The sequence below is a fragment of the Bos grunniens genome, chromosome 23 (genome assembly GCF_055505025.1).
Source record: "Bos grunniens cultivar Pamir isolate PY7600 chromosome 23, Bosgru_T2T1.0, whole genome shotgun sequence".
Classification (NCBI taxonomy): Eukaryota; Metazoa; Chordata; class Mammalia; order Artiodactyla; family Bovidae; genus Bos; species Bos grunniens.
In genome coordinates, this window is record NC_141187.1 from 21,334,843 (window position 1) to 21,479,021 (window position 144,179).

General features: G+C 43.2%; 1 protein-coding gene and 1 pseudogene across 17 annotated transcripts; both read right to left on the reverse strand.

The window, feature by feature from the left end:
• Nucleotides 1–4,519: 4,519 nt before the first annotated feature.
• On the reverse strand, nt 4,520–117,310 carry ADGRF5 (adhesion G protein-coupled receptor F5). 17 transcript variants are annotated; one of them, XM_086372013.1, is made up of 23 exons: nt 79,635–79,891; nt 62,140–62,265; nt 54,504–54,558; nt 44,149–44,319; nt 41,708–41,884; nt 41,469–41,575; nt 38,836–38,894; nt 37,446–37,591; nt 34,249–34,470; nt 33,060–33,263; nt 27,013–27,183; nt 25,766–25,885; nt 25,405–25,614; nt 21,702–21,914; nt 18,874–19,026; nt 16,745–16,953; nt 15,729–15,908; nt 11,165–12,550; nt 9,721–9,762; nt 8,785–8,844; nt 7,865–7,949; nt 6,385–6,451; nt 4,520–5,774 (listed from the first exon to the last, which is right to left on the reverse strand). In XM_086372013.1, exons 2-22 carry the CDS (start codon nt 62,239–62,241, stop codon nt 6,387–6,389), a joined length of 4,137 nt encoding a protein of 1,378 aa, XP_086228139.1. In that variant the 5' UTR covers nt 62,242–62,265; nt 79,635–79,891; the 3' UTR covers nt 4,520–5,774; nt 6,385–6,386. The 17 variants fall into 17 exon arrangements, with proteins under 17 accessions (XP_086228139.1, XP_086228140.1, XP_086228138.1 ...); XM_086372014.1 differs by having other exon boundaries at nt 6,385–6,448; nt 41,469–41,578; XM_086372012.1 differs by having other exon boundaries at nt 41,469–41,578.
• On the reverse strand, nt 68,626–68,798 carry LOC147346909 (U2 spliceosomal RNA; annotated as a pseudogene).
• Nucleotides 117,311–144,179: the final 26,869 nt, after the last annotated feature.

Here is a 144,179-nt window from a genome sequence, read left to right on the forward strand (position 1 = left end):
CCTGGTGGGCTGCGGTCTATGGAGCTGCAAAGAGTCAGACACGACTAAGCAACTATCAGATAGACAGACAGACAGACAGACAGACAGACACACACACACACACACACACACACACACGAGTCTCTTGAGGTATGAAAGCGTTTGCAGTTCCAAATATGACCTGCAGGTGGCAGTACTTCACTGGTGGTGGGGAGTTGAAGGCGACGTGCCCAGCATTGCAGACGCATTTTGGTTTGGTTTTTAAGGAGTGAGAGGTCAGATGAACAAAAGCTTAGAGGACAGGCCAGCACCTGTGTGTTCAGATCTCTGCCCTGTTGGCCTAAACGTCAGTGGTATACTAGCTCCTGGGCTCACTCTACCTGCCACACCAGACACACAGTGTGGGGAAGGTTGTCGGCTGCAGAGCTGTGAGCCTCTTTTCATCTGGACAAATTAGGCTTTCCCACATGACACCCTTTCCCTGAATTGTCCACACACCTGGAAGCCATGCCTTTGGGAAAGGTGACTTTGGTTGTATTTGCGTATTCAGCAGACAGAATAGGATGGACATATTTGCAGCACGCAAGCCGTATTACTGATACTATCCAGAGAGACCCTTCTCAGAGTGATTACTCCTAAAGATAAAGGAGAGTTTGCAGGTCACCATGTCTACCCCTCAGACCTCATACAGATTCTACAGAGCAGTGTGGGGTCCTTAACTTCTTTTTAAAAAATAATCTGAAGATAAAACTTGTATCATCTTCTCCCCTGGACTGTGAGCAGGACCTGTGTCTCTGATGAGATATCACTCCCATGAGTAGATTACATTACAGGGAAAAGATGAAGGGATCTTGCCAGTGTAATTAAGGTCCCTAATCATCTGGCTTTGAGTTCATCTCAAGGGAGAATATCCCAGGTGGGCCTGACCGAATCAGGTGAGTCCTTTAGAAGTGTGTCTGGAGATCAGAGACTGAAGAAGTACCAGAGATTCAAAGTGGCCACAGAAGCTCTTCTGTTGACTTTGAAGAAGCCAACTGCCCTGCTGGGAGAAGACCATAGGGTAGGGGATGGTAAGACACCTCCAGGAACTAAGATGACCTCAGTCCTGTAACTAAAGAGTAGAAATCTGCCAAGCAACTGCTGAGCTTGGAGGAGGACCCTAGCTTTCAGATGAGACTGCAGCCCTAGCTGACAGCTTGAGTTCAGCCTGGTAAAACTTTGAGCCGAAGGTGGCGTTAACCATGCCCAGCAACTGTGTGATAACTACCGGATATGGTTTTCAACCTCTAACTTTGTGGTAATATGTCACACAGCCATATAAGACTAATATGGGAAATACAGGACCTGTTGCAGAAATATCTATTGCTAACAGAAGCCACAGGGCTCTGTTTTCAGCTGTCCATGAAAATGCCAACCAAGCCACATCCAAATGTCAGAACAGACTTTTTTTTTTTTGATTCCCCGACAGTCAGGTACTGAAGACTTTACCTCCAGGTCTCCTGTTTAAAGCCTCTTAAGTTTTTGGGCTCTATATGCTGAGTGGGAATGTGAATTGTGTGAGGAAAGATGTTAGCCCTCAGCTTGTGAGCTTCAGACACCCCCACCCACGTCCCCACCCCTGGAGAAGAGAAGTGACCATTTGCTGGAGAAGGAGTTAAATTCTGGTGGACGTGGAGAAGTCTGAAACAGCGGCAGTAGCCTATTGCAAAAGTGGAGACAATTTATATTAAAAAAAAGCTTCACACCATCTTTTTAGATATTTTATTATTTTAATCAGGGGAAAGACATAGAACTGTATGTTATTGTTGAGTCGCTAAGTCATGTCCGACTCTGTGATCCCATGGACTGCGGAATGCCAGGCTTCCCTGTCCTTCACTATCTCCCAGAGTTTGCTCAGATTCATGTCCACTTAGTTGAGAACCCCATGGACAGAGCTGTATGCTGGAATGCTATTATTAAGACATGATTGAAAATCCCAAGTCATAACTTTAGAAACCTATAGCATCTCACTTCAAAGCTGCTGCTACTGCTGCTGCTAAGCCTCTTCAGTCATGTCCGACTCTGTGCGACCCCATAGATGGCAGCCCACCAGGCTCCCCCATCCCTGGGATTCTCCAGGCAAGAACACTGGAGTGGGTTGCCATTTCCTTCTCCAATGCATGAAAGTGAAAAGTGAAAGTGAAGTCGCTCAGTCATGTCCGACACTTCGTGACACCATGGACTGCAGCCTACAAGACCCTTCAGTCCATGGGATTTTCCAGGCGAGAGTACTGGAGTGGGGTGCCATTGCCTTCTCCGTACTTCAAAGCTAATAGCCCTGAAATGATGAGACACTCTTTTCATGGGTGTTCAAAAAACACAAAGCCCCTCCTTTATTTTGGACACTTGGGGAATCAGACTTCTGCTGGCCCGCGTCACTGACTTTCTCTAGGGGATGTAGAGCCCCATTTGACAGCACCTTCTCCTGCCACAAATAATACGTGTTCTTCCTACAGGCCACTTCTATGACCTCACTTGTTTCCTTTGTCTTCTAAAATGGTTGTGACTTGTGACTCAGAATAATGTCTTCTGCCACCTCTGTGCTTGCTGGTTGCTATAATCTTTCTCATCCCCACAAAACTTTATTTTTTAGTCTTTCAACCTCTGTGAAGTTCCCTACACGAACCACAAAGGGCTATGTCTTCCCACGGTGTTTCTTAATTTCTGGCCTTAGCAACTAGATCCTGAAATCCCCACGGACTTGTATTTACCTCTTTCTCCAAGTAAACAGCATGACTCGGACGGGAGGGTGGCAGATGCATGACTCATCCAGGAGAGGATGCGTTGCACTGGGCTCAGAATGTTATTCTGGGCTGAGACGACCTCTGTAGTTTGTATCCACTGCTCAGTGGTGGATGCTCTGACCTCATACCCTCTGAAGCATCAGTACAGACTCCATTGCAAGAAACTGACTTACCAGAAGGTCCCTTAATGCAAGAAGGTTTTGCCTGGTGGAACCGGCTTTATACACTGAGAGATTTCAGGGACGTGGGAAAGTAGTGGGCACTTTCCAGGTGAGGTAGGTGCCACATCTCACTTTGTGCCAACACCAGCATTCCCGTTCTTCCTTCCCTCGGAAATCTGCTGCCCAGAGCCCTGAAATCATTGTTGATTGAAAACCAGTGACCCCAGGGCCAAGCATGGCTCCTGTTGTAATTAACAGATTCATAGATCACTCTTTTTTACAATGTTGAATTCTGTTGCTTATTCAGGGTATTCTTGGCAAAGAGCAATGACTGAACTATGCCTCTTGGAGTTGAGCAGAAAACCAGCATGTACTGTACTTCTCCAATGTTTTGTTTGTACAGCTTTTCCGGAATGTGGATCCAGTACTCTGACTTGAAAGGAGGGAAGTACAGGCACACCTCGAGCGTGTGTGTGTGTGTGCACTGGAGGTGAGGGAACGTGCCTCCATTAATGAATGTTGGCAAAGAACCAGATCCCCATCCTGGGGAGCCCCACTGGAGGTTCCTGTCATTATAGAGGTCCCCTTCACAAAATTCAGGACAACAATTCCCAGAGGATCCCTGGGAAGGTCAGTGGAAGGTCAGCGTTTCTTATAGTTCTGTGATTTCGAACAGGAGAACCACAGCCTTCTGAATGCAATGCTTTCCCTGGCTGATCACATCAATACTGCCTAACCCTGTCTCAGTTTTCATGGATAGAACTCCAGAAACCAAATCAGTAAAGCCATTCTTTTCCTGATGTCTAAATCGAATTCAGTTGATCATCCAGCCTAACCTCTGGCTCTGTCTTCTCAGTACCAACTTCTGCCCAAAGTTGATCATCCCCTGGAGAATTTTGAGCTTTATAATCATTTCCTTCAGGGATTTTAAATAATGAACTCTTCAGTTGGGATAATGATGTGACAATTTGCTGGCAAATGTGGGCATAGATATATATGTCACTTGTGAGTGTGTAGGAAACGGGAAAAAAAAGAGTTCATTTCCTTGAAACGTGACTGGGATTTCTGTCTGTCCGATCTCTCCCTTCTCATAAAGAAAAGAGAGATAGAGGTAGAATTTAATTAAAAATAAAAGGAAGTGATTTTAAACAGTAAAACTATTAAAAGAAAACTCTTTCAAACCTCAGCGAATAAATGGTAATTGAGTCTCAGCCTCTTTGGTCCTTTCTTCCTGATGGTTGGACCTGTTAGAGCCATCCTTATGAAGACCACACTGCCCATATTTTCAGAGAAGTCCCACATTTTTTATTTCATTATGGCCCCAGGGTCAGACTGTGATTTGGAATATTTGGTTGCTGTAGCTACAGCACATGGTAAACTTTGCTATGGATGTGATTTTAATAAATATTTATATTATATTTTTATGAAATGCACACACACACACACAGGTGAAACACACACAGCCACATAGTTCACAAACAATCTGCACCATCTGTTCATCAAGGTAAAGTGTCATTAGGAGCACAGACTAGCCAGCTGGAGAGCTTTTTCCAGAAGATTTCTAAGTAGTTAGAATAAATACCAATTAGACAGTAGAAAACTCTGAATGTATATTGGTCTGGGAACTTAGGAACTGGAAGAATTAACACAGAGAGACCTATACAGCACATCCAGGGCCTCTCAATCCATAGTAACTACAAAAATAATAATATACAACACTGTAAGATCATTCAAATCTTTTCTAGCATGCACAGAAAAGTACCTGGTTAAAGCTGTTAAATATAATTCATGACAGTTGGGAGGGTCTGTTTTCAGTGCAATATATCACATTTGGAAATGAATGGATAGACAAATATATATATTTTTGCTTATAAAAAGTGGAACAAACCAAAACCCAAGGCTGTTCTACTAAACTACTAATATTAAAAATGTAATCAGCAGGTGGTCAGCTGGGATCTAATCATCTAATCACACTTCCTCTGTCCATTCATTCCTCTTAGCTCCAACCTTAACACACAGTAACACGTATGTATGTGTTTAGCATCAGGAGAGTCATGTCTTCTGTGAAATTCTTGTAAATATCATCATTCACTTAAAAGCATCTTGATGATATAATTTCCTCCCTATTTTTTCATTGCCTTTTTTTTTTTTTCCTTTTTTGATCTCTGTTAGCTAAGAAAACACCAGGAAAATATTGAACTTTCTCCATGGCTAATTTTCAGTTTTCATTTTGGAGTCATTTTTCAGTGTTGCAGTAAAAGTATTGGGTCATTAACATAGAAATCTTAACATGTCGTCCTTCTGTTATTCTCTATATTTTTTCCTTGTAGTTTCCTCCATCCCTCTCTTCTTTCTTTCTTCCTCTCGTCCATCCTTCCTTCCTAGAATTCACTGAAGAGTTTCCTAAGTCCTGGCCTTTTACTTATTATTTTAATCAAAGCTTATCTTTGGGCCCAGGGTGTGAAAAGGAAAAATGTCCCTGAAATTCTATTTTACAATATAGACAGAGAAGTTGGCTTGAGTTTCAATTAAATACTATACACATTTGGTATCACACAAGAGACAGGGGTGGGGCAGCAACAGAAATGCAACAATTTCCTTTGGTCTGTCTTTACAAAAGAAAGCCTCTTCCCTCATAAAAAAAAGTCTCTTCAGCATCTGCTCCCAGAGGCCTGCGGAAAAAACATGTTACCCACGGCTTGGAAAGGATCTCTTTTGCAGAGCACATCCACTGTTTCCCAAGAGGTCCCATGGGCTGGATTTTCCTGTCCTTAGTTGAGCAATGAATAAGCACTGGATGTGTTTTCCAGGGATGAACTGGTTGTTTCCGGGGTGGAAACATTGTATGTTCCTGAAAAACACAACAGCAGCTCAGCTGAAGGTCACCGCTTCATGATCACTGGGGTGTGAATCTCTGCTGCTCGCCCAGGGGGCGCTCTACTCCAGGAGCCAGCTAAGCCATGCCTGGAAATGAACCCATGCCTGCCCTCCTCCCCAGACCCAGAAGTCCTGGAGAACAAACCAAGCTGTTCTCAAGCATGCGTGGCAGCCGATAAGACAAGCACTAACTACTTCACATCACACCAGCAGCCAGATTTCTACAGAGGACAGGGAGATCTTGACACGGGCAGCCCTCTGCATGCTGCCTCATGCAACAGCCTAGGGGACATCCATATGGAGGAACATCCCTGGTCCCCTTGGGTTGGTGTGACTTGGGGAAGCTCTCAGGAGGGGTCTGAGCCGGGGAAAGGGAGGAAAGTAAAAAAAGAGGAAATTGCAGGGGAAGAAGAGGCAGGACCAGGAAAGCAGCAGGAGTCAGGGGATAACAACAGGGGTAGCAGGGAGAACGGCCCGGGAGCAACGGCACAGACTGCTGCCAGCGTGGGGCGGGGGGAGGACAGAGCAGGCGAACAGTAGGGGCTGTGTGTTGGGCAGGGGAAGTGACACAGTGCCCACCCTACCATCAGATGGGCAGACTGCCACGGCTAACAGGGTTTCCATCATTGCCTGGGGGAGCCCTTGGGGCTGCTGACAACATAAACCAAAGTTATAGTGATTATGGAGCCCTCGAATAGGCCACCTTGGATCAGCATGAATGACCCTGAAAGGCTGAGTGGCAGCGGCCGGGAGACTCGGGCCCTAGGACCTCGGGATCTGGGCCCCAGCTCTTGATCTGACTGGTTCAGAAACAGGGAACACACTTCACTGGCCTTACATAATGTGTAACTCAGATTCTGTGGAATCATTTCATAGAGTTTTCACTGTTCTCGCTTTAATGCAAGTGCTAAACACCATCCGGGGCTTCCCAGGTGGCACTAATGACAAAGACCTGCCTGCCAATGCAGGAGACATAAGAGATACTGGTTTGATCCCTGGATCAGGAAGATCCCCTGCGGGAGGAAATGGCAACCCACTCCGGTATTCTTGCCTGGAGAATCCCATGGACAGAGGAGCCTGGTGAGCTACAGTCCATGCAGTCCCAAAGAGTTGGACACAGTGAAGCGACTTAGCACCACAAACACCATCCAGGGACAATGCCCGCCGAGGGGAAATGTTCTAACATATCCTGGATCTCGGATGATTTCACAACAGATCCAACAAAAAGTGAAGGTCCTCCAGTTTCATGAGTAAAACACCAAGCTGAAGCCCCAAATGCCAAGTTCTCCTGAGCTTTAATAAGTAATAGGCATTCCCCAAATTCATTCTTATCCAGAGAGCCATAGTCTGGAAGGCTTTCAACACATTTCATACATTTCTTCGTTTGTGAGATCTGTTCAGTTTGGAGGAGCTGGAAGGAATTCTAGTGCCTGTTTTCCCTGGCAGGAGGTGAGGAGTTGGGGTGACATGGGACAGGAGTTTCAGCTTGCCAGAACAGCTGAGGCCCACTGCCCAAAGTCATTCACATCCTTCATCTTATGTCTAAAGGGAGAAAATGTTCATTGCACATATCCCTAATAGAATAGCTAACTCGGGTGACCCCTCATATGTATGCAAGGATTTAAAAATGCCCATGTGTAAAACAAGAACACTCCAAAAAAAGAAGAAAAAAAAAAAAAGAAATGAAACTCACAGCGTGGGATGCTATGGTAGGATCCTCTAATTATTTTCTTCACTGTACCAGAACCCAGAACTATGACCTACCTACTCTTATATAACATGAATAGAACTTTGTGTTTGATTAGGATAGCAATTAACATACAGTTCCCATTTTTATGGTGGATATGGTTTTGATGTAGAGTTCTCTGCAGGCTGAAGGCAGTTGCCCTCTGTACCAACCTCCTGGTAGTTTGGGAAAATATAAGCAGTATTTAACCTCTGCCCCAAATAAAGCCACTGTGGGTCAATGTTATGAAGTAGACAGTTAGACACTAGGGGTGAGATTTCCCCCCGGGGCAAATATGTTTAGGTCAACCCAGGAAACATCTAGAGGACGCTACGTACCTGTTTTACCAAACAAATTGTTAAATCTTCTTGATATTGGAGAACTCATTGAAAATACAGGTGTAGATGAACCTATGGACGTTGACTAGAGAAGAAAAAAAAGAATTACAAAGTAAACATGTTAGTCCAAGGTCCTGTGTGAATCTGTAAGATGATTTGTTTGCTGCCCTCTCGTGGTCACTGCCTGCATTTTCATCTCACCTAAGGAGAGGGCCTGGATGAACCTGAATTTCTATTTCAGACAAATTAAGCGGGAAAGCCTACTGGTGACCATTAAGAATCTGCCTGCAATGCAGGAGGCTGGCTTCAATCCCTGGATCAGAAAGATCCCCTGGAGAAAGGAATGGCAACCTCCTCCAGTGTTCTTGCCTGGAGAATTCCATGGACAGAGGGGCCTGGTGGGCTTAAAGTTCTTGGGTGCCAAAGAGCTGGACACGACTGAGTGAATACCACTTTCAGTTTAAGCAGGAAAGCCACCTTTTGAAACACCGGAGTCTCGTCATAGGTATTAGGCAATTGACTTCCAAATACGTATTTTACTGTTTGATAAGGTTTATTATCTTCTGACATGTGAAAACAAATAGTTATTTTCCAAGAAGAACTACACAAAATTCATCATTATTCTTCAAATTGTGTTCTCAAGGCTCATAAATGGCCTTGAGTTTCCCCAGAAGATTGCTTCTCATGGAAATTTGGTCTTAACTTCCAGTTGATACTATCCGAGCTATTGGCCCCTATAACCCCTATTTTAAGATGTGGGGACAGCATCTAAATGCTAGTTCATTGCCATGGTTTTTTATTAAAAGGCAGAATCAGGTACAAAGCAAACACAGTGGAATAATCTGTAATTATTACACTACACTACAATTGGTAGTGGAGAGAGAGGGGTTTTTCAGAGTCTCTACAAAGAAACTATTTACCTTTGAGTGCTGTGAAGACCATTTTGACCGTGAATACTTATTCAGCAAGGCTTCCTGCACCTGCAGAGTTTAAGAGAAGCCACTGTCAAATGCTGAGAAGGGTTTGGAGAGAAAGGAAGCCTTCTATACTGTTGGTGGGAATGTAAATTGGTAACAGCCACTGTGGGGACCAGTGTGGAGGTCCCTTAAAAAACTAAGAACAGAGCTACCATATGACCCTGCAATCCCCCTCCTGGGCATATACCCAGAGAGCAGTACCGTCCAAAAGGATACATGCACACCAGTGTTCACTGTAGCACTGTTTACAATAGCCAAGACATGGAAGCAATCTAAATGTCCATCGATAGAGGAATGGATAAAGAAGATGTGGCACATATATACAGTGGAATATTACTCAGCCATTAAAGATAATGAAATAATGCCATTTGAAGTAACGTGAATGGACCTAGAGATGGTCATACTGAGCGAAGTAAGTCAGAGAAGGAGAAGTACTGTGTGGCATCTCTCATATGTGGAATCTAAAAAGAAATGATCAAATGAACTTATTCACAAAACAGAAACAGACTCACAGATTTAAAGAAAGAACTTACGGTTGTCAGGAGGGGAGAGTGGGGGGAAGGGATAGTTAGGAAGTTTGGGATCAACATGTATACACTGCTGTGTTTAAAATGAATAACCGACAGGGTCCTACTCTATAGCACAGGGAACTCTGCTCAATGTTATGTAGCAGCCTGGATGGGAGGGGAGTTTGGGGGAGAATGGATACATGCACATGTAGGGCTGAGTCCCTTCACTGTTCACCTGAAACTATCACAACATTGTTAATCAGCTCTATTCCGATATAAAATGAAAAGGTTAAAAAAAAGAGGCCATTGTCAACCTAACATGTCATGGTTCGTTAGACTTTTCTAGGAGGATGACTGTTATGGTTCTTACCTTCTGATCCCAGAGGCATCCAAAGAGTAAAATGAATAATCCCTGAAAAAAATTAGAAAGAAGTGCATTTTAATCATATTATTTACTAATCATATTCTTGTCTAGCAAAATAGGAAATATTGTTCACATAGCATAGGATTTGTAAGCTACTTCTTTCTACAGCTGCATTTATGGTCAAGTAGATGACAATGATGTAGCAGGTTCACACCAAGGGACCTTCAATGTTATAATGTTATAAGGATATTTTCAATTTCCCTATTTCCACCCAATTATAAGCTGGAGGTCCTGCTGGTTATGTTATTAAACATGCCTCTTATGTCTACAGTAGCCCTCATAGTTGTAATGGGAACATAGGGCATGAGGTAGAATAATCAGTACCTCCTAGTCAAGTCATCATTAGACGTGAGCCTTAGAGTTTGGAGTAGCAGGATTTGCGTGGTCTTGGCATGAGCATCTAGGGTGATGTCTCAGCATGACCTCCAGATGCCCTGCCTACTCACCAGCACATGGGAGCCTAGGGTTACCATTCATCTATTGGTCAAATCACAATCAAGCATCCCCTCCTTGTGCTCCAAAGGCTTGTTAAAGCCCTCCCAACAATGTGACTTGTATTATAATTAGTTTTGCACTGCTGGAGAGCAAAGGGAATGTCTTTTACATTTTCATATAATGAAAGTGAAGTTGCTCAGTCGTGTCCAACTCTTTGCAACCCCATGAACTGTAGCCTGCCAGGCTCCTCTGCCCATGGGATTGTCCTGGCAAGAATACTGGAGTGGGTTGCCATTTCCTTCTTCAGGGGATCTTCCTGACCCAGGGATCAAACCCAGGTCTGCTGCAATGCAGGCAGACTTACCATCTAAGCTACCAAGGAAGCCCATTCATATAATGAATGGAGCAGAATTCTTTCAGCCTTCAGCAAATGTTACCTGAGAACCTACTATGTGGTATCAAGCATTTACTTCATTTGTCGAGGTTACCCAACTTCTAGCCTGTTCCAAGGTCTTTGCTGGAACTAGGGAGGTACTGATAAGTAAGAGAGGTGCTTCCACCTCACCAAGGCAGAGTGCATTTAATGCTTGTGGAAATTAACTGGAAAGGCTGTTTGGTTTAATGGTGGTATTTGCGTTTAGGATATAATAGATGGCATCAAGATAACATTGGATAAATAGCAGAATCCAGTGTAGGGGAGGGACTTTCCTCCCATGTACATCATCAAGGCACTTAGCAGGAGGCACATATGCAACTAGACTATAATGCAGGTGATAAGAGGTGTGAGGTTCCATGGGAGCAGAGGAACGTGCCTTTTCTCTTGCACTGAGTTCTTGCCATTACTGTTCTTTAGGGCCAGGGCTGCCTCTGAACTCAAACCCTTCCTCATTCCTCCCCTTGTTTGTGTTTCTACCATTGCAGATCCTGGCTGAGAGCGCTGCCCTGCAGAGCATACCTGGAAGGCATTGAGGAGGGTGAACACAATGTGGAACACAGCGTTGCTCCCCTGGAACACGGTGGCCAGCCCGAAACCCCAGGTGAGCCCCAAGAGCGGCGTGAGGACCCCAATGCTCTTGGCGACCTGGAACAGGCTGCTCTTCTCCTGCTTGCTCGGCTTGTCCCCGACGGAAGGCCTCAGGATCTTGGTGATGACCACGACCGTGATGGTCATGTTTACCACCACGATGATCAGGGCCGGGATGACGAAGGCCAGCAGAGCTTTGGTGTCCTCCCAGTTGAGCCAGCAGGCGTTCTTCCTCATGTAGACCTCCCGGGGCTGGGTGGCCCCCACTGTGATGATGGAGATGACCAGAGGGCAGCCGTACCCCAGAGAAAAGGCGATCGTCTTCTGAATGGACTTGCTCGTGTCGTGTAGAATGAAAACCAGGCGGTAGAAGAGCATGAGCCCCAGGGTCAGCATCCAGAAGAAGACACTGAGGTAGAAGAAGTGGACGAAGAAGGTGGCGGCCACACAGGCCGTCTCGTTGAGCGGGAAGCGATGGTCGTGGATGGCGGCGGCCACGATGAACCAGACGTCGGCCACCAGCAGGGAAGCAGTGATGTTGACGATGCAGATGTGGCGCATGGAGGAGGTCCGGTTCTTGGTCACCGATTTCCATACCACGGCCTCCACGACGAGGCAGGCTGCTAAGCTCAAGATGGAAAAGCATAGCCCAATGTAGGAAATGATATCCAGCAGGATTTTCAGGAGAGAATCGGGGTCTGGGGAGTCGGGGGACATGAGGATGGAGAAGGAGGTGAGGTGTTCACAGCTGCAGGACACGCTGTCCTCAGTGACCTCTTTCACATAGCACCCACTGCTGTCCCACCCCCCGGTGTGGTTGGCGAGGTTGAAGTTCCAGAAGACACACTGCGGTATCCCGCCCAAAGGGTGGTTGTTTTTGAAAGTCATCAGAATCCTGAATGGTGTGGTTATGCTGCGGCTGACGGTGGTGGTCATCACCAAGCTGTTGGCAAAGTTCTGTCCCGGAACATCCCTGTCGAGGATGGTTTTGAGAGTTGGGAAAGCCACAGTGACAACAAATGAATCTGGCTGCAGGTGTTCCAGCTGGCATCCATTGATGGTCACGTTGCCCCAGAGGTCAGAGTCCAAGAAAATAAAACTCTGCCTGTACGATTGGGGGTGGCCAGGTTTTATGACCATGCTCTTCATCTGCACGTTAGGTTGGGAGATGGTGCTGTCTTCTGCTCGTAAAACTCGGGAAAATCTTTCCACTGAATCCAATAGCTGTGAGCTATAATTGGTTTTTTGCTGCTGTGACATCTTCCAGGTATTCAAGGCAGACTTGCCAAGGATGATATTGACCGTGGAGAGGACGTGCTGTAATTGACAAGGCATGGGATCAAACCAACTGAATGTTTTCAATCATAAAAGAGAGAGAGAAAAAAAAAAAAAAGAACATCTCCTTGGAAACTGGTTAAGTGGGTACATGCAAGCATGCATGCTCATTTGCTAAGTCATGTCAGACTCTTTTGCAACCCCATGGACTGCAGGCCACCAGGCTCCTCTGTCCATGGGATTTCCCAGACAAGAGAACTGGAGTGGATTGCCATTTCCTCCTCCAGAGGATCTCTCTGACCTAGGAATGGAAACCGAGTCTCCAGTGTCTCCTGCACTGGCAGGTGGATTCTTTACCACTGAGCCACCTTGGAAGCTCTAAGTGGGTACAGGGAAAAAGAAAAGAGAAGGGGGAAGTGCAGCATCACAGGCTGAGGGGACAATGATCCACCTTCTTATGGGAAAAATTAGCAGAGGATGGGCCCCCCAACTTCAAGACTTTGTGAAATGTTTAGCAATCGTGATGGTGAGAACCACCCTTAAAACTCACTAAAGTCGACTCAGTAGGCTGGCAGAGATGTTTATTAATTGCTTTATGTTTTATTTTATTTTAAATCTCAAGCCAGTAAAGGCTTTTGGGATGGGTGGTATTTCACCAGAAAGGGTGAGGGAGTCTTGGAAGACCCTCTCAAATGCTGAGCATCAAATAAGACACGTGAGTGTTGTTAAAGGCACCTTTCTTTTTTGCTCGACATTTTGATTCTCTCTCCCATACACTGGGAATTGTCATTTGTGGCTTATCTCCATGGAGAGAAGTGGCTTCTCTCTGCCCTTCTTCGTGTGGTTCTCTTCTCTGAAATGATGAGCCCTGGAGTTAGTTGAACAGTGGCCCCAAAATGACTTGTCTTAATTCCCAAACTCTGTGAATGTGACCTGATTTGGAGAAAGGGTCTTGGTAGATGTTATTAAGGATCTTGAGAGAAAAATCACCCTGGATTACTTGGGTAGGCCCTAAATCCAGTGACAAGTATCCTTAAAAGAGACAGAAGAGGAGGAGCTAAATGGAGAAAATGAGTCATGTGAGGACAAAGTCGGAGGTTGGAATGAGGCAGCCACAAGTCAAAGAATGCCTGGAGCTACTAGAAGCTGGGAAGTGAACGTGATAGTCATTCAGACTTGCCTGACTCTGTACAGCCCCACGGACTGTCGCCTGCCCGCTCCTCTGTCCATGGGATTCTCCAGACAAGAATACTGCAGTGGGTAGTGATTCCCTTCTCCAGGGATCTTCCTGACCCAGGGATTGCACCTGGGTCTCCTGCATTGGCAGGCTGATTTTTTTTACCATCTGAGCCACCAGGAAAGCTCACTAGAAGCTAGAAGAGGGGATCAAAGATTCTTCCCTAGAGCCTTCAGAGGAAACATGGTCCCCAGACACCTTGATTTCAGGCTTCTAGCCTCAAGGAGCGTGAGAGAGGACATTTCTGTCATTGTAAGCCACCCAGTTTACAGCGGTTTGTTAGAACAGCCCTTGCAGATCTGTATAAGCTCCTTGGACTCTTGTAACCCAGGCTGCTTGCCGGTTGCCTCTGGTTGGGTTTGTCCAGTGAGAAACATCAGCAGGAGGTGGGATGATGAGAGAAGAAAGAAGCTGAGATCTGTTTTTCCTGCATCCTCATTTCTTCTGTCAGCATATCTTTGGTATAGTTATGTCCTTCCAATACTACAGCTCCTGCTCAGTGATCCCTCCTCCAAAGTTATGGGTGCACTATTTCCCTGCTTTCCCTGTTAATCCTCAAGGTAGTAAAGGTTTCTAAATGTTTCTGGTCTCTGGTTGCCTCACACTTTTTAAAAAATTCCTAGTTTTACCTCTGTAAGTATCCCTTCGCTAAAGTATCTTCATTTGAACTCTGGTGGGTGAATTCTTTACTCTTAGAACACTGATTACTGGAAAAAAAAAAAAAAAGGAACCTTCTTACACTGTTGTTGGGAATGTAGATTGATATAGGCAGAATGGAAAGTTGTATGGAGGTTCCTTCAAACACTAAGAATAGAACTATCATTTGATCCAGCAATTCCACTCCTGGGCATATACCCAGACAAAACCATCATTCAAAAAGATAAATACACCTCAATGTTAATTGCAACACTATTTACAATAGCCAAGACATGGAAGCAACCTAAATGTCCATCAACAGAGGAACAGATAAATATGTAGCATATATATTCAATAGAATATTACTCAGCCATAAAAAGGAAGGTAATTGTGTCATTTGAAGAAATGTGGATGGGACTCAAAGACTGTCACACAAAGTGAAGTAAGTCAGAAAGAGAAAAACAAATATTGTACATTAACACATATATGTGGAATACAGAAAAATGGTATAGATAATCTTATTTTCAAAGCAGAAACAGAGAACAAACATATGGATACCAAGAGGTAAAAGGGGAGTGGGATGAATTGGGAGATTGAGATTGACATACATACACTATTACATGTAAAACAGATGGCTAATTAGACCTATTGTACAGCCCAGGGAACCCTACTCAGTGCTCTGTGGTAACAGAAGTGGGGAAAGTGAAAGTGAAAGTCGCTCAGTCATGTCTGACTCTTTGTGACCCCATGGACTATATAGCCTATGGAATTCTCCAGGCCAGAATACTGGAGTGGGCAGCCTTTCCCTTCTCCAGGGCATCTTCCCAACCCAGGGATGGAACCCAGGTCTCCCACATTGCAGGTGGATTCTTTCCCAGCTGAGCCACAAGGGAAGCCCCAACTGAAGTGGGAAGGAAATCCAAAAAAGAGGGGATATATGAATATGTATAGCTGCTTTACTCTGCTGTGCAGCAGAAATGAACACAACACTGTAAAGCAACTATACTCCAATTAAAAAAAATAAAGAACACTGATTGCTTCAAAGGTCACGTTTGGTGAGAGACTGTTGAGAATCCCACCTTGTACATATTCTGAAAACCTTTCATTCCTAGTTTTCTTAGAAAGCAGGTAAGAATTCATTCTCTATTAATGAAGAAACTAATGAGATTCTTTAAAAAGTCATCTTAAGATCCCAAGATATACACGCACATGCTAAAAGCCAGAGCTGGCAAGGCGCTGCTTAGGAAAAGAGAGAATTTGCAGTGGAGAGAACTTATGTTTCTTGACCCCAAGTGCTGAGGGATGAAGAGATGAGAAGCCAGACTCCTGTAAGACGAACAAACTCACCGTCATCATTTCTGAATTCACTTGGGTTGGAACTGTTGAGAACAGGTCCAGGATGTTAATAATAGCTCCCAGGGTCCCAGAAAATGAGTCGACTTCAAGTTTCACTTGCTTTGTGCTAATGGAAAGATTCCCTAGGTAGGACGGGAGCTTCTCGTCCTGGGTGGGGCTCTTAACCAAAGCCTAAGAACAAAAAAGCCAACACAATCAGACAAAAAAAAAAAAAAAATTGCAACTGATTTATTGTAACTTATGGAATTTGAGGACTCTTGAATTCTCAGCAACATAAGCATGAGAGGTGAAAGTATTTATTTTGATGAAATGAAACATATGTCCTCGCCACATGGCACTCACTTCTACTCTAGGTAAGAGAGGTCAGCTAGCCCCTTCTAGGACTATAGATGACTTGTAAGGATAAAGGAAGTCTCAGACGTGTAAAAGCATAAAGCCCAATTTTTTTTTTCCTATTGATGAACCTTACTTTTAAAAAAATTAATTTATTTTTTTCGGCTGTGCTGGGTCTTCATTGCAGTGTATGGGCTTAGTTGCCTAGTGGCGTGTGGGATCTTAGTTCCCCCGACCAGGGATTGAGCCTGCGTCCCCTGCATTGGAAGGAGGATTCTTAACCACTGAACCACCAGGGAAGTCCATAAATCTTACTTTTTATTTTGCTTTCTTTCTGAAAAGATTAGAACTATTAGCTTGATATAAAAATTCTTCAAAGGAGCACATTTAGAGGGGATGACTTCACCAACATGACTTTTATCATTGAGCTAACAGAAACCAAGGTGAAGGCGCACAGCTGGTCCTAGGGCAGAACGCACATTGTGTTGCCTCTCTATTGGTATTCACGCAAAATATTAAGCATGTCTAGAGTTGCATCTTATTCGGAAATAAACAAGTGTAGCTTTGAGAGCAACACAAAGCAGCTCAAAGTCCATTTTCCTAAGTGCTGAGAAATAGGCTCAGCTAAACATAGCTCCCCACCAAGAGCTCAGAGTCAAGGGTTTAAAGATCACCTTGGCCAGCTGGAGCAGAGCATTTATTGGAGCAGAGATGCAGTCATTTCTCTCAATCTGCCACTGGGAGCCCACGCATCTATAAGTTATGATCCCTCCAATAGGACTCTCACGGCTTCTGGTAATGTTCGAGAATTGGCAAAGCTTCTGGATGACTTTCCCAGGCTCCCCAACACCTAGGATAGGATCCTGGCAAGTGATGCTCTCCCCTGCATTGGAAACGTGGATATAAAAGGCACAGTTGAAAAGAGGAGAAAAGATAGTTGAAACAGGACCAGGCTTAGGTGGCGTTTTGATATTTGAACTCATCTTCTTCACTTTCAGTGACCTTTTCCGAGTTTCCACACAGATCTGATTCTAATTTGCACTGGCTTTTCCTCTAAGCCTCATTCCCACCTCCAATCTCCAGGAATTTTCTCTTTGCTGCCTGTAAAATCTAAGCGATGAAAATAACAAGAGCTTAATGTGTACTCATCCAGATAAAAGATATGCAGGTGACCATGAGTGTTAGGGATGCATGGGATCTTCATGCATGGGATTCTCAACTCTGATGCTTAAGAATCACCAGAGGAGCCTTGGAAATACCAATGTCCAGGCTCACTCCAGTCCAAGTAGATCAGAACCTCTCAGGCTGAAATTCAAGCTTCAGCAGTTTTTAAAGCCTGCTTGTGATTCCTGGGTGCAGCCAAGGATAAGAGGCACCATTTTAATCTAAAGCTATAATTAGCAGTAGGAATTCTAGGCACCCATGACCTGAATATTCTAGACAATATTTATAAGCATTTATTCCTTCTGGTTTCCCTTAAGGATGACTTCCCTTTTCCTCTACCTAAGACCAGACTTCATTGGAAAATGGCATTTGTTGCAGAATCTCCATCTCCAGGGAACTTGGGACTCTCTGATGAGCAGAAACACCTCCCCATCATCTTTTAGCATTTATTGAGTTCCCAGCCACTGTAGAAAAATCTTAAAACACCTAAGTAATTTTCTATTGGGAAAGGGCTGAGGAATCAGAGTTTGCAAGAAGAACAAAGAAGAGAACAAAGGTAAGTGAATAAAACATGATGGCACCTGGGCTAAGACGGGAGGACAGAGGAGAAGTGACCTTGGCTGCCCTCTGGAAAAGGTGTGCTTGGTGGGGTCAAGGGATGGTGACTCAGAGATACAGGGAGCTCTTCATTGCTTCCTACTTTGGTGTCTGGGCCTCAGATACCAACACCTATGAGAAGGACCAAAAATCCCTCAATAAACTCAAACAGGCTTGGTAACAGAGGCATAGATCCTTCAGACATCATGGGGTTTTTTATAGAGACGATTTATGGGGCCAGGGGATTGCTTATGATGCAGACCCAGGAGTATCTTTTTACCTTAAAAAATAGTATATGAGGTGGCATTGGCTCAGCGATAACAAAGGATGGGAAAGACAGTTTCTGATGTTTTATTATTTTTAAGATATTTTGATGTGGAACATAAATTTATTATGGTATTGATTCTGTCTCATATTTTGGTTTTTTGACCCTGAGGCATGTGGGATCCTAGCTTCTCAACCAGGGATGGAACCCACACCCCCTACATTGGAAGGTGAAGTCTTACCCATTGGACTGCCAGGGAAGTCCCTCTGATTCTTTTTCTGTAGCTCTGGGAAACAGTGCTGATGGGGGCATATAGTAGACTGGATATTTGAACTTTGCTGAAAGTCTGTAACTTTGCTGAAAGTTCAAAGTGGCCTCAGCCCCATACAAACACCATCCACTCTTAACTGGTGAGGGCAGGGCTTCAACTCTCAGAATCAATGGGTATATGGCTTTATCTGCCGAGCTTTGTTAATTTCTTCCCACCTAATCACTACCAGAGTTAATCAGATAGCCTCTTCTAGCCACCCACAACCGTCTCTAGAGCAGAACTTACCCCATTACATGTGATAACATTTTAAAATCACATGTATCTCTCTCTTAGATGTGAGGCCAAGAAACATAGCTTATTTCTTTTCAATCCCCCATGCTTAGCTCAAGTCTTGCCACATGAAAGAGATTAACACACATTTATTGATGGATGAATGAGGGAGTGAATCAATAAATGAATCTCTGCCCATGACTGTAACATTTTAAAATAATTAAAAGTGCTCTCACCAGGAACCAGGTTAAGCTTCATAGACGGGCTCTGGACTGAATTATTAGCGGCATTGGCAAAGTGACAGAACACATCCACATTTTCTGGACAGGAAACCGAGTCTGCCACGAAATGGTGTTTGTAGCACACTTGCTTTTCATTAACTTCTTTTACTAAAATAAAATCAAAGAATGAAGTCACAACATAAGTATTCAAAGCACGGATTTTGTTAAAAATCATCCAACGTGGATAAACTTGTTCAAACTGTTTTCAAGATTATGTGCCACATTCATCTTTTATGTGGTTCGCAAAATGCCACTAGCCTAGAAGTAACTAAGCCTGCACTGGCATGCATGCTGGCCAAAACCTTACCTCCACCATTCATGGCTCCAAGTCTATGCCCACCCAGTTTCGGACCATCAGAATGCTTTCTCAGCATCCTTCTATCTACTGAAACCCCATCACGCTCTGCACTTTTATCCTATCCTGCTTTCATCGCATTTGCTTAGAGGTCACCCAAGGAGAAGACCTGGAGAAGGAATCAGTTACCTCCTCCAGTATTCTGGCCTGGAAAATTTCACAGACTGTATAGTCCATGGGGTCACATAGAGTTGGACATGACTGAGCGACTTTCACACTTCACTAAAGGAAAAGAGGGTGTCAGAGGATGAGACGGCTGGCTGGACAGCATCACCGATGCAATGAATATGAACTTGGGCAGATTCTAGGAGATGGTGAGGGACAGGGAGGCCTGGCATGCTGCAGCATATGGGGTCACAAAGAATTGGACACGACTGGGTGGCTGAACAACAGCAACTCCTACCAGACCCTAAGGTTTCAGCGGGTAGGTACCTGGTCATACTTATCTTTGCATCTCCTAGTGCCTAGGTCAGTGTCTGGCACACAGAAAACCCTGAACACATGCGTGTTTACCACAGAATGTTGAAATGCTTAAATATTTCCGTACCCAGATTGATTTCATATCCCCCTGCCACGCATCCTTCTCTACATTGTCTAGTCGTTATGGGATTCCCCACTTTCCTGAACTTCCTTTGTTCTTTCCATCTGTTAATGCTCATTTTGGGGTATTTAATATTCTATATATTGCCTTCTAGGACATATGCTCTTCTAGATATTAATCTACATGCCCCACTTCTTTGATCTCCTTTTCATTGCCTCCTGTATTCATTGTGTTCTATATTAAGCAGGAGGTCCCCAAGAACCATTCTTGAAAGTATGAATGAGCTCCTAAATCCCTGGTGATGGTGTCAGTGAGTTAAGATTTGGGATTGTGAAGTCATATTTGGTTGATCTTTATCTGAATGAATCCTGAGGGATCTGGGTGGAAGGTACATTCAACCAGACAGGACTTGAATTTTTTTTTTTTTGGTCAGGTACCATTGAGTGCTACCAATGGAGTCTCTTAAGTTAATTATTCCTCAGCTTGGAGTTCCTGGACCACATAGGTAGTATAAATTCAAGCCCCAAACCTAGGCAGGACAATCATAATTCTCAGGTGAAATTTTTACCTTTTATCAGCAATGAGGCCAAGCTCTTAACTCTTGCAGATGAATTTTAGTTTTTTCCTAGATTCTTCTTCTTTTACTAAGCACGTCATTATGTGAGGGCCCTGACATTGTGCTGGTGGGTGGGGTGCCTTAGTTACTGCCTTGGGATCAAGGCCTTCTCTCTAATACACTTCAGAGCTTTCAAACTCAAATTCAAGATTCTGGGTTTCTGATTTTGGCAAATGCCTTCAGGGCATCTCATCATTAGCAAAAACATTTCCTGTAATTCTTCTTTTTTTTAATTTTTATTTATTTTTATTTTTTAATTATTATTATTATTTTTACTTTATAATATTGTATTGGTTTTGCCATACATCAACATGCATCCACCACAGGTGTACACGTGTTCCCCATCCTGAACCCCCTCCCACCTCCCTCCCCATACATCCCTCTGGGTCATCCCAGTGCACCAGCCCCAAGCTTCCTGTATCCTGCATCGAACCTGGACTGGCGATTCATTTCTTATATGATATTATACATGTTTTAATGCCATTCTCCCAAATCATCCCCCACTCCCTCTCCCACAGAGTCCAAAAGACTGTTCTATACATCTGTGTCTCTTTATTGTCTCGCATACAGGGTTGTCGTTACCATTTTTCTAAATTCCACATATATGCGTTAGTACACTGTATTGGTGTTTTTCTTTCTGGCTTACTTCACTCTGTATAATAGGCTCCATTGTTTCTGTTACTCTTTGGGCTGCTCAGCTGTGCATTTACAGGATTCTTGTGGTACTATGATTGCATGCTAACTCCTGCACAGAGGGAGGAATGATTAGAATATCTAGTCTACTATATGGAACATGTAGAAGGCTCATGACGGTAACTTAATATGGTCTTCAACAGTCATCACTAGAAACAATGGGTTCCACTCTCACAGACTCTCAAGATTTTGTCACAAACCACTTGCTCAGATGGTAAAGAATTGGCCTACAATGCAGGAGGCCCAGGTTCGATCCCTGGGTCGGGAAGATGTCCTGGAGAAGGGAATGGGTACCCACTCCAGTATTCTTGTCTGGAGAATTATATGGAGAATTATATGGTGGGCTACAGTCCATGGGGTCTCAAAGAGTCAGACATGACTGAGCAATTAACATTTTCACATTTCAACGAGCCACTGGCCACATAGCAAAATAGAAGGCAGTAAAGCCTCATGGACTCCTCTGTTATATTCTGTCTGATGGAATCCTTACGTCTCTTTACCCCTACTTTAAGAGTAAATATGTAGACTCCATGTATATGGAATCTTATGTCCTAACAATTCAGCAGTGGGCATCTTACCAGCAGGAAAGGACGAGGAACCCACTTGAAAAATAACCCTGTAGTCTGAATCTTCCTCAATGCAGCATCTGATATGATGGGAGCTATGGCATGGAATTGCAGCTTCCACAGGATCAACCATGATGTTGGACTCTAGAGGCAGCGGGTACACGATGACATCTTTGGCCATGACCCTGTACAAATTCTTGTATCGAAATACACAGTGATAGGTTCCTGAGTGGAAGGAAGCCAAGAAGAGATGGAACAAAAGTCATCGCTCCAGAAAGGCATTAGCTGAACCTCAAAAACATCATGCTGAGTGACAGAAGCCAGACGCAAAAGGCCACATATCGTATGATCCCAGTTCTATGAAACGTCTACAGTAGACAAATACACAGGAACAGAAAATAGAGTAGTGGTTGCCTAGGGCTGGGGGTTTGGGAGAAAATGAGGTGACTTGTAAAGCATATGGAATTTCTCTTGGTGGGGGTGGGGAGTGATGAAAATGTTCTCAAATCGACTACAGTAAAGTTTGCACAATTCCAGTACACTAAAAGCCACTGAACTGTATCCTTTGAATGAATCAATTCTATAGTGCATGAATTTTATTTAATAAAGCAATTGCAAAATCAAACAAACAAACAAACAGGAAGGCATTGGCTGAAAATGTTAAGAAGAGGATTGGGTTTCCTTGTCAAGCTGGGACAAGTGCACAGTGACCCCTCCTGGGCCCTAGATGAGAAAACGCTCCGTTGAGTCCCCTCCTGGGCTCTCTGTGCATTTGAACCCATCCTCATGGAAATATTCACTTACTTTTGAATACAATGTAGTGGCTTATCCAGAGTCAAACAGCCTGTTGGAGTAGGATCGAGTTTCAAATCAGGTTCCCAAGACCTCCTCCAAGGCTCTTTCTTTAACCAGGAGGGAAAAAATGAGAATTTGGTATGTGCTGGGCTGGGGAGTTCTTTGAAGAAAGTTGTCAGTGAGATGGAGCCAGAGCCCTGGGGTCTTGTGACACCATCTCTAAGGGAGTAGATGCTTCTGGTTCTGGCACATCATTGCACCGCTAAGGAGTGCAGAGGGAAGGGGGAAGGAGGGAGAAGTGGATTGTGAACTCTTGGGAGAGTTTGACCTGTGGACTCTGGGATTAGATGTCTGACGCTTATCTAAAAAAGTCTGAAGATGAGAATGGGCCGACTCAACTTTGCAGGAGTGAAAAGAGAAGGCTGCAGTGGGAGTTGCCTGCATGCCCAGTGCTTGGTGAAGCAGAGTGGACTACGGACAGGGCTTGGGTTGACCTTCATGAAAGCCACCTTTCCCACTGGACTTCACACCAGAGCCCATCAGGGGATGAGCCGCCGCTGGGTCAGCTGCTGTGGGGACAGCCGGAAGTTTATCACAGCATCTACAGTTAAGTAGGACCTTTCAATGTTGCCGACATTGCTTCTCTTTGTCCTAACTTTGGGGGAGTCAGAGCAGCTGCTGGGCAGAGAAAAAAACAAGTAGGAAAAGACCAGAGAGAAAATGCCTTCCGATTCCCATTGGGAGGGAGGGAAAGAAACTTTACACTGAATAGAAAAGTGTAGTCAATTTTGATGAGAACAGATGATTTTTAGAACCTGAGTGGGACTGTTTAATGGTTCAATATTGTCTGATAGTCGGAAAGGGCTATTGGGCAGAGCAAGTATGAGCTCAGCATAGGAGAAATGGGAATATTTCCCATTCCTGATGGTATCCACCAAGTCCAACCAGACAAGAAGCAGTTATTTCTAGTGTTGCCTAAGCCTTCCTTACAGGAAAAAATCAAGACAACCTGGAACTCACAGGATCTGGACTGATTAAGCCTATCATTCATGAAAAGCTTTAGAACAAAGTAGTTAATAATTGGCTTCTGGGGACTTGCCTAGTGGTCCAGTGTTTAAGACGCCACGCTTAGTTCAATCCCTGGTCCGGGAACTAAGATCCCACAAGTGCAGCCTCCCCACCCTCCCCAAAAAAGAGAACTCTTGGCCTCGAGCCAGTCACCTTTTCCCTTGGGCTCTGCCATTCAGCAGATGCATGCATAATCTCAGGCAGTTTCTTACCCTCTCTGGGCCCCAGTGTCCTCATCTGTGGAATGGAGATGATAATGACACTCTCCTCTAGGTTTATTGTTTTAAATTAATTCATGTACTTAAATACTTAGCACAATGTCTATCACACAGCAGAAGCTCAAGAAATGTCAATTATTATTGAAGGGATCCTATCAAATTTCTTTTTCTTCCAAAAATTTGCATTTTCTCTCAACTTAAACAGTATCTAGGGATAAGTATTGGAGAAGGTGATGGCACCCCACTCCAGTACTCTTGCCAGGAAAATCCCATGGACCGAGGAGCCCGGTAGGCTGCAGTCCATGGGGTCCATCAGAGTTGGACACGACTGAGCAACTTCACCTTCACTTTTCACCTTCATGCATTGGAGAAGGAAATGGCAACCCACTCCAGTGTTCTTGCCTGGAGAATCCCAGGGACAGGGGAGCCTGATGGGCTGCCATCTATGGGGTCTCACAGAGTCGGACACGACTGAAGCGACTTAGCAGCAGGGATAAGTAGAAAATTAAAACGTTTTTCTTTCCTCTTTTGGAACCAGGCATATAAAACTTTTAGGAAGAATTTTTATACCTCAGTTGGGTGAAACAAGAGTGTGGTAAAAATACTTGAAAAAAAAATCCTCTTAGGAGTTTGGAATTATATGCATACCACTAATGCATAAAATAGATGAATTACAAGGACCTGGTGTATAGCACAGGGAACTATATGCAATATCTTATAATAACCTATAATGGGAAAGAATCTAAAAAAGAACATATATATGTGTGTGTGTGTGTATATATATATATATATATATAACTGAGTCATTTCATATAAAAAACTGAATCACATACATATACAAAAACTGAATTGCTTTATATTTAAAACTGAATCACATATATAAGTGATTATATGTGATTACATGGGGATTATATATATCACATATACATGATATCTTCATATATGTGTGTGTAAATATATATATATATATAAATATACACGGAGAAGGCAATGGCACCCAACTCCAGTTGCCTGCAAAATCCCATGGATGGAGGAGCCTGGTGGGCTGCAGTCCATGGGGTTGCTGAGGGTTGGACACGACTGAGCGACTTCACTTTCACTTTTCACTTTCATGCACTGGAGAAGGCAATGGCAACCCACTCCAGTGTTCTTGCCTGGAGAATCCCAGGGACGGAAGCCTGGTGGGCTGCTGTCTATGGGGTCACACAGAGTCGGACATGACTGAAGTGATTTAGCAGCAGCAGCAGCATATAAATATACAAAATCACTTTGCCATACACTTGAAACTAAACACAACATCGTAAATTAACTATAGTTAAATTAAAACAAAAAATCTTCTCAACGGCAAAACACAGGCTCTAGAATCAGAGACCAGTTTTAATTCTTTCTCTACAACTTAAGTTGTGGAAACTTAGGCACATTTATTATCCTCGCTGAACCTCATTTTCTGCATCTGTAAAATGATAATAGTGACATCTTCCCCCAAAGGGCTGTTGCATTGAGTGATGACGTATGACGTGCAGAGTGGCTGGCACAGGCATGGCTTGGGCCAGGCCCTCCATGGATGGCAATGATTCCAGTGTATTTCTAGGGGTCCCAGAACCAGGGTGCAGGGTATCTGGGCTTTCACTCACCATTCCACTCCCTGGTTGAGGTCTTGACTGTCAGCACCGACTCTGCTCTGTCAGGATACCTCCTCGTGGTATAAAACCTTTTGTATATTTTAGTTCCAGCAGAAGTGTTCCAGTACATCTCATCATAGTTACTCATATCGCTGATGCACTTTATAAAAAAGCTTTGTCCCTCAGAAACAGAAATTAGGTCCGGGGTTATGTTTAGCTTGGCTAAAAGAATGCAAATAAAACAGACAAAAGAAAACCAACAACAAGTATAATGTTTAGTCTTTCTGGTGACGTCCACATAGAGTGAAATTTCACATGGAGACAGAAAGCATGAGCGGTCCTGACTCTACTGGGGTCAACGCGGCATTGGTACCTTGCTGCTCCCGGGCTTTACTTGTCTCTAGGCTGTTCTTGGTGGTGCTCTGAACTGTACTCATTTCCATCACAAGCCTTTGGGATTCGCGCACTTCCCCTTTGTGGCTGGAATTATCTCCTAATGATCAGCAGGGCAAAAGGTTGCAAACTTAAGAGTGTTGACTTAACTCAACTCCCCTCCAACCTCTTCCAGGTACCTCAAGGGAAACTCAATGGCTCAGTTCCTATGACCGTATCATTTTCTACTCTTTCGAAATAACTTAAAATGCCATGGTGTATTTTAATTTCTCTCTTTTGTATCTCTTCTCCATGAAAATGTGAGCTCCTTAAGAGCAGGACCCTCTCATGCGTGTCCTCGTTCACATCGCCAGCGTCAGCACTGGGTCCACTACCCAGTCGGTGCTTACCAAGAAGATGAGTGGTTTCTGAAACGACTTGTGAAGCAGAGGGATCACAGCAGTTACACTGCCCAAATAATTATATCTGGACTGAGAAGTAGAGACACCCAAATTGTTCAGAAGTGGGGACTGATGATTTATCTAAATTGTTTTTGTATGATGGGCACAAAAACATGTTTGCCTGCCCAATTTTTGCAGAGAATGCAGCAGAAAGTTTTAAATGTCTGATACAGGGGTGAAGTTAGAATGCTTTAAGATATAAGCAGTAGAAACGATACTTTTAAGAGTCCTAGAATTAATTGAAAACAAACACACTTGTTACAACTGTAAGATAACCAGGAAATACCAGACTCCTAAAGCTTTCTGCTGCATTCTCTCTGAAAAAGATAAAATGGGAGAGAAAAGGGGGGAATGAAGGATGGTGGGGAGTGAGCCAAGCTATTGCAATTCAAGAGAGGGAGAATGGGATTATGGGAGAAAAAGTAGGATATAAGGGGCATTATCCTTGTGAAGTGAAAGTCGCTCCATTGTGTCCGACTCTTAGACCATGGGATTCCTTCCTTATTCAGTGACTAATCTGAGTGTGAAACCTACTTCAGCTTTTTGCCTTCTCAGTACAACGTAGGCGGTTCCTTCCCTGCAACCACTGCTTCCTATTCTTACCCTTCCTTGTAAGGAATTCCTGTGAATTTAACTGGCAGAGATGCAAATCCCACTGTGTGATTTACCCCAACCACCATCTCACAACCAGGGAAGGCCCGGCTTCACTGCTCATGGATGTTCCCAGTTCACTGGCAGCCCCTGGTTTGAGGGGCAAGCCCAAAAATGCTAGTGAAAGAGTCCTTACCCACAGACATGAATGTCACTTCTATGTCCTTTCTGCCTCTGGCTCCGTGGGCACTGATGAACTCACACGTGTAGACCACTGTCGTTCCAGACGACCCGCTCGGACACTGAGTCCCATTGGCCACGAGGGTGTATGTGCTGCAGCCATTGTCCGTGTCTATTTCAGCGTTTCCTGCAACAACATAAGAGGTTCTCTTGCTGTCACGGTTATCTGACTCTCTGGTTTGGTAGCAAAGAAGCCAAATCGTGGGCTTCCCTGGTGGCTCAGTGGTAAAGAATCTGCCTGCCAATACAGGAGACATGGGTTTGATCCCTGATCTTGGAAGATCCCACATGCTGCAAAGCAACCAAGCCCATGCACCGCAACTATTGAGCCTGTGCTCTAGAGTCTGGGAGTCACAACTAGTGAGCCCATATGCCACAAGTAAGGAGGCCCAAGGGTCCTAGAGCTTGTGCTCTGCATCAAGAGAAACCACTGCAATGAGAAGCTTTTGCACCACAACTACAGAGTAATTGCCACTTGCCACAACTGGAGAAAAGCCCAAGCAGCAGTGAAGACCACACACAGCCAAAAATAAATGAATAAAGTTATTTACAAAAACAAGAAGCCAAATCAGCTAACATGACTCCTTATTTACATCCAGTTTTCTCTTTGAATGGAGAGGCTGCTGCTGCTACTGCTGCTAAGTCGCTTCAGTCGTGTCCGACTCTGTGCGACCCCATAGACGGCAGCCCACCAGGCTCCCCAGTCCCTGGGATTCTCCAGGCAAGAACACTGGAGTGGGTTGCCATTTCCTTCTCCAGTGCATGAAAGTGAAAAGTGAAAGTGAAGTCGCTCAGTCATGTCCGACTCTTAGTGACCTCATGGACTTCAGCCTGCCAGGCTCCTCCATCCATGGGATTTTCCAGGCAAGAGTACTGGAGTGGGGTGCCATTGCCTTCTGTTGAATGGAGAGGCAGGATGGTATAATGGTTAGTCCTGCCACTTTAGGATCCAGGTGGCCTGGCTGCAGTTTCCAAACTGTATTATTATCTTTTTAAATTTTTTTTTAATGTGGACTTTTTTTTTAAAAAGTCTTTGTTGAACTGGTTACCAGAGAAGGCAATGGCACCCCACTCCAGTACTCTCGCCTGGAAAATCCCATGGACTGAAGGGTCTCGTAGGCTGCAGTCCATGGGGTCGCTAAGAGTCAGACATGACTGAGTGACTTCACTTTTACTTTTCACTTTCCTGCATTGGAGAAGGAAATGGAAACCCACTCCAGTGTTCTTGCCTGGAGAATCCCAAGGACGGGGGAGCCTCGTGGGCTGCCGTCTATGGGGTCGCACAGAATCGGACACGACTGAAGTGACTTAGCAGCAGCAGCAGAGCTGGTTACAATATTGCTTCTGTTCTTTGTGTTTTGGTTTTTTGGGCGTGAGGCGTGTGGGGTTTTGGCTCCCTGATCAGGGCTCAAACCCGCACTCCCCGCATTGGAAGACAAAGTCTTAAACCACTAGACCACCAGGGAAGTCCCCAACACTCTAGTACCTACCGGCAGGGTGTTGTTGGGAAAGTCACTAAGCCACGCTCTATCTCAGTTTCTCCAGATGTAAAATGGGGATATATAACAGCTATGACCTAGGATTGTAGTCAGGTAAAAGGAGTTACTATGTGAACACTTAGGATAGTGGCTGGCTGGGGCCAGCCCCTAACCAAGACCATGATGATTGCTGAAGTGTGAAAAATTTAAAAAGAGAAGTCATGTTTTTGGATATGATTTCAATTGGAAGAGGAAAAGATGATAGATTATTTTGACTATTTTTATTATTAAAAGGAGGAAGAAACAGGACTCAGGCCTCTGATACTCGTCTCACTTGAGACCTGTTTTCGTAACTTATTCCTTCCTATTAGTCATATGTTTTAGTCGAAGCTTTACCTTCGTGTTTTCTTCAGTTACCAGCAGTTCACCCTTCAGAATAGCTGCTCCTTCCTGTCTTCCTCTCCGTTCCCAAGATGCTCTGCCCTCCACGCCATCTCACTTCCTGCCTGTGTCTCTATGATGCTCTCTTGGACACCTTTTTCTACTTCGGTTCCTTCATCCCTCCCCTCCATCCTTGCCTTCTGCCATGTACCCTGAAGACATTCCTCAAACACTGACAATCTTCCAAAAATTAAAGAAAAAGAAAAAACCCTTCTGATGAACTCTAACATAAATGCATCTTTTACAGCCTTAGCTGGAGGATCAATGATATTTAAAATATTCTGATTGAAAAGGAACCAGCTTTTCTCCCCAGTCTCCAAAATGATAATTCAGAACACCAAACTGATTTACCACCTTGGGTATATTATTAATACCTCCTGGTTCATAGGTACAAAGGTCCATTCATCTCCAAGGCTCATACCTCCACTCATTTTTGGAAAACCTACTTCCTCCACTTCCTCCAGGACCTCTCACTCCATCCCTCTCCCTTGGCTGCAGAACAATGGAAGGTACTAAATGCAGCCTGTAAGTTGGCACTCTGCTTTCCAGAGTAGAGGTGGGAGGCAGTTCCAAGTTTGTTGCTCAAGATTAAATAATACCCAATGAAGAATTCCCAGGACATTGAGGATAAGTGAAGGCATGGTTTTCAAAGCTATCATCATTATCAGAAAGCAGTTATTGTGGCAGATTCAATGTATTCAACTCTGTTTTAAATATTGACATTCATTATCTCTTGTCTCTTCTTTCAAAAGTCTCACAAAATGGGTGCCATTGTCTCTATTTAAAAGATGAAAATCTGGGAGCTCCTTAGCGATCTACTGGTTAGGATTTGGCACTTTCGCTGTCCCTGCCGAGTTCAATCTCTAAGATTCCACAAGCCCTGAAAATACCCCAAAACCCCAGAAAGCCCAACCTGCTTGAAAAAGACCACCTTCATCTTCTTAAAGTTAGAAATTCTGACACTATGGATTACTTCCTTTCCATCTTATCCCTTGCTGGAAGTGCTTTGAAAATCCAGTGCAACTGTTTCTGAGATGAGGCGATACGTTCAGTTCCAACACACTGGGGTGAATTATTTAGCTCGATGGCTTTCTCCTGATCTAGAAAAATGGCTGCTAAGAGAACTTGTGGAATTTGGAAAAAGATGGCCCCAGCGAGGGGAGGGCAAAGGAGAAGGAAAGAGGACAGGTGTCGAGAGAGAGCAGAGGTTAAATTCATCAGAGAATCCCTTGTAAGGGTCCCCAAGTGGCCTGCCCCAGCCAGGGTGGCAGGAAATCCATTGTTCTGTTGTTAGTTGAGCCTGCCCGGGGCATTAAGAATGTCTGTAGCAGGGATGGCCACAGAGAGGTCCCTGAGCATCTGTACTGTAGACTTCCTGGTTCCTTTGCCAGAGGGCAAGGCCTTTCACCACTCACAGTTAAAAGCCTCTAAGTCAGCAACACGGGAACTGTGCAAGGTCTTTCTCCCATCTGGCAGTTCCTTTAGGATGTCTACACCTCCTCTTCTTTGGAATCAAGGAAGTGGCTAAATGGACCATATGTCAACTTGTTCAACAGTTACCAGATGCCTTTACCATTCTGTGGAGTACTTTAAGGTGGAAACAAATGTGCTTTGAAAACTGGATGTGCTCAGAAAACGTTACATCTCAATTGATCCTTATTTTATTTATGATTTAATATTATCCAATAGGGAAGGCTTTGTAAAAGTTCCACCACAATGATGGATTTCATGGCTAAAGCTACAATTGCTTTAATGATTTTTTTTTAACTTGAAAGATGAGCACATAATACTGTCATTTCTTAAGAGAAGAATTGCCTATGTGAGGTTTATAGGCAGAGAACAGTTTTCTGTTTCACAGTACAATTTCTGCTGGATCAGCTCATGCCAAGGCTGACTCACCAGGCATGTGTGATATAGTTTGGCCAAGACAAAGACTTGAATTATTTTCTTTTTCTATTGTGACATCCTCGGATAAGTCATTGAATTTGAACCTCAATTTCCTTATTTGAAAATGGAAGGCAAAAAAAAATGTCTGCTTCAAACTTGTGGTCAAAGTTAAATGTGATTAAAGTGATAACAATATGTGCATACTTATAACTGGTTCATACTGTACAGCAGAAACCAACACAACATTGTAAAGCAATTATCTTCCAATTAAAATAAATAAAAATTTATTTTATTTATAAGAATATAAAAATTTATAAGAAAATAATAGCAAATGAAGCAACTGACAAACAACTAATCTCAAAAATATACAAGCAACTCCTACAGCTCAACTCCAGAAAAATAAATGACCCAATCAAAAAATGGGCCAAAGAACTAAATAGACATTTCTCCAAAGAAGACATACAGATGGCTAACAAACACATGCAAAGATGCTCAACATCACTCATTATCAGAGAAATGCAAATCAAAACCACTATGAGGTACCATTTCACACCAGTCAGAATGGCTGCAATCCAAAAGTCTACAAATAATAAATGCTGGAGAGGGTGTGGAGAAAAGGGAACCCTCTTACACTGTTGGTGGGAATGCAAATTAGTACAGCCACTATGGAGAACAGTGTGGAGATTCCTTTAAAAACTGGAAATAGAACTGCCTTATGATCCAGCAATCCCACTGCTGGGCATACACACTGAGGAAACCAGAAGCGAAAGAGACACGTGTACCCCAATGTTCATCACAGCACTGTTTATAATAGCCAGGACATGGAAGCAACTTAGATGTCCATCAGCAGATGAATGGATAAGAAAGCTGTGGTACATATACACAATGGAGTATTACTCAGCCATTAAAAAGAATACATTTGAATCAGTTCTAATGAGGTGGATGAAACTGGAGCCTATTATACAGAGTGAAGTAAGCCAGAAGGAAAAACATAAATACAGTATACTAATGCATATATATGGAATTTAGAAAGATGATGGTAACAGTAACCCGGTGTATGAGACAGCAAAAGAGACACTGATGTATAGAACAGTCTTATGGACTCTGTGGGAGAGGGAGAGGGTGGGAAGATTTGGGAGACTGACATTGAAACACATAAAATATCATGTAAGAAACGAGATGCCAGTCCAGGTTCGATGCACGACACTGGATGCTTGGGGCTAGTGCACTGGGACGACCCAGAGGGATGGTATGGGGAGGGAGGAGGGAGGAGGGTCCAGGATGGGGAACACACGTATACCTGTGGCGGAAAAAAAAATAAATAAAAATAAAAAAATAAAAATTTTTTTCAAGTGAGAACATGTTTTTTGAAAAATGATCATAAATTATTACACAAAAAGAGCACTATTGCTATTTTAATTTCTTCTACTTATTATTATTCATCAGTACAAACTGAAAGGTGGGGAATTTCAAGCGTGATCTCAGATAACCAACAGGATCAGAAATTGACATTGGTTGAGAGACAAACAGGTTGATAGAGAAAGATATAGAACCAAAGACACAGAGTCAGATAATTAGTGGGAAGGACAGACACCAGGAGGAGAGACTCAGGAATTCGACTCTCCAAGTCAGACTTCAAAGCAAAACCCATGACCTCATCTTTGTCTCTTTGCTGAAGAGGGAAAGGAAAGGGAAGTGGGGACAAGATTTTCTGCAGGGAAGATGCGATAAACCTATGTCATCCCATCACTCCCTCTTGAATCTTCTCTGCCAGAATCTAGTTTACATCCCAGGTATGACACTTATGGATTTCCCCAATGGCTCAGCAGGTAAAGAATCCACTTGCTATTCAAGGAGCCACAGGAGACTTGGGTTCAATCCCTGGACTGGGAAGATCCAGTAGAGGAGAAAATGGCAACCTACCCCAGTATTCCCGCTGGGCTACAGTGCATGGGGTCACAAGGAGCTGGCCATGACTGAGCACAGAGCACACGCGACACTTATGTGTACATACTTTGGGAATTTTGTTCTAGCATGGCTTAGCTGGAGCTGGCCTCAAACCTAGTACTTCTTCCACAGTCTGAGGTCTAGAAAAAACCCAGCTACCTGACATTTGCTCTTTTACCCACTGCATCTCTATTTTTACTTGGCCAAAATGCAAAAAACCTATTTGCGAAAGGGTTTCTAACAGGCTCACCTGGAACGCTTATACTCCCTTCCTGCTTCCATTCAATTTGACTCCAATTCACGTTCACCTCACTGCAGCAGCGCAAAGACACAGGACTGTTGTCACACATCACCTCCGTGGCTTCACTTGCCTGTATCTGGATGGGTATAACTTCCACTTTTCTTTTGGACGCATATTCAAAAATATCTAATGTCAGCTTGCAGATGTATTCACCTGTAGCAAATACAAAAAAAGACATGGATTATTACTATAACATATATCTAGTTCCCTAGAAGAAGGATGGCCTCATCTTATGTGTCATGGTGGTACTTCATGAAACATCATTTTCAAAAGCATATGAGACTTCTTATAAGCAACCCTAAAGGAATATTCAGGAGGTACTGAAGGTTGAGGGAGATATTTCTAATGCCACGAGGTGAGGAGTAGAGAGATGTTCTAAGGAAAAGGCAGAAATCTGAGTCCTTTTTGGTAAGGAAAAAAAGTGTGGGGATGCTTCAGAGGTACAAAGAGAAGATGGGAAACCCATGGATCATTTTGGCATCCTATTTAACTCTGTGGCAAAGTCAGAGTCAACAAACACCTGATAGAATCCATGTGTCTGCAGTCCAGTTTCTCTTTGAGAGAAAATGAGATGCCTCTGTTGACATCTGGATTGCAGTGATGCTATTAAATTTTAGAATGTCAGGTATAAGAGTTATGCTTCTGTGGTCGCTGGGGAGGAACAGGTGGGAGGGATTCCAACAGAGAAGAAGAAAACCTGGGGAGAGCAGTGATGAATATGTTCACTACCTTGATCACGGTGATATTTGCACAGGTGTATCCACATGCCAAAACTTATTAAACTATATGTGCAAAATTATATGTGTAAGTTATAATTTAAATTATAAATGTAAGCATACTAACTTTACATATGTACAGTTTATTCCATGTCACTTCTACCTCAACAAAGCTCTTCTCACATTTTTTAAAAATGTTAAAAAAAAAATAAACCTGCTTTTTGTCTTAGGTTCCAGCTCATAAGCTTTGGTAAATGTGGAAAATTCTATCTGTCTCCCCAGGCTAAATTTGCTTGGCTCATTCACCATGGGATTAATTTTCAGTTGTGAACATTTGAGCTTCTTTTTGAAGAGGAAAAGTCTGTCTACACACACTACTACAGTTTGATTCTTTCTTAGCCCTTCATTCCATGGCAACCCACCCATGGAACCCCGAGTGATGTTGTGGATAATAAGGCGCGACACGGAGGTCATGTTGTTGAGCACAGAGGTGTAGATGGAGACTTCAGTGCTGTTCTGGATGTCGAGGCCCGTTTCCGCCTGCGTCCAGGACACATTGGTGGAAAAAACTTCATTCTCACACATCAGCGTTACTGTATCTCCTTCAAAAATGATTTCTGGTGTGATGGAGAATTTCGTTTCATCTGGAAATCCAAACAAAAGCTATTAGGATCCCAAAGCAAATGAATGGAATTAATGATACTCCCCAATGCCACCACCACAGGTGTTCTCAAGATGTGTCCGTGGTGATGAATAATGCATCGTGTTCCCCACACTCCTTCCCTGGACAGCTGGGACCTGAGGGCCCCGGAGTGACTGAGCCAGCTATTAGGGACGCGGTTTCTAGCTTGGGATCTTTGCACACTTAAGAGTTGTCAATGATGCTAATGGGGATCCCAAATCTATTTTCAGTGTTTCAAATAATCTGTCACAGATACAAACAACAGACTTGTGGTTGCCAAGGGGAAGGAGAATAGGGGAGGGATGGATTGGTAGGTTGGGATTAGCAGATACAAACTATTATATATAGGTTGGCTAAACAGCAAGATTTTATCGTACAGCACAGGGAACTGTAAACCACAGTCAAGAAGAATATGGAAAAGAACATACAAATATAAATATAGATAATTGAACCACTTTGCTGTACAGCAGAAATTAACACAGCATTGTAAATCAACTATACTTCAATAAAATTTATACAATAAAAATGCAAAAAAAATTCTAATAGTCTGGTAGAAAATTGCACATTTGCTTATGAAAAAGTCACACGAACTAACTTAAACATCAAGTTCCTTTGCCCCTGATTTGAGAAATATCAACTGTTTGTTACTGATAATTGGTACCTCAAGCTGACTGAAAGCTCTGTCTCGTGCCTTTGATAAATTAAAAGTGGAAAAACCAATTAATTTTTTACAATAAAGTGTGCTTGGGAAATAAGACATTTTTTAAAGACTTAACACCTATGGGCCTATAAAAGTGGCAGCTTTATAGACACACAGATCTGAATTTGAATTCCGGTTCTGAGCCAGGCATAGCTGTGTGGCACTGGGGAGCTTGCTGAGTATCTCTGAACCTTGGCTTCCTTGTCTGGAAAATAGGAGCAGTGAGAGCTATCTTGGGGGGTGACTTGGAGGGATAGTAGCTATTCTTATTGGTTTCACAGTAAACTTCTTGAGAAAAGTGGCATTAAGTCATTTCACAGACATAAATAAAAACAGTATTCTCTATTTTGGGGTTTTTCTGGCTTATATAATATACAGGTTTTCCCTCTAAGCTGAGGTATAGTATTCATGAATTCCATGTATTGAGAAAATCTAAGGCGCTGAGGAATAAGGTTCTGGGAGGCATCTTTTGGATGGTTCTTTAGGCTCAGGCCACACCCTGTTCTTACTGTAAAGTGAAAGTGAAAGTCAGTCAGTCATGTCCGACTGTTTGCAACCTCATGGACTATACAGTCCATGGAATTCTCCAGGGCAGAATACTGGAGTGGGTAGCCTTTCCCTTCTCCAGGGGATCTTCCCAACCCAGGGATCGAACCCAGGCCTCCCGCATTGCAGGCAGATTCTTAACCAGCTTAGCCACAAGGGAAGCCTGTTCATAGTGTAAATATGGGACTAAAATACCATAGAATTAATTTGGGGTGCTATGTTCAAAATATCCAGGTATCTAAATATCTCTTGCCACATTTTTCAGGCTCCTGAGTAAAATAAGATTTCAGAGCATCACATTCAACTATTCAGAAGCAAAGCCTCCTGTGCACATTTCATGTAGTGACCTGAGGCATGCAAAATGATGTTACTTACCATGTGGCCTTGAGCAAGTCATTTACCCTGAGGGTGATTTGCTCTCAATTTGTCCCACCCTCTCCTTCCTGAATGATAGGATGTCTAAAAATATTAGCAGTGAATGTAAAGAGGTAGAGTATGAATCCATTGTCAGGATGGTCTCACTCCTCCTGAGAAGAGGTGACTTTCCTTCCCCTGTGCCTGCAACAGCCCGTTCAGTGCCGTCCCCATGGTGGGCTGTGTTGTTCCAAAGAGGAGTCCCCTTCAGTCGTGAACCGTGGGCCTGAGTTACACACAACAGCTGCCAGTCATCGCTTGCATCACATCTCTGCTCAGACTCCCCTTGCTTTCCCCCAGGCAACAACAGAGCCACCCACCTAATTACACACAGAGCCCAACTCTATACCCCATTTGGAAAATGAGGGAGAGCATGTAAAATGCCAGGACTCTTGCCACTGCTGTATGTGATCCAAAGCAGTGGTTCTCAAATCTCCCCTGCAGCAGAATCACCTGGAGGGCTTGCCAAAATACAGGTTGGCCCAGGTTGGTCTGGGGTGACTTCCAGAATTTGCTTTTCTAACAAGTTCCCAGATGCTGCTGGAGGGGCCACACTTTTGAGAACTACTGCTCCAAAGTAACAATGGACCCCTGGTCAATATCAGTGCATCTCATAAATACCCGCCCCCCATCACAATGTTAGTTCTACTTCTGGGGAGGTTTTGGGCCTGTCAACCCTAATATTCATTGGAAGAACTGATGCTAAAGCTGAAGCTCCAATACTTTGGCTACCTGATGCGAAGAGTCAGCTCATTGGAAAAGACCCTGATGATGGGAAAGATTGAGGGCAGAAGGAGAAGTGGGAGACAGAGGATGTGATGGTTGGATGGTATCACTGACTCAATGGACATGAGTTTGAGCAAGCTCTGGGAGATAGTGAAGGATGGGAAAGCCTGGTGTGCTATAGTCCATGGGGTCACAAAGAGTCAGACATGACTGAGTGACTGAACAGCAACAACCATCGCAATGTTAGTTCTCCTTTTTGAATGTTTTGAGTCTGTTAATTAAAAAAAAAAAAATCCATAGACCCAGATGGCTCTGTGGCCCTGTAAAATCTCTCCCTGCTGGGACCCTCCACGCCTGCCGCCACCCAAAGGAGGTGCCAAAGTGGCCGATGGTGGGGAGAAGGCACAAAACCTGTATGCCAGGAACTGGAGAGTTTCTCTCCACAGAGGAAGTCGTCATGTGACTTCTCAGGCTTACACATCATGATAAATACTGTTACCATATCTAAGTAGAATGTACTCATAGGAAGGATGCAGCAATCGTCTACTTACTGCTGTAAGTAACCTGATAGGAACTGCTCTCCATCTTGTAGGTCTGATTGAGGTTCTGTGTGACTTTCTCGTTCGCTTTACGCATTAACGCAGGTGATGCTGTTGTTGTTGTTGTGATTTCGTACGTCACAACCACACTTCCAGGCCTGGATGGAGACCACTCAGTTCAGTAAAAGCAGTAAGTGACCTGGAAGAGTCTAGATCCTTATGGTTTGTTTGCATAAGAAAGCAAAATGGCAGGAAGAGCCTGGGGACCTTTTTCTTTGAGGGTTCACTGAAATCCACTTATTTCTAAGCTCTAGTTAAAAGCCTGAGGCAGGGTTCAAACACTCAAATGTCTGCAGACAGGTAACATAAATGGCCAGAATAGCCAGATGGGGTGGAGTGAATTGAATCCCACAAGTAGTCCACGGGTATTAAGTACAAGGTAGAGACTGTTGTCACACAGTCATGCTGACCCAGGGTTACCAGCTATGCTGAATATCCAGTGAAGTCAGAATCCTCAATGCTTCTGGAAACATTCTTAATTTTTCAATTGGCAAGTGACTTTTTGAAACACTGGGCAAACATACTCAGGGCTGTCAGGGCACCTAACTCCACGGGGAGGCATTACACGGTGTTGTACAACATTATAGCCATGTCTGACTGGCTAATTTTCTAAAGTAAAGGCATATTTGGGACTTTCCTGGTGTCCAGTGGCTGAGACTCTGTGCTCCCAATGCAGGGGGCCTGGATTTGCTCCCTGGTCAGGGAACTAGATCCCACATGCTGCAACTAAAGATTCCATGTGTGGCGACTAAGACCTGGCACAGCCAAATAAATAAATGTTAAAAAATAAAATAAAATAAGGGCATCATTGCATGACATTATTTCATTTTTGTATTTCTGACCTTCTAGATGCCACATCTTTGTTTGCATAATTCATGCATGCATAGAATAACACAAATCTTTTTCTCACATTCCCCCTAGATAGGTACATCTCTAAGGAGTGAACTACTGTTCATTATTTCCTTCCCCTTTAAGCCCCGGAAATCTGGCTTTGTCTTCACCTCTATCAAACTGTTCCCATTGGGCATCCCAGATGGTGCTCCTCTAACAGGCTTTTGCTTTTTCATTAACCTTTTGGTATCTGCCAATGGAAGCGTGCATGTATGCTAAGTCGCTTCAGTCGTGTCCGACTCTTTGCGACCCTATGAATGGTAGCCTGCCAGGCTACTTTGTCCGTGGGATTCTCCAGGTGAGAATACTGGAGTGAGTTGCCAAGCCCTCCTCCAGAGGATTTTCCCACCCAGGGATCAAACCCATGTCGCCTGCGGCTCCTGCCTTGCAGGCAGATTCTTTACCACTGAGCCCGCCATTGGATAAAATTACCCTGTTATAGCATTCTTACCTGAACCCTGTCACCGTCACCAATTTGAAGCCTGGTAAAATACTGTAACCCTTCCAGAACTGGAAAATAAAGCAAGACGAGTACCATTAATCAAGGTCCACTGAAAGATATGTCAAATGATTTGAAAGAGTAAAAATTGTGTATTTCTTATCGTGTGTGCATGCTCAGTCACTTCTGATGTGTCCAGGCAAGCATACTGGAGTGGGTTGCCACGCCCTCCTTCAGGAGATCTTCCCATCCCAGGGATTGAACACGTGTCTCCTGTGTCTAATACATTGAAGGTGGATTTTTTACCCACTGAGCCACCAAAGAAGCCCATATTACTTATCTTCTTGGGTAAAATGCTCTCTGTATATTTTGTTAAGTGGCTGAACAAGCACTAGCTTTGTCAGATCTTTGGAGAAGTAATTCCTATTTACCTGGGTCATTCTGGGTTCTCCAGGAAGCAAACGCCAGAGTAAATGTGCAAAAATATTGACTTAGGGAGGCTCCCTGGTGGCTCAGTAGTAATCCACCTGCCAGTTCAGGAGACACGGATTCAATCCCTGGTCTGGGAAGATTCCACATACCTCAGGGAAACCAAGCCCGAGACCCACAACTACTGAGCTGACATGCTGCAAGTACTGAAGCCCACTTGCCCTAGAGTCTCTGCTCTGGAACAAGAGAAGCCACTGCAATTAGAAGCCCACGCATCACCAGGAAGAGCAGCCCCACTCACTGAAACTAGAGCAAGCTCACACAGCAGTGAAGACCCAGCACAGCCATAAACAAGTTAAATTAAAAAAAAAAAAAAAAAGACTTAGGAAATGCCTAGAGGAAAGCAATGAGGAGGCATCAGAGAAGGCAGACAGAGCCATCAGACCCGAGCGCAACTGAACAGGAGGGGAGGTGAGATGAAATCATCTAGACTGAGCCTAGAAGCACAGTGCAGCCTTCAAAGGAGTCAGGCATTTGTTAGACAGATCTGCCCTGCTCATTCACTGGTAGTGGGCAGCAGTTGGGACCCACGGTCAATTTACATTTCCTGCAGTTGGAAATCTACCAGGTGTCTTCTTGTGACCAATACAGTGCCTGATTCCTCACTAAACATATCACAGTTTTGGTTGAGCCAATGTGGTTTTTACTGATGTTTTTAACTCCACTTTGTTTCCCTGAATTCCAACTCTGCAGGAGATTCAATTTGAATCAAGTTACATTTACAGGGTAGATTACACCTGCAAAGTGCTGTGTTAGGGAGCTGGATGGGCGGGATCAAACAATTAATATGTTACTATCTTTTTTCCTCAAAAGTATACAATGTCGTGTGATATGTGTAGTGTGACTTGCGTGCATGAGGAGGAGTCTCATGCTGTGCAGAACTATTATATGCCTGATATGCAAATCGGATATCCAAGAACTCTCCTGTATCAGCATTGCATCATGGCACCGATTACAAATATTAACCCCTACTTGACTAGGGTAAGCGGGAGGCTGCTCCTGGTTTGAGCAGGCGGTTGGCTGCCTGGAGAGTTAAGGGGAGTCATTACATCTACCTATAGCAATTTGTCCCACACCAGTTGAGAAGCTCTATTCCAAGTGAGTTGATTCAACCAAAGTATTTAGGTTTAGATGAATTAATCCAATGTAAAGCACTTAGAACAGTGTTTGGCACACATTTTACATTGAGGGAATACTCTTTAATTTAACATGAGCAGATTTTCACATGCATACATACTTTTTCGTATTCTTTTCTATTATGGTTGATCACAGGATACTGAATATAGTTCCCTATGCTATCCATTTATGTATAATCCATTTTATGGGATTAAAACGAAACTGAAACTAGAGACATCCCCCCCAAAAAACTATCCCATTTTTTATCCATTCTATGTATAACAGTTTACATCTGCTGACCCCAAACTCCCAGTCCTTTCCTCCACTCCCCTTTGATAGCAAGTCTGTGCTCTGGATCTGCGAGTCTGTTTCTGGTATGTGGAATCTGAAGTATGACACAGATGAATCTATCTACATGAGTAAATTTAAATCTGTCTTAAGTGTGAATGTTTAAGGACCTCTAGTATTGAGTGGTGTGGAATCCTCTATGTCAGACTTAACTGTTCTACACAAAAGATGTTAGGGGTTTCATCAGTGTGGAGTGTAAAGATGAATAGAAATGCACCATCTGATACTTCTAGACCAAGGTTTTGGACCTTTGAACAGGTTTTAGTGAGTTAATGCCACCAAATTTTATCTGAATCAATTCTATTCTGGGAAGAATTTCTACCTATATGTCAAGATGATGTCAAAGATGGTAGATCAAGATGATGTCAAGGCCAAGATGGTGTCAAAATGCTCAAGATGATGCCAAAAGTCAAGATGAAGCCAAAGAGGTCAAAATGATGTCAAAGGTCAAGATAATGTCATGGGTCAAGATGATATCAGGTCAAGATGACATCAGGTCAAGATGTCAAAACATCCTCTGAACACAGTATGATTCGAGCAGTTCTTAAATCATCATCCCAGAGGTATAGAAATAATTTCAACATAAACTTCATGAATTCTGACAGATTCAAGCAAACAACCCACTGTAAATGCAATAGATTCAGCTCAGCTCAGAGTTTGTTAGTGAAGAAACGCCTGGAACCATAACCCACCGCTGTTTCCAGGTCAGTCTTGTAGGACTTATAGAGGGCAGAGGAAGAGTTCTTGAGGTCTTCTTGAAAGCCCACATTGAGTCTGACCGACATTCTCAGGATAATATCTGCTGAGAACACAGGGCCATATTTTTAAAATCCCATGTTAGCATTGAGTACACACAGGACAGAGAAACATTTTCTTGAGTTGATATCAAATGGGCACTCAACAAACAAACATTCAATGACCAGTTACTTACCTCCCTGGAGCTGGCAAAAAGGTCCCTTGGGAGGCAGTCCCTTAAGGCAACTGCAGTGATGCCCTGCAGAGGAACCATCATGTCCCTGACAAGTGAGATTGTGGAGGCAACTTTCCTGAGGCCACTCATAGCCTGTCTCACAGGAGCACCAGATTTCATTTCCAGTAGGCCTGCAGACTGTCATCAACCAGAACAGTGAGGAGAAAAAAGGTGTAATTTATAGATTACAAGTTCTTATGCTTGTAGGAAATCCTAACGCCACTCCATATTGCCCTTCTGGGAAGTTCAGTGGCTTTGCATGAGGTTCTCGTAATTCCCATACATATCACCTTTTGTGAGGCATGGCCATCTAAAAGAAGGCAATGCTAACTATCCCAGCCACTGCCTACAATGATAAGATGGTAAACAGATTCTCAGACTTTGAGTATATGGCAGCCAACCTCTAAGATAGCCCCAGCCATCCTTGCCTCTGGGTACTCACACCCTGTTATAGATTCCTGCTGGCTCAGTGCTAAAGAATCCACCTGCCAATGCAGGAGACACAGGTTCAACCCCTGAGTTGGGAAGATTCCCTAGAGAAGGAAAAGGTTACCCACTCTAGTATTCTTACCTGAGAAATCCCATGGGCAGAGGAGCCTGGGGGGCTATAGTCCATGGGGTTGCAGAAGAGTTGGACATGACTTAGTGACTAAGCAGCAACAATAACTCATATTATACTAGGATTGTTCTGGATGACCAACAGAATCCAGCAGAAGTGGTGCTATATCACTTCTGAGGTTGGGTTATAGAAGACAATGTGGATTCCCTCTTGGTTACATGTGCTCTCTCTCTCTCTCTCTCTCTCTCTCTCCCTCTGATCACTTGGTCTGGGGGAAGCCAGCTGCATTGATGAGGACATGTCACAGAGAGGCCTACATGATTAGGAACTGAGGTCTCCAGCCAATAGCTATGGAGGAGCTGAGGATCTACCAGCAACCATGTGTGTGAGCGTGGAAGCAGGTTTTCCAGCCCCAGTTGAGCCTTCAGATGACTGCAACTCAGGCTAATGGCTTGACTACAGCCTCACAAGAGACCCTGAGCCAGAGACATCCAGCTAAACTCTTCCTGGATTTCTGGCCTTCAGAAACTGTGTAACATGATAAATGTTTGTTGCTTCTGTTTGTTTGCTTTGGCTGCACCATGTGGCTTATGGGATCTTAGTTTCCCAACCAGGGATCAAATCCAGGCTCTTGGCAGTGAAAACACAGAGTCCTAACCACTGGACTGCCAGGGAATCCTAAGTTTGTTGTTTTAAGATGCTAAGTTTTGGAGAAGCAATAGATAACAAATATAGAATATAATTCTAAACTTGTGCCTTTTATATTCAAGCCAGATGTGAACAGCCCAAGCAGACCCTAATCCCATTGAAAACTGACATTGAAAAATGCTCTGAAGACTTTGAAGTTATATCTAAAACTGGACTAACACCATATTCCTGGGAATTCTGCAGGTGGGCATCTAGGCAAAGGCCCACAGGATGACTTTCCAAAGCAAAGTCATCAAAGAACTGTTGCTGAAATAGAAGGGACACCCAGGCCCCCCGGAATCCCTGGACACCGCTGCTGTCCTGTGCGCCAGTAGTAGGAGAGGGTGAAGCAGAAACAGGGAAGTCAAGGCTGCTAGTGAGTGTGGTGGGCACTGGTAATTCGAAGGAAACCAACGAGACCCTTTTGGTCAAAAATCTCTCTCTTACTGACCTGAAATCCCACTGCTAAAGCCTTTTTGGTTGTTTTGTTTTGTTGGTGCTGTTTTCATTTGCTTGTTTTTGAGATAGATGTAGGGGTGGGATTTGAATAACTTTGGACTCCCACGTGAAAAATGAATGTGCCTTAAGGATGGCAAAAGTGACCATCCCCAGACCATCTACCACATTCCAGGTATTGTTTAGTATTTGACACACATTGTCCAGCCTTAAAAATACTCTGTTTTGTGTACTAGGATTTAAAATGCCTTTCAGATAACTGATAAGAACCTACTGAATAGCACAAGGAACTCTATTCAATACTCTTTCGTGATCTATGTGGGAGAAGAATCTAAAAATGAATAGATACATGTGTATATATAACTGATTCACTTTGTTGTATGGTGGGAACTAACACAATATTGCAAATCAACCATACTTCAATAAAAAATTAATTAGAAATACCTTTCTTGAAAGGATCATAACATAAGCTGTTGGAAGAGAGGAAGGGGGAGACATAGAAAAGGGGGGAGGAAATTTGGGATGCTAAGATATGAATATTGGGTCAGTAAGTCTCCTCACCCACCCATCCATTGCCTCCTGTCTGAGGTTCACTCTTCCCAGGCTGCTCCCCTCCACACCCCACATTCCCAAGCAGCCCAGAGTAGTTTCTTCTGATTAGTTCAATCCTCCTCTTTCAAGCAATAGGCCTTTTACTCACCTGTTGACACCTCGATGCTTAAAATGTCAGTAGCTAGGTCAGTGTCATTCCCTTGAATTGGAAAACTGAGGTTGTTCAAATAAGCTTTAATAGGTTCCAGGAAGGAGGCATTTTCAAAACTGATCTCAACATCGACGGTGAACTCTTGAGCTGCAGGGCTGCTTATGGCAACTGGAAAGAAAGCAGACAAAGGCTGTGAGCACATACCATGTGGGGAGGAGAGAGAACACACTGACATTTTAGAACTTAAAGCCAATGAAACTTAGGAGTTTAGGATGAGCATATACACACTACTATGTATAAAGTAGATAACCAACAAGGACTCTACCATATAGCACGGGGAACTCTACTCAATACTCTGTAATAACATATAGGGGGAAAGAGTCTGAAAAAGAATGGATATATGTATATGTATAACTGAATCACTCTGCTGTACACCTGAAATTAACACAACACTGAAGGTCAACTATACACCAACATAAAACATTTTTAAAAAGCCAATGATGGAGACACGTGGATGCCTTTAAGAACTCATCACCCTTTAAGAATTTCTAATAAACATTTTTATTTTACGTTTGTTTACTGAGAAAGAGAAGTTTGTTTACTGATCACCACCAAGTCCTCCCTTCATGGGCTTCCTCTCTATGATTTTGCTATTTAGAGGAGAAATGAAATAGATCTAACTGGTATCAGCACCGTGGTCTCCAGGCATTTGAGAGCTTCACAGACCAAGATGAGAACTTGTCCGTCCTCTCCATTCTCATAACCCCTCTTTGATGTCCAAGGCTGTGTGAGAACAGACTCTAATGAGACAAGAATAGAAGCAGGGAGACCCAGCAGGGGAACTTGGCAACTGTCTAGACAATCAAAGCCAGAGTCCTGACTCACCAGAATGAGTCAGTACATTTCTGACATCGCTCAACGGTCATGCACGTGTTTTGAGAGCTCAAGGATGCATGGTTTGAAGACCTCTGGAAAAAGCCACTAGTTAATTCCCTTTGTTCTTAGCCTGTGCACGCACTGTGGACTCTTTGTTCTCACTCTGTATCTCCCTTGTCCAGAACATGATAGACACTCAACAAAAGCAAAATTGGCAAATTGGAAAGTAAAATAAAAGAGACCTTCAGCAATTCATTGTTTTTCCAAATTGTCTCCAAACTGGTTGCCTGGACGGCATTCTAGATGCGTCTGCTTCCCACACCAGGCAAGCCAGACAATAGATCTACCGGAAGGTGCCTTCGTGGTTTCCACTATTGCATCACATCTGGAACACTGGCTGTAAGCTTCTTAGGGGCAGAAACTGCTTCTTTCACTTCTCATGGCCTTACCCACTCCATCTGGCATGGAGCCCAGCACGTAATAAATTCATGTCCAGTAGATTCTTGTTAAACCTGTGACTTCTGAGTTGAGTTTCAGATTCACCTTTTTGTCATAGACAGAACCTGTGGTTCACTCTTGGCTGAAATACATAACTGGAACAGAAGCCATGGGCTTGGTTGGTAGCTAATGCAGAGCCTTTAGAGAATAGGAGAATCTTTTTATACAGATGCCTTGAGAAGACAAGTTGTGGCTTATTTTATTTTGCTGGCCAAGTAAGGAAAAGATTAATGAATACTTGTAAAATTTTTCCTTTTAAAATATAAGTAAAATCTGCAAAAATGTAAAATCTGGAAGTATGATATATCATATATATGACTATATATATTTAAAATGATAATATATATGATATATAAAATGATAATATATAAATATACATGATATGTTATATATAAATCTAAAACCTTAACATTAAAATTCTATATCTGTTTTCTAAAAGGGCAAAGAATGTCTCTCATAATATTGTAAGATTTGTTTTAAATATTCCAAGGATTATTTATGTGCAAACCTAAAATGAAATACATTTACTATGGGAAACTCCAACTGATAAATGTTTATTGCAGAAAATGGTAGTATTTGTCCACTTAGAGGTGTAAACTCTGTTTTTCTAGGAGTTTGGTTTTACTTATCAACCTTGTTGAGAATTATTTCTTTTTGGCATTCATCAACTTGCTATAACTAACTCAACCCTTTAAAAATGTCTGTGCACATTTTCTTAAAATTACAAATGCCTCTTAAGCTGTTTCTTCCATATAAACATGTATTTACAAGTAGAACACAGTGACTTTTAAAACCTAGAATGGAATCTCAGTCTGTCATGATACTACGGCATATCTTGAAGTTTCCTGTTTTCTTTCTGATTTGCAAATGATTCTATGATGAAAAGCAAGCTTCCTGGAAGGACTGCTAGTCTTCTCCTGAGCGATCCTAACCTGTATGTTGTCTGCTAGGAACATTTGCCATGGTGGCTGCATGATATTTGCAAGGTCTGTTTGAGAGCACATTCTTTTCCTGAAAGGTAATGCAGCCATGTTTATGCTTTCCAGAGGATTCAGAAGCTCCAGGATCCTCTTTGCTGTGGTCAGTCTACTCCCCTCCCATGAATGAATGTAAACAGGATTTCCTGGACAGTAGCTGCTTTTCTGATAAGTGAGGTCAGTAACAATCCCACATCACCCACTTCATCACCTGCATCTTTGCCTCCCAGGGTCTGATCCCAGCATGATTTCAGTGCCTGCCTAAAGGCAGTTAGTGTAATTCATCCCTGAGCCCACCTTTCTCTACATGCTCAGAGAACAAGCATGTACTTGAAAAGCACATGGTAATTCCTGGACGTCATCATTCCCCACTGAAACCAAGGTAGTTCTTCTGCTGAAGCTGAGCCAAAAGCCTAAAATACTACTAAGAGGGGACTTTCCTGATGGTCAAGTGGTTAAGAATCTGCCTTGCAATGCAGAGGATGGGGGTTCGATTCCTGGTCTGGGAACTAAGATCCCACATGCCACAGAGTAACCAAGCCTGTGCCACAGTTAGAGAGTCTGTGTGCCACCAAGAAAGATCCTACATGACTCAAGAAGATCCCATGTGCCACAACTAAGACTCGACACAGACAAATAAATAAATATTTAAATACATAAATATGAAAATAAACGAATAATAAAATAGCTCTCTGAAAGTATATTCCAATGAGGACTGTTCCTGTGACTCTAGTGAGTTATAGTCTATGGCATCTGTGTCCGTTTTCTTTTTTGCCTTGCTGAGCAGCATATAGGATCTTAGTTCCCTGAACAGAGATTGAACCCATGCCCCCTGCAGTGGGAGCACGATGTTTTAACCACTGGACTGCCAGGGAAGTCCCTGTGCAAGTAATCACTAAAGCACCAGCCTCTGAAACCCTCTTCTCCTCATCCATGTTTTATGTTCTTGACAACTTCTAAGGGAGTTTCAGAATAACCCTCAGCCTGAGCAGTGATTCTCCAGAGACTAAGGATGGGGAAATTTTAATAGAGAAATGTCTTCTTGAAAATGGTCAGTTCTTCAAACAGGCTCAAGAACTCAGGCATAGTAACTCAGAAAGCTGTGTACAGGCTGGTCCTTGAGAATCATCTATTCCAGTGGTCCCCACCCCTGGCTGATGATCACCACAGGTAGGGAATTCTACACACAAATACTTTGGAGCCTCAACTCAGGTGAGTCAAGGTAGAATCTTTATCAGTTAGGTCCAGAAATCTGTAGCCTGGGCTGAAGAAGATGCCCGTCCTGATTTGGGTCATTTCTCCCCGTATAGAGTATCATGGTGCCATGGGCAAACAGAACACAGAAACACCACTGGGCCTCCAGCCCCTGTAATGCCCCAGGGAGAGTACCTGAATTTAAGGGACAAAGCCCAGATGCTCAGGATCAGCATGACTGCAGAGGGTGGGGTCAGGGGGCATGCTTTGGGGTCGAAAGACCACTCTCTGTCCTCTTTGCCTCCTCCAAACCTAAGGGCTTCCGAGCTTGGGACAGCGAAGCTGGTGGTCCTGCCAAGGCTACAAGGGACCCAGAAGGAACACGACCATGCCTCCACACTAAGTGTACATTTTAGATGCCCTTCTGTGCTCCTCGCCTGCCTCCGGGCCACCTGATTCCAGACAGTTCAGTGTGTTTTGTCTTGAGCTCCTTCATCCTGGTATTGTTTGTCTGAATTCTCATGGACTCACGGATACCCCAGTGGAAGGCAGATCATCAGTGTCACAGATGCAGGCCTCTCATTGGCCCTGGAAAGCACAAACCAGCCAGGATTTCCCCTCTCCTTTCCCATAAATCACTGCCCGCCACACAGCACTTATCTTAAAGAGACATTTCTGGAAGGCTGGCCACAAACTGTGACACACAGTTCTGGGTCTTAATCACAGCTGTTTAAGCCAATGATGCGATTTTCGCCTGACCACTTCACTGGGAATTATGGCTCCTTCAGAAGTCAGAGACTAAGTCAATGCATATATCAATTTCCCACCTGCAATAGAACGAGCCTGCTGACTTTGCCCAGGAAAAATGGGTTCACTCTGGTTTTCTCTTGACCAACAGGGACCACGTCTTTTTATTATGGAAGATTTGGCTCTCTGGTTTCTCCCCCTTAGTCCTGTAGCAGGTAAATATTAAAAGCTACCTGTTCTGCTTGTTTCCTAACATGGTCTAGTAGGTAGCAGTCTGGCAGCATCGTCTGGCTCTACTAAAGCATTGTCAGTGGAGAATCAAAGATCCTGGTTCTCCCTTTAGCCTTTAGAAAGGTTTGTTCACACAGGGGAAAACTGCCAGAACCCCAGGGGCAGTTGCGGATGGGTGGGGTGGGGGGCGGTGGGCAGCACTATGGCTTAAAACATTGGGCTGTGCGGTCTAAAGAAAAGAGTCAATTCTGGTCGCTTGTTATACACCCGAATAATCAAAGTCAGCACCATATACAGTGGTATAGTGCCCCTTACTCAATAAAGCTGCTCTGAGAATCACAGCTACATAACCTTCCTCTAAATATGCTAGCGAGATCTCAGTTTCCTCCTGCAATATATGCACAAGAAGAAGCCCCAGACCACCATCAGTCTCCTGGAATTCCCTCTGCCTGGAGCTCCCTCCTCCCTCCCTTCTTCCGTCCCATATTTGCTCCTTCTTCCAGGCCTCAACCTGGTCACTCTTTGAGCCCACGGGTGCTCACTGACCCGAGGACTCACAGAATCAAGGCATTGTGAAGTTGTTTGAGTATTTTAAGGATCATTTTGGATAACCACTCTTCAGATGCCCTCTATAAACATTCCTGTCAAGTACTTATTAGATTGGCTTGAATACTTCGCATGACATCAAACTTGCCTTGGTGTAAGTGGTCCAGCCCATCATTAGTCAGTTCTGTTAGTAACTTACATCTAGTTCAGACCTATTTCTCTGTAGCTGCTACTACTTCCTTGGCAGTAGCTTTGCCTTTTGCAGACTCCCATTGTGTGATGACTCTGCTTTCCATATTATAAACTTTATACCCTATCCTCATAACCAGATTAAAAGTTGACAGCAGGCAGGCAGTGAGTTTTATGTTCTTGGTGCCCAAAAGGCATTCGATAAATACATACTAAACACATGTTGGAGAGAATTTTTTGCTAAAAAAACAAAACAAGCCATGGCGTGGAATCTCACAGGCAAGAGCCAGAAACACAAGTTGAAAACTATGACTTGTAACTATGAACTTGGACTTGGAGCCAGGGCTGAGATAAATGTCCTCTTACCTGGGAGGCTACTGAACTCTGTGAGCCAAGTTTTGGTTGTTTATAAACAGAGCACTATTTTCTCTGCTCAATTGTTGCTAAGGAGCTGAGGTATGAAGACCCCTAACAAACAGCCTGGCATATAGTAGCCACTTTGAAACAGCGTGTAGAAATAATAATACTGATCATAATGAGGATTATCATTTATGCACATGTCTGCTGGCAGGTCAACAAAACCTCTGATTCTATTCTAACCAGGTCTCCCTTTTGAGCTAGGGAAGCAAACAAACAGGCAGAGCACACCAGTGCTGCTTTCTCCTTACTCTGCCACCACCACTGCCGGCTCAAAGCCCGAAACGCCACAAGTTATCATACGGAAGAGAGTGCCAGGAGAACCTGCAAATCTCTTCCCCAGCCTGGAGAAGGCACTGCATTTCCTGAACCCAGATCAAAAAGAGCCAGCCACACCTGGACTGCAGATCTGCAGAAAGTTCAGGATTTCCAGGCTGGCAGCTGGCAACCCAACCTGGTAGGAACCTCGCTCTCCCTGAACAGGCACGAAGACAGAAGCGCCTCCAGCTCGGGGTCAGGACATCCTGGGGCTCCCTTTCTCCCAGTGTCTTCTCCCACCAGCCGTTTCTTCTGAAGCCAAAGAAGAACCAATGTGGACTCTTCAGTCTAGGACCCGAGACACGTTCCCAGTTAACCTCAAAAATCTGGCTTGGGGAACTTGACAGCTGATGTGGAGGATACATTTGTATTATTTCCAACCAACAAGAAACTTTTTTTTAGCAAATACTTTTAAGTCAGGCCATCCAGGCACTTTAGTTATTTGTTTGTTTTTGGCTGCATGTGGGATCTTAGTTCCCAACCGGGGATGGAACCCACGCTGCCACAGTGGAAGCATGAAGCCCTAACCACGAGGCCCCCAGGGAAGTCCCAAGAAACTTCTGCTTTCAATCCGCATAAAGACTAAGTTTCCAGCTGACTGGCATGTTTCCAAAATAAGATTTTCATTCCAGCTCCGGCTTCTGCTTATTGCCTCCACCTTCCCAGTTACCCAGGTCTGTGTATTCCCTGTTACCCCTATGTCAAGCCTGTCCCCAGGTCCTTTGGACTCATTTCTCAAAATGTCTTTCACAAGTGTTCCCTTTGTCCCTTTCCTAGGTCATTCCAGAGACCTGGCCCATGATGGTCAGCACTGCTGAGCATCCTCACTGGTCTCCCAGCGCTGACTTCACCTAATTCCTTCAGCCATAACCATCTGGCAAATTTTCACTTCCGATGGCTTCCACCAGTTCTCTCTCTGCGAGCCTCTCAGCTGGTATGGAATCCACGTCCTGGTTGAACTGAGGCAGAATTCTGAATACTCTGACCAGTGCTTTTTTTTCTCTGCTCCCCAAGAACCACTCTGCTCTAACAGGAAGTATTCTGCTATTCTTGTCTCTGGCCTCTGGGTTTTTGTTCAGGCTTCTTTTCCTTAACAGAGTTTTGAAAGAATTTTCCTAAAATGATAATATCATGGCATCCATCCTTCTGCTTTCAGGAGTTATATGAAATCTTCTCTGCACCAAGTATAGTTTGGGCTCTTTCAGACACAACATTTTTATTAAAAGTCAGTTACATTTGTTTTAATTAAAGAAACATTAAAACAAACAAAACAAGTACTCTCTAGATAATGTTATTAATATTGAACAATATGTACTAAATATTATTTAATTCTCTCAACTCCTGTATAGTAATAATATATCTGGAGATTTGTATGTGGGTTTCCAAGGTGGCGCAGTTGGTAAAGAATCTGCCTGACAATGCAAGAGACACAAGAGATGCAATTTCATTTCTGGGTCGGGAAGATCCCCTGGAGTAGGAAAAGTAACCTGCTCCAGTATTCCTGCCTGGGAAATTCCATGGAGAGAGGAGCCTGGTGGGCTACAGTCCATGGGATTGCAAAGAGTTGGACACGATTGGATGACAAAGCATGCATACGCACATATTTGTATGTATGTATCTATATGTGGGTTTGGGTATGTGTGATAGATTTTTGACACATAATAGGTGATGGAGGAAGAAGTCTATAGCTCAGAAGAAATATGAGTATTGATCCTCTCTTGAAAGGTGATTTCTATCTCAAAACTTAAAGCTCTAAATATTTGTTCCAGTGCCTCAAAAGAAAATTCCTTTTAAGAATTCTTTCTCTTGAAACCTCTGTTTGCCTCTGTTGGTATTAAGCCTCCAGAACACAGACATTCCTGTGTGGCCTTTGTTGGATTTAACATTCCTGTTGCTTTCCTAGTTTTCCGGGGGTGTGATGCTCTTAACTGCAGCTTACATCCTGAGTATCTGTGACCTAGTGCCTGGGACTTTCCATGATCCGTTCTTGCTTCAGTGATTTGTAAAAGTACCAAAGCCAAACCATCTGTTGTAGGTGATGAGCTGAGTCATTAACACTTCCAAAATGACTCCAGAGGCCCAAGAGGACACAGGACCACATATTTAAAGAAACAGAAAACATGTTCTCCTGGTGATTTATCATTGCCGTGATCATTTTTAATGAAAGCGTGTCTGGAAAAACTGGGGAATGTCAAATTCCTAGACGTGGAAGTGGTTTCCTCCCTGACGGCTGATCTCTCAGGCTGTCACCAAGGGTCACAAATAGTTGGGAAGTGCAGGAAGATGTTACTTTTCCAGCTGTGGGGTCACCAACCATCCCTGAGGAAGCTGGCAGGGACTGGAGCTGGGACTTAACACAAGTGGTTTGATTTCAGGAAGAGAAGTCTTTCAAAATATTTGACTGGGGACCTCGTTGGCCCTGTTGCTGTCACGGGGACGGGAGGGTTCAAGGGGCTGTCGGGGATGGAGTAGAGATGATGGTACTTGTTTTAAAGCACAGGAAGTGCAGTCTGCGCTGTGGACCAGTGGTCCCCACCCTTTTGGGCACCAGGGATTGGTTTCTTGGAAGACAAGTTTTCCATGGACTAGGGTGGGGGGGGTGGGGGGTGGTTTTGGAATGATTTATTGTGCACTTGACTTCCCTGATGGCTCAGATGGTAAAGAATCTGTGTGCAAAGCAGGAAACCTGGGTTCGCTCTGGGTTGGGAAGATCCTCTGGAGAAGGGAATGGCAGCCCACTCCAATCTTCATGCCTGGAGAATCCCATGGACAGAGGAGCCTGGGTGTCTACAGTCCATGGGGTCGCAAAGAGTTGGACACCACTGAACAACTAACACTTTCACTTTTTTCTTGATTTCTATTATTGTTACATCAGCTCCACCTCAGATCATCAGGCATTAGATCCTGGAGGCTGGAGACCCCTGCTGTGGATCACTTCAGGGAACGCAAGGAGGAGGGTGAGTGAGAATCCCATAGGGGTATAAAACCAGGCTAAAACAGAAAAGAAAGGGAAGGAAGGGAAGGGAAGGAGAGAAGAACAACAGTATAAACTTTCAGTGAGCATTTTGATAGTTTATCAACAATGTGATCGAATTCTCATTTCAGGCACTGGGTAAGAGTCGGATCTGGTTATGGCCTGTGAAGGGTCCACCAGATACCTCTATCCTGCGCTCTGGGCAAGCTTGCTCTCCCTGTCAGCCTAATGTCTCTTTCCTACCGCAAGACTGAAAAGAACAAGTCATGATTTAACCCTAGTGCTACAAGTTAAGAAGTTTCTAGATGGTTGGTCTAGCCGCAAAGCCAGCAGACTCTTAGCGAAAAGGGACACAGCCTCTGAATTCACACAAGTGGCTATGACAGAGACACGCCCTCTCTTTATTTGTTCACTGGTCTGTTGAGACATTGGGCTACTGGCCAGGCTACAGAGAGGAAGAGGGTTCAAGGGGACTCATGTCCCCTGTGAGTGGCAAACAGGAAGCTAAAGAATTGCAGTGCTTTGGGATAGATGTTGGGCCATGAGGATGTGTCACGGATAATGGGAACCCAGGAAAACAGCCCCTCCCTGTCTGGGGAAATTGATGGAAGAGCTTCTAAGACACGAATCCATGTGAATTGATTCCCCAGAGAAGCAAAGGGGTTATGGTGGGTGGGATGCTGACTCTGTGACTCTCGCAGATACAGAGATATGTGAGAGGATGATCGGATTTATGCAGGGAAATAACAGCATCCAGTTGATGCTATAGCAAGATTGTTGTGATGGAAGGAGGATCTGGTCCTTGGAAAATGTAGCCTCCAGACAGACCCACCTGCCCCAGGTCTCACATGGGAGAGGGGACACTGAGGCTCATCATGCAGGTGTTCACAGCTCTCACCTGCCCCCGACCCTCCAAAAGGCAGAGCCCTGTTTTTCCCAGACCTCTTCTTTGGAATTTAGTGAGGAAATTGGAATGGGAAACAGAGGACTTGGGTCTAGTGGTTAAATTGATCCCTGAGACTAAGTGAGGAGTGAAAGGAGCCAAGATTAAAAGAAAAAGGAAAAAGAAAAGAGGCAATGCTGCTGGGTTGAGAGGAGAGAAGTGGCTTTTTGGTGGTGGTACAGGGCTGCTGGGGGAAGGGCCATGGGGTAATCTTCAGGGTCTGAGGAGTGGTGATGGGACAGGACACTTGGATGGAGGGTATTGATAAGATCCCTTTAATATCATTTGACAGAGAATGGAGCGCCTTCGCAGTTACTTCTAGAAATTGAACCCTGAGGCGCTTGGAGACCGAATCATGTAGATACCAGTGTTTCAAAAAGTTACAACACGTGCTGTTTGATGGGACTTACTAGAAAAGACAGTCAAGGAAATGTTTACATACCAGCTCGTTTTTGTCTTACTGGATCCTCCTCCATTAGTTCATGTTCATGGAGAAGCTGAAAGAACATTTTAAAAATAGTCAGTGAGTGTTATCAATGTCTTTTCATGATGGTTTTCTGCTCACAGGCCCGGGAATGTTCAAGCTGAGCGTAGGGCTGCTGGCTCTGGGTCAATACCTCATGCCCTGTGAATGGCGGGCCACCAGCAATGGGACGGTAGGGAAGATGCAATGGATTGGCCTCTGGGATATGACCTTGGCATTGACTTTTTATAGACCAGTCACTAGATCCAGAAGCGGAAGAAATCAGCCTATCTGAGTCTCAGAGTTCCTGCAGCTTGAGGCCTGTCAAGAAGTATAAATTATGCTGTTCTCCATTGCACTGGGGCTTGAATCCTGAGTCATTCGGGCGGCATTTCAGACGAGTCTCACGACCTCTCCTCTGCACTCACTCAGCCTGTCCCCACCCCAGTATTTCTGTGGCCTTGGGACTATTTAGGTTATGCATGTTTAGAAATTATTTTCTCCTTCTCTAGCCCTTTTACTCCTAGATGGTCTTATGGTTGCTTTCTGGGGCAAGGCCTTTGAGACCCAGCTCTAGAGCCAGACTGCTAGGGTACAGAGCTGTGCCCCTTACTCGCCTGCGACTTTGAGGAAGTTACTTAGTCTCTTTGAGCCTCAGTTTTCTTTTCTGTAAAATGGAATAATAGTGCCGACCTCATAGAATTGTTACGAGAATCAAGCCAACTGCAATGTGGAATATACTAAGCTCTTAAAAGCATTAGTTATATCATATAGTATGATAGTTAAGATTTAAGTACTCTGCAGACATTGATTCAAATCCTAGCTCTTCCATAAAATGGCTGTGTGACCGTGAGCAAGTTACTTAACCTTTCTGTGCCTCAGCACTCACCTGTAGTATACAGATACAAATAGCTTGCCTCCTGAGGTTGTTGTGAGGAGCAAATGATTAATCAATATAGAACACTAGAATAGCTTTAGTGACATAGTAAGTGCTATTCTGGGGCACGGCATCACACTGTTCTGGGGGCACCATTCACACAGAACACCCCTGCCCCCCCGACTGCATAAACCACTTGCTTCATCTCCATAAAGCTCATCTACTGTCAACACGTGGCTTCTTTAAGAACTGACATTGATTGGCTTTGCTGCTGGGCTCACTGCCAGCTCCGAAGCTTATAACCTCACCTTGACCTGATATATCAATAACCTCAGATATGCAGATGACACCACCCTTATGGCACAAAGTGAAGAGGAACTCAAAAGCCTCTTGATGAAAGTGAAAGTGGAGAGTGAAAAAGTTGGCTTAAAGCTCAACATTCAGAAAACGAAGATCATGGCATCCGGTCCCACCACTTCATGGGAAATAGATGGGGAAACAGTGGAAACAGTGTCAGACTTTATTTTTCTGGGCTCCAAAATCACTACAGATGGTGACTGCAGCCATGAAATTAAAAGACACTTACTCCTTGGAAGGAAAATTATGACTAACCTAGATAGCATATTCAAAAGCAGAGACGTTACTTTGCCAACAAAGGTTCGTCTAGTAAAGGCTATGGTTTTTCCTGTGGTCATGTATGGATGTGAGAATTGGACTGTGAAGAAGGCTGAGCGCCGAAGAATCGATGCTTTTGATGTGGTGTTGGAGAAGACTCTTGAGAGTCCCTAGGACTGCAAGGAGATCCAACCAATCCATTCTGAAGGAGATCAGCCCTGGGATTTCTTTGGAAGGAATGATACTAAAGCTGAAACTCCAATACTTTGGCCACCTCATGTGAAGAGTTGACTCATTGGAAAAGATTCTGATGCTGGGAGGGATTGGGGGCAGGAGGAGAAGGGGATGACAGAGGATGAGATGGCTGGAGGGCATCACTGACTCGATGGACGTGAGTCTGAGTGAACTCCGGGAGTTGGTAAGGGACAGGGAGGCCTGGCGTGCTGCGATTCATGGGGTCGCAAAGAGTCGGACACGACTGAGCAACTGATCTGATCTGATCTGACCTGATATGGGGCTCCTAGCTCATCCCTGCCTCCAAGTGAGTTTTCCTACAATGAGTTTCCCATCCCAAACTTCTTTTAAGTCTCAGTAGAGGAGCCAGATAACCCCCGCCCTCCAGGGTGTGTAGTTTACCTTGAACTCCCTCCCCTCACCCCCGCCGCCCCCTTACCAGAGAGCACCACCTGAGACAGAGCTTGTTTTGCCCTCCGTGGTCTCTGCCATTTTTTTCTAGTTATCTCCCATCTTAACGATATCAAGAAGAATGGTTCCGAAAACGTCTTCAACACCCGGTGCCAGGCACTGTTAAGTGTTTGGTGTGTGCTTGTTTATTTTATCCTCATGACAATCTAAGGTGTAGATACTGTTATCATCTGCATTTCACAGATGAGAAAACACAGGCGCGGAGAGGTCAAATAACTTGCCTAAGGTCACATGGCCTTGAAATGGCAGAATCGGTACTCAAACCCAGCTAACCTTCCTCCTAAGTCTGCACTTATCCACACAGGCACAGCAGCATCTTGCCAGGCGATATCCTGGGAAAGCACGGGGAAACTGGGTTCCTCTCGGTGACCCCGTCTCTCTTAACCAGTACTTTGTCTCTTTCTCTATTGCCTCTTCCACCCCTGCCTTCTTTTCAGCGACTAGTATTAATGTCCACAGGAAATGAGAAGGGACCTGAGAGTCCGCAAATGTTCTTGAAGAAGTGAACAGAGGAATGATGACTGATGTTTGGAATGTGCAAGCTCAGGTGCTGCCTCCTTTGCCGTGAGGTTATCTCAGCTCTACCGAGATGTGAACGGACCAAGAAATAACAAAGTTGATGTATAGGGCTGGTTCCTGCCCGACTTGCCCGGGAGTCTGCTCTGGCGCTGAGCCTGGGCAGAAAGAAAAGTTCTTTGGCTGTCTTCCTGCCTCCATCCTCCCTGGGATTCGGGGGAGGTAGGGGGAGCCACCAGGAAGCTTTCTCTGTTCACTGTTTGTGGGCTTGCTGCAGGGGGACTCAGCCCAGGAGAAGGTGACTACCAGAGGTCACCTTTGGGAAGCAGGCCAAGGTTTCATTTCCTCCATTTTCCAGGGGTCGCTAGAGAATTAATGACTTGCCACTGGCAACTGTGGGTTAAAATCAAGGTACATTTCAGTCCTCTCTTGTAGAGCACTTCTAATCTTCATGAGCGTGAGAGTCCTCTCCCTTCCCTCCCCCAATCAGATTTAGCAGGTCTCAAATAGGGTAAAGAAAACTGCTTTTTTAACCGGTGCATCCCTGGACAGGAGGCCAGTTTTTTAGAACCTCTGCTCTTTAACTACTTCTTGAATCTTCATGGTGATTATCTGAAACTTTCATGGAACACCTCTATTAAGTACTGCTTCCACATAGCTATCACCTACTGGCTCCGCTGTTCAGTGAGGAATAACTTTTTATTTCTCACAACTTTTTATGAGAATAACTGACTTTTGATTTTAAACCCTGTAATCATTGAGTTGCTTGCTTTTTGGAAGGAAAGCTATGACAAACCTAGACAGTGTATTAAAAAGCAAAGATATCACTTTGCTGACAAAGGTCCGTACAGTCAAAGCTATGATCTTTCCAGTAGTCATGTATAGATGTGAGAGTTGAACAATAAAGAAGGCTGAGTGCCAAAAAATTGATGCTTTTGAATTGTGGTACTGGAGAAGATTCTTGAGAGTCCCTTGGACAACAATGAGATCAAACCAGTCAATCCTAAAGGAAATCAATCCTGAATATTCATTGGAAGGACTGATGCTGAAGCTGAAACTCCAATACTTTGGCCGCCTGTTGGCCAAAGAGCCAACTCACTGGAAAAGACCCTGAGGCTGGGAAAGTTTGAAGGCAAAAGGAGAAGAGGGCAGCAGAGGATGAGATGGTTGGATAGCATCATCGATTCAATGGACAAACTCCAGGAGACAGTGGGGGACAGGGAGGCCTGACGTGCTGCAGTCCATGGGGTTGCAAAAAGCCAGACACGACTTAGTGACTGAACAACAATCATTGGGAAAAGACGGAGGGAAAACATCTAAAAGCACTGAAGCCTCTGAGCTGTTGTTCACTGGTGATGCGGGTGGGGGCAAAGACCCTCAGCCACCCAGATTTGACTAAGCACCGAGAGTTAGACTGCCAGGTCATGGGGCCTGGATTTCAAGAAGGCAGGTGTTGGAGTCACACCAAGAACTGATCCCTCTGCCTTTTCTTCTCTCTAACTGGAAAAGTCATTCATTCATTCCAAGCCTCGGTTTCTCACATTTTGAAAAACAAGGAATGTGAAAAACGTGATGCATCTCTGGCAGTGCTGACAGCCCATGTGCCCATCTGGCCTGGGCTCACTGGGGGACAGTCTTGCCTGCCTGAGTCTCATGTCACCCCAGTTCGGGGAACTATGAGGCTGCACACAGATCCTGCCAGGGTCTCTTAATGCTGAGTACTATTTCAGACAAAAACCAGAGCCTCTGCCTGTCCATGGAAAGGTACTCAGATGCGTATGGGAGGACAATGACCAGCTCTGCCCAGAAGGGATTTCCTGTTTGCCAAGCTTCAGTCAGAAGATACAAGGTCACCGATTCCAGGAAATGCCCCACTTGTTGAACTTTACAAGTAATGGGAGGGTGGCGACTGGCCTGAAGAGGGAGCAGTCAGAAATGAGAGATGGCATTTTTAGAAGTGAAAAAAAAAAAAAAAAAAAAAACAACCAGGGAGCCAGATGACAAATAAATAGTCACAGATCTCACCCAGTTTTGCATCTTTGCCTCAATTGTCTCAGCAAGGATCCCGTTAAAATATCTTCTTCCTGAGCATGCGAACCCAGGTTTATTTGTACCAGAATAGTAAAAATAACCACCAAATCTTATGCATTTGCTGTGTGCCAATCATGATGCTAAGCCATGTATATCTGAGAACATGTAATCCTGAAGAAGCTGAAGAATGAGACACTATTTATTTCTCATATTATGTGAGAAAACAGGTTCAGGGAGATGAAAAAAGGAGATGAAATTTCCGAAGTTAGTGAGCGTCAGAGCCGGGCTTTGGACTCAGGGTTGATCCCAGCTTTGAGAATCTGCAGACTTGCTGCTCCCAGTGTGATCACTGGGACGGGAACAAGAGTAACTAGTCAGAAGGCAACCAACACCCAGAGCCCCACCCTCAGACTTCCTGAGCTGAAATTTGCACTTTAAGAAGGTTCCCAGCTGGATTCATGCACACATTGAAGTTTGAGAAGCTACATCATCAATCACACTTCAAAAAGCTTTCACACTGTATTTGCTCCCCCATATTCAGAGCAGCATTGTTCACAGCAGCCAGGAGGTGAGAGGAACCCAAATGTGCATTGATAGATAAACAGATTAACAAAACGTAGGATATACATACAATGGATCCTTATTCAGACTTAAGAAAGGAAGGAAATTCTGATGCATACTATTAATACAACAGATACGTTTTTAGCACTTTACCCTAAGTGAATAAGCCAGTCACAAAAAGACAAATACTGTATGATTCCACTTGTATGACGTACTCAAGAGTCATCAAAATCATGGAGTTGGAAAGTAGAACAGTGAGTTCTAGGAGCTGGGGTCATGTCGGGGGGCTGAGGGGGGTTTGTTTAATAGATACAGAGTTTCAGTTTTGCAAGATGGTTTTGCAGATGGATTGTGTGACAGTGTGAATGTATTTAACACTACTGAAATGCACACTTAAAAATGGTGACAATCCGTGTGTACTGTTACAATAGTAGAAGTGGGAGCTGAGTGGCAGCCTAGGGCCATATAAGCTGATAAGGCAGTTTCAAGGGCATGTCTCCAATGGAGTTCTTCAGCCTCCGAACTGGATGAAAATATTATATCTTGAAGGCATATCTAAAGGAGGAAAGTGGGGCCCTTTAGGATGGTGGTGGGAATATCCAGGAAGATATCCTGGTCCACCAGGCTGACGGAGGAGCTTTGTTATGGATGCTCGCGAAGGTAGAGCTGGCACAGTGGAAGGGCATCGCTGTAGCCAGGAATGCTGGGAATCTCCAGAACAGAGACAAGGCTGACCCCATTGATCAGGTCAGTCTCTGGCTTTCTCCCCATATGTATGGGGTAAGTAGACTTCTGTACTGACCATGCACATCCTCGGGAAAAGTAATATTTCCATCTTCTATTTATAAGAGCAAGCTGCTGCATAGAATCACAAGGGTTGTATCCGGCATATTGCAATTTGGAAGAAGAGACACAAAGTATACTTCCCAAATTATGAGAGAAATAAATAAAAAGACAAGACCTAGGTCAAACAAAGAAACATACAGAAACAAAAAAGAGGAAAGAAATGCATAAACCCATAAAAAATCCTGAAAGTAAGAGCAAGAATTTTAAATGACATCAAATGTGAATAAATTATACTCCCCAATCACAGATTAAAAGAAAGACAGAAAGTGAAGTCACTCAGTTGTGTCCGACTCTTTGCGACCCCAAGGACTGTAGCCTACCAGGTTCCTCCGTCCATGGGATTTTCCAAGCAAGAGTACTGGAGTGGGGTGCCATTGCCTTCTCCACAGGTTAAAAGAAAAGAATCTCAAACATGCATTGTTTATAAAAGAACCAGTAAAGCAAAGGAATATACTAAAAGCTACACAAAAAATAAAGAATAAAGATCACGCAAACACAAACACAAAAACAGAACCAACAACTGGAATGAATAGAGGACAGAGAATTAAAATTGAAAATCTCCAACCAGGAAAAGAGGAGACGTTTTCTGATGCTAAAATCTATCAATGAAAAACTCTAACAGTCGTGACAGATCGAATGAAGTAGCACTGAAATATCTTTTTGAAAAGCCAGTAGAAAAAAATACAAGAAGAGAAATGATAATAGCAAACACTAATAAGGCCTTTTTACATGTGTCAGGCACTAGTCTAAAGCATTTTGTAAATATTAACTAATTTAATTCTCGTAGCAAGCAGTAAATCAATACTATTATTTTCATTATTTTACAGACGAAAAAGCTGACACAGAGAGAATCACATCTGTCCCATGAGATTTCATAACCAGTAATATGCCCCGCTTTGGTGCATGGAGTAGCCTAAGGAAAGAAGATCCCAGTGATTCCCACAAGGAACAAGGGGGTGAGCTAAACTCCCATCAACTTCCCAAGGACCAAACAACCAGGCTAATGTGTTTTACAAAAGCTTGGGTGCTCACCCATGGCCCTTTCAAGTATATGGATCTGTGATTATAACACGACACAAATGAACACCTCTTGAAATGTGTTTTAGTCTGATGCTCCTGGTTAAAAAAAAAAAATTCCTTTGAGTACACATGTCCTGCTCAGCCCTCAAAATCTGCTTTATCGATGGGCTGTCAGTTTCATAGGGTGGAGCTCCAAGCCTAGAAGTGGTAAATTCATTAAGGAGGGAAGCCCTTGACATCACCACTGATTCCAGAGTATGACATGTTGTACCCAGGGTGTTATTATCGGATGAATACCATTTATGGCCCACCACTCCCTCCCCCCATTTGCAACATGTTCTCAAAGGCCCTGAACATTTGTGTAAAGCAGTTTCCGCCCATGACTTTCCCAGGAAATCAGAAAAAAATGTGACAGGGAAATATAGCAGACATGGATTTACTCACCGAATGATAAACAATAGACTCTAAATTCAAACTCAGTGTAGCTTGGGAAGAATAAATGGCAATAATCACAAAGCACAAAGTGGTTCTCTTTGGGGACTTCATGTCTTCAAGTTTGAGTTGCCTTGCCTGAAATGGAAATAAGATGGTTTAGAGATAGAGTTGTTTATTTATCAAACTTAGAAAAGGACTAGGAAATGCTGACTCCAAGGTCACACTGCAAATGGGCATTTTCAGGGGAGGGGAGAAAGGAAAGAGGTTAAAGACATCAACTGTGGAAAACTGTCCACTCCAGACCCTGATGAAAGGATAATGTCAGGAGAGATGGTGGCTGGGGAAGACCGGGGATGGTACCTGCGAATGGATCAAAGATAGCAGATCTTTAGGTAGCTTTCCTAGAGACAGAGAGAAGGAGAGAGAAGAGGAAAGAGAAAAGAGAAAGAGGAAAGACTACTCAGTATGAAATACTTTTAACATTATGGTTCAGTACATATGAACAAAAGGATTCAGAGAACAGTCCTTTCCTTTGGCTACATGCAACACATTCTGACGTTTTCAATGCTGTTCTATTCTCTTACCCTATGTCTTCTTTTAAGCCTGGCAGCAATCTATTAAACTGACTTTTCTGTGTGCGTTGCATCGCTAAGTCCTGTCTGACTCTTCTGCAACTCCATGGACTAAAGCCCGCCACGCTTATCTGTCCATGGGATTTCCCAGGCAAGAATACTGGAATGGGTTGCCATTCCCTTCTCCAGGGGATATTCTTGACCCAGGGATTGAACTCGCATCTCCTGTATTGCCCGCGGATTCTTTACTACTGAGTCACCAGGGAGGCCCCTAAATAGACTTTAAGACCCATGTTAATGGGCTATGCCCTATTAGTATGAAAAATCCTGGAACTGGTCACAAAAATACAAGATATATTTTACAGATTTTTAGACTATATAACATAGAATATTAATAGAGACTATATCATATATTGATTCTTGATTGCTATCTCTTTACAACGCTGGTGATGATAACAAGGTTTTTTTGATGACCAGATTAATCACGGTTGCATTTGAAAAGTAGAGACTCACATGGAATAATCCCAGATCCTATGCGTCTAGGGACCAGGACAAACTACTTTTCTTTTCTTAGTGACTTTCTAAAATTCATATTTTTGTGAAAAGAATACTTGACAAAGGGGTAGGAGATAGGAACCAAACTAATTGCATCAGGGGCTTCCCTGATGGTTCAGTGGTAAAGAATCCTCCTGCCAACTGCAGGAGACATGGGTTTGATCCCTGGTCCATGAAGATCGCATGTGGCATGGAGCAACTAAGCCTGTGGGCCACAGCTGTTGAGCTGGTGCTCTGGAGCCTGGGAGCCACAACTACGGAGCCCATGTGCCGCAACTACCAAAGCCCGTGCTTCGCAGCAAGGGAAGCCACACAATGAGAAGCCTGAAAGCTGCAACTAAAGAGTAGCCCCACTCACCACAGCTAGAGAAAAGCCCGTACAGCAGTGAAGACCCAACAGAGCCATAAATAAATAAACAAAATTATAGAAAAAAAACCTAATCTAATTGTATCCTTGAATAAGTCATTTATCTTCTCTGAATCCAGTTTGTCCATCTATGAAATAGGGATACTTAGACCTCCTCTAACTCTCTCACAGACTTTTCTGAGGCTCAAATGTAATTAAAAGTCATGCAGAGCTTCAGTGATGCCAGCTGCAGTGGAACTACCGTGACAGTTAGCGGAATCCAGAGGGCAGCCATCAGGAAGGGCAGGCATTGGCCCAGGCATTGCCATGAGCATCAGAGGACTTGGACAGGATGGCACACGGAGAGACAGCCAAGACTTACACGCCAGCAAGGATCATGTTTCAATCACCAGTTGTTGGCTGCCTCCTTTTCCTCTTCCCCAAGGGGAAAGAAGGAAGCATAAGGCCCTGGAAAACTGACCCAATTTGCAGATCTGGCAATGAAATACATTTTTTTAATTCTGCAACTCAATGGCTTTTGGAAAATGCTTCGCAATTTAGGTTACAGGAATAGAAATTTAAGGCCAGATGCATCTACCATAGAGAAAGCACAGCAACTCATTCCTTGTTGAAAAGCAGTAGGCTTTGGTGGGTATGAAGCAGGCTGATTTAGCCTGGGGGTAACAACTGTCTGGGGGACGAATCAAGTATTTCAGAGGCAATTTAATCTTTTTAGGCATCCACTTTCTGCCTGTACTAACTGGTTCCATTTTGAAGCAGTTAATCAAGGACAGAAAATTTAGTAGCTGAATAGTTAATGAGTCTCCCTTAATACTTGAGAGCCAGGAAGGGACTGAGGTATTAAAGGGATTGGAGTTGACTGCACGTCTTTTCATCACTTTGTACTATTGGCCTTTGACAGCTAGCAAGGATTGCCTTGATCATGATAATGACCAAATGGTCACACCTCCCCCCCCTCAAATGGTCATGTCTGGTCCCTTTGTATAATAGCCACTGGCCAATGCTTTCTGCCGTCCCCAACTTCCCCCACCATCCTTGGACTTAGTTCTTGATTAAATTGACATCTTTTTCTCTGTTGACCTATTTTGTAGCCACAGAATCACAATTCAACAGAAATACAATTATAGAAAGGACCACACTGTGGGGAAGGGGGTGTTCTCCTGATGCAGAAAAAAGATAACAGCTGCGTAGAATCAGTTCAGTTCAGTTCAGTTTAGTTGCTCAGTCGTGTCCGACTCTTTGCGACCCCATGAATCACAGCACGCCAGGCCTCCCTGTCCGTCACCAACTCCCAGAGTTCACTCAGACTCATGTCCATCAAGTCGGTGATGCCATCCAGCCCTCTCATCCTCTGTCGTCCCCTTCTCCTCCTGCCCCCAATCCCTCCCAGCATCAGAGTCTTTTCCAATGAATCAACTCTTCCCATGAGGTGGTCAAAGTATTGGAGTTTCAGCTTTAGCATCAGTCCTTCCAAAGAACACCCAGGACTGATCTCCTTCAGAATGGACTGGTTGGATCTCTTTGCAGTCCAAGGGACTCTCAAGAGTCTTCTCCAACACCACAGTTCAAAAGCATCAATTCTTCGGCACTCAGCTTTCTTCACAGTCCAACTCTCACATCCATACATGACCGCTGGAAAAACCATAGGCTTGACTAGATGGACCTTTGTTGGCAAAGTAACGTCTCTGCTTTTGAATATGCTATCTAGGTTGGTCATAACTTTCCTTCCAAGGAGTAAGCGTCCTTTAATTTCATGGCTGCAATCACCATCTGCAGTGATTTTGGAGCCCCCCAAAATAAGTCATCAGTTACATAATAAGGGTAAAGGGAAGGTCTTCCACTTAAAGAAAGAAGGCCATTGTTTTGAGAGAGAGGTAATATTAAAAATATTTGACAGCAAATATGGCATGAGCCTGACCCATATGAACAAGGATACCAGCTGAAGCTCAGTCCCACTTTCAGGGTTCCTGCTATGTTTGGGAGGAGTTCTGAAAGTGAACTTTTCTCACCTACATCAATAATGTCTCAGTAACCCTCCAGCTGTTTTTATCAGTGAGGAAGCTAGTGGAGGCTGTTTAACTTGGCTAATGGGAAAAAATTCCCAATCCATCCAACGAAAAGCCCAGAGTAGAATTCCACCGTCAAGGTGATATATCTTGAGTAGGGCTCCCCCTTTTTTTGTAAATCCCCAAGACGTTCCTATTTATTCCAAATTCCTAGAATAAATGTGCTCAGTCATGTCAGGCTCTTTGCGACACCATGGACTGAAGCCCACCAGGCTCCTCTGTCCACAGGATTTTCCAGGCAAGAGTACTGGAGTGGGTTGGCATTTCCTTCTCCAGCATAAATGGCAGACAACAACTAAAAGACTCAGCGATGAGCAGAGACAGAAAAAGAGACTTATCTTATGTCATTCCCAATTTCTTTATCCTTTGAAATTATAAATTCTGGGCACAGTCTACTAAAACTCACCAACCTATATGAGCCTGCTGTGTCTTAGAAAAAGCTGAGAGATATGACCTCATGCTCAGCAGTAACCTTGTGATGGATGAGCAACTTCCTGGTTCCTCAGACTCTATTTTCCTGTCTGTGAAGTTAGAAGATGTGGGAGGGAAACCAAGCACCCTGACATCATATGCCGGGAAGAAGTGGCGTGATTCTCAGCATTACTGCTCTTGGAGGACAAAGGTCTAGATTACTTGAAGCAGTCTTAAACCACATTCTCTCTCAGAGGGATTATGCACCAGGAACATTCATTGTGAAACTGACCTGAAACACATCAGGGAACTGCTCTCCTAAATCTTCTAAACAACCAGGGCTTCAAATAAACTGGTCTCTATCCCTTCATCAGCCCTGAGCAGCCCAATTTTGATTGAAGGGGTGGGAGGAGGTCAAGGAGGTTGTACACCTTGCAAGTTAAGAAGACTGTTCATGAAATGGCCAGATCTATGGGATCTGATCAAGTTGTGATTCCAAGCTTGGTATATAGAGGGTAATAGTGAGGCTTGTTCTGGAAATGGTTTCCTAAGCTCTACACAGCTCTGCCCTCCTGTGCTCTCAGGTGTCCTCAGCCCCTCTTCCCTGGGGACCCCAGCCTTAATACTCTTCTTGGTTCCTCCTGGGGAGAAAGAAGGCAGGAGGTAAAGGAAAGCCCACATTTGATTACCCTCTGCCCAGGTGCCTCCTCCTCCTTCCTCCAGTTCAGGTCTCTGCTCCTGGCTTGGGTCCAAGCACAACTCCTCCCCTTAACATCACCCTGGGTAGCACCACCCTAGAAGGAAGCTCCCTGGAGTACTTGAGCATCATCTGCTTAAATGGTTCTTATCCTTGCCTGCGCATCAGAATAAGCTCCTGGGGAACTTTGTTTCCTCTCTTCATTTGTTTGTTGTTTTAACATCGTGTCAGACCAACTGAATTAGCATTTCTGGTGGGGGCAGGAGTGAGGGGGTGTGTCTGTATCCGCCCCAGCTGTTTATGATGCCGAGGGAGGTTTGAGGTATGCAGGTCCAAGCTTTCAGCTTCCCATTGCCCTAGCCACACTCCTGGCACTTTCTATCACAACCCTATAGTCCTCTCTCCACTAAAGAAATTATGTAGAAACAGAATCTTAGGGGGAATGCATTTAGGAGGCAATCAATCAATGGTGGATGAATGAATGGATTCATGGGAGTATAGACTCAGAGGTGATTTACCCAATAGTTGATGCAATTCAGCAGCCAAGGCTGTTATTTGAGGTTGTGTCATATATTTCACGTAGTATCAAATGTGGTGCACAGTTACAACACAACACAGAACGTTCCATAGGCCTAAAATCGTGCTAAGTTATGCTTAACTTGCATGCACGAAATGAACTCAGTTATGGTCCTTGGCTCGAAAAAGCTCTCAATCATATCAGGAAGGCATGAAACAGAGACTGAAAGAAAAATATGAGTTTAAAAGATGCTATTTACTAAATGTCTACTAGGAACCAAACACTGCCCTAAATGTAATTATAAGTATGTTCATTCACTTAATTTGCCTCACAATAAGACTAGGAGGTAGGTGTTTCCTCCTAATTCATGCATGAGAAAATTAAGGCTTTCAGAGAGGTTACTAGACTTATTCAGGTTGCCCAGCTAGTAAGTAACAGTAAGAATTGCCCCCATTTTGGCCTGTCTCCGGGGCTTCACTGGTGGCTCAATCGGTAAAGAAACCACCTGCAATGCAGGAGACCTGGCTTCAATCCCAGGATCAGGAAGATCCCTTGGGAAAGGGAACGGCAACCCACTCTAGTATTCTTGCATGGAGAATTCCATGGACAGATGAGCCTGGTGGGGAAAGTGAGCTGCAGTGTGAAGTAATAAGATGACTAGAAAAAGTTGGCCTGGGGGAGTTGGGTGGATTTTGGAGTGACCAGGGTCACTGATCAGACCCTAAAGGATTGGCAATGCTTAAACATGTGATGGGGGAAAGAAAAGAGAATTTCAGCCAAAGGAGAAGACCATAGGTGGAGAGCCTTATCCCTGTTTAAAGGGAACAAAACATCCCAAAGGGTGATGTTTAGCTGTCCCTTGAGCCCTTAGTGGATGTTGCCAAGGGTAGCTTGTCCAACCACTGTGATGAAGGCTCGGCCACCATCCCTGAGAGCACATTGTTCTCCTGAACAGTCACCATCAACAAGGGAAGGCAGAGCTATTTTCTGCTCTGCCTCGGAAAAAAAAATGAATGTAATGGCTTTAGGGCCCCAGTGATTCCCTCTTTCCTGTAATAGACTATAGTGGAAAGAATACCAGCTTTGATGCAAAACAGGCCTGTGTTCTGATTGCAGCTTCACCACTTATTAATCGTGGGTGAGACACTTAACCCCACAGAGGCTCAGTTTCCTGATGTGAGTAATGGGGATCACAGTACTGGCCTTGCAGCATTGTTGTGGAGATTAGAGACTTGTGCCCATGAAGCTTGAAAAAGCCTGGTCATGGTTGCATTTGTTAAGGTCTGATTTGTGCCCTCTAAAATTAATATGTTGAATTCCAGCCCCCAGCAGCTCAGAATGTGACCTTATTTGGAGACCAGGTCTTTAACGAGGTCACTGAGTTAAAACGAGGTCATATGGGTGGGGCCCTTATCCAATATGAGCAGTGACCTTATAAGAACAGATACTATATTCGGTCTTAGCCCAAAGGCTGAGAAGTGATGAACAGTGATCTTATAAGAGGAAGAGACCTACACAGAGGGAGAACCACGTGAAGACACAGGAGGAAGACAGCATCTCCAAGCCTCTGAAAAAACCAACTCTGCTGACACCTTGATTTCTGACCTTCAAGCTCCAGAATTGTGAGAAAATAAATTTCTGTTATTTTAGTCACCCAGTCTGCAGGTCTTTATTATGGCACTCTGAGAAAACTAATACAGGATTCAATAAAAATGATACTTCTTTTTATTTTTTATCACCCAAAAAGTGTGAGTCTGACCCTCTCGTCTGGTACCCAATATTTATTATTTATACTGTGAATGTTTTTATGAAAATCAAAAAATGGGTTATCTGACTATAGGACAAAACATACACAGTTAAAACTGAAAGACAGATTAGAATTAATCTTTATGTAGAGGTAGAGAACAAACTTGTGGGCACAGTGGGGGAAGGAAGGGGTGGGATGAATTGAGACAGTAGCATTGACATATATACACGACCATGTGTAGAACAGATAGCTAGTGGGACATGCTGTGTAACACAGGGAGCTCAGCTTGGTGCTCGTGATGACCTAGAGGGGTGGGATGGGGCCTTGGTAGAGGGGGGCTCAAGAAGAAGGGGATCTGTGTCTACATATAGCTGATTCACATCGCTGCATGGCAGAAACCAGCACAACATTGTAAAGTAATTATCCTGCAATTAAAAACAAATTTAAAGAAAATGATCTGCTAAGGAAAAAAGAAAAAGAATTTGCCTTTCTTTCAAACACTACCCCCAGCCCTCCACACACACCACACACACACACACACACACACACGTCTAATTTTTTTAGATGACAAAACTAAGACCTGGCAATGGCTGTGTGTCTCAAAGGCAGCTGGGAGCTGAATTAGTCAGGACTGAAGAGGTTAATTAAGGATTTCAAAAATTCTAGATAATGATATTGTCCTATAGTGAACACTGTAGGACAACTATGTTGTCCTATAGTCGGACAAGTCATTTGTCATATAATGGTGGAGAATAATTATCAGCAAAGATGATGATGGTGATGGTGATGGTGGTGGTTACAGATCACTGATATTAGATCTGTTTCAGGCATAGAGCTATTTCAGTATTCATAGTGCTATTACATCTGTCTCAGGCCTAATGCTATAAGAGGCATAGAAGCTCTCTTCAAGAATTATGTCATTTAACCCTCTCAATTAATCCTATAATATCACTAAATTATCCTTAATTATTCCATATTCAAATATGGAAATGGAAGGTTAGAAGGATGAGTAACTCACCAAGGTCAATCAGCTGATACGTAGTGGTGGCAAAATTATAAACGTAGCCATCTATTCCTTTGGGAAAATGGTACCATTTGGGTTAGGGATCTTTTTGGGGTTATCAACAAGAATAAATGAAAAGCTTTCTCTATGTGAACCCTAGTCCAGCCAACTGAGTTCCAGCCTCACCTTGCTACTGATTCATTCATGATCTGGGGCAAGTCACTTGACCTCTCTGCATCTCAATTTTCTTTTTGGCAAAGCCAAGGAGTTGATGGCCCTTGGCGATTTCAAAATTGAGGTGAAAGACATGGAGTCTGATGGTCCCATTGCTGTTCAAAGAGTCTAAAATTTCTCACAGTTATTTCAAATCCATTGTAACCTCACTGAGGTTTCCAAGGCTAATCATAGCTATCTCTTGCATTTGTCTACTCCACCTCTGATTGACTATGCTAGCTAAGCCTTCACTGCCCCACACAGGCACCACTGCGATGGCTTCCCTTCTTTTCCTCTCTACCCTACCATCTTCATAGATACACGACTGACCTTCTGCAAGCACTCTTCACACCTGTTACCTCTGTTCAGCTCTCCACTGCTTCCAGAACAAAAGCAATGGTGTTTGCTGATGCTGGAGGCCCTCCATGACCTGGATCTTATTTTTCAGATCTGGCATATTTAATAAGCATCTATCACATTTTCACAACTAAAGCTGGTAACTTTTTCATCATTTAAAATAGTGCAAGACAGATCTTGAGCTAGGAGTAGTTTTGCTTTTAAAATTAAGACTATGGTCTGGGACTTTCCTGGCAGTCCAGTGGTTAAGACTCTGAGCTCCAGAAGCAGGGGGGGCAGGGGTTCGATAGCTGGCTGAGGAACTAAGATTTCACATGCCACATAGCATGTCCTAAAGATAAATAAATAAATAAAAATAAAACAACAACAACAAAAAGACTATTTAAAAAAGGGAGGGGGACAGAAAATGCAAGCAGATACTTAAATAAACATTAAAAGAAAAACACTGTGGTCAAACCTTCACAGTTGATGTTTTATTCACTGACTCCACCAGCCCCACAGGCAATAGTGAATAGAGAAGCAGGGACTTTGCCTTCAGATATGAATCTGAATTGAAAGTTTCTTTTTCAGCCTTTCTGAAACTTGGCTTACTCGTTTGCAAAATGGATTGTTGAGAATTAAATAATAAGTAAAATAAATAAATAAAATAGTGCAAGAGATTTTCCATTGTCCATTCAAAGGTAAAAACATGAAAATTAATCTTTGAGATGTAAGAATAATTATTTGCTCAAACTATTTTTCACTCTTTGGCAAAACCAAAGTAATCCTGTGATTTACTTGGTTTCTTAATCTCCATTTTTTCCCTGCCCCTTTGCCTCAACATTATTGCTGCATATTCAATTCTACCCACCCTTCAGTGCTCAGGAAAATGACTACATCCTGGTTGGAGATTCTCTGCTTTGTTCAGCTATAAATGGGAGGTCAGGTATATTGAACACAAGAAATCTCACTAAAAAGTAGAAGAGAAAGAGTGGCAATTCTTCCCATAGGTAAACTTCCTGGTTTTAGATCATGCACAGAAGGTGATGCTATATACATGGCTTTCTTTTTAATAAAAGAAGAATGGCATTGTATGCTAGGACACTAACAAGGTAAGCCATGCATCTTGGCCTGCGTCTGACTAACTGAACAGGTTATTGTATTCTTTGAAAGAAGCCAAAGATATATCTTCTTATGTTTTGTTCTATATATACACACATATATATGCCTGAGTCATGTACTTCTGATCAAAATAGAGACTAGATGAGAGACTAAAAATAAATATGCATATATATTATTCTACGATTAGAGAATAATTCAAAGCAGAGTTCTTCTTAATGCAGATGATGGATGGTAGTAGCAAATTTCAGGACTTTCATTGAAAATTTGACTGACATTTTTATTCTTTATGGGCTTCCCAGGTGGTGCTAGTGATAAAAAACATGCCTGCCAATGCACGATACACAAGACACTTGGGTTTAATCCCTGGGTTGGAAAGATACCCTGGAGGAGGGCATGGCAATCCATTCCAGTATTCTTGCCTATAGAATCCCAGGGACATAGGAGCCTGGTAGACTACAGTCCATGGGGTTGCAAAGAGTCAGACATGACTGAAGCAACTTAGCACCCACACATGGGCTTCCCAGGTGGCTCAGTTGGTAAAGAATCCACCTGCAGATGTAGGAGATTCAGGAGACACGAGTGTGATCCCTGGGTCAGGAAGATCCCCTGGAGAAGAAAATGGCTACCCACTCCAATGTTCTTGCCTGGAAAATCCCACAGAGGAGCATGGTGAGTTACAGTCCATGGGGTCACAAAGAGTCAGACACGATTATGACCAAAGAGCATATTATTCTTTGCTCAAGACTGCAATAAAGACAGGATGGCATCAATAACCTCCCTCCTGGAGTGCAGAAGTACAGATTAAAAACCCTCAAGGGCTCCTCTAACAGCCCGCCTTCACAAATCTGTGTTTTCAACAGCAAAAGGTGATGACTTGCCTTTGCTGACCTTATCTAATGAGATGAATCTCCCTTGCACATGCAGAACTATAAACTAAATATTTATTTAACACAAACACGAAACACAATACCAATAAAAGAACTGCCTTGAAAAATTTTTTTTTCCTGTTTCATTTTCCTTTGCCTTAAAATAAGGTTCAGGAGAAGCATTGTGTCAGGGTAACTCAGTCCTATCAGATTAGAGAGGAACATTTGTTTGTACACAATGGGGGTCAAGTTTTCCAAAACACACGCTCATGTGTGCGGCGTTGATAACCTTTCATCCTTCTTGTTGTAAATCACTGGAGGGTTTTACAACAGGAGATTGCCATCTCCATGAAACCTCTGAGCAGGAGATTGCCATCTCCATGAAACCAGTAAGTTCCTAACTCTGTTCTTGTCTCAACCATCTTGGGACTTTCATTTACCACGTGGAGGGGTTTTCCTAAGCCCTGGCAAGACAATGCCTGAGGTGTTTTTCAGCTGCCATGGAGGGTGGCCCTGGGGTTGGCTGTGAGACTCCAAGGACTTGGGCATGGGTCCAAGCCTTACAGTTTTGTGGTCTTACTCTTTATGAGGTAAGATCTGAAATAATACTGAGTCTTCCAATAGCAACAATAATGGGCCAATCAGAGCAGTCTCTGATCACTGCAAGAACAGAGGTCCTGGGCCCAAGGGCCCAAGGCAAGCAACGAAGTGATGGAGGCAGAGACTGGAGGCGACACTCCAGACCCTCCAGGGGCCCCAGGGTAGCATTTATTTCTTTACCATGTGGTTTAAATTATTCCAACATTTTAGTAATTGGCAGGACCCTGTTAGATCTTTGTATTCCCTCGCTTCCCACCTCCCAGTTCCTCCATCTCCCTGACACCAGGCATGGGGTCCTTGGCCAATGACTTCACTTCTCTTAAATTTCTGTTTTCCTCCCTAGGCATTTTGTTAGAATTTAAGAATAGTGGATGACAGGGAACTATATTCAATAATTTGTAATAACTTATAATGGAAAAGAATATATATATGTATAACTGAATCATTTTGCTGTAAAACAAAAACTAACACAACATTGTAAGTCAACTATACTTCAATAAAAATAATTATTTGCCTATTTTGAAGAACAGATGTGTGTGCTACTTAAAATGAAAAAAAATTACAGATTAAAACTTACAGATTAAATATTACATATTACTTAAATATTACAGATTAAAACTCCCTCCCCCGCAAATATAGCACACTGGGAAGTCATGGCCATTCCAAGATTTTCTTAATCTGGATAGTCTGACTTTTGTCCTCATCTCATCATGAAAGGGCTTCCCTGGTAGCTCAGACAGTAAAGTGTCTGCCTACAGTGCAGGAGACCCAGGTTTGATCCCTGGGTCAGGAAGATCCCCTGGAGAAGGAAACGGCAACCCACTCCAGTATTCAGGCCTGGAAAATCCCATGGACCAAGGAGCCTGGTGGGCTACAATCCATGGGGTCGCAGAGTCGGACACGACTGAGCGACTTCACTTCACTTCACTTTATCATGAAAAGCATTTTCTAAAGTGTGATGTTCTTCACTAATCCTCATCCTTCCTGGTTTCTTGTTGGTTTCTGACAACACTTAGCTGCTCCTCCTTCATGCCTTCCCCTTTTTCTCCTTCACTTCACTTTGGGGTCTCTCTTCATTTCAGCCTTTTCTCCTTTCCCTCCTCCTATGATTCCGTCCTCCTCATCCTACACCGTCTGAGTGTAGGCTTGCAAACCTCCCCTGGGTCCTTGGCTGATCTCTCTTGACCCTCTTAGGGAGCTCGTCCATGTCTACAGCTTTAACTATCCACTTATATGAGAATCCCCCAAACTTTATTTCCACCTTAGTCACTTTTCTAACATCGTCACAAATGCACTATTTCCACCTGGGTCTAAATTCAGCTCATCCGGAACTAATGCGTCTCTTGTCTCCTAACCCATCTCTTCCCAGATTGACAAACTGCTGGCTTCTTTCTCCAGGTTCCCAGGCTCACAACCCCGCAGGTATTCTGGGTCACAAGCCTTGCAGGCAGGAATGAGAGGAGCAATTCAGCCATTCGCTCAGTCTTGTGAATACCTCCAGCGCCCGCATTTTCTTTCCCTCGGCTGCCATATTGGTGTGGATGGTATCATCTCCTCAGAACCATTATCACCAGAATGACTGCAGCAACCTTCCTCTTTCCCTCCCTGTCCAATATCCAATACCATCTGCCAATTCATTTGCCTAGAACACTTGCCTAGAACACTATTTGTCATATATTGCTACTATGCCACAGTCAGATACCCTAAACATTCTCAAATGCTCAGAGGAAGTCTGGGCTAATTCACCTGGCAAGCATGGTTACCACAACTGAATGTAAACCCAGATCCAACACAATTTTCTTCTGTAACACTTGGAGACAGAACTGGCTGGCTGACCTACTCACAAGCATTTATTGTACCTTCTTTTGCAAAATGTGTCATAAATATTAACACTAAGTATTGGTTGAAGTGATTGCTACCTCTTAACTTATTCTCACACTATTCTTGGCAACCTGAAATGCCCCATTTCTCCCTTCTGAGATTTACTCATTACTTCAGGTCTTTTGTACTCCCTTAGTAGCAACAAGAATTGCTATCATTTATCAAACTTTAGCTATATGCCGGGCTTCCCTCAGTCAGAAAAGAATCTGCCTGCAATGCAGGAGACCTGGGTTCAATTCCTGGATCAGGAAGATCCCTTGGAGAAGGAAATGGCAATCCACTCCAGTATTCTTGCCTGGAGAATCCCATGGACAGAGAGGAGCCTGGCGGGCTACAGTCCATGGGGTCCCAAGAGTCGGACACGACTTAGCGACTAAACCACCACCACCAGCTATATGCCGGTCATTAGACTGAGCGGTGTACCTGATGTGCTAGGCTCATTTTAATCCTTAAACCCTATATTGTTAGAACTATCAGTTATCTCCATTTTACCAACTAAGAAACTGAAACTTGGGTAAATTAAATCATACACCCCAAGTCACACAATAATAACAAATTCTGTTGCTAAATCTAAACTCTTACCCTTTGTGTGGAATAGACTGCATCTCCCTCCCTGGCTACTTCTCTGGCCGTGCTGCTGCTGCTGCCAAGTCACTTTAGTCACGTCCGACTCTGTGCGCCCCCATGGACTGCAGCCTACCAGGCTTCTCCGTCCATGGGATTCTCCAGGCAAGAACACTGGAGTGGGTTGCCATTTCCTTCTCCAATACTTCTCTGGCTGTAGCATGAATATTTTTCTGTAGCTCTATTGCGGTTTTTGTAGCACAGCATAGTTATTAGGCATATGGACTGGTCAGACTGCCTACTTGCCAGCTTTCTGTGTCTTGGGCAACTTAGTTAAAATTGTGTGTCCTTTTGTCTATAAATTAGGTATTATAATAGAAACTGAGACATGGGATTATTGAAATAACTACATGACTTAACCACCTTTGTAAAGTACTGAACACAGTGCCTAGCACAAAATAAGTACTCAGTAAACATTACCTGTTATTATTAAAATCCCCAGGGCCAGTGTTTTGCTTTCTGTTAAGAGTGGAGAGGGCAATGGCACCCCACTCCAGTACTCCTGCCTGGAAAATCCCATGGATGGAGGAGCCTGGTAGGCTGCAGTCCATGGGGTCGCTAAGAGTCGGACACGACTGAGCGACTTCATTTTCACTTTTCACTTTCCACTTTCACGCATTGGAGAAGGAAATGGCAACCCACTCCAGTGTTCTTGCCTGGAGAATCCCAAGGACGGGGGAGCCTGGTGGGCTGCCGTCTGACTCACACAGAGTCGGACACGTAAGTGACTTAGCAGCAGCAGGAGTATTAACTGATTAAAGGAAAGGATTCTCTGTCTTTGTAATTCCACAGCTCTTTGCACATCTATCAGTATAGATGCTTCTACTAAGCTGTGACTTTAAAGGTTTCACTTTTGTGATTATCTTTTAGGAAACGGGCAAGACTCCAATTATTTTAACCATCATCACCACAATCAGGCAATGTGAGTTGAAATGCTGAGTTGTGTGAATTCATAGCGTCCCCATAGTGAACACAGATACTTAACAAGCCTTCCTAAAGCACCTACTCTGGGTTGAAACTCCTGGCGAAACTGAGCCTGAGAGGGATCCCACTTAGAGACAAAGATTACAGCGATGAGCGATACTAATTTGGACTCTATGAGGAATGTTGGCAGGGAAGTTTTCTAGGGGCACATTTTCTGATTTTAAAAAAAAAAAAGCTCTGAAAAACAACAACAACAAAAACCCAACTCTGATTTATTTTCTACCGATCTATATAGATCAGTCCAGAAAGTGGCAGATCAGGCAAAAGATAACTAGTATTTCTTTTTCTGGGAATTGAGACACATGTTAAAGTGACATTGAATAAAAGGATGACCCCCTCCCACCATAGTCATTTGGCAGCAGAAGAACACATCCTGTTTACCTAGAACATTTCATCAGATTCTGTAAACTCTGCAAGTAACAGGGTGCCAGTGACTCTGCATGGAAGCCAGTGGGGTTGTTTCAGTTGAAACTCGAAAGGTAGGGCCATGTCTGGGGAGCTGGAGTTGCCTCCTCATTCTCACCTGCAGATGTGTGTGTGTGTGGGGGGGGGGGGGCGGTGGGGGGTGGCGTTCCACTCATAAACAGCCGCAGCCAGGATCCTAAAACAGGATGCTCACCCCTGCTGGCGCTTCTGGCCCCAGCTTCTGGGCGACCTGAAGCAGTATTACTTCTGCTTCACTATTTAGACTTTGTCTCTTACGGTTTGGACTCAGTGGTTCTCAACCTTCACTGCATAAAAGAATCACTTTGGAGATTTACCAACAAAACCAACCAAGCAAAACAGCATGAGATTTCCCTAGAGATTCTCACTGAGTTGTTCCAGGGAAGTGTCTGGGCACCGTTTTCTTTTGCTAAGTTGCTGAGGATGATGCCAATAAACGGCAGGTGTTAGAATGGGCTCAGATCTGGACCAGGCAATAGCTGAATCTACCTACAGACTTGCAGCGCGACTGGGAACCCGTGCTGCTCCAAACCTGATAGAATCCAGCCAATCCCACTCATTCTCTACTCTATATGGTTCTCACCCTCGTGATGCTATCAGTCTCTTGGTTGGAGAGGCAGAGATCTGCGCTTCTTCTCATTCCAGTGCCCCTGGGATTCTGAGCTCCTCAGGTTCATACTTCATAAAATGGGAACAAGCTACCTGCTTTACCTGTGATGAGTGAGTTGAAAGAGAAGGAGGTCTCTGTCAGGGGCTAGCACTGTGCGGTAGGGTGAAATGATTCATCAAAATACCCAGAGAAAGAATCAACGTGGGCAAATTTAACAAGATGGTCAAGAAAGCACCAGAGAATGTCCAAAATCAGAGCCAACTGGCCCTCTAGTTTGGAGTAGAGAAATCTTGGGAAGGGCAAGAAAATGCCTAATAGCAGTTGAAAAGTACTTTGTGATTATTCTTAGACTTGGCATTCCTCATGTAACTTCATTGCAGATCCTCTCCCCATGACCCATACTCATTTGTTCATAGTATTTTATTTCTTATTCACTTGTCTCAAGTGAATAATGAATAGAAGGAAAAAACTTAAAGGCCACCTTTTTACAGAAAGCTAAAAGAAATAGAAAGTGAACCCACATTTTAAATACATCTATTATTCATTAAGAAAGGAAATCTCTCCCATTGTCCCCCCATTTCCCTAGAGCCAACTACTTAATCTAGCTGGCTAGCTGTCATTTATATATCTATAAATCCATCCATCTATTCAGTTACTCTTCTTTTATTTTCCAGAACAGAATACCTTTGATGGACTTCAAGAGAGAAGCCCAAACTACTAGCTGAAAATTCTAGAATTTAATACATGGGAGGTTGTTACAAATACTATGCATTGTCCAAGCCAAAACCAACACATAAATAACAATGGTAAAAATGAAAAAAAAAAAAAAACTATTTCAAGCTTTTCTAAATATTAAAACAACTGCTCACATTCCCCATGTATTATTTTTTTCTTTACAGTGAGGGGAAGGTATTGTTAAAGACCAATACATGGATCTGACAATGAGAATTTCTTGTACTCCTAAGTGCCCTGGCTTGCCCTAAGAGCTGGGAAGACAGAAAGATCAGTCACTTACCACCATCTAACCACCATCTAACTGGTAAGATAGATGGCAAACAATTGAGTGGATAACATTGGGGAGGGAAGGAAGCTAATACATATGGGGCATGTGGGGTTTGAAAAATTGTGAGACATATTCTGTTATAGTAAGAATATAACCATGCATTACATGCATCATTCAAAAATGAAAGTCCAGAAACATTAGCTCTTTATGAAGGGAAAAACTGAGCCACGGTGAAGTGGTATGACCCCGCTTTCTGCAAAGTATTAGAAAACACAGTTGAAGCAAACCACACACCACAGGGCAACTCCTCCTTTCTAGAACACTTGAGGCAAGCCTGCCTGCTCTTGATCCCAGTGCTTTATCTGACCTCCTTCCCAGAGCTGACTCGCAAACCCCGTTCCATTCAGTAGCTGGGTAAGGAAGGGGGTAGCTTACATTTTACGTTTCCAGACTGCCTAGGACCCGAGAATACCTGCACACCTCCTGCTACATGCAGGGTAGCCTCCCCGGCTGCCTGGCGTGGAAATCCACAGCAAGCAATTCACGAACCTTCTGGTCTCTATGGTATTTTCTGGCTCAGGGATGGGAAAACTCATTAAAAAGATAGAAAACGGAAAGCTCTTTATATTATAGAGGAAATCCTAAAAGCACCCCAGCTCACTGCTGGACACTCCATCTTCCTAAACACAATCTCATCGACTTGACCAACAGCCGCACGCCCGATGTCCTGGCCAGCCGTGCTTTGTGCTTGCAACATGCAAGTCACAGCTACAGAAAAGAGGATTGTAACTGAAAAGTGCCATAATAGGAGCCTCAGAGTGACCTAGGTGCCCCTGAGTTCTTACTACCAAAAGAGACAAACGCCAGTAGGAGAAACGCCTGTTACCTGCCCAGCACCGTCGTTCCCAGGCCGGCTCTGGCTCCGATCAGACGTCTAACAAAGTTCCAGCTCTCTGCTATGAGGCCACTTGCCCCGCAGCCTCATGCTCGACGAAGGGCGAGCCAAGCTGGGCTCATGAGGAGGGCTCAGGCAGGACTGGGAGCTCCGAGCCAAGCTCAGCCTCCTCTCGGACCGGTGCCTCCCTGCCGTGGTCCTCCCAGCCTCACACAGCCATCCCCAACGGCTCGCCGCTGTTTGAAAACAAGAAGTGATTTCCTGGTCCTCTTCCCCAGATGGTGTGTGCTATTTCCCTCACGCCCATGGGAAGTCCTTCAGATCCTTCTTATCTGGAAACCTATTCACTGAGTAGCCAGACTTGTTTGGCCAAAGCCCCTAATCCTCGCTTTCCTTTCTTCAGAGAAAAAACTTCAGAAAACGAAACCAAAGAGAGTCCGCAAATGGGGTTGAGCTTATGGCCAGTGTAGGATGCCTGGTTTAAACCTTTGAAAGATGCCCACTAAATGAGACTGTGTTTTCAGAGTGGAAAGAAAATTAAAATTACCAATGAGCGTCATTTCTAGCAGCACCAAGAAATCAGAGATTTTAGAAGTCCTGAACATGGAAAAACCTAGTGAAATCATTTGGTGCTAGCCCTGGGTTTTTGGGAGGGCTGCCCTTCAAATTCACCACATTCAGAGGTATGTAGTTCTTCCAGATTTTCCAGGGAAAGTCTGAAATATTTGTGAATATTTGTGCATCAAATTACAAATTCTGTAACATTTAACCTATTGTCTCAGTTAACACTAATGTTTACAGATAAGGAGATACATGGAAAAAGGCAGGCTGCGGTTGATTTGTTGGGTTTAAAGATGAATGAGATGAAGCAATTATACTGCAGTAAAAAAAAAAAAGATGAATTAGAATTAGAGTTCTTGAGATGAAAGTGACCTATCCGTCCTCATTTTACAAGCAAGAAAACCAAGATCCAGGGAGAAACAGTGACTTTCCCAAGGTCAGAACACAGATGGAAAGTGACAAATGGTCACCTCATTGTTCTTAAACATCTCTCTGTGTGGAATACTCTTCAACTTCCTACTCTGAAGCCCTTCCCACAGAAAGCCTGATGAATGGGCCCTCGCCTAGGGCCCAGGAATCTGCATTGTAAGTGCCCCAGTAAAAAGGGCATCCCCAGACTGCACTGAGAGATACCCTCCTAATGTCAGGACAGTGCAAGGACACCAGAGTCAGACTGCAGGGATTCAAACCATAGGGCCACTGATTCCTATTTATGTGGCCTTGGAGATGTTATGAGACCTCACTGACACTCAGTTTTATTATGTGTGAAAGTGGAATAATAATACTGCTGAGGCTGTGAAGGCTCTGATAAAAGCCTGGCATGGAGGATGAACTCCAGAACTGGAGACCTGGGCTCGAATCCTCCAAGCTCTTGGATCTTCCCTCTCCCACATCGTCTCCCTTCCTCCTGGCCAGCCTTCCCTTCCAGCCAGAGCTCCCATCCTGTAGGCATGTCAGTAACTACTTGTCATATTCAGGCTGGGGACAAGGGTGAAGTGTTTGGTGAAATGAGGATGAACCTTCAAAATATTGGGTTGGCAAACATTTTGTTCGAGTTTTTCTGCAACCTCTTATGGAAGAACCCAAATGAATTTTTGGCCAAGTCAACATTATTATTCCACTTCTTGGTACTGATTCTCAATTGTATTCTCCAGCCCATTCCACACCAGCATGGGAGATGGTGGTGGCTGCCCCCAACAGCTGACCCTCACCTCTTCTCGGCTGCCAGCCTGGGCCTGGTTATGCGCTCAGGGGTGCACTGTGATAGGTTTAAAGTGCAGTGACATCATTCTCCTTGCTAGACCCTGGGATATGCTTAGACATATGGCCAGATGTGGATGTATGTCACCTCTGGATTTACTATCAATGGCAAAATGTGTGTGCATGCTCATGTCCGAGTCTTTTGTGACCCCATGGACTGTAGCCCTCCAGGCTCCTCTACCCACGGAATTTCCCAGGCAAGAATATTAGAGTAGGTTTCCATTTTCTCCTCCAGGGGATCTTCCCAACCCAGGGATCATTGACAGGCGGATTCTTTACCCTTGAGCCACCTGGCACAATAAAGGGCCTTATTATTTAATCCAGTACTAATTGCTCTACCTGTAGTAAAGTGGTGAATCATTATGAAAAATAAATCTTTTCTTTCTATAGAAAACACTCATGACACAGTAAGTCAAATATACTTCAATTAAAAAATAATTCTATAAAAATAAATAAAATACTACCCTTGGCCAGTAAATAAATAGTAAGACACATAGATACAGAATCAAAAAAGCTTAAATCATATTTTAGAATATAGTCAATCCTTGGACAATGTGTATGGGTCTACTTGCATGCTGATTTTTTTTTTTCACTTAAATGCATACAAGTGTGTGACATGACCCACAGTTGCTTGGATGACTCCTTGTATCTGAAACCAGGATACAGAGTAACAATTGTAAAGCTAGGTGCAGATTTTCAGCTATGTAAAAGTGATTATCCTTAAACCTGTGTTGTTCAAGGGTCTACTGTATTCTAAATTTCTTGTGCTAAATATTTGCAGTACTGACTTTTCCTATACAAAATGGACAAAGATATTCCAGATTCATTTTTACACTAAACACCTATAATATTAAATATAGGTAGTAGAAAACACCTGGGTCTTGAAAACCCAGAGTAACCTGGGGTGAATCGTGTGGACACCAAATCTGCCCACTCATAGTTCCTCAGAAACTTACTTGGTTATTTCATCTTTCTGGGCCTCGGTTTTCTCATCTGCAAAATCAGAGTAATAATAAGAACTACCTCAGGGTTGTAGGGAAGATTGCATGAGTTCCACACCTGTAAAAATGCTTATGAAAGTGCCTGGCACTTAGTAAGCATGTGTTAAGTGTTGGCTATTGTTATTGTTATTATAGCATCACCAATTCCATGGACATGAATTTGAGCAAATTCTGGAAGATAGTGGAGGACAGAGGAGCCTCCAGTCCATGGGGTCACAAGTAGTCGAACATGACTTAGTGACGGAACAATAAAAATGTTATTTCTGCAGGAAAGAGATTTTTGTTGTAATAACATGGAGGGATTTGGTACTGCCTTTGCCTTTTGCTTTCTGCTGGCTTTGCCTCTGGTTCCACAAAGACTGGCACTTTGAAAATGCCTCCAAAATATATCTTCTTGTCTCTGTCATGAGATTTGGTTCCTTTGGGGGTAGCTTGAAAAGTTGGCTTAAAGCTCAACATTCAGAAAACGAAGATCATGGCATCTGGTCCCATCACTTCATGGGAAATAGATGGGGAAACAGTGGAAACAGTGTCAGACTTTATTTTTTTGGGCTCCAAAATCACTGCAGATGTTGACTGTAGCTATGAAGTTAAAAGACGCTTACTCCTTGGAAGGAAAGTTATGACCAACCTAGATAGCATATTCAAAAGCAGAGACATTACTTTGCCAACAAAGGTCCATCTAGTCAAGGCTATGGTTTTTCCTGTAGTCATGTATGGATGTGAGAGTTGGACTGTGAAGAAGGCTGAGTGCCGAAGAATTGATGCTTTTGAACTGTGGTGTTGGAGAAGACTCTTGAGAGTCCCTTGGACTGCAAGGAGATCCAACCAGTCCATTCTGAAAGAGATCAGCCCTGGGATTTCTTTGGAAGGACTGATGCTAAAGCTGAAACTCCAGTACTTTGTCCACCTCATGGGAAGAGTTGACTCATTGGAAAAGACTCTGATGCTGGGAGGGATTGGGGGCAGGAGGAGAAGGGGACGACAGAGGATGAGATGGCTGGATGGCATCACTGACTCGATGGACGTGAGTCTGAGTGAACTCCGGGAGTTGGTGATGGACAGGGAGGCCTGGCGTGCTGCGATTCATGGGGTCGCAAAGAGTCGGACACGACTGAGCGACTGAACTGACTGAACTGAACTGAGTGGATTAGTGTAAGTGTAGATGAATGACACCAGCTGTGCTGGAAGGAATGAAGAAAACATAGGAGGAAAACAAGTTGTATAGCATAGGGAGCTCAGCTCAGTGCTCTGTGATCACCTAGATGGATGGAATTGGGGGTGGTGGTGAAAGGGAGGTTCAAGAAAAAGGGGATGTATGTATACATATAGCTGATCCACTTACTTGTTCAGCAGAAACTAACACAACATTGTAAAACAATTATACTCCAAAAAAAGAGGGGCGGTCACTAAAAGAATGTTGCAGGCTCAGAGCTTTGGAAAGCAATTGCAAGAGAGGATTGAATGTCTGATAGCGGAGTTTACCCAGTCCGGGAGAGGAAAGCTCAAAGACCTTCAGAAAAGAGGGTCATTCATAGAGATGTGGATGAACCTTGAGTCTGTCATACAGAATGAAGTAAATCAGAAAGAGAGAAATACTTTATATTAACACATGTATGTGGAATCTAAAAAAAAATGATAAAGCTTATTTGCAGGGCAGGAATAGAGACAGAGAGTAATGGACATGTGGACGCAGGGTGGGAAAGGGAGAGTATGATAAACTGGGAGATTGGGAATGACGTGTATACACCGCTGCCTACTCATTTCAGTTGGGTCGGACTCTGTGCGACTGTATAGGCTTCAGCCCTCCAGGCTGCTCTGTCCATGGGGATTCTCCAGGCAACAATACTGGAGTGGGGTGCCATGCCCTCCTCCAGGGATCGAACCCAGGTCTCCTGCATTGCAGGCAGATTCTTTACTGTCTGAGCTACCAGAGAAGCCCAAGGATACTGGAGGGGGTAACCTGTCCATTCTCTAGGGGATCTTCCCAAGCCAGGAATAGAACCGGGGTCTCCTGCATTGCAGGAGGATTCTTTACCTACTGAGCTATCAGGGAAGCCCCATGTATACAAGTGTAAAACAGATAGCTAGTGGGAAGCTGCTGTACAACACAGGGAGCTCAACTCAGAGCTCCCTAGAGGGGTGATGGGGAGGGGGGAGGTGGGAGGGAGGTCCAAGAGAGAGGGGATATATGTATATATATAACTGATCCTCTTTGTTGTACAGCAGACACTAACACGGCAAGTAAAGCAACTGTCTTCAATAAAGTAAGAGTAACAATGTGGGGACCTTGACTTGGATACGTCTTGCCTTAAAAAACACCCTGCTGTCTGAGTCAGATCCTGGGTTCACACTTTGGAAATGCTGTCTTTTTCCTGTTTGCCTTGGGTTGTGGGGCGCCGTCGACTCTGACATCAGACTGGGCGTCGTCAAGGTGGCTGTCCACTTGCCTCCCTGAGGAGCAATTCCTCTCTCACCCACCGTCCTGTTTGTTGCTAGGAACACTCCGTGCTTGTGGCACTCTCTTCACAATGAAAACAAAGACCAATAAAAAATGGAACCACCATATGGTCTCGGCTGCAACCCAGAGGCCAGTGCTGATGGGAAGACTTTGCCCTGTCATAGCTACAGCTGCTGTTCGCTGGGAAAGAGCCCTTCTCTGAGTTCTAAGATGTTGGAGTTGGTGGCAAGTTGAAACCAGACTTTTGCCTGATTGCGATGGTGCAGCTTGAGTAACTAATTCAACTAGTCACATTATCGACATTTGTGTTAGTATGAGGCATCACTTATGACTTGAGGGGTTAGCCTCATTGGAGATAGAGTTATTTGCTCAGGCAGAAATGTAAGCACCGAGTAAATGTGTCTTTCCTGGAACATTCCAGGCTGTGTCATGCTTTTGCCCTTCCCCCTTCTTCATCTGGCTAACTTTTAATCTTCAGTTAAGTAGCAGATGTTATTTCTTCCAAAGACTTTCCCACCCTTCCCAGGCTGAGTCAATTATTTTTTCTCCCTGACCTCAAATGAGGAGGTATGTGTCTTTCTGCAGGTACCACACTACACTCAAATGATCATTTTAATGCATTGACTGTAAGTGCCTTGAGGGCTGGGCCTTGTCTTATGTATTGTATGCCCAGATCCTCGTTCAGTGTTGGCACGTCCTAGGTGATCCAGAAAAGCAAACAAAAGGACTACGCCATGATCCAGCAATCCGACTCCTGGATATACATCCAAAGAAAACCATAATTTGAAAAGATACATGCACCCCACTGTTCTTAGCAGCACTATTTACAAGTAGCCAAGACAGGGAAGCAACCTAAATGTCCATCAACAGATGAATGGATAAAGAAGATATAGTACATATATATAGTAGAATACAACTCAGCCATAAAAAAACAATGAAATAATGCCACCTGCAGCAACTTGGATGGACCTATAGATTATCATAGTAAGTGAAGTAAGCCAGATAATAGCAAATACATGATATCACTCATGCGTGGAATCTAATTTTAAGAATGATATAAATTAACTTATTTACATAACAGAAACAAACTCTCTTATTTCGAAAACCAAAAATTTCGTTGCCAAAGGGGAAATGTGGGGGGAGGGATAAATTAGGAGTCATTAATATACACACACTGCTATATATAAAATAGATAACCAGCAGGCACTTACTGTATAGCACAGGGACCCCTACTCAATAGTCTATTATAACCTATTTGAGAAAAGAGTCTGAAAAAGAATGACTATGTATATGCATGTGCGTGCTCAATCTCTCAGTTGTGTCTGACTCTTTGTGACCCTTTGGACTGTAGCCCACCAGACTGCTCAGTCCATGGGATTCTCCAGGCAAGAATACTGGAGTGGGTTGCCATGTCCTTCCTCTAGGGGATCTTCCTGATCCAGGGATTGAACCCGCATCTCCTGTGTCTCCTGCATCGCAGGTGAATTCTTTACCTGCTGAGGCATCAGGGAAGCCCCGAATATGTGTATCAGTTCAGTTCAGTTCAATTCAGTGGCTCAGTTGTGTCTGACTCTTTGCGACCCCATGAATCGCAGCACACCAGGCCTCCCTGTCCATCACCAACTCCTGGAGTTCACCCAAACTCATGTCCATCGAGTCAGTGATGCCATCCAGCCATCTCATCCTCTGTTGTCTCCTTCTCCTCCTGCCCCCAATCCCTCCCAGCATCAGAGTCTTTTCCAATGAGTCAACTCTTCGCATGAGGTGGCCAAAGTATTGGAGTTTTAGCTTCAGCACCAGTCCTTCCAATGAACACCCAGGACTGTGATCTCCTTTGGAATGGACTGGTTGGATCTCCTTGCAGTCCAAGGGACTCTCAAGAGTCTTCTCCAACACCATAGTTCAAAAGCATCAATTCTTCGGTGCTCAGCTTTCTTCACAGTCCAACTCTCACACCTGTACATGACCACTGGAAAAACCATAGCCTTGACTAGATGGACCTTTGTTGGCAAAGTAATGTCTCTGCTTTTGAATATGCTATCTAGGTTGGTCATAACTTTCCTTCCAAGGAGTAAGCGTCTTTTAATTTCATGGCTGCAGTCACCATCTGCAGTGATTTTGGAGCCCAGAAAAATAAAGGCTGACACTGTTTCCTCTGTTTCCCCATCTATTTCCCATGAAGTGATGGGACCAGATGCCATGATCTTCGTTTTCTGAATGTTGAGCTTTAAGCCATCTTTTTCACTCTCCTCTTTCACTTTCATCAAGAGGCTCTTTAGTTCCTCTTCACTTTTTGCCATAAGGGTGGTGTCATCTGCATATCTGAGGTTATTGATATTTCTCCCGGCAATCTTGATTCCAGTTTGTGTTTCTTCCAGTCCAGCGTTTCTCATGATGTACTCTGCATATAAGTTAAATAAGCATGGTGACAATATATAGCCTTGATATACTCCTTTTCCTATTTGGAACCAGTCTGTTGTTCCATGTCCAGTTCTAACTGTTGCTTCCTGACCTGCATATAGGTTTCTCAAGAGGCAGGTCAGATGGTCTGGTATTCCCATCTCCTTCAGAATTTTCCACAGTTTATTGTGATCCACACAGTCAAAGGCTTTGGCATAGTCAATAAAGCAGAAATAGATGTTTTCTGGAACTCTCTTGCTTTTTCCATGATCCAGCGGATGTTGGCAATTTGATCTCCGGTTCCTCTGCCTTTTCTAAAACCAGCTTGAACATTTGGAAGTTCACGGTTCACATACTGCTGAAGCCTGGCTTGGAGAATTTTGAGGATTACTTTACTAGCGCGTGAGATGAGTGCAATTGTGCGGTAGTTTGAGCATTCTTTGACATTGCCTTTATTTGGGATTGGAATGAAAACTGACCTTTTCCAGTCCTGTGGCCACTACTAAGCTTTCCAAATTTGGTGGCATATTGAGTGTAGTACTTTCACAGCATCATCTTTCAGGATTTGAAAGAGCTCAACTGGAATTCCATCACCTCCACCAGCTTTGTTCGTAGTGATGCTTTCTAAGGCCCACTTGACTTCACATTCCAGGATGTCTGGTTCTAGGTCAGTGATCATGCTATCATGATTATCTGGGTCGTGAAGATCTTTTCTGTATAGTTCTTCTGTGTATTCTTGCCACCTCGTCTTAATATCTTCTGCTTCTGTTAGGTCCATACCATTTCTGTCCTTTATCAAGCCCATCTTTGCATGAAATGTTCCCTTGATATCTCTAATTTTCTTGAAGAGATCTCTAGTCTTTCCCATTCTGTTGTTTTCCTCTATTTCTTTGCAATGATTGCTGAGGAAGGCTTTCTTATCTCTCCTGGCTATTCTTTGGAACTCTGCACTCAGATGCTTATATCTTTCCTTTTTTCCTTTGCTTTTTGCTTCTCTTTTCACAGCTATTTGTAAGGCCTCCTCAGACAGCCATTTTGCTTTTTTGCATTTCTTTTCCATGGGAATGGTCTTGATCCGTGTCTCCTGTACAATGTCACGAAACTTATTCCATAGTTCCTCAGGCACTCTATCAGATCTAGTCCCTTAAATCTATTTCTCATTTCCACTGTATAATCATAAGGGATTTGATTTAGGTCCTACCTGAATGGTATATTGGTTTTCCCTACTTTCTTCAATTTAAGTCTGAATTTGGCAATAAGGAGTTCATGATCTCAGCCACAGTCAGCTCCTGGTCTTGTTTTTGCTGACTGTATAGAGCTTCTCCATCTTTGGCTGCAAAGAATATAATCAATTTGATTTCAGTGCTGACCATCTTCTGATGTCCATGTGTAGAGTCTTCTCTTGTGTTGTTGGAAGAGGGTGTTTGCTATGACCAGTGCTTTCTCTTGGCAAAACTCTTAGTCTTTGCCCTGCTTCATTCCATATTCCAAGGCCAAATTTGCCTGTTACTCCAGGTGTTTCTTGACTTCCTACTTTTGCATTCCAGTCCTCTATAATAAAAAGGACATCTTTTTTGGGTGTTAATTCTAAAAGGTCTTGTAGGTCTTCATAGAACCATTCAACTTCAGCTTCTTCACCTTTACTGGTTGGGGCATAGGCTTGGATTACCATGATATTGAATGGTTTGCCTTGGAAACGAACAGACTATACCTCACTTAATTCCTCTTCTTCTTTTCACGTTGCTCCAGCTGTGCTGGCCTCCCTGTGAGCCACCATGTTCCATCCCAGAGTCTTGGCACTGGCTGTTCCCTCTGCCTGGATGCTCTTAGCTCAGATATCCTCCTGTCTCACTCCTCACCTCATTCCTACCTTGCTCCAAACACTGTTTTCTTAGTGAGGGCTTCCCTGACCACCATATGTCACATTTTAGCCCTCCCAACCCCCTTCCCTGATGAATTTTTTCCATATCATATATCACTTCTAAAACACTGTGCATGTGTGCCAAGTCACATCAGTCATGTCCCACTCTTCTCGGCCCCATGGACTGTATCCCACCAGGCTCCTCCATGGGGATTCTCCAGGCAAGAATACTGGAGTAGGTTTCTATGCCCTCCTCCAAGGGATCTTCCCAACCCAGGGATCAAACCCAGGTCTCTTATTTCTTCTGTATTGGCAGGTGGGTTCTTTACCATTAGCATCACCTGGGAAGCCCTACAATAACCTATAATGTACTTATTTATTAATATTTTACTGGTTGTCTCCACCTTCCAATCCTCCACTACTGTGGGAGCTCCCTGAAGGCAGAGATGTCTATTTGTTTCATTAAAGAAGTGTATTTGAAAGTTTAACATGCAAGCAAAGTTAAGAAAGCCACAATATTAGTATATACCCAGCAGAAGGGTATACGAAAGTCCACGAAGCCTCCACTTGCAAAATATACTTCCACATTTTGACAGAGGAGCCTTTTTTTTTTTCCTTTTAATTCACAACCAGATGTTGGTAACCCTTTTGACCCAATGTGGCCCAGGGTCCGCTCTCTTTTGGTATTTACTATAGTGAGGCCAGGAAAATTCCCTTCTGGCACTGACTTGTCCTTACACAAGGAAGGAACCGACAAATAATTGGGCAGTTTTATAGTATACAAATGGGGTCATTCTTATCTTTTGTGTGTATATCTTGGCAGAGTCTCTGCTAATTGGACTTGTTCATATTTGTGCTCAGCTGTGACTTTTAGGTTTTATTTGCACTTGCTGTTACTGGACCCATTCCACTAAGGGACAGATTTATTACGCATTCTTGGTGTGCATATCTTTCAGAGACTTATTTTGCTGTAGGAGCTTTCCTGTAGAAGCTTTGCTGTAAAGCTTTCCATCTTTTGGACCAATTGGATACAGTTGACAGCCATATTCTACCCACCTTATGTCTCCAGTGATGGCACCAACTTTGGCTAGAAATCCAAAGTACCCTCCAAGCGAAGCCCTGTTTTGGATCACTGCCAAGACTACCTTTCCTGCCTTTTCTTGAAAGAGAGAGAGACAGCATAGAGTGGAAATGGAGGCAGATTCAGGACACAGCTCCATAGAGGTGCCATCAACAGCCTTCTCTTGAACTTTGTTGACCTTCTCTCTTGACCTTTTCTTATGGAGGGTTTACCAGCAATGGCCTGGAACCATGTCTGGCCCTCAGATTCCACCTTTAGCTCTTAGAGGTGACATACCACATAGCAAAAAGTGCTCACTGATGCCCATGACATGACATATATCACCCACATGCTCCAGTCATGATGCGGATGATGTCAGACTTATGGACTTGGACTGACCACACTTGCCATTGACTCCTCCTCCCCCTGCCATGTGAGTCTCATGGAGAAAAGCTGAGTACTGGGGGACATGGGTATGCCCTTTTGTCTTGGTCTGGGAAGGAAGCGATTTTGAAGGAAGTTGCATTTGGTCTCAAGCGTGCAAATTCCTTTGCTCATGAACACTGGGCGGTCATTCCTCCTATAACTTCTGCTCTTCTATTGTGTGTCTGGGGTGCAGAAACCTGTGTCAGCAGGTTTCACGTACCTGCAGCAGCAGTGAGGGCACCTGCTAACATTTAGCAGACCATAGTTTGGGGCTGCAAGTCTCCGTTCCCCTAAGGTGCCTCCCATGAAGACACCAGGGCTCTTTACTGTTTTCAGGGCCTCGGCACTTCCTTTGACACCAAAACAGAGGTTCCCCCGTTTTTGCCTTTGACTGGAGAAATAACTACCTCCAAATTTATCAAGTTGATGAGTGAACAGCCATGATGCCAAAACCACCAGACAAATATGGACTGAAGAATCATCCATGATAGGAGAGAAATCAGAATCAAAGAATTTTAGAGCCAAGGCGGCCTAGTGATCATTCTTCCCAGGGACCATGCTAGAGGGAATTAAGAGGCTTCACCAAGGTCATAGAACCCATTAGTGTCAGAGACAGATTTAGAATCGAGATCTTTCATCTTCCCAGACGGGACTCTTAACATTGTGCCCTGGAGCCTGCCCCGATCCTCTCCAGATACTCAGATACATTTTCTTTTCACCTAAATCGTGACAATTCTCCAGGTACAGGTAAGGGATTGATCCCTAAGCCTAATGCCCAAAATAAAGTGATGATTTCTGAGTAGATAAAGACAGTGTTAACCTTGTGTTAATCTTTTAGTCTTTTCTTTATGATGCTTGGTCCACAATTTAACTAGTACTAGAAATGAAGCTCTAAATAAATCACCCCAATTTTTTCAGTGCCTATATTCTTTCAAGAAAGAATGTTAAATGGTTCTTTCTATCATATTAGGATACAGCTGAATTGGAAGTGTAGTGAAGGGCACCACGGTGGTCTGAAAAAAGATGGTGCCAGGTGACATTAGCAGTATAGACTATCACCTCTGCGGGAGGATTTGAAAAGCAACAGAAAAACCTATGTCTTCTGCCCCTAATTCCTAAACTTATACTTTCAGAGACAAATTGCTTTAAGCAAAGGAACAACCTCTGCTCTGACTCAAATGCCTTTGAAAGGTGGACATGTCCATTTCCAATGAGCTGCATATAAGCTTGAAATAGTTTAAGTCTTCAATGAGGTTTTAATATGGAAATGGCCTGGTGGCTCAGCTGGTAAAGAACCCGCCTGCAATGCGGGAGACCTGGGTTTGATCCCTGGGCTGGGAAGATCCCCTGAAGGGAAAGGCTACCCACTCCAGTATTCTGGCCTGGAGAATTCCATGGACTATATAGTCCATGAAGTCACCAAGAGTTGGACTCAACTGAGCGACTTTCATTCACAGAGATAGCAAGAGGGCAATGGGATAAGAGAGGAGGGATAAGCTAGGAGACTGGGATTGACATATGCGTACTGCTATATATTAAATAGATAACTAATAGGAACCTACTGCACAGCACAGGGAACTTTGAACTTTACTCAATACTCCATAATAATCTACATGGAAAAAGAGTCTTAAAAAGAGAGGATATACATACAACTGATTCCCTTTGCAGTATACCCGAAACAAGCCCAACACTGTAAATCAACTATACCTTAATAAAAAAATTTTTTTAAAGAGAGTAGTGGGGTTAGAGAGAAGTGGAGAACCATGTAATCAGAGAGCAGTTCTTAACTGTGCCTGAGGGCTGACAAACAGCTTATGCATTAAAATCATCCCTCTGTCTGGTGTAAGAGGATGACTCAGCCCTGCTCTTCCCAAAGACCTGCCTCTTTCTTCTCTTGGCTCTGAAGCCCATTTCCTCTTTCATCCTCAGCACTGATCAGTCCCAGAAGCACACAAACATGCTCTAGAATCTCTCTTGAAAAGCCTTGCGTTGACATCTCTTTCCTCACTGACTGCGATATTTTTATGCTCCTTTCACAGCAGCTCTTGACCAAAGAGTTGAAAACATCAACGTTTATCTCCACTTCCTCATGTCTCTTCTCTGACCTCTATGTCAGTCAAATCCATCTTCCTTCCCTAGTGCTGCGCTAGTGGCTCTCATGACAGTCACCATCATTTCCACGTCTCCACGGCCAGTGGTGCATTTGCTGTTTTTATTGTCCTTGATCCAGCGTGTCACAGAGTTGGCTGTTCCCTCCTCCTTGAAACCCCATTTTGTTCAGGCTTCTGCAGCATCCAGTCTTCAGATCGTCCTCCTACCCAAGGGTCTCTTCTCCTTCTCCATCCCCTTGGTGGCCTTTCTTCCTCTATTTACCCTCTAAATTTAGCCTGGTCCCCGGTCCCAGCATTCTTTTCCACCTATGTTTTCTTACAGGGTAGCCTCACCTGGCTCTACACTTGAAAAAACATTCATAGGTGAGGGAAAAATAAAGATATATCTAGGTGGTCCAGTGTTTAAGACTTGCCCTTCCAATGCAGGGGGTGCGGGTTCAATCCCTGGTCAGGGAGCTTAGGTCCCACATGCCTCATGGCAAAAAACCAAAATATAAAATAGAAGCAGTATTGTAACAAGTTCACTAAATACTTTTTAAATGGTTCATGTAAAAAAAAAATCTTGAAAAAAAGATATCTCTAGACATAGACTAAAAAAGCTTGTATCTCCCTGGCCCTGGCTGAAAGGACTATTCAAATTAGATTCAAAATCAGAATATGTGCCCCGGACCCTTTTGGCTATCTGGTGAAGTCTATGATTCCTTCTCAGAATAATGCTTTTAAATGCATAAAACAAATACATAGTATTACAAGGCAAAATAATAACACTGAAATATAGTTATCAAAATATTAAAATAATGTGACTCAGTAATATATTTGCTTCTTTCTTAATCTATTCAATTAAAAGTTTTAATGAGACAGGTTTAATAACTATCACACACTTTACGAAAAGATGGGAATAAACTAGATTTTTGAGGGTCTGCAACATAGTAACGATATCTCTTGGTGACAGAGTCATATGTACTGTTAATATGGTGTGGGTTGTCACTTAGGTTCCTAATTAAAGGAAATCCTATATAGTAATTAGGTGTTAATAAAAAATAAAGATTTTTTTCTCTTTCAATTTTGTGGACACCACCCCTGAATTTCATTCAAGTGGTATCCATGAAACAATGTATTTAAGAAAGAAAATTGAATTCTTGAGAACTGATCCTTTAAAATCTGCGTTTTAACTATTAGATTTTTAAAAAATTGTTAGTTAAAAATGATTAATTTGAAGGTGGGCTTATAAAAGAAAATATGTACCAAAATAATAAGTAACTGTGACAAGGAAAATAGTATGTATTCAATGAATACTTTTCTGATCACTAAATGAATCAAGGGGAGATTTTATTTTATGGGTTCATCCCTTTCCAAGGACTAGGATTATACACTGTCAGGAGAATCCAGAATTTTCAAGGGCATAGACACGGAGTGGTTTTGACTTCTAACACACTGCACCCACCAAGCTCCCCCACTCATTTATAAGGCTACAGGAGTCCCCCTATGTGGACCGGGGTAGGCGGGGAGCAGGGGACAGTTGGTGGTGGGCAGGAGATAGTCCACCATCTTAGCCAAAGAGAGAAAATAACTTTTAAGGTAGAGTTAGAAATCCTCAGCACATAGGAGACACTCAATAAATTTCCCAAGACCTACAATACAAGGGTAACATCACTAGGTCAGCATCACCTTCTGGTCAACCAGCGAAGGCCATCCCTGTGGTAAGCTGGCCGCCCCCCAGGGACACCTCTTGCCTTCCATCTGAGTCCCTGCTCCAAGGTTGCTTCACATCTGACAGTCGGGTCTCTCCACCTCCACTTCCCTCAGTTCTTCGGAGCCATGATATATTCTTTTTAAAATGCTCTTTCAAGAATACATATTATGTCAGGCACAATGACAACATTTGTTTCTGAAAGAAATCGGAAAAGGTTGGGCTGATGCCTGTGTCTGTGAACAACAATGGCTCTCAAATCCAGCCCCAAGAAGGGGCCTAAAATAAGCTCCAGGAGGAGAAGCATAAAATGGGGGGAAGAGTGATGAAGATGGAAAATGAAGCACAAATGGTAATCCATCAACATTTCTGAAGTTCAGCTCCTTGGGGAGCAGGAGGAATGTGCTTTTAAAAGCCCAGAGATGTGGAGCGCAGAGGGCTCATGACTGAGCCTTGGGGAAACAAGCTAGTCTATCATTAACGCGATAAGTCCATCATCAGACCGCGAACACCACTTGTTATTTTACCGGAAGTGAATCGCTTCTGAAGAAAATGGAAGGGCACATACCAGATATTATGCATATTACTCAATAAACTAGCTCCTGTTCAAAGCAACTTACTTGTTTTAATATTGGGAAAAGCATTAGTTTTTTGAGTGCTCTATCCAGAGGTTGAGGGAATTCTCTGACTCCTGAAATCTAAGTCATGCATAAGCCATCTCTTTGGAAACTCCTCTGTTCCATTTCATGCCATGATGGCAAACTCTGAGAGTCTGTCTGACCTATCAGTGTGCTTGGTGATCAGGTTGGCAAACCCAAAGTTTAGTTGTCCTGGGTTCTAGCCTGTACTTTTTGAGTGTTTCAGGGACAGATGGAGTTAAGAGATGGTGTTTATGGTGGCTGCTATGGCCCTTGGCAATGATCCAGCATGGAGCAAGGGGTTGCTGCACTGCATGGAGGTTGTCCAGCCCCCTCCAACTCCACGACCTAGGTCAGAACAATGAGTCCAAGTTTCCAAGTTCAAGACCTTTCCTAACTACATCACCCTCTATAATTCAAAGCCAGCCTCTTGGGATCACTGAACTATTTTTAGAGTTGATGCATAGTACACAAAACACAGCTACCTTTGAACAATTATATGATTACTCCAGGACCCACCCCTTCCGTTTGCCTTGTCTGACCTGGAACTTTAACTGGGGGGAAACCACATATATTTTTAGTGTTTTCTTGAATTCCTCAAGTGTTGTTCCCTTTTCCATCTTATTTATGGCCAGAAGGATCTGGTCTTTGTGTTTTATCCAGTGGGAGTTTCACATACATAACTTCTCCTGGGGTTCTTTATTCTCACTAAGGGCTTCCTTGGTAGCTCAGCTGTTCTGCCTGCAATGCAGGAGACCCCGGTTTGATTCCTGAGTCAGGAAGATCCCCTGGAGATGGGATAGAGTACCCACTCCAGTATTCTTGCCTGAAGAATCACCATGGACAGAGAAGCCTGGCAGGCTACATACAGTCCATGGGATTGCAAAGAGTTGGACATGACTGAGTGACTAAGGGAACTCTTATCAGTGACCTCCGGCCCTTGGGTTGGTGACCTCCATCAGTAATTCTCCCATATTGTCCCTTCCTAAGTGCCAGAATCACCTTATACATCAAATGCCTGTCTAGGGATATTTATGTGTACTAAGAGCAATATTTAAGTATCTTTTTATGATTGACATAAAATTTCCCAAGAATTATGTAATACAAAGAAAATACATGTGTGTATTCCCTAAACCCATGAATACAAACAGACACACAGGTACAGACATGCATATGTACACCTTTATCACACACACATACACACACTCCTCTGCATTGTAAATTCTGATCGAATAAGGCAGCAACCAGCACTCATAATTCTGGACCATGGAAGCCTCTAGTATATTTGACATCTGGACCAGATCTTTTATTAACTTTTCCCTCTTTTATATGAGAACATTATTTTCAGTAATAATCCTTATTTTCTTGGTTAATTCTTTAGATTTAGAACAACTAAAAAAGAAGAAAAATTTCACTGAAATATTAATTCTCAGTAAAACATTTCGGTGTGAGCTAACACCTGTATTTGTCAAACAAAATGAGTACACTGTGCAAGTAGTACTCTCCTTTGCTGTTTTAAATTTTAAACACAAATAAAAATTCTGTGAAGTCCCACAGAATGACAGAATTGAAGTAACTGTTGTCCAGTTTATTTGTGTATACAATTACCATGCTAATTTGGCTTATTTGTAGGCTGCTGTTCAAATGTAGGGGCAGATTGTGCATGGCAGTATACAGGGCAGTGTACTGTACAAATGCAGGGAGATAGAAACACTTGCGGGGTGGGGGGGCGCTTCTCTGGTGGCTCAGATGATAAAGAATCTGCTTGCAATGCAGGAGATGCAAAGGTCCTCTGGAGAAGGAAATGGCAACCCACTCCAGTATTCTTGTCTGGGAAATCCCATGGACAGGGGAGCCTGGTGGTCTACCATCCACGGGTTCACAAGGAGTCGGACATGACTGAGTGACTAACACACACACACAGACACACCTGGAGCAACCTCGGACAGTTACAAACCATCGGGAACTTATTCTTGGAACCAGCATGTGTAGCGAGGTCCCTGTGTGCCAGGAGCCAGCATATGACAGTTTTCTGAATTAACTTCTATGCAGAACACAAGCTTCATCAAAAGATAAGTAATACAAATATGGTAGCTAGGAGCTTAGATTCATTCTATTACTGAAACTTGCCTGTGATAACAGTAATTATATAGAACTTAGACCAACAAAAGATTTGTTTAGGAAGAGCATTTTGTCAGACGTTGTTTGGAATTGCCACTGAACAGTGATCATTTTTGCTTTTTAAAGGCATTTAGTTTGTTTCATTATTGATCTTAAATTCTCCCCAGACATGTACCACCTTATTGCCTGAAACCCAGAGGAACCTCTCCCCGCCACCCACCTTTGTGCCCTGGATTCCAGAGCATCTTGTACTTGTCTCGCAACTACAGGAGACTGGTGTTAGAGGGTCACCTATCCTGTCTTTATTAGCCTCTTCTGTTTTAGCCTGGAGTGGTGCTATTAGAAATACAGACCCAAAGGGCTGGAGGAAGGACTTGGCACCAGCAAACAGAAGTGGAGGAGACCCTCTGGCAAAGGAAGACCACTTGAGTCCCCAGACTCTAAGGCAATGCCCATCTTCTCCCAGGGAAGCTCATCTTCCAGGAGTCCCCGACCTGCTTCTCACCTCGGCTCCATCTGGAAACATCTCCCTGACCCTGAGGAAGGAAGAATGGCACAGTCTCTTTTTCAGTACTCTTCTAAGCATCCCCAGGCCACCTGGAGAAAAAAAAGTGTGTGTGTGGCACTGACCCAGAAGTCAGAAGGGTAACCAGTTTTGCTCCACTTAACTCTGAAGGAAGGAAGCAGGAAGCTCTGCATGGGAATGGGGTGGAGTCTCCTCTGGGACGGGCTGTCCTGTTCTTCTCCCTGCCCCTCTGCCTGATCAAGGATCCAGTGCAGAAAACAGAGCCTCTGCCACAGGTCCCACACCTCTCTCAGGAGCAGAGACAGGAAACAATCCTTACAGCTACTGCTGTTTACACCATGCCAGATGGTGGGTCAGCGCCCAGCCAAGTCTCATGTTTCTGGGAGGGATGAATGATTTTCATCCCCATTTTACTGCCAGTCTGGAATGCTTGGTCTCAGAGCCTCTGACTCTGTGAGAATGGAAGAACCAGAGCAGCCCATGTCCAAAAGCCTTTCTGTCCTGTCTGGGGGTAGTTAGCTGGGTGGTGAGCCCCTCCTGTGCCCCTAGCATCTGTAGACACTGGAGCGTGAACCTTGAGACCCCTGCGGTTGTGCTGCTGGATGTATAGCATTGGGACCCGTGGGGTACTGTGAATCACGCCTGTCTGCTCACAGAGAAAGACTTAGAAGTGGGCAAAGCGGGCTTCTGGATAACTTACTAGTATAGTGTGTATAATCAGATGCCAGGCCTCTTCTTCCAAGCCATGCATCATTCATTCCTTCACCACATGTTGTTAAATACCTGCACACCAGACACTAACGGAGACCCTAGAGATAAGCGGTAATAAACACAGCTGTCCCCGAGGAGCTTCATTCCAGCTGAAAGAGCATGCTGGCTGGGCTCCCGGCCCATCGCCACCCTTCTCTGCCTGGCTTTGTGCACCAAGGGATCCACCCCACACCCTGTAGCACCTTGTCATCTGGGAGAGCAGGACATCCCAGCAGGAGATGGTAGGATGGGAGGAAAGCGGAGCCGGGGATCTGCTGCCCTCCCTCCTCACTGGGCTACAGTTTGGCAGTGGCTGCATTGCTCCATCCTCAGCCACAGATTCTGGGGAACCCCCTCTTCCACATCCAGAGGTCTTGCCAGGCTTCTCTGACACCCGACCCCAACTTCTGACCCTTTCCTGCCCTACAGGAGGTGATCAAGAGCTTCCTGGTGCTGCAAGTCCCCTATTGACTAAAAGCCTACACCTTTCCAATGAACCTTTGAGAGTGTGGTTTCTTTTTCTGGTGTGGCCTTGACAGATACAGTAATATTGACAATAAACAAATAAGTTATCTATCAGATGGGCAAACATGCTATGTAGAAACATAAAAGTAATAAAGAGTATGTGTGTGGCATCACACTACTTTTTCTAACATGTTTCCCCAAATCCCCTTTCCAACCCTTGTGCCATCCCTCCCCAGCCTCACTGATTCAAATCTCTTATTATTGAGTTTTCCACTGGATCCTCAATTTTTTCTTATCTGTATTAATCAAAGCAGGTCGGTCTATCATACTTCCTCCCTTCAAATGTGTATCCCAACTTCCCAAGCGAAATGCACTCCTCCAGTTGCCATCCTAGTTCCAAGGTGATCCTCCATTATCAACAACCAGACATGTTTTCTATGTCATGTAGTTTGTGAGTCAATGTGATTTATAATTAAATTTTGTGTGTTTGGGAAGCCCAGCCACTTTGCTCCCTGCAGAACTAATTCCAACGCTTGTTCTTGAAACTTCTTACTAGAAAGACTATACTCAGCATGTCTTCAAAGCATCTTCCTCTCTTGCTTTGCATTCTGCTGGCCTTAGACCCTACCATCTGTTGACTGGTGCTTGTATATTTTTGTAATTTCTGTTCTATCAAGCATCTAGGTGGCCAGTGACAATGAGCCACTTTGGAGGCTGCCATCAAAAAGGGAAGTGGTGGGATGAGGCCACAGGAGGTGGGTTGCTCTCTGATGGAGTTCAGGACACTGTCCTCCCAGATACAGCATCTTATGGTTTGGAGTTTGAGAGTTTGGGAGAATGGCAGAAGCAGGAAAGTCTCTCTGATCTTCCCTTGCCCTTCCACTCTGAAGCAGATCATAAGACCTTCATGTGAGAGGTGCCCTCTCTCTGCCCCAGGGATGCTGAGAAGAATCTGAGCAAAGAGGACTTGCTAAGCTTTCTCCATTCCCTACACTTCCTCACACTCTGTCCTTCCTTAGCCTTCCTCCACTCGCCACTCTTCACCAGCCCTACCACAGAAGAAGCACTCAGGTTTAACTGTCTCTTTAGGTCTTCATTTCTTCATAAAGGAGTCATCGTCATGGGAAACGTATTAAATAAATGTGTATACTTTCCTCCTGTTCACCTGCCTTTGTCAGTCCAAGTTTCAGACAGAGCCAGTGACTCTAAGAGCTCGAAGAAAGCTTTCTCCTCTCCTTCACCTCAAAGCCAGTGGTGAGACCTTGGGGCCCACTGCTCTTCACACCGTATGAGGGAACATCCTGGTGGGTACCGATCAGCACCTGGACTGGATGATCCTCATGGGGAGAATACTTAATAAGCTCATGAGGTTCAGTGATGGGGACTCTCAAGCCTTCTCACCAGAATCTCAGGGTGGAGTCCAGAATCATTTAAAAAAACTCTCTAGGTGAGTCTTGTGCAAATTACACTCTGTGAAGTACCATCCTAGAGACCATCTGCCATGTTCCACCACAAAGGTCTTCACAGGGGCCCTTATCTTACCCACTGTGATTCACCTTTTTTTTCAGACATCATCAAAGCAAAAGAGACTCACTGTTTCCTCCTTTAACTAGTGATTCTTTCCTATGGGTAGGAATCATGAATAAACAGGGTCAGCTATATGGCCAAGCTCAAGGCATCTGGATTGAACACAAGCAGGGCTGAATTAAATTAAAAGATGCTTACTCTTGGAAGAAAACTTGTGACCAACCTAGACAGCATATTAAAAAGCAGAGACATTACTTTGCCAACAAAGGTCCATCCAGTCAAAGCTATGGTTTTTCCAATAGTCATGTATGGATGTGAGAGTTGGACTATAAAGCTGAGTGCCAAAGAATTGATGCTTTTGAACTGTGGTGTTGGAGAAGACTCTTGAGAGTCTCTTGGACTGCGAGGAGATCCAACCAGTCCATCCTAAAGGAAATCAGTCCTGAATATTCATTGGGAGGACTGATGCTGAAGCTGAAACTCCAATACTTTGGCCACATGATATGAAGAATTAACTGATTTGAAAAGACCCTCATGCTGGGAAAGATTGAAGGCAGGAGGAGAAGGGGATGACAGAGAATGAGATGGTTGGATGGCATCACCAACTCAGTGGACATGAGTTTGAGTAAACTCAGGGAGTTGGTGAAGGACAGGGAGGCCTGGCGTGCTGCAGTCCATGGGGTCGCAAAGAGTCGGACACAATTGAGCAACTGAACTGAACTGAACTAACTGAACTGAGGGCTGAGCTGGGACTGGAACCCAGGTGGGTTCAAAAGTATTGGGGGGGGAACATCAGGAAATGTGAAGGCACCCCACTGCCTATGAGCTCACAGAGGCACAAAGTAATTAGGCAACCAAATTGGTGTACCTGGGGGTTTCTACTAAAATCCCTATGTGCAAATTAAACAAACGAGGGGAAACAGCGAGTCAATAATTTATTGTTTCTCGGACTCAATGAAAGTAGTTTTCTGTTTATTTCCTTTTCATACAATCATAGTCCACTTCAGTTATTTTTAGTAACTTCCCTTTGAACTCATTGTTTTAAAACTCATAAGTAACTTGCATCAGAGGTTGAATATATTGTGAGGATAAGAAATGGGTGCTGTGCTTACTAGCTCCATCATGTCTGACTCTTTGTGACCCCATGGACTGTAGCCTGCCATGCTCCTCTATCCATGAGGATTCTCCATGCAAGAATACTGGAGTGGGTTGCCATGCCCCCCTCCAGAGGATCTTCCTAACCCAGGGGTCAAACCCAGGTCTAACACATTGCAGGTGGATTCTTTACCATCTGAGCCACCAAAGAAGCCCAAGAATACTGGGTGGGTAGTGTGTCCCTTCTCCAGGGGATCTTCTGGACCCAGGAATCAAACCAGGGTCTCCTGCATTGCAGGCAGATGCTTTACCAGCTGAGCTACAAGGGAAGCCCCCAAGGAATGGGGGAACTCCATTAATTCATTTTCCTAGTAAACAAAGGTCAAAATTTGGAAAATTGCATTGTTGGAAAATCTTAAAACATACAGTTAGTCCATTTGTTCTTTATGAAATAGAGATAGTTAATGGAGCTGAATTTTCTTTGGACGAATGAAGATTTCCAGATGCTTCCAGATATTGAGAAGAGTGTTTGCATTTCAATACTCCAGAGAGAGGAACTTAAGACACCAGATTGGTAATAAAACCCTTTTTTATGATTTGTAATTATTTCTGTTCCTGGGAGCCTCGTTTTGATTCATTACTCACTGGTATTAAAGATTTTTAATTTGGCCACTAGCTATTTTGCACACGAATATTTTTCCTCAAATCTTTGGTGTGAGAAATTAATTTGTGACTATGACATTTAAAAAAGGTAGTTTGGGTAGGGTTTGGTTTTTAAAAGTAAAGTGTTAGTCGCTCAGTCATGTCCGACTCTTTGTGACTCCACAGACCATAGCCCGCCAGGCTCCTCTGTCCATGGAATTCTCCAGACAAGAATACTGGAGTAGGTTGCCATTCCCTTCTCCAGGGGATCTTCCTGACCCAGGGATCAAATATGAGTCTCCTGCATTAGCAGGCAGATTCTTTACCATCTGAGTCACCAGGGAAGCCCTCACTTTTCTTGTTCTCATTGCCTTTGGATTTCCCAGCCTCTTCCTGCCTTAGCTGGTTAACCACATACAAAGACACCCATCTCACATTTCCACATTAACAGCCCTCTGCACAGAGACTCAGATTCAAGCTGTTCTAAAAATGGAGAGAAACTTGCTCAAAAGTCGCACGTCTAAAGTCTCCGAGCGGGCATGCCCTCCACCTGAGTGTTTGCTCTGCGCAGCAAGTGACTTCCTGCTTTGCAAACAAACTTCCTGCTTGGCAAACAAACGTTTCAAATTTTGGATTTTTAAAATTCCAAAGAACCCTCCAAGTCACCATATTTTGACCACTTACAGAGCATAAACGAGGGCTTCTTAGGTGGCTCAGTAGTAAAGAACCTGCCTTCAATGCAGGAGTCACAGGTTTGATCCCTGGAGAGGGAAGATCCCCTGAAGAATGGAACAGCAACCCATTCCAGTATTCTTTGCCTAGAGAATCCAATGGACAGAGGAGCCTGGTGGCCTATGGTCCATGGAGTCACAAAGAGTCAGGCACAACTGAGCACAGCACAGCAGCATAGGGCAAAATGACCCAGAATATCAGGAATACTTGGCTTTGATTTTCTTACACTATGGAAATATTTAAAAGTTAAAGAAGCATTAGAGCAAAGAAGACAAGAGATTGCAATCATTCCTCCTCCCAGAAATTTTCAAATCAGCAGCTTAAGAATCACCTAAGTACTGTTGCCTAAGTTCCTGGCTTCACACCCCGAGATTCCCCTCTGTAAAGTGCTGAAGATTGGCAGCTTTAACACTCCCTAGGTACTTGCTTGAAATGCAAACTCTTTTTTGTGCAGGGTCCTAACCACTGGACTGCCAGGGAATTCCCTAAAAATGGAAATTTTTGAGCCCACTCCAGACCTGCAGAATCTAAAACTCAGGGAGTAGACCCAGATATCAGTGCTTAAACAAATGTTCAGGGGGTGATTCTGAGGCACAAGAAAGCTTCATAATCACTGAGATATAAATTGATTATTTTACCATGGTGCTTCTCAGTTTGTGAAAATACTGGTATCTGGTCTCCAGGTCCAGGCCAGTAGAATCAGAAGCTGTGCCTAAATTTGGAGAAACACTGGCAGATAGACAGCTGCTGGGTTAGTTGACGGAAAGTCTCTCCTCTCTCTAAAGTGACATACAATTTGCTGTTGCTGTTTAATTGTGTCAGTTGTGTTCGACTCTTTTGTGACCCCACGAACAGCAGCCCATCAGGCCCCTCTGTCCATGAGATCTCCCAGGTAAGAATACTGGAGTGCACTGTCATTTCCTTCTCCGGGGATCTTCCTGACCCAGGGTTGACCGGCATCTCCTGCATTGGCAGGCAGATTCTTTACCACTGAGCCCCCGGGGGAAGCTTGACGTACGATTGTCTTCAGCTAAAACCCTGAATCATTAGGGCTTCTGCCTACCCTCCCAGCTTCACTTTTCTCCATCACATTCTTCTCTTCTTACTCTCCCCTCTCTGACCCTCCTCTGTGCCCTGCCAGCAGTGTGCTCTCCAGCCTTTGCCTAGAACTGCCTTCTTCCCCTATTTTCACTGGTCTAATGCCCATTGTCTTTCAAGGCCCAAGTCAAGGTCATTCCAGGCAAGAAGCTGCTTTAACTCCTTCTAGTCGTGTGTACACCTCTGCCTCTCACTTGCCTCCATCAAGGCATGTCCTGAACTGCATTAAAAAGATCTGTGAGCTCTTCTTCTATCCTTTGATTTTCCTAGTCCCCACCCTCATGTCCAGGGAAGGGCCTTGTTTGTCTACTGCTATGTCCGGGCACATAACACACTGTAGTCTGGTGCTCAATTCCTGTTTGTTAATAATGGCTCCCCAGGTTGCACATTATTAGAATTACTATAAAATGTTGAGAACATGGGCTGTGGCACCTGACAACCTTGGTTTATGTCCTTGTTCTATCACTTACTGGCTAAGTAAATTTGGACAAATTACTTAATCTCTTTTCCTCAGTGATTGGTGTTGATGAAAATTTTGTTATTTTTTTACTGAAATATAGTTGATTTATAACTTTATGTTAATTTCTGTTGTATAGCAAAGTGATTCAGTTATACATATATTTACATATATACATATACATTCTTTTTTAAAATATGCTTTTCCATTATAGTTTATCATAGGATATTGAATATAGTCTTCTGTGCTATGCAGAGGGAGCTTGTTTATTTGTTGTTATTTTTAATTGCTCTCTCTTGCTGAGAATCCACTCTGTCACAGGGTCTGTGCTGAGTGCCTTTAAAAAAAACTGTGTGCATGATGTTTAATTTTCACAATAAGCTAGGAGCTGGTTAGCTATTCCCGCTCGAGAAAGGGAAGCTTGGAAAGGTTAATCAACTTGCCAAGTCTCATTTAAAAATGACATAGATTGGTGATCAAAGAAACTGAAGAGTCTGGGGTAGATCCAAATCCTAAACCCAGCTCTTGCTTTTATAATATATCGTGCTGAGACAAGCTGCCAAGACACAAACACACAAATTGTTAAAAATGACGGTGTGAAGGATGCTACAAAACGGTACAGGATTCTCTTCCACACCTGGAGCCCACGAAAGGGCTACAAATTCAGTAGGAAGGATATCGCATCAAAGATGAGCCCAGATGGCGAAATCACTAAGCTCCCCAGTGGGGCGCACAGAAGGTAGGGGTGCCCAGTGGACCGTGCATGCGTATGTGCTCTCAGACGCATCTGACTCTTTCCGGCCCCGTGGACTGTAGCCCGCCAGGCTTCTCTGTCCGTGGGATTCTCCAGGCAAGAATACTAGAGCGGGTTGCCATGCCCTCCTCCAGGGGATCTTCCTGACCCAAGGATGGAACCAGCATCTCTTGCATCTCCTGAATTGGCAGGCAGATGCTTTACCACTGCACCACCTGCCCAGTGTAGACACTTTTCTAAACACAGGTTGCCAGGTGTTTCCTATATATTGTTATTGATGCATAATAAAATGTCCATCAGACTTCAGAGAAACCATCTAAAGTGCTGGTTAAAAAAATGTGGATTCCCCAGCTCAGCTCTCCTTCCTGCTTCCTGCCCCACATTCCTCCTTGATTTCATAGATCTAGGTAGAGCCTGGCAATCTGCATATTGACCAGTGCTCCAGCCATCTCTCAACCATACTAGGACAAACCATGCTACCTGTGGCTCATATTTTACATGCCATTTCCTGCTCTTTTGTACTAATATTTTACATGCATTATTACAAAAACCTAATGTAGAGATTTAAAGGAATGGCATTTTTCAACATAAATAGTTCCTATGTTTTCTCTTCATAGCCCCAGGGAGGAGGTAGAATACTGTCACCACCCAGAGTTGGGTGAGCCTCTGGCCCCACCTTCTGAGACCCACCCCTGTCGTTTGAGCTCCTGGGAGACAGGACCTTGAGTGGATTTGGTACTGACTCAGTGATAAGGCTGATTCTCCTGGGCTGCCCCTGGTTCTCCTTCAAACAATTCAGCAAATCCATCTCCGTGGCTTCAAAAGACCTGCAGGTGCAGCTGGGGAAATTTTACGTAATGCCAGCTGCATAGTGAAGTGGCAAAACCTTGGCAAAATATTAGCCCTGTTCCACCATGGCAACCCCACTTCAGGTGCACGAAAATTCAGCGTCATTCATGACACATTCAGACATTCTCCCTGAGGGAAAATTTAATTCGACATGAAATCCAAGTTGTCATTCCTTTCTGCTTTTAAACAGAGACTGAACACTCAAATAGGAAGTGCTCAGGACTCTAACTTCCATCTTGAAGAAAAGTGAAATATTGTTAGCAGTGTAAATGTGAGTTAACTTTAAAAAGTATATTCAGATATAATTTTTGCATTTTAAAAATTTAAATATATATCTAAATAAAAATTTACTAATATCATTTATCCCCAAACAGTAAAGCCATTTATTGTTTACTGTTATTTAAGCTTAGGGACAAGTTCACTAAAGTGTCTGTTAAATGACACTTTGACATTCTCAACTCTTTATAATTTAGTGAAAAACCCCATGTGCCAGGAGCTGTGCTGGGGGTGAGGAATACAAAGATGAATGAGGAAGCATCTCTATGTTTTAGGAAATAAGTGTATGGGAACAATTACTGAGAATACAAATATGAAAGGCACTATAAGGAAGGGTTGCGAGGATGCCTGGAAGACAAGTCAGCTCATGGATGGAGAGACATGTAAAAAGGAAGTAATCTGGTGGCATTTCAGACAGACTTTGGATAATCAATGGGGGCTTTCCAGGTGGCGCTAGTGGTACAGAATCTGCCTTCTAAGGCAGGAAACACAAGACACGCAGGTCTGATTCCTGGGTCGGGAAGACCACCTGGAGTAGGAAATGGGAACCCACTCCAGTATTCTTGCCTAGAGAATTCCACGGACTGAGAAGCCTGGTGGGCTACAGTCCATGGGGTCACAAAGTTTAGTCGAACGTGACTGAGTGCCTGAGCACTTGGATGATCAATAGTTTACTTAACAGAGAAGGGAGAAAAGAGAACTCTGGACAGAGAGGTGAATTTCAGCAGGGAGGTGATGGAGATGGAGAAGGGAAGGTGGTCCAGATCGTGGCCATTGGGAAGTGGCAGGAACAGTAGGTGAAAGGAACCTGCAAAGAAAACCGAGTAGTTAGAAAGCTAGGAGGCTCTGGAACCCCAGAAGGCAGGAGGAGAGCACAGATGGTGGTAGTCCACAAGGGCACATGCTGTAGACAAGGAAGCGAGGTGGGCTTGGGGTCATGGAGGTCACAGAGAGTCTTGGAAGTCAGGGAGATGAGGAGACAGAACAGAGTCATTTGCTGGGTGAGTAGTTACTTATGACACAGGACGTGAACATCAACAATTCTTTCTTGCATTTCACGGTGAGGAGGAAAGGAAGATGAAGAGTAGCTGTGTGGTCAGTAAAGGTTCTGCCACCAGATGGTCCTACGCAGGTTTAAATGACAGTGGGAAGAGCCAATCAGAGGAGAGTGTAGTGAGGTTAGGGTTGAGTGTGTGTGTGTTCTCAGTCGTGTCCGACTCTTTGTGACCCCATGGACTATAGCTCACCAGGCTCCTCTGTCCATGGGGTTCTTCATGCAAGAGTACTAGAGTGGGTTGCCATTTCCTTCTCCAGGGGATCTTCCCAATTCAGGGATCAAACCCTTATCTCCTGTGTTCCGTGCCTTGGCAGGCAGGTTCTTTACCACTGTGCCATCTGAGAAGCCTATTGGGAAATGAGATGGGATTAAAGCCGAGCTCTGGATGCAGCAAAGGCCTGTCTCTTCTTTGGAGGCAGGAAAAGAATGAGAAGAGATGGGTGTGGAAGAAGAAACTTCTGTGGAGCTGGGGTCGAGAGGCAATTTCCTCTGAGATGGCAGAGCTGTCTCTTGAGAGTGAATTGTGTGTCCCCCTGTGTGTGTGTGTGTGTGTGTGTGTGTGTGTGTATGTGTGTCTGTATGCGTGTACTTGGCTGTGTTGGTGCTTGGAGAGCTGAGGACACTACAGTCATGAGAAAAATGTGTCTGGGTATCATAATAGCATCTCTGGCTGCACAAGGGCTCAGGTTCCTCTTCTGATCTTCCTGGACTTGGATCACACTGTTCCCTGACTGCCTTGTACTCTCACTACAAAGCATGAGTGTATGTGTCGGCATACAGGTATAAATACATCAGATGGGCTTGAACTTTCTCACAGGCAGAACTTCTGCTTTCCCTTGGTCCCTAGTGGAGTTCAGGCAGGTGGCCTATGCTCCATAAAGAACTTGGTTCATGACAGATCTTTCCACTCATTTTACCGACTCCAAAGTGGAATAACAACTATCATCCTAGGAAGGGCCTGCTCTGGGAACAGGGAATGGGGACAGGGAACTAAAATTGGGTGAGCATTTTTACTATGAAAATATGTTTTGGTAAATAAAGTAGAAATTTTGTCTGGTCTGAACAATGACTGGGTGTATGTAGTAATACTGAAAGAGAACTTTAAAAAAGAAGCAAGCTTTATTATGGGTGGAGGGGGGAGGTTGGGGGAAGAGGTAATTAGGGAGTTTGGGATGGACAGTACACAGTGCTATATTTAAAATGGATAACCAACAAGGACCTAGTGTACAGCATAGGGAACTCTCCTCAGTGTTATGCGGCAGCCTGAATGGGAGGGGAGAATAGATATATGTATATGATGGGAGAACAGATATATGTATATGATGGCTGAGTCCCTTTGCTGTCCACCTGAAACTAACACAACACTGTTGATCGGCTATACTCCAATATAAAAGAAAAAGTTTAAAAAAAATAAGTTTTATGCTGTATTATCTATCTCCTCTCCACTAACACACACACATATATATACACATACATATGCATACACACATACACACACATATACAAACACACACACATATATACAAACATATACACGTATATACACACATGTACATATACACGTACATACACATATACACATACACACATATATACAAACATATACACACATATATACACACAAATACATATACATATATACACACATATACACACACACATATACAAGCCTGTCTGCATATGCACCTGTGGGTGTCCCCACACAACCCAAGTCTGCAATCTTTCTGCTTCTTCAAAGGCTGATAGATGGATTTGTCTGTGATGGGGCAGGCGGACAGAAGAAAGGGTTAAGTAAGGCTCTCGAGAATGCTTCCACTTGTCCTTTGAGGAGTAACAAAGAGAGGAAGCACAGCCTTGGTGGAAGGAAATTCCCAGGCCCTACTTCGGACATTCGCGACCTGCCCTGTGAACCCCTGAGGAGTGCCTGATAATAAACACTTGCAAACAAAACAATCCATAAAGGTGTTTTTACTAACACTTGCACATTTTTCACCAAAGGACTAGAACACCTTTTCCTGCATCTGTGGGCCCAGCAGCAGCCGGCCATCCACCTGCTGACAAAGCCCAACCATCTCATCCAGGCTCAGGGCTGGCGTTTCTCTGTGCAGGTCCCCTGGGGTGTCTGATCATGCCGGACCCCATCCTCACAGGCGGCTGCTGGGGTGCAGACAGTCGACCCCACAGGGCAGGTATGGACCCCTGCTTGCAGATCTGAGACCCACTCTTCCTCTTCCCTGGTAATCCCTGACACAGCCCTGAGCTTGGCAGCCTTGACCTTCCCCAGGGTGGGCAGAGATTGACAAAGGCCTGAAAACTCTCCTAGCATAGTGTGTTCATTTAGTAACAAATGAGGACTCTTCCTCTGCAAGGGCAAAAAGCCAAACCAAAACAAAAGCAAAAAACGCAAACCCTCCAAACAACAAAAACCCCTGGAGACTTGATGGCAAATATTCTTACAAAAGGGCTATCCAGGTGGCACAGTGGTAAAGAATCTGCTTGCCAGTGCGGGAGACGTGTATTCCATCCCTGGGTAGGGAAGACCCCCTGGAGGAGGAAATGGGAACCCGCCTGGAGAATTCCATGCACAGAGGAGCCTGGTGGGCTACAGTCCACGGGGTGGCAAAAGAGTTGGACATGACTTAGCAACTGAACACAACAAATTGTATGTCACTTTAGAGAGAGGAAAGACTTTCTACCGACTAACCCAGCACTAACCGACATTCTTACAATAGTTTCTTAGAGCCGGCTTAAAGCATATTAGGGCCAAAATACAAAATTTTAAGTGGAAGTCTAGTTTGGGTCAGTGTATTTGTAATACTGCATGTTATTTCTCCTCAAACTAATAGGATGTGAGGTTTGTTGCATCCATTTCGCAGATAAATCAAGAACCAGAAACTAGGATAATATGAAAGATCTAGGTGGGTCAGGTGTCAGATTCCTTTTCGTGTGTGTGTGTGTGTGTGTGTGTGTGTGTGTGTGTTGGGGCTGTGTGTATAGGCGTCTATGCTTTAAAAAACAAACAAACAAACAAACAAAATATATATATAATATGCTTTAAAACCACTTTGTTAATTGTAATCTAACCCAGAGTTAGCCCCATTTCTGGGCTAGACCAGAGTCCACTTCACAACAAGGGTGAGGATTGAGGAGATCCACAGCCACAAATAGAAAGCTGAACCTTTGTTCCTGGAACGCCATCAGTGGTCTCTGAGATATTTTTAGATGAAATAATCATACACACCTACTCATTTGAATGTGCCCAGAGCTGCCGGGGTGACCTGCACAGTGACCCCGGCCCTGAGGACCATGTAGACTTAAGGAGTGACAGGTTCCAGATTTCACGGTGGGCGGGGTCACCCGGAGCCCTGCACTCGGGCCCTGCACGGCCCTTTGTAATGTAACAATGCGCGGAAGCGCAGGCTTGTTAAGAGGAAATTCCCAGGGCCTTAGCTTGGACATTAGACAGTTGCTTTGCTATGCTGTGCTGCTGATGTGCATCTAAAAATAAACATGCTGCTCTGCATGGATTGCTCTGATTTTTGTCCTGCATAGTTGATTATATTTCAAAAGGGTTTTTTTTTAATTGTTTTCAAGAAACCTAGGTAAACCTGGAAAATAAAATATACTGTAGTTTTGTTTTGATTTGACAAAACACATCACCCGTTGATGTCCGCTTCTGTAGAAAGAACAACAGTTTCTTTTCCCTGAGATTTCAAAACAAAGACTGCGGAAATGAAAAGCATGCGAAGATGCTGCCCAAGCGACTGCGGAAAGATGTGAGGGATAAAAATGACAAGACCAGAAAGTTCTTCTGAGTCCTGGAAGGATGAAGTATGAGAAAAACATCCTAGGGAGCAGTGGATGCTGAGTACAGGTCCCTCTCTGCCTAAGCTAAATTCTCCTTTTTATAAAAGCCTTCAGGTCCTTAGCTGGCAGAAAGGCTGTTATCATGCGGCTCACTTAGCAGAAAAGGAAAGGTGGGTGGAAAACAATGGTTGGTGAACTTAGAGCAGGCAGCCAGCTACAGCCAGCTCTCCTCTTCCCCGCAAAGGGAAACACTTCACTCACAATCCCTGCAATTTAGAAGATGGCATTACTTTATTTTGCACTTCTTAAAATTAGATTTCCGGCATAGAGAACGGACTTGGGGACCCAGCAGGGGGAAAGAGAGGGTGGGCTGAATTGAGAGAGCAGCAGTGCCGTGTGTAAAATGGATAGCTAGTGGGAAGCTGCTGTGTAGTGCATGGAGCTCAGCAGTGCTCCGTGATGACTTAGAGGGGTGGGAGGGAGGCTCAAACGGGAGGGGATACATTCATATTCATACTTCCAGCGGGTTCACCTTGTTGTATGGCAGAAACCAACCCAGTGTTGTAAAGTAATTATCCTCCAATTAAAAATGAAAAAATTTTTTTAAATTAGATTTCTGGATGACAAAGAATACATAGTCATATTGCTGTGCTTTTGTTTTACAGATAGAGCAGAAATCGAGGACAAAGATTTGAGTCTTGCTATTACTTGCCTGACCCCAGTGCAGTTGAAAATATCCCCAACTGTGGCAATTTTCCATCAAATAGGAACCTGTTTGTAACACAAGGAGTAACCCACAATCTAGTTGAAGAGTAACCCAAGAAGAGCGGTTTGGAGTGAACTTTTCCCATCTCATTGTTCTCGTTTCTTTTTTTCTTTTTCCTGGAAGTCCAACCTTTTGATTGTTGCTGCAAAGACACTATTTAAAAAGCATCACAGATGATGGGTAGGGCTAGCTAGTCAAAAGGCAGCCTCAGGCACTCTGTAGCCTGATAAATTTTTTTTTCGTATACCTTTATTGGTGGCTTGGACTTGAACCCTGACATCACAAGGCTCTTAGTAGATTTGAGCGGGAAAGACCTTGAGGTCATCACCCACACTCCACCCAGTGCAGGCATCCCTTTGGGAACATCCCGGCCATGCTTCCAGGGTCCTGGAATACTGCCCAGAACAGGGTGTTCACCCTGCCACAAGGCAGCTCACCCAGCTTAAACAATTCTGATGGTGGGTAAGTCCTTCTGTACATTGAGCTAAGACTTTTTACCGTATAATTTCCACTCATGTTGACCTCTTTTCCCACACACAACCATCTTTAAATATTTGAAGGCAGCATTCATGGGCTACGGGGCTTCCCTGGTGACTCAGCTGGTAAAGAATCTACCTGCAATGCAGAAGACCTGGGTTCGATCCCTGGGTCAAGATGATCCCTTGGAGGAGGGAACGGCAACCCACTCCAGTGTTCTTGCCTGGAGAATTCCATGGACAGAGGAGTCTGGTGGGCTACAGTCAGTGGGGTCACAAAGAGATGGACACAACTAAGTGGCTAACACTTTAACTTTCGTGGACTACAAGAGTTACTTCTTACTTCAAATATCCCCTGGTTCCTTCAACTATTCTGCACATGACTTTTTTTTTTTTTTTTTTATCATTTTCACCATCTTGGTTAGCTTCCTTTTTTGAGATCTGATGTATTTTTTGAGGCAACATATTCGGTACTTTATAAATAACTAATCTTATTTACAACCTTGCTTGGTAAATATTATCTGAAGTTTCAGAAAGAAATCTAAGACTCGATATATAACCACTTATTAAAGGAAGCGGCAGATGGAGGATTCAGAAGTGGGTCTGCCTCTTTCTAAGCCCACTCTATGCCTTTGATGAAAAAAAAAATTGTTCATCCGGTATAGGCAAGCTTGATCTCAGACACATCCCGAGACCCACGACAGACCCACAACAGACCCATGACAGACCCACGACACCTCACACGGGTGAACCTCTTTTTTCTGTTGCTACAAGGTGTGCTTACTGATAAAAATTAATGCTAACTTGAGAGGCTAGGAAATGACCGGCAGAAAATGCTTTGCCTGCTAGGTGGCAAGGTGGTTGTGCAGGAAATGTTGAGGCAAAGAGATGCTCAAGGAATAGGAATCACGAAGGAACTCAGGATATCTTGAAGGCATTTCATTTGGAAGCTTCACACAATGATGGAGCAGGAAGGGAAGACTCAGACAGGGGAAGGGTGGTCCCTTGCAAAAGCCTAAAGAGTCTGCTGCAGCCTAAGCCTAGTTGTTGTGTCTGGAGAACAAATAGAAAGTATTTGTTTCCTCCCAGCTGTGTATGCACTCCATGCAGGTACAAAGCTTGGGGACAAAGGATACCGTGGCTGGCTCCCAACCTCTGATTCTAAGTGAAATGAACACGAATTAGAAAAAACCCAATGTAATCAGGAAGGGAGTCCTTGCAGCTGTGCCGCACACAGTTGAGGTCCGGGATGTCTTCTTTGTTCTGTGTCTTATAGGTTCCTGGATTCTTTGCGCACTACTTGGTGGAGCTACTTCCTTCCCTTCTGGCTGCTTTCCAAAAGCAGAGATTGCCTGAGGATGACACTGCCTCCCTCCTCAGCTGCCCTACTTCAAACCTGCTCTCCACTCAACAGCGAATGCAAGTGGACTCCTCAAAGCTGCAGGGTGCTGCTCCCTGGAAGCCACTGCCTCATTGTATTCCATGGAAGGTGACAAGGACGATGTAATGGCTAAGCCCGGGGCATATGAAATGACTCCCTTAAGATCTCCTCTTTGCCAGTCTGACCCAGGGAACAACCGAGCACTGCCTTTCAAGTCCTCTGGTGACATAGCAAACCTGAGTACATAGGGTCCCTGGATAGTATCTTCTCTGTTCTCTCATGAAGACAGGGGCTTCTTTTCCTTATCGCTCTCTGTCTTGTTCACCAGTTGAGAAAATCCAGGTCTACAAGATGGATGTGGCCCCACCCAAGTTCACTTGGCAAGGGAGTTGCAGGTATTGGACTAAATCAGATGCTGAAACACAGCCCACCTTTCTTTCTACTAAATCACTCTGCCTTCGAACTCCTGCTGTCTCTACTTGGATGTGCCAGCTTTGGTTAGAGATAAGGCTTTCAGTTTTCCTTCAGGCTTTTTAAGAAGCAGCAGGATCAAGGAGAATAAAAAACCACACCCTCTCTATGGGCAACTGCATGGAGGCAGGACTCACATCTCTGTCTTTGGCCATCATATTCCTTGAGAGTAACACTGGAACTGGTGTGGGAAAGGTGTTCGATACATATTTGCTGAAAAATGAGTGAGTCTCTGTCTCGGAGTGGTGGAGAATGGGGGGCATGGATAGAGAAACACCTCCCGGGAGAAGCTATTCATAGTAAAAAAAAAATATTCAAAAAGGTATGGCACATGGGAGATACTCAAAATATGTGGTGAAGAAAAGAATCCAGCAAATTTCATAAAGGAGAGTGCGGGGAAATGTTATAGAGGTTGGCAATCTCCTTGGAAAACTCCAAACTCAAGATCTCAGTCTGAAGACGCGGGGTTCTTGGGACAATGTATCCATTCATGGGTCCATCCATTCATGAATTCAAAAACACTGAGTACAAGCTATGTACCTGGCATTGGTTCAAGGATTATGCATTCAGAAATCAATGACCAGGAACTCCTCAAGGATGAAAATAAACCTAGCAACCATCATTTAATGTACTAAGGGCTATGGCAGCAGCATTCTGCTAAGTGCTATAAAATTGCAGACTTGAGGCGCACTTAGTGTAAGGTGGACTGGATGAGGCAGGTGGAGAATCACCCTGCAGTAGGCAGTTGGGTGGCAAAGATGAATGAAGTTATTGGGGACAGAGAGAACAGCACACCTGGACACTGGCAGGCAGCAGAGCTCTCATGTATTTGGAAGGTACTGGATACAGCTGGAAAGTCAGGAGTGAGACGTGAGGCTGGCAGGATGATAACGATCAGAGTTTAAGCTGGGGCTTCACAAACTTGAGTGCGTGTGAACTACACAGGGACCTGGTTAAAATGCAGATTCTGTCAATCCGGGAAGGGATGGAAAACTAGCATCTCTAACAAGCTGCCCCTGCAGCTTGTCCTGAGGCAGCCAGTCCCTGGACAACCTTACAGGAAGCAAAGCTATAAGCAGTGGAGTGCAATGGAAGTATTTCACTGAAAAGTGACATTATCATAATTGCATTTTCCCAAGAACCCTATAGCAGAGTATGGAGAACAGAATGGAGGGAGACTGTGGCTGCGGTGAAATACAGAAGTGGCAAGAAATTTTCAGCATCTGAAAGAAATAAAGTTCAGGGAAGAAAAGAGCAGTAAAGGAAAGAACTGTCAACATTCAAATAAACAGGTGTTGACTGATATTTTATGGACTTACTATAAAATATTTCTCCTAGAGAAAGAGTTGCTTATGAGGACAAAAATGAAACAATAAAAACATAAGAGGCAAAAAAAAAAAAAATCATAGAAACGTGCTGTGTGTAGTGTTATTTGAATAAACCTTGACCAACTGCCCCCCACCCACTGACCCCCGCTTTGGGTCTCAGTAGACACATCATCTCAAGCCCCAGTAAGGACTGAAAAAGCAACCAGCTAAAGGGAGCAAGGCTTCCCAGGTGGCTCAATGGTAAAGAATCTGCCTGCCAATGCAGGAGACAAGAGTTCAATCCCTGGGTCAGGAAGATCCTCTAGAGAGGGAAATGGCAACCCACTCCAGTATTCTTTCCTGGGAAATCCCATGGACACAGGAGCCCGGCAGGCTACTGTCCATGGGGTGGCAAAGAGTTGGACACAACTTAGTGACTAAACAACAAGGGAAGCAGAATCCTGTAGACGATAATCACAAGAGAGCAAATAAAATTAGCTTTCTCAGCCATCACTTGAGAGGCACTTGCATCTAGCTTCAGGAAGCTTCAGGAAGAACAATTGATTTCCAGCAAGTTCTGGAAAATAACACGGCACTCCACCAGATCCTGAACACAGTGCTTATTCATTTCGTATAACTCAACAGCACCCCAAATTAGAAACACCTATTTATATTTGTGTAAGAAAATCCACTTAGGACATCTTTAACTGAAAGGAAAAAAACTCAGAAAGGACTAAAAAAAAAAAAAAAAAAAGAAAGAAAGAAAGAAAAATCTAAGGAGGGGCTTATATTGCTGAAAAGGAAAGGCAGGTGGTAAACTTTTTTACTTTATACTAAAGCCTCCAAATGCAACTTTTCATGAGATTTCCCTCCAAAGGGAAGAAGACTCAACTTCGTGTTCTAGGTACTCTGCTGGTCAGCATTCTTTATCCAAAGATGCACAAATTCAAAATCCCCAAAGGTCTTCTCCCCTCTCACTCTTTTCCTTCCACATTCCTATAAATAAATAAGCCTCAACCAGATACACAGGTTGAAAACACACAGCCTACAAGAAAAGCCATGTGGACACGCAATTCAGAACAACCTGGTTCACAGTCAACAAGACAAAAGAAAATCCTTACAGGAACCCACCTTTCTCTTCTGTGCTTTGCAGGCTTCTGAAATTTAATCCTGTATTGGAAAGCCCCCAGAGAACCACTTTGGGAAGGTGGAACTGAAGTGCCTCCAGTTCAATATCAGCCGTGGGAGGGTGGGGTTTTCCCAAGACCAGACTCCAGCTCCTCGGAGTCACAGGGACCTCAGGGAGCAGAGGTGAACTGCCATCTAGTCTCTGCTGCAGGAAGAAGCCGACGGACTCAGTGTGGCTGGAGGTGGGGGCGGAGGCTGGGGGGAGGGAAGTTATACAGGAGCCTGTGTTAAATCTCTTCACGATTTCCTGAATTAGGTGCTGGTTGCTTCTCTCCAGGCTCCCTAGAGGAAATAAGACATTGAAACATGTCCTTTGGCCACTGGCAAGAAGAGAATAAACATGCTAAGAATCGTGGAAATGAGAATTTGCAGAACTGGTGGGCCAGCTAGCTTAACCTTGCACCAAGTGCTTTCTTCCTGAAGTTTCTCCAAGTGTTTAACTCTGCAAAAGTCAAGAACGTCCTCATCCTCTTGTAGGGAGCTGAAGAATTTTCTGGCCACACTCCAGATGCCGTGACGTGGAGCCATTGGTCAGAGGCAGGCGGAAACAGGCCTGGGAAGGGTTGGCTTGCCAGTGAGGGACAGACCCCCTTAGCTCTGACCCTGGAAACCCTGATGACAGTCTGTGTCTAATTCTGGAACACTTCCTCAAACTCTCTGGCCATGTTCCCCTAGGGTTTAAAGAATTCTCTGAGGGCTAATATCTACAGATTGCTAGCAACAGGACTCCTCTCTACATAGCTGGTGGGGTTCAGTGCAAAATGAAAATGTGAGGCCACTCCTTCAAAAATTAAGGATTTTGAAATGGAAAAACTTCCCTGGTGGTTTAGTGGTTAAAACTCTGCTTTCACTGCAGGGGGTACGGGTTCAATCTGGTTGGAGAACTAAGATGTTATGTGGCAGGTCCAAAATAATAAAAAATCAAGGGGAAAAAAAGAATTTTGAGAAGGTAACAGCAGAACTTTAAACCAAGTGCGAGACCCTTCTGAGGACGGGAGTCATTTGTGGCTTGAGTAGGTAGTATCTCCACGAAGCCCATCGACCTTAGAGTCACCAATCACAAGCTCGTTTGCTTGAAACACACTAAGGCCAACCAAACTGAAACACTGGACTTGAGAGCAGAGAAAGGTTTTATTGTAGGGCCGTGCAAGGAGAACAAGGGGCGTACACCCCGCCAAATCCCACATTCCCCAAAGGGTTTCAGCAAAGCATTTCTAAAGGCCAGATGAGGAGTGAGGTTGAAGGATGTGTGATGACTGGAGAATAGTTCTCTGATTGGCTGGTGATGAGGTAACAGGACAGGGTCACAGGGGTTAACATTATCCTTAGGAGCCGGAAGGTCCCAGGGCTAGTGCTCATGATCAACATGTAGTTCATTTCCTCTATTTGGTGGTGGTTTTTAACATCTGAAAAACTCAGGAAATGTGCATGAAATACAATTATCTGGGCACTGTAGAGAGGAACTAAAGCAGAGGATGTAGGGGAGGGGTTCTCCTTGGAAAGATCCCATAATGTCCAGCTGGAAGGTTGGAACCATGGGCATGTTGGGTCTAATAAGCTCTGTCATCAAAAGGCTGGACTCTGCCTATTTCATTCTGAGGAATGACAGCCAGACTTTGAAGGGCAGGGCACTCAGAAGCTGGTGCAAAGCGGCAGAGGCTGGGTTGCAGGTGTGAGCAGGCACAGACCACAAACACATCCCTGAGTTAAAATCCCACCAGTGGTTTCCTGGTGTTCTTTGGTCCACCACCTTGCCTTCATCCATTCTCTTCCCTGAAGTCAGTGCGTGCATGTTAAGTCACTTCAGGGGAAGCCCTCCCGAAGTCAGAGCAACCTCTCAATTGCTGTCTTCGTGAAACAATCTGAAGCTTAAAATCTTTCAGCAGCCTAAGGAGAAAGGTCAAATGCTTGAACAGGGCTCACAATGCCATCAGGACCAGCACTGGCTGTCCTCTCCCACTTGACCTTGGAGCCCCAAATCCTCTTCTCTCTCCTCACACCCTTCTCCTTCCCTCTCTCTCCACCCCTCTCCTCTCCTAGAAATCTCCTTATGAAGGATGCCCTCTACCCACCCCTACACCTTCAAATCTCAAATCCTCTAGAAAGTCCTTTTCAGATTGCTGGGCCCCTTTGGTGTTTGTCCTTAGGTGACCATGCTCCTCTCTCTCCGAAGAGAGCTTAAGGCACTGAAGGTCTGTCACTTGTGCCATCTCCCGCTTGTAATCTTGATAAAATCATGAACGTGTCTGTTTCAGCATCTACCCTAGGCCTAGGACCCGGAAAGGCATGATTTGTGTAAGATGAGATTTAGCAGGAGGAGCATTATTCATTACAAATCTCCACTTTTTGAAAAGGGGAAAACATATGACTCAGAGGAAAACATAAGATCGTTGTTATGGTTTTACTGTTTAAATTCGGGCAAACAGAGTAGAGTGGTTTCACGGGCACTATGGCAGGGCTGTTGCTGAACAGTTACTGAAATGCCACAGTTTGCCATGGGCTGTCCATCCCCGTTCACACAGGGACTGTGTTAGGAGTAGGAAATGATCCCTATTCAGAAAATGAAGCTTTGGACATGCCAAGAGGAGAGAGGACTGAAGTTAGTAAGAAAGGGTGAAGGAAAATGGGAAGAGGTTGGAGGTGAGAAGGCGTGAGGTGATGCCAAATGGGAGAGAGGAAAGGAAAGAGGGAAGAAGCAGGAGGATGGTGGAAGGAAGGGAGGGAAGAAAGGTAAAGATGGAGGGGCAGGAAGAAACAGGAGAGTCCAATGAAGGCTGCAAAACAATGGGGATGGAGGAATGGGGGACGGGGGTGGGGGAGGGGTGACTATCCAGGTTGTCGTCTCCTCTAGAAGTATCTAGAACTCCTTGTTTCCTGCATGACTCCCCAGTGCCTTTCCTGTGCTCACAAATAAGTCAAACCCATGTTTTCTAAAACCCAAAGGGCAGAAGAGAGTCCGGAATGTGCCACTGAGTAGCTGTTAGGACACAGAAATTAGCTTCTGTTTTTGGCTTGGGTCTGGGAACTTTTTGAAAGTCACAGAATTATTTTTCTTTTCACGATTGTGGATACTTCGTGACAATGTTCATGCTAGAATTTCTGAGCCTGTATTCGTGTATTCTGGTTACTTCTCATGGTTTCTCTGAACCAAAAGGTCACTTCGTGTAAATATAAGGGCCGTGTTTAAGAAGCCTCAGCTGAGGCTGTTGGATTGGAGAACAAAGCTGTAGTAGCAGAGATGTATAACATAATACTTATAAAGATAAGGTAAAGGTGTATTATTCTGAATATCTAGTTTTGTGCAGTTAACTGTAATTCAGTATATGTAGAGACTTATAAGGGGCTTCCCAGGTGGCTCAGTGGTAAAGAACCCACCTGTCAATGCAGGAGACACATGAGTCGCGGGTTTGATCCCTGGGTTGGGAAGATTCCCTGGAGGGGGAAATGGCAACCCATTCCAGTATTCTTGCCTGAAAAATCCCATGGACAGAGGAGTCCGCCATGCTACAGTCCATGGTGTCACAAAATATTCAGACATGACTTAGTGACTAAACAAAAGCAACAGAGATCTATAATAAAGCAAAGATATTCCTTAAACCAACAGGTTGAATTTTCTTCATGGATTCCCAGTTTTGTTTCTAATTAATGAGTGTTACTTTCACTGAAAGTGGAATAGTTGAGAAACATAGTGAAAGATGTGAAAAGGTTAAAAGATGACTGAGGGTCATGTCAACAGAACGCGAAGTATTGTTGCAGACCCTATGTGAGGTCTCAAATCTATAGGGGGTCTATACCTTTGATTATTTTGGCTGTTTTATAATTCTGAAAGGTGCAGAAACTGATAGTAACACAGATGATTCTTGTCCCTAGAAATACAAATGTTCTATAGGATATGAGTCAATTTTGCATCTATGAGCCAATTCAGTTTAGTGTTCCTGATTTGCCTGCACTAACAGGCCTACTCTTGAGATTTGTTTTTGAAAGAGCTTTAAGGTCTTACCATCCCTTCATTAATAGATGAGCTAAATAAAACCTTTGTCATGTGCTTTATATTTGTATGAGACCGACGAGTTCACCTTTTGAAAATGATCTTTTAACAAAAGTCAGGTGATAATCAGGGAAGTAAGTCATGTTAGGAATTTACAGGGGCAGAACTCTGTTTTCTTCGATATTTTGCTTAATTTTGTATGTTCCCTGAGTATGCAAAATAAAAACAGAGGAAGAATGAAGCATGAAGTTGACTATGAATGAAGCATGAATGAAGTTGACTATGATAGTAAATGACAAAACTGCTTCAGTGGAACCATTAGGAGGGTACAGAGCTCCAGGAAGGGCAGAATTTTGGGAAGCTCAAAGTGAGATATTACAAAACATAACTGGATGTGGGTTTTCTGGGCAAGATAAAAGCACTGATGCCTGGACCTAATGAAACTAGTTACTTGGAGGCAAGATGACCTTGAAAAGCAAAGGGCATATATTTCAGGTATTTGACAATTTTTAACACACTATTTTCAGAGACTACAATCACGTATACAACCATTCAGAAATATCTTGCTACCAGTATACTTGTGTGGTTTGTTTTTTCTTTAATTTTGATACCTGTCGTGTTTTTAGTTTAGGTTTTTTAATATTAAAGACATAACATGATTTATCTTTAAGGAATGTTCTAGGCAATCAATCTAGTCTGCTCCCTAAAGCTCTTGGTGCCACATAAGCAGGTCTACATAAAGGCTTTTATGTTTTGTTTTGTTTTTCACTTTTGAGTTAATTTGTCATTGATTCCATTTTTTGAAGGAAAAGAATAACACACCTAAGAGCTCAACGTGGAAGTTCGGATGTTTTCCTGGGAAGAATGGTTCCTGATTTGGGAGACACAAACAGTCATGGCAAGTAACAGAACAGGTGTGATCTGCTGGATACTCAGAGATCACTTCCTGGAAACACAGGGCTCCTTCTGCACGAGCTCAAAAAAGTCTCCTAAATAGAAAGTCAGTCCAACCAGCTTTGGCTCCACCTACACTGGAGGTGAGATTAGTCATGTTCCATTAGCCTTTTTTAAGTCATTGTCAAATACTAATATCACATTTGTCATTGAAGATGGAACGCTGAGAGGGGACTACTTAGGAGTTCTATGACTTTCATTGTGTCACTGAGGGGTAAAGAGGAAGTGTGTGTTCCATAATATCAACACTGTCAAGGAGAGAACACATATAAGAAAGATCAGTAGGGTTGTTCTTGGAAAGTGAATGTTTGCCTTAAATAAGACCATAGTCATATGCTCCCATGGAAAATAAAGGTGTTAGGAAAAATTAAGACAGAAAGATAAAGAGATAGGGAGGGACAGAAGAAGGAAGGAGGGAGGGAAGATAAAGAGAGGGGAGAGAAAGACAGAAAGAGCTAGAGGGAGGGAGGGGGAGAGAGAGAGAAAGGAAGAAAGAAAGAAAAGAGAAAGGGGAGGAAAGAAGAGAGAAAGAAAAAATGAAAGAGGTGGGGGATAGGGGAAGGAAGGGAAGAAGGAAGACACAAATCCAGGTGTTTTGGAAAACTAGGAATTCTCATATACTTCTGAGCATTTTGAGGGGAATTAGAAATTCAAACCAGTAAGTGTTAAATCACTTGTGAGGGCAATCTGGTGTGTCTAGGAGAGTTCAAAATTCCACTGACTACTGTGTATCTGAGAGAAATGCTTGCCTGTATATACAAGGAGAAAATACGGGTGTTCAGTTTCATTACTATTATTAATAGTTAAAATCTGAAGAAACATATATGTCTATCAATAGGGAAATGAATAAAATATTTTAATATTATTACAGGAATAGTAAACCAGATCTCTAAGTGTCAACATGGATGGATAATTTTTTTAACTGAAAAAAAAAGGCCAGGTGAAAAAAGCCAGTTTCAAAAATTATACACAATGATATATATTGAAAAAATGCACAATACAATCCAGGCAAAGGAAAATATGGAACAGGACTAAGCAGACAATATAACATTTTACATTTTGTTCTATGTCTTTGGTGTAAAAAAGAAAAATGGCAAAATACGAATACTTTAAATTTGTCTGGCATGTCATAGAGATGCTGGTTTTTCTCTATAGTTTATCTTTTTAAAAAGAAAAGATCAAAGTCACTAAAATATTATTTTAAAAAATAGAGATATGTTGAGTCATAGATTAGACACATTCTTTTCATATCCTTCACCTGCAACTGTGGTAGAAAAAAAAATCAGGAAAAGAACTCTGGGAAAATGATCATTGTCTTCAGTCCTTGATGGAATGGCATTACTATCTGTGGCTGGATCTCAGATTCACTCACTCTTTCCATGTGAAATGAAACCTTGCGTCCTCAGGGGCCCTTCAGGTACACAGCGACCTGCATGTTTACTGACAGCTCAGCATCATCTACTCCACCTACTCTTTGATACAGTTCACCAGAGAACCGGCAGAACCTCCATGAATACATCTAAAAACTTCCCAAAGACTAAAAATATATGTACCTTAGGAAGTTTAAGAAGAGATAATTTTATTTGAATGATGTAAGGAGAAACTTGTTTTTAAAAACTAAACTTAGGTATCCTGCATCTGAGCATAAATCCTGTTTTGTTTGGTTGGTTTGATTGATGGAATTTTAGCAGCAAACTAGTGTGGGTTGAAGAATTTTTCTTGTTGTAGTGATAGAGGAAGAAACTGCGGCTTTGTAAGGTGTTCCTAAACTTCTCTGAACTCTGACTTTCCTAGTGGATAACGGATGAGAGGTAGGTGAGTCTCAGACTCACATCCAGCCTTGCGAGTCAACATCTCAGATGTAAAAGTAAATAAATAAAGACCATATCTCTTTAAAGATGTGAGAGGGAAGCCACTCAGTCCAGAAGGTACTGTGATGATGTTACAGCCCCTGGTGATGCAGGGCTTCCTGGATCTCTGCATCCTAGACTGTTACCCTGAGGCATCTCTGCACCCCACCAGTGTACACAACGTGGCTCTGGGTTTAAAGCCTTCTCCCTCCTCAGAAGATGGGTGTCCTATTCCGGTCACCACACCTGCCCCACCCTGTCCGTTCAGGCACAAGTCCTTCCCCTCCCTCCCCACTCCGTCCTCCTCGTACTTAGCCGTCACCCCTTGCTCTTCTACTGCTTCTGGATCACTGGCATCTGGCTCATGCTTTCACTCTTTCCTCTGCAATGTTCTCTAGGATTTCTGCATCCCTACACTCAAGACCCTGATCTCTAACCTCCTTGGGCTTTTCCCTGCCAATGGAGCATCAGGTGAGGTCATCCTTCAGTCTCACATAAGTCCGTTCATGCAGCAAGAAATCTAGGTCTTCCAGAAGCCTTTCTCTGATAAATGATGCCAGAGGTAAGCTCTCCCGGGAACAAAATTCTAGAATACATATTGTTTGTACGCTTATGGTTTGTAACTCTTTTTGGTCTTGTATATTATCTATTTATGATTTCATAACTCAGATATTCAAATAATAATAAAAATAATGACACCCAAAACCCACTGAGTGTTTACTATATGCCAAGTCCTTGACATATTAGCCTATTTGATTCTTCCAACACACAATCTTCTGGGATGATTTCAGCCTTTCCTATACGATAACCAAAGGAATGGCAGGAGTTTCCGTTCAATGTATTGTGGGAAATCCTTCACCAGGCTTCCCACCCTCTGTTCGTCTGGGATCCTCAAAGAAGGAGGTGGGGGAAGGAGTTGAGTTCCTGTGAGCTGTCCTCACTGGAGGCTACACTGGAAGCAGCACAAAATGGCTTGTTGCCAGGATATAGCGCTTGGTTCCTGCCTTTGAACCCTAAAGACTTCATTTCCCCAAAGCCTCATTAGCTTTGAGGCTACTGGGGAAAAGTTTACTTTGCTGACAGTCTGCAAAAAGGAAGAGGGTAATTACATCAAAATCGAGAAAACAACTTGCACTGATCATTGGAATTCCTGTCGTAAACTCCCTCTGTACCACTCCACAGGGAATTTTCCTGGATGGTATTCTCCTGAAGTCTTTATCTCATATGCCTGGGCTCTCCTTCCTTTCCAGAGCCTCTGACATCTGCCTCCTCCCATGCTCTCACTGCCACGTCAATTTCTAATTCTTCTCACCGGCATGATGCAAAGCAACTCATCTCTCTTCCTGTTTTGCACTCTCACATCCAAATGCCCAGCAAGTTTCAGCTTCAACCTCCAAAATGACCCAAATGAAGTACCTTCTGAAATAAGTTTCCCTGTTTATGCTACTCCCTTAGAAGGATGCTGTACTTTTCTCAATTTAAACAGTAACATTTTCTTTTTTTTCCTCACCAGTGTATATGGTAGCTTCCTGGCATATTCCTGGCTTATCTTTTATTCTATATTGTAAGCATCTTGGCTGCATCTTTTTTTTTTCCTATTAGTAAATTTATTGATGGATTGACCATTTAAAAAGTCAGAATATTTTGACAGTCTTTGTGTTTTTTTTTTTTTGGAGGCTGATTACTTTACTATATTGTACTGGTTTTGCCATGCATTGACATGAATCCGTTGGCTGCATCTTTTAAACAGCTTTGTATATTCCTGTATGTCATGTACTTGTTTGAATAAATAAATGAATAAGAGAAAGAAAAAGCATGAGGACATATGGCTTTTAGGATGGATAAAGAGAAGGGACAATGGTTTCTATCAAAGACTAGGAAAACTTAGAAAGCCTCATTTTCACGGTTGCAGATAATCCAAAGCTGTGAGATAGAAAGTACAAAGAAAAATTCACTAGGTCTTAAGAGTTCTGTACGATTTCCACAATACACTGCCTCTTACTAGGACCAAGATAACAAGGAAAAAATGTATTCTGTAAAGACAGAATACTGAGGTCTCAGTACCCTCATGTCCTTTGAGTTCTGGAATGAGAAATGGAGGAAAACTAAGTAGCCATCAGGGATTCCCTGCGCTGAACCCTCACACCAGGGCGTGGGCAGCCCTGAATTGAAACCACTTCCTCTGGTTTATCATTGTTGAAATGGCCCCAGAGCTAGTGATTCAGTGCATTCCCAGGGGATAACTTCCATCTGTCTGCCTCAATAAGCTGTCATTTCTTCTCACAGAAATGGCAATGTTCTCAGTTCTTAATTCTTCGCATCAGCTGGAATTTATAGAAACATGTTCCTGATTCCTCACTGAGAATCACAAAGAATCTTCTTCATTTAACATGCTTTGTTCCTAATCATCCCCAGCTACCTTAGGGAGAAAAATCTGCCAACACCACCCAAGATGTGACAATTCCAACCCAGGGTCTCTCCAAGTCAGGTTTTGTTCCTAAGAATAAAGAACCAAGAAGCTCACAGTCTGAGCAATTAAGTAATTTTATAACTATTTAAGTTTAGAAACACTTTAACCTCAGAATGTTAACCTCACTGAGAGTTTGAATAGAACTTTAATGTCATTTGGAAAAAAATTATTCAGTTCAGTTCAGTCGCTCAGTTGTGTCTGACTCTTTGTGACCCCATGAACCACAGCACGCCAGGCGTCCCTGTCCATCACCTACTCCCAGAGTTCACTCAAACTCATGTCCATTGAGTCGGTGATGCCATCCAGACATCTCATCCTCTGTCGTCCCCTTCTCCTCCTGCCCCCAATTCCTCCCAGCACCAGAGTCTTTTCCAATGAGTCAACTCTTCACATGAGGTGGCCAAAGTTTTGGAGTTTCAGCTTCAGCATCAGTCCTTCCAATGAACACCCAGGGCTGATCTCCTTTAGGATGGACTGGTTGGATCTCTTTGCAGTCCAAGGGACTCTTAAGAGTCTTCTCCAACACCACAGTTCAAAAACATCAATTCTTCAGCACTCAGCTTTCTTTATAGTCCAACTCTCACATCCAAAAATATATATATATTATTTCAATTGTTCCCCTCATATTTCCATATCTGATGGAAATAGGGTAGAAATGAGGATAAGGTAGTTTAGAAGTCACCAAAAATGTTCTACACCAAAACATAGTCATTTATTTGGGAAGGCAGAATGTAAATTTAACAAAGACAAAATTTCTAAAATTAACAACAACAAAAATTTTTACCATTTACTGAATACTTGGGCTTCCTAGGTGATTCTAGTGGTAAATAATCTGCCTACCAGTGCAGATTAGTAATGCAGGAGACGTTAGAGACGTTGGTTCTATCCCTGGATTGGGAAGATCTCCCAGAATAAGACATGGAAACCTACTCCAGTATTCTTGCCTAGAGAAGCCCATGGACAGAGGGGCAGGTGAGCTACAGTCCATAGCGTCGCAAAGAGTCAGACATGGCTTTTTAAGCAACTTAGCCCATACGCACTGAGTACTTATAATGTACCAGATACTATACTAGTTTGAAAGACATTTCATTCAATTCTAATAATAATTCTGAAAGGTGGATATGAGGCCTTTCATCTTTGCTAGAAAATTAAAGCTCAGAGAGATTGTGTAACTTACTCATGGACACTTAGCTCTACTTTATAAATACAGAGTTACTATTTGATTCTCATAGTAAATACTGCATAAATAAATTAAGAAAAGAAATAAATGAACCAGTGGCTTCCTGAAACCAACCATGCAAGCTATGTAATTGTCCTTATGCAAAGAAAAATAAGCACAAAAAATAAGTACAATCTTAGTAATAAAATTATGCAGAAATTTAAATATTTTGGATAAAAAAGATTTAAATATTGAACACTGAAGTTTGAAAGAAACTGGTCTAAACAGAGGAGGGAGATGAACATTTTGGGGAGATAATTCTAGTCATCATGATAATATTAAAAATACATACTAAGCAGTGGTTTTTAAATGAGTGATAAACCAGCAAAGTATCAAAGATGGCTCAAAGTTATTATTATCCACTGCTGGGTGTTCTCTTGACCAGTCAATAAAGTTTGGATGCTTCATAAAATAAAGATATATTCAGCTTTCCAATTATGTATTTATTTCATAAAAATTATTTTTCTTGTCTTAACTGCAACAAAATCGCAAGTTATGTTGTTATCAATATTTTGTTATGTTAATAATAATTCAACTCAGACAATCTTTCTTGGGTCATTATCATTTCTAGATAGCTTTATTTTTCTAATTTATTTATTTATTTTAATTGAAAGATAATTACTTTACAATATTGTTATGGATTTTGCCATACATCAACATGAATCAGCCACAGGTATACAAGTGTCCCCCTATCCCGAATCCCCCTCCCATCTCCTCCCCAGCGTATCCCTCTGGGTTGTCCCAGAGCACTGGCTTTGGGTGCCCTGCTTCATGCATCAAACTTGGACTTGTCGTCTATTTCACATATGGTAATATAAGTGTTTCAGTGCTATTCTCTCAAATCATCCTATCCTCGCCTTCTCCCACAGAGTCCAAAAGTCTGTTCTTTACATCTGGTTCTCTTTTGCTGTCTTGCATATAGGGTCGTTGTTACCATCTCTCTAAATTCCATATATTTATGTATATGCACTAATATACAGTATTTGTCTTTCTCTTTCTGACTTACTTTCCTCTGTGTAATAGGCTGCAGTTTTATCCACCTCATTAGGACTGACTCAAATGCATTTCTTTTTATAGCTGAGTAAAATTCCATTGTGTATATGCACCACAACTTCCTTATCCATTCATCTGCCGATGGACATCTAGGTTGCTTCCAAGTCCCAGCTATTGTAAATAGTGCTGCAATGAACATTGGGGTACATGTGTCTTTTTCAATTCTGGTTTCCTCAGGGTGTATGCCCAGGAGTGGGATTGCTGGGTCATATAGCAGTTCTATTTCCAGTTTTTTAAGAAATTTCCACACTGCTCTCCATAGTGGCTGTACCAGTTTGCATTCCCATCTAGGTAGTTTTATATATCGATTTAAATTTGGAAAATTTATGGGGAAGGGACAACTAGAATTCCCAATAAATGTCTTAAATATTTAGATTGAGAAATAACCAAGAATTTATATGTTTTGTTCAAATAATAAAATCACATATGATAAATTAACATTATTATAGAAATTCTGTGAGATGTTTTATCACATAAATTGCTGTCACATATTGTGATTTTAACCATTTCTTAAAGCAAAATTTAGACATGTATGATGTTTTAAAATTCCCTCTTTTTTTTTGAAGTTTTTAATGCAGCATTAGTAACAAGAAAGTTGAAAATAGCATTGTGTTGTTGCATTTGCCCAAATCTCTAATAGAGAACATACCGATCCATAAAAAACTGAAAATCATCCTTACCAATTATGTTTGGGGATTGTTTGTACATGAATCTTCTTTATATTCATGTACATGCTGCACTCAATATGCCAGCAAATTTGGAAAACTCAGCAGTGGCCACAGGACTGGAAAAGGTCAGTTTTCATTCCAATCCCAAAGAAAGGCAATGCGAAAGAATGCTCAAACTACCGCACAATTGCACTCATCTCACATGCTAGTAAAGTAATGCTCAAAATTCTCCAAGCCAGGCTTGAGCAATATGTGAACAGCGAACTTCCTGATGTTCAAGCTGGTTTTAGAAAAGGCAGAGGAACCAGAGATCAAATTGCCAACATCCGCTGGATCATAGAAAAAGCAAGAGAGTTCCATAAAAACATCTATTTCTGCTTTATTGACTATGCCAAAGCCTTTGACTGTGTGGATCACCACAAACTGTGGAAAATTCTTTAAGAGATGGGAATACCAGACCATCTGATCTGCCTCTTGAGAAATTTGTATGCAGGTCAGGAAGCAACAGTTAGAACTGAACATGGAACAACAGACTGGTTCCAAATAGGAAAAGGAGTTCGTCAAGGCTGTATATTGTCACCCTGTTTATTTAACTTATATGCAGAGTACATCATGAGAAACACTGGACTGGAAGAAACACAAGCTGGAATCAAGATTGCCAGGAGAAATATCAATAACCTCAGATATGCAGATGACACCATACTTATAGCAGAAAGCAAAGAAGAACTAAAGAGCCTTTTGATGAAAGTGAAAGAGGAGAGTGAAAAAGTTGGCTTAAAGCTCAACATTCAGAAAACGAAGATCATGGCATCTGGTCCCACCACTTCATGGGATATAGATGGGGAAACAGTGGAAACAGTGTCAGACTTTTTTTTCTGGGCTCCAAAATCACTACAGGTGGTGACCGCAGCCATGAAATTAAAAGACGCTTACTCCTTGGAAGGAAAGTTATGACCAACCTAGATAGCATGTTCAAAAGCAGAGACATTACTTTGCCAACAAAGGTCTGTCTAGTAAAGGCTATGGTTTTTCCTGTGGTCATGTATGGGTGTGAGAGTTGGACTGTGAAGAAGGCTGAGCGCCGAAGAATTGCTGCTTTTGAACTGTGGCGTTGGAGAAGACTCTTGAGAGTCCCTTGGACTGCAAGGAGATCCAACCAGTCCATTCTAGAGGAGATCAGCCCTGGGTGTTCTTTGGAAGGAATGATGCTGAAGCTGAAACTCCAGTACTTTGGCCACCTCATGCGAAGAGTTGACTCATTGGAAAAGACTCTGGATGCTGGGAGGGATTGGGGGCAGGAGGAGAAGGGGATGACAGAGGATGAGATGGCTGGATGGCATCACTGACTCAATGGACATGAGTCTCAGTGAACTCTGGGAGTTGGTGATGGACAGGGAGGCCTGGCGTGCTGTGACTCATGGGGTGGCAAAGAGTCGGACACGACTGAGCGACTGATCTAATCTGACACATTTTTGTTTCCTTGTTTTAATACTTTATTGGAATATCACTTTACTGTGCAGGTTATATGCAGTTTCGTTTGATTCATAAAAATATTTTTTCCTTAAAAAAATCCTTAACCCTTTTAAAATGAAATGGTTGAACTCTAATCTTTTCTTTCTACAAGGTTTTGCTTAAATGTTCATACCAAATAAAGTTCATTCCAACCAACAAAATAGCATGGGAAACTCACATTCAAAATGAATTTTAATTTTCTGCTGAAGACCATAGTTGGTGTATATCTGAACGTCTGTTGTTGTTTGACTTAAATCTGCTATACATTGACATCTTGTCTAAATTAAATTTTACTGCTTTACTAGTGTTCAGTTAACATTGCCATGACATGTTTAATGATGGTTGCAAGCTTGAATTTTACATTGGTTTATTCAATGTTTCAGACAGAGTAATCTTTACATTTGTCCATAGAATGCCATTACTATCCTCAAGTTGAAATCTTGTCTCTTGGGAACAAATTTAAAGTATGTTGAGTTCATTTCTGGTTTATGTGTTTTTTCTTCATCTGAGCAAAATTCTTAGCAAACTTTAAATCAATGCCTAAAATGAAAAGTTTTGTTTTTGTCAGCTTTGCATTAAGCCAAAACTCTTAGCTTTACAAAGAATGCAAAAGCCTACAAAACATTTGTAAATGTTCACCTCTTTATTTCTTCATCTAGCAGTTTTTAATAATTTGTATAATAAATGTAGGCATACAAGTAGACTTTTATTACTAATATAATTCAGTTGACTTGAGATATGCATACTTAAAACTTTTATGTATTAAGTATTCTTATCTTGAGAAGGCAATGGCAACCCACTCCAGTACTCTTGCCTAGCAAATCCCATGGATGGAGGAGCCTGGTAGGCTGCAGTCCATGGGGTCTCTAGGAGTCGGACACGACTGAGCGACTTCACTTCCATGCATTGGAGAAGGAAATGGCAACCCGCTCTAGTGTTCTTGCCTGGAGAATCCCAGGGACGGGGGAGCCTGGTGGGCTGTTGTCTATGGGGTCGGACACGACTGAAGTGACTTAGCAGTAGCAGTATTCTTATCTTAGGACTCTTGATTTAAAATCCCTTTAAAATTTTTCCATTCCAGATACCGATCACTTGTTTCATTATTTTTTAATCTGTGATTTTATCTGTGTTTGGCCACTTTAGCATCAAATTTCGAAATCATTCCTGCTTAACCTAGAAATTTGCCAATGTTTTCTGTAAATACTATTCTGTTATTGCCACAAAAGCATCATTATGCTTGGATAAACATTGAACATAATATTATTCCTTTAATAATATCACCCAGAGCCCAATGTGCTATTTTAGTGATTAAAAACTGTGAATTGTTTTCCATTTATTCAGCCTTTATTTTCCAGTTCCAATAAATGCTATTTTTTCTGTGTATATCATTTTGGTTCCTTTATTGAGAGTCTAGGAGAATCCCATGGATGAAGAAGCCTGGTGGGCTGCAGTCCATGGGGTCGCGAAGAGTCAGACACGACTGAGCGACTTCACTTTCACTTTTCACTTTCATGCATTGGAGAAGGAAATGGCAACCCACTCCATTGTTCTTGCCTGGAGAGTCCCAGGGACGGGGGAGCCTGGTGGGCTGTTGTCTATGGGGTCGCACAGAGTTGGACACGACTGAAGCAACTTAGCAGCAGCAGTAGCAGCAGGAGTTTACAGTCACAAATAATTTCATTGGCCAAAGCTGATCTTGAAGGTGGATTATGAAACTTGGACCAATAGTGTCAAAATACTCTGAATATAAAATAAAAATCAGTTGCCTAGTTAGAAGGCATAGGCTCTGTTTTTATTAAAATGCCCAGAACTTTCATACAAAGATGCCCATGAATTTAAAAAGGAAAATAATTTAAAGGACATCTCTAATTGGGTGCTTTTAGGACCCAGCCTACTATTTATATCTGTAAATAAATATGTTTGGAAGACAAGGCCATTTTATCATACCATTCAAATTATTAAGAAGGACTAAGGCAAAAGTTACAAGCTTTTCAGGGATAGTTTATTCATTCACAAAGACAAAATTCTCTCCTTTAAAACTATTCTGCCTGCCATATTGGAATTTCAGTGTATTTCGAATGTGTTAATGAAGCCATTTTCTCCACATTTAGCCTTCTGAAGTCGTTCCTTCAGTCCCTCGGGCTGGACACTCATTCCTCTCCTTTACCCCATGATTAATGTCATCTGTCAGTCCCAGCGGTTTTATCTCAGCAATGTCTCTTCTATCGGTCCACCATTTTGGGGCTCTACTAACACTTCCTTAGGAGAAGGCGATGGCACCCCACTCCAGTACTCTTGCCTGGAAAATCCCATGGACAGAGGAGCCTGGAAGGCTGCAGTCCATGGGGTCGAAAAGAGTCGGACACGACTGAGCAACTTCACTTTCACTTTTCACTTTCATGCATCGGAGAAGGAAATGGCAACCCCCTCCAGTGTTCTTGCCTGGAGAATCCCAGGGACGGGGGAGCCTCATGGGCTGGGCCATCATTACATCATGTCCAGACTTTCAAATAGGCTTCTAATTTGGATGCCCTTCTACCAGGCTCTCTCATGCTCAAGTCAAGCCGCTCGCTGTACACATTCATTCTTCCGGATTTCCCTTTGCAGATATCTTATGCATCCTTCAAAATCAATATTAGTTTTTTCCTCTTTCATGAAGCTTTAGCTGGTCCTCCCAACCAAAGGATACCTCCCTCTCAGAATATCCTGGTCTCCTCTGGGAAGAACGTTCTTCTTGTTTTGCTGTTGGTTGATTCCTTGTCTCTTTCCCCTTATAAACTATGAGCTTCTTGAAGTCAAAGTCTTGATCTCTCTATTCTTATCTCCTCCATATTCCTAATATGATCCCCTATATATAGACAACATCACTAAAAATTTGCTGAATACACTTAAACAGGGATTGATGGAAGCCTGCTCTTCTAAATGAGCCAATTTTAACATCTCTTCAGGCTGAATTTTTCATTAAATATTTTTTCTTTGTCTTGAACATTGAGAAATGTATGGCTCTAATAGAACGTCTTTTGAGGAGTTAAGTATAATTTTTCTTAACAGCTTCCCATTGTGTGAGTAATGATTCAGATTTCAGATGTGTAGACAAACTCTTTTTAGTCTATTGTATTAGGGTCGCTGAAAGGGTTAGAAAGCATCAGAAAGCAGAAATAAATGACATGGAGTTGCCTTTCCTTTGGCATTAAAAAAAAGGGGGGTAAAGAAACAAATAACATATTACTGATTTACTCTAACAGGATTCCTTGGTTCTTCAGATCTGTATAGATCTTGCGAGAGCATGCATCTTTTCAAATTAGAGTTTTCTCTGGACATATGCCCAAGAGTGTAGTTGCGGGATCATATGGCAACTCTATTTGTACTTTTTAAAGGAGCTTTCATACTATTTCCATAGTGGCAGACCAGTTTACATTCCCACCAACAGTGTACAAGGGTTCCATTTTCTCCATACCTTCTCCAGCATTTGTTATTTGTAGACATTTTTTTATTTTTCTGGTAGACTTTTTTAAAATTAATTTTTTGGAGTTGATTTACAATGTTGTGTTAGTTTCTGCTGTACAACAAAGTGAATCAGTTATACATATATCCACTCTTTTAGATTCTATTCTATTCTAAATTCTATTAGATTCTATTCTCATATAGGTCATTACAGAACATTAAGTTGAGTTTAGTACAGTAGGTTCTTGTTTGTTATCTATTTTATGAATAGTACTGAGTATATGTCAGTTTCAATCTCCCAATTCATCTTGCCCCTCCCCTTTCCCCCTGATAACCATAAACTTGTTTTCTACATCTGTTATTTGTAGACTTTTAAATCATGGCCACTTTGACCCATGTGAGTTGGTTCCTCACTGTAGTTTCGATACAAGGATAACCAATCTAGTTGCTGATTCAGAAAAAGATCTCAGTTTTTATGGGAATAAAAACACCTGTACGAAAAGGAATAAATAACTGCTTCTCAGAGGTGGGAGACTGTGGAACACACTTGTTTTCAAAACTTCTGGTTTGAAAAATCTCAGCCGGAACCATAACATCAAACAAGAGAAACTCTCCAAGCATGTTTGTTCCTGTTTGTTTCAACCAGAAACTGCTAAGATATTTTGGCTACCTGGTCTGCTTGCTTCCATGCCGAGGGACATTCTGTCCTCTGGAAGGAGAAAGGAAAGAACAAAACTTGAGCCTGGGAAAAGTGGAAGTAATCGCTTTCCCTGAAGCTAATCGTTTTGCAAAGCCATAAATATGACATGTTATTAATGGAGGGTAATTAATTCGTTCTTCATAGATATCATTCTTGTTTCACCAATGTAGCTATTTTCTCCAGTGCTCTTATTTGACCCAAAAGTACAGACAACTCCTGATAAGATGTGGATTGCCTGACGAAACTGACAAGTCCCTCCCTCAAGAAAACAAACATTTTGAGATTTACTAGGGCAATTCACATTGAAGACAAATGATACCTTTATTTCAACACTTTGCTCCTATCTTTCTGAAACTTTAAGGCAAATATTTATCCAAGCCATCAGGAAATATGGCTTCAATCAACACAAAATTAATTTTTCACAAACATGTCAATCTCAGAAAGGTAAATTATAAAAGAATAGATTCACAGGTCTACTGGGAACTTTGTAAAAATTTGGAAAGAAAAGCTATTTTTTCTGTACACAAACATTCCTAGTTTGAGGGGAGAGGGATTTCAAATGGCATGGTATATAATTTTAAATATAAAGTGAAAAATCTTAAATGCCTACAGTCAATTATTAGCTTGTGTGATTTATACGTGACTTCATCACACAGTCCTGATATAATACAAAATATTTGCAGAAACAACAGTATAGCATGCCTGAAAAGGGCAATGAAGCAAAGTGAGAACATTACAACCTTGAACGCTTCTTCAGTCCTTGACCACTGTGGGGACTTCCAGTGATCCCCAGACACGGCCTTGAAAGCCTGGGGCTTAAACTATGTCAGGCTTGGTACTTTTGTTTCCAGGGCTCTTTGAATTAGTGGGTGCAGTGAGGAGAAAGATGAGGCAGAAGTAGTTAAGAGGCGGAAAGGATTTTCTAGTAGACTGGTTGATAGAGGGCACGGTGAGAAGTTGAAGGAGCCAAGACAATGCCAAGGGTGGCGAAAGACCGAGGAGATCAGTGATGGGGACATTTTCTGAGACGGGGAATATAAGAGGAGGATCCTGTTTGGTGTTGAAGATCAGAAAAAGTCGTGACTTCCTTGTACTCACTACCAAAGTCTTCCACCCTAGGTGGAGGCATTAGCATAGTTTCTGGAAATAAGAAGAATCTGGCAATCTCCCAGTTAGATTAGAGAAGGCTCCCTATGCCTCACATTCCATCTGCATCTCTACTTGTGCCCTTAGCTTAGCCAGATAGGTGTTCATAGAACATTTAACAATTAAACTGATTCAGCTATGTGCCATTGGCACAGTTGGTGTGAATAGGTACATGTTAATGGAGGCTTGAAGAGGTTAAGTATTTGGCCAAAGTCAGCCACAGAGTAAGTGATGGTGCCAGTATTTGAATCAAGCTGTCACTTCTCTGCAAATGGGGAACCACAGGGCTTTGTCACTCTCTTACACAATGCGCTTGCAGTCTGCACACAGCTGTCACATAGCTATCACTTCTCAATCCCTTTGAAATATAGCAAAAAAGCAAGTTAGAGCTCAGCATGAAAACTGGAGAGGAGACAGCCTTCTGATGAGACTTGGTTAAGCAACTCAAATGCTTAAGAAGAGAATGAATTTCTCCCTGGATACTCAGGAGCACAAAATAGACACATTTTAAACCTGACCTTGGTTCCAAATGTAATTCCAACTGTCTCTTTTTGGAATTCAGGGTTGCAACTTCTAAGAAGAATACAGTCTGCTGATGACGTTTTTATTCTTTTCCCATTAAGTAGGGAAATATAAGTCATTTCAATGGAAAATTCATTTGAATAAGCCTTTTCTCTTTCATAATGTTAGTGAAAAAAAAAAAAAAGGTCTAATTATCTAAATGGAAGAGTGTGATGAAATACATTTTCTCCTGGCCTCCTTGCCTCCATTCATTGGCCTCCTCTCATTGACCCACCTGGAAGGCTTTTCCCCTCCTTCCCTATCTTGTGCTACACTTTCAAAGCTCCACATCCTTCAAGCTTGATGTCCAGGTCTTTCAACCCATTACTTCTACTTTTACAAACCCAATATGAGGAAATGATCAAAGATCCATATCCATTGGCATTCTATATATTACTATTTTATTATATATTACAAAAACCCAAAACATCTTGATTTATTTTCTTAATTCTAAGAGTTATACCTTAACACATTTATCCTTTCTAATGCATATTACAAATGATGTATACTTAAGGTAATCTTTTTTAGTCTACAAAATGTTAAACTCATGTTTCATTTAAAAGTCTTTGACAACTTAGTACAAAGGGAAATAGTAAAGCTCTGGTGAAGTTAGGGAGTTTTGGTTGTTGTTCAGTCACTAAGACATGTTTGACTCTTTGTGACCCCAAGAATTGCAGCACATCAGGCTTCCCTGTCCTCCACTGTCTGCTGGAGGGAGTACAATTAGGAAGCAGAGTCCACAAAACCACCCTCACATCTGACGCCAACTGCAGAGTTGAGGTTGGTTGTCAAGGTCACCCTCTGACTTGATTATCCAGCAGAAGGGTTCATGGAACTCAATGTAAGTTATTATACTCATAGTTATGGTCTATTACAAAGAATGACTACAGGTTAAAATCAGCCAAGGACAGATGTAATAGGGTAGAGTCCCAAGAAAATTCTAGAAGTGGAGCTTCCATTTGGCCTCTCTCCGTAGAGTCATGGACAGTGTGAAGTCCCCTCAAAACAGTGTGTGACATTATACACAGAGTATTGCCACCCAAAGAAGGCCTCCTGGTCCTTGGCTATCCCAGTGTCTACCGGGTTCAATCTTGTAGACTTGAGTGACTCCCTGTATCACCGTGTTATGTATCCTGCTTAGTCTCCAGCTCCTCTGCAGATGGAACAGGTGTTGTGTAGCCAAAGGACCCCATCATAAATTACACTGTTAGACTGTCCGGTTCGGCACAAGACCCCAAGGTAAACAAAAACTCTCTTATCAGGCAGGACATTTCAATGGCCAAAAGAATACTTCCCTGCAGCCAAGGTCAGAGACCAGACCTCTCTTTGGGTGAGATTAATTCTTTACTACAAAGCCCCCCAAGTTGGGCGGGGGAGGGCTGGTTAAGTTAAATCTAGTACAACATGACGGAGTAGTGTGCAGCTCACTAAAAATGTTTTGAAACTTACTTAGGACATGTGGAAATTTGTAGAGCATTATCCTTGTATAGAAGACAGGGGAGTGCTAGAGGTAAAGAACACACCTGCCAATACAGGAGACGTAAGAAAGGCAGGTTCAGACCTTGGGTTGGGAAGATCCCTGGAGGAGGGCATGGCAACCCGATTCAGTATTCTTGCCCATGGACAGAATCCCCACAGCCAGAGGAGCCTTTGCGGTCACAAAGAGTCAGTAACCGAAGTGACTTAGCACACACGTGTACACACACAGTCCTTGTACATCTTTTATTTATTTATTTTTTTCTTTGTACATCTTTTAAACTCTGTGGGTATGTGTGCGTGTGAGAGAGAGAGAAAGATCTTTCAGCTAACCAGTGACATATTTACATCCTTATGCTTTAATGATTTTTTCCAATTGTCCATAAACTTAGTTTCCATGAAATGTATTTTTTATTCCCCAATTTAAGTTCTGATTTTCTTATAGAATAATAGAAGTTTCTCCATTTTTTTCTGATCACCTTTAGCCCCAAACCAGGTCTTGGGGCCATGTATACAAAGTCAACGAATAGAAAGTCACTTCACAAAGTCAGTTGTAGAGAGAAGAGAATTTCTCAGTAAGAAGTTTCTCTGCCTGTTAAATCTGTTCTTCATTCCTTCTTTCATTGAACAAAGCTCATAGAATATGTGCAAGCCTGGGGCTATAGAGACACATGAGCCATGTGTTCGTACACTCAAAGCACTAGGAATCTGGTCACAGAGGGAGACATATAGAGACCAAACCAGCATGTGTGACAAGGGTGTCCTCTGCCTCCTGAAAACTCAAAGTGCCCCAGCATGTTCCAGTCTAGAAACTTACAAAATAAATGGGAGTTTAATCTAGCTGGAGCTGTAGAAGTAGGGCAACCACAAGGAATTCATCTCTTTCCATAGATCCTGTACCTTTGAGGCCATGAACAGATCTCAGAATGCAGTATTAAGACGGAGACACAGGCACCTGCCACCTTACGGGCCCAGAGTCACAATTACCTTTCTTTTCTTCTGTTTACTTTGTAGCCTGACCACTGCTTCCCATCCAGCGCTCATACTCAAAAGGCACATTGCACTGCTATTCAAGTCATTAGAATAGCAGGATCGATACCTAAAGGAGGCACCTCCAGTGACACCAAGGTTCCCAGGCCTAATCTTCATTGATTGTGTTAGGTAGTTAGAATAGGAAAAAGGAGCCCAGAATGGCAGTGGCTAAAAGATGAGGAAGGGAAAAACCCATGAAAATAGAACAAAGGAAGGTCTGAGGACCAGAGAGAGGACCTCAGGTAAAACAAAGAGCACTCCCGGCTAGCCCAATTTACATAGGGAAGGCCCAGGGGGAGGAGAAAAAACATATAAAAAGAGAAGACAAAATTGGGCCATCCACATGGAAGGGCCCCTACCTTGTAATCCTGTCTATCCCCACAGCAGTCAAGGTACCAGGACATGACTTCTGGATTCATTACTCACGAGTCAAGCTGTGGAAGAGAACAGAGGAGGGTACTCAATACACCAGTGAGCCCCTGGGAAATCTCAGATACCTATTCAGAACTACAAATGAGTGTCATTCTAATGAACAACCCCAAAATTAAATTTCTAGGGATAAGATTTCTCAGGACAGCTCTAAAGAACCAGCACAGCTTGGCAGGGGTTGTACTCCAAAACAGACAGGAGATAGATCTCTTGATCCCTGAACAAGGAGTGACTTGAGCCATCTTGAATGAGATGTGTTGCTTCTGTGTAAATACCTCCAGCTAAGTTAAAGAAAGTCTCACAGTCCTCAAGAAAAACATTCAGACCCTACAGGATCTCAAAGAATGAGCTGGAGAGTTCTTGGGGTGGCTATAATCTCTCTTTGGGGGATTCTCCTGGCAATGGGGAATTTGGAGTTGGCTAATGCCCCTACCAGTCCTTGTTATCACCATATTGATGCTGCTTATGATTGCCCTGTATTATCAATTGTCTAACCCATTTTGTCGCTGCCCAGGTCAACAAGCTACAACATGCAGTGCCAATTCAACAAGGATATACAAAACTAAGACTGACCATGGAAAATATCACTCACCCTTAGGTGGACACCGCTATAAGGACTCTGAGGCTTGAGACTAGCAAGAGGGGGAGGCCCAATGCCCCTTGCCGTCCCAGTTCAGCAGGAAGTAGCCAGAAAGACTTCGATGCCCCTATTCCCAAAGAATTGGGCCTCCCATCTCTTGAGGGGAGAATGTTAGGTAGTTAGAATAGGAAAAAGGAGTCCAGAATGGCGGTGGCTAAATGATAAGGAAGGGAAAAGCCCTCAAAAATAGAACAAAGAAAGGTCTGAGGGCCTGAGAGAGGATCTCGGGTAAAACAAACAGCACTCCTGGCTAGCCCAATTTACATTAGGAAGGCCCAGGGGGAGGAAAAAAAAAACATATAAAAAGAGGAACCAAAATTGGACGAGGGGCCTCTCTTCGCATCTTTTGGGTTGGCATGCCCTCATGCCTCAAGGATGTATTTTCTTTTACTTTCTAAATAAAATTGAGTTGTAACATGGAGCTATAACACTGGTCCATCCAAAGGCTGTAACACTGGTCCATCCATCACTCCAAATTTTTCTTGCAATGAGACAGAACAGAGGAAGTTACACACTCCTCCAACAGTTTCATGGTCATTCACCTGGGACTGTTTCTGGTTTTGCTATTTGTTGGAGAGGAAAACAAATAGATAAAATGAAACAAAATAAAATATAAAACACAAGTTTATTTTCCTTCAAAATAATGATTGACTGAAAGGATAAATTACAGCTTTTTAAAATAAATACAGGTATACATACATGTACACCAAGCGGAAAATATCATAGCATCTGAAAAAAAGACTGTAAAAATACAGATATAGACCTGGGATATCCTACTTGGGGAAATAAGATATCACTTCCCACTTTCCCTCATACACAAAATCTGCCTCAATGATTTTTGGTCTGAGGACCTAAAAGAATTGTCTTCGGCCTTGTCTTTAATGACAGTCACAGCTGCTATGTGTCATATCTACATTACTTGTTTTTGATGTTGCCTTAGGTATTGTCTCAATTATTTTCATAACATCATTGTTATTGCTAAGTTAAAAAACAATCTCCACCTTTCTGCTCCATTCAAAGCCCAAGGGTGTGGGGGAAATCTGTCTACCTACCAGCCGGGCAGTGCACACACACACACACACACACACACACAAACAGGTCTACAGGCCAAACAATCAGCAAGAAGGAAATACGTTTCGTTTTGCCTAGTCCAGAAGGGCTTGGCAAACAATGGAGAGAACTGAGATGGGAAAATACCAAAATGCAGCCTGAAGTGTTGATGTGTGTGCTTAAAGAAAAAAAAAAAAAAAAACGGAGATGTGAGTGGCTCTGGATCCTGGTGGGTTGAGGTGAATAAACAGTCACATTCGATGGATGAGCTTTACTCTCCTCATCTCCTCCAGCCATATTTTTTTTCCCACATTCAGAGCTACTTTCTTCTTACTCCAGATTTACACATGAATAATACAGAAGACAAAATTCTTTTGGCCAGTGACTTCTTTGGTAGTCCAGTGATTGAGAATCCACCTGCCAAGGCAGGGGACGTAGAATCAATCCCTGATCCAGGAAGATTCCACACGCTGTGGGGCAACTAAGCCTATGAGCCACAGCTACTGAAGTCCATGTGCCTAGAGCCTGGGCTCTGCAACAAGAGAAGCCACTGCAACAAGCAGTTTGCTGGCCGGAACTAAAGAAAGCCCGTGCGCAGAAACAAAGACCCAACACAGCCATAAATAAATAAATAAAATTTGAAAACAAACAAACAACTGTTTGGACCAGAGTGAGGCCCATTACTCAAATTGCATGAAGAATGAGATGTCTGTCTACAAACAATGGCTTAAGGCTAGTTTATGAGTTAGTAGGTTAGTACCAAGAAAATGCTCAGATGGTAAAGAATCTGCGTGCAATGCAGGAGACTCGGCTTCCATTCCTGGGTCGGAAAGATCCCCTGCAGAAGGAAATGGCAAACCACACCAGTATTCTCGCTTGGAGAATTTCATGGACAGAGGAGTCTGGAGGTCTACAGTCCATGAGGTCCCCAAGAGTTGGACACAACTGAGCAATTAACACACACATACTGAGAAAATGCAGGTCAGTCTTCTGGTGGTTTCTTCTCTGTGTTTTTGACATCTGCGTAATCAATTAAATATTTTTCTAGCTTTTATCTGATCACCTGGTTTTCCTGTAGGAAATTTAAACATAGCATAAAAGTTCTCTAAAAAAAAAAGGCAAAGCTGACCTTCCCTCTTATCAGCCAAATGTAACACACACCACACACACTCATGAATGCACACTCACACCCATACGTATACACAACCAATTTCTGGTAACTGAAACCAGGAATTACAGCATGGGTTTATTTTTAATTTTACGATTGTTTAATCCTTTCTTAACATTTCTTGGCTCATTTAGGAAAATGTAAACCCTTAAGGGTATATGTTTTGTGTTCAACTTCCTTTCCATCCTTCTCAGCACATCATTGCTGGGGCATAATAGGAATTCAGAATATGTTAAATAAATTTATAAATGTATGAGTAACTCAGAACATAACTCAATTATTAAATGATTAAAAACAATGTATTTTATTAAGCAGAGTTTATTTACAATGTTGTGAAAAGCTTTTAAATTAGCAAATAAAAAGATGAATTCGCTGGCAGGAAGATGGGAAAGAAAAGGTGTGTGTGTACACAGAATTATCATTCCAGCCCCCTTCAGGGCCACCAGCACAATCTTCTGAATATTTGCTGTCATGACAATATCAGCAGCTTTGAGAAAGGTATGAATTTTTTGAGAAAATAACATTCATCCAGACCCTTTTTTGTGGATATAAGCAGCCGTGTAGAACAAGGCAATTTTTAATCTATTCACTCTGTATTTCATGCCTGGTTCAGTCTCATAGAAATTTTCCAAATTTCTTCTGTGAATTCTTGAAATAAACATAAGCTGACAAGAGAGAATACATACATATATCAAGTAGATCCCTTTGGGGTGGAAGACTAAAGCTTGAAAGATGTATTCCAAAAGCAATGGTAATGTCTTATAGGTGAGGGGCCAGAGGGGTGCAAGGGCCCAGGGTACTGGGGAGTCAAAAATAAAATATAGAAAGGAATTTTTATATTCTATCTTATGAACGTTTATATTTGTATTAAAAAAGAGCTAAAAGCAATTGCCGGTGTTGATGTTTAGTTGCTAACTAAGAGTTGTGTTTGACTCTTCTGTGACTCCACTGACTGTAGCCCTCCAGTTTTCTCTGTCTATGCGATTTCCCAGGCAAGAATACTGGAATGGGTTGCCATTTCCTTCTCCAGGAGATTTTCCTGACGTAAGGATCAAACTTGTGTATCCTGCTTGGCAGGCAGATTCTTTACCACTGAGCCACCTGCCACACGGGAGGCTGGAGTTGGATTCCAGGCCCATGCAGCCATAGCGTCCCCTTTGGGCTTTCTGGGTAGCTCAGCTGGTAAAGAATCCACCCGTTATTCAGGAGACCCTGGTTCAGTTCCTGCATTGGGAAGTTCCCCAGCTACCCATCCCAGTGTTCTTGGGCTTCCTTGGTGGCTCAATCTGGGTTCGATTCCTGGGTTGGGAAGATCCCTTGGAGGAGGGTATGGGAACCCACTCCAGTATTCTTGCCTGGGGAATCCTCATGGATAGAAGAGCCTGGCAGGTTACAGTCCATGAGATCACAAAGAGTCGGACATGACTGAGAAACTAAGCATAACTGGGAAGCCCTGAAAGTAATTATAGCTAATATTTATGGAGTACGTACTATGTTCCAGGAATTTTGCTTCATGTGTTATTTCATTTAATTCCCATAACAACCCTGTAGGCAGATACTATCACTGCTTCAATTTTACCATTGAAAACACCGAGGCCTTAAAGGAATGAAAATCGCTTGCCAGAGGACACAGGGCTAAGTGCAAGAGCTACAGTACTGGGACTTCCCTGGTGGCCCAGTGGTTAAGATTCTGTGCTTCCAATGCAGGGGGCCCAGGTTCAGCCCCTGGTCAGGGAACTAGATTCCACATGCCTCAACTAAGACCTCGTGTGACCAAATAAGCTTTTTTTTTTTTTTTTTTAAAGAAGCATAGTGTAAACTCAGAGACCAGATTCCGTACTTCTAGTCATCATACTCAACTTCCTCAAATAAATAAAAGTTAAGATTTCATTTTTGGAATCGAAGACTCGATCTTACTGTCTTATAGCCACACCTCCTTTATTTCTTATGCTTTGTACTGGA

What these genes read in the sequence shown, in the direction of transcription:
- ADGRF5 (XM_086372009.1), bottom strand. Translation starts at nt 62,241, where the DNA reads ATGAAGTCCCCAAAGAGAACCACTTTGTGCTTTGTGATTATTGCCATT. An exon ending in TAAAGCCCGGGAGCAGCAAG is followed by an intron (nt 25,615 to 25,765) that starts GTACCAATGCCG and finishes GCATTCTTTTAG; the next exon opens with CCAAGCTAAACATAACCCCG. An exon ending in GAAGCTTAACCTGGTTCCTG is followed by an intron (nt 16,954 to 18,873) that starts GTGAGAGCACTT and finishes TTTCCAATGCAG; the next exon opens with GGGAGAGCATCACTTGCCAG.